The following is a 127,479-nucleotide window of genomic DNA, read 5'->3' as shown; positions in this document are numbered from 1 at the left end:
GAGGAAGATTGGGAGGATCCTGGGGACTCCCAGAATTGATGGCTTCAAATTGAGCAAGAAATGAGTGTATCCTGGGCTAGGGTGGGGAAGCCTGGGCCACAGCCTAAGTCCAGGGACATGTGGCCACCAAGGTGGTGGCTCTGCATTAGATCGAAGCCCCACAAGAGCTCGTCGAGATGACTGAGCTCTGTGGCCTCCCTGCTCCATGGGGTGGGCTGAGGTGGGTCTGGCTCCTAAGTCTTCAGGCTTTTTCAGCTGGAATTACCCCCTGCAAGAATATATAGATGGAAGAGAGGTAATCCCTGCAGAGGAAAATGGGGTAATGATAGAAAGAGGAGATATGGGCCTCAGAGCCTACGGCCACGGACGGTCACACAGACTCCAACGGGAAACCTGGGAGGAGTCCCATCTTTCCTACCTCAACAAGAGAGGAGCCCAGATAACAGCCAGACAGAAAGAAAAACCATCCCAGTGCACACCACAGCGCCGGGCCCCAGCTCCAGCCCCAGGCCTTTCTTTTGGGGAGAGGAAGTGAAGTACCCTAAGGCTCATGCCACCTGGTTACACAGGAGAGGAGCGGACAACCAAAAGGCACGAGGTGGAGGCAGGAAGTGGCGACAGGGACTAAGTGAGATCGGCCTGGCTTTCTCCAAAAAGTGCCCCAACTCATGTGCAGAACTTTGACCAAATTTAGTGAGACATCCACCACTGATTAGTAGCCAAAAAATGTCCAGTGCCATCATCTACCACTGTTGGCCAACTCTACTACCTTCCCATGATAATTCCACCTGCTTTCCCTGCCGCCCACACACACATACTTCTCTGGACCACCAAGTATGGTCATGACTTGGGAAAGCACTTAGAGGAAGTTGGTGCCACCAGGAGACCAGCAGGCCACCCTCTGGCAAGCCATGGCTCACCCATCCTGGCCAGCAAGCTCCCTTGCCAGAAGCACCCACAGGGCTGGCGCTCTCCTAGTCACATCTGCAGCTCCCAAACCTCCTGCTGGCTCAAGGACTGGTTTCTGGACCTGCCTGGGTTTCTGCGGCCAGCCGAGCCTTTCTGTGCCGATGCATCTCCTATTTCATCACTCCTGTGGAAGCAGAGGGGCACAGAGAGAACCAGGCTCACTCCTGCTCTGCCACTTGCTGCCGTGTGGCCTCGGGCAGGTTACTTAACATCTTTGAGCCGTTGGTGCCTGACACATAGTAATCATTCAACAGAGGCTGATTATGATTTCCTCACACCCAGAGAACACCTGGCACTGCTCGGCAAGAGAATAGGATCTGCTGCTGTTCAGCTTCTTGTAGAATTCACACCAAGCTCCTGCAATCTCAGCACTTTACTGTGGATGCCTTTGAGAATATGATGACTGCTGTGGATCCCTTGTAAAAATACATATAGGGCCAGGCGTGGTGGCTCATGCCTGTCATCCCAGCACTTTGGGAGGCCGAGGTGGGCGGATCACCGGAGGTCAGGAGTTCAAGACCAACCTGGCCAACGTGATGAAACCCCATCTCTACTAAAAATACAAAAATTAGCTGGGCATGGTGGCACACACTTGTAATCCCAGCTACTTGGGAGACTGAGGCAAGAAAGTGGAACCTGGGAGGCAGTGGAGGTTGCAGTGAGCTGAGATCGCGCCATTGCACTCCAGTCGGGGCAACAAAAGCAAAACTCCATTTCAAAAAAAAAAAAAACATACAGGGCTGGGCGCAGTGGCTGATACTTGTAATCCCAGCATTTTGGGAGGCTGAGACAGGCGGATCACTTGAGCTCAGGAATTCGAGATCCAGCCTGGGCAACATGGTGAAACCCCATCTCTACAAAAAATTTAAAAAATTAGCTGGGCATGGTGGTGTGCACCTATGGTCCCAGCTACTTGGGAGGCTGGGGTAGGAGGATCACTCTAGCCTAGGAGGTGGAGGTTGCAGTGAGCCGAGATTGTGCCACTGCACTCCAGCCTGGGCAACAGAGTGAGACCCTATCTCAAAAAAAAAAATATATATATATATATATATGTAACATTCTTGAAATGACAAGATGATAAGGACAGAAAAGAGATTAGTGACTGCTAGGGGCAGGGACAGGGAGGTGAGAGAGGAGTGGGTGTAAATATTAATATAAAAGGGTAGCATGAGGGATCTTTGGGGTGATGGAACAGTTCTGTATCTTGATTGTGGTGGGAGTTACACCAATCTATACATGTGATAAAATTGCACAGAACTATACCTACATACATGCACATAAGTGTGTGTAAAACTCTCTAAGTCCAAATAAGGCCTGGATCGTACCAATGTCAATTTCCTCGTTTACCTATTGTGCTTAAGTAATGTAGATGTTACCACTGGGAGTAACTGGTTGAAAGGCACACAGAGCCTTGCTACTATTTTTACAACTTCTTGTGAATCTATAATTATTTCAAGATTAAAAGTTTTTAAAATAAGCTATATAAGTGCGTATTTATATATGCACAGTTCTGCATCTGACCCCAGGGGCTTCAAATCTCCCTGAGGTTTCTCTGGCTTCCTAGGGTGAAAGGAGGCCCGAGGCTGCATTCTCAGGCCCTTCGCCCACCACAGTCTACGGTCCTGCATCACCACCCACGCCCTTTATATTCAGCTGCCTCAGGTCCCCGATAAGACGGAGAACTAGACAGCTCCAAGAGAGAGGGTGGCATACAGGGAAGATAATTCAGCTGCTTTTCTGGAGGGCGGGGTGGACATTTGTGCATGCACATACACACTCTCACCGTGCTCTGGCGGGTGGACATTTGCACGCACGCACACACATACACACACACACATTCACCATGCTCTGACAACAGCCTGGGACTCGTGTGGTGCTGCACGGATGGGAGAGGTGCCCTCTATCTAAGCACTCTTGGAGGTCTCTCCTCAGTCAGAATTCCTCCATGGCACTGGGACCACCAGTCTTGACTTTCCCAAGTCTTTTTTTTTTTTGAGATGGAGTCTTGCTCTGTTGCCCAGGCTGGAGTGCAGTAGCACGATCTCGGCTCACTGCAACCTCTGCCTCCCCAGTTCAAGTGATTCTCTTGCCTCAGCATCCTGAGTAGCTGGGATTACAGACACACACCACCAGGCCCAGCTAATTTTTGTATTTTTAATAGAGACGGGGTTTTGCTATGTTGGCCAGGCTGGTCTCGAACTCTTGACCTCAGGTGATCCATCCGCCTTGGCGTGCCAAAGTGCTGGGATTACAGGCGTGAGCCAATGCGCCTGGCCCCAAGCCATCTTATTCCTAGTCCACACCATAGACTTTCAGACAAATAACTCCAATTTGGAGAAAAAATTAACCACCTTGTCTGTGTTCTAAATTCCTCCTGAGTCCATTGATGCCAACACCCCACGGCCCAGGCTCTGCCTTTGCCGAGAACATACCATGAAGCCTAAGGGTCCAGCGTCATTCCTTCAGCACTCTAATGTACTGCTGCCCTCTGCTGGTCATCTCAGGATAGTACTTAGAAATCAGTATTAGGCCGGGCGCGGTGGTTCAAGCCTGTAATCCCAGCACTTTGGAAGACCGAGGCGGGTGGATCACCTGAGGTCAGGAGCTGGAGACCAGCCTGGCCAAAATGGTGAAACCCTGTCTCTATTAAAAATACAAAAAATTAGCCGGGCGTGTTGGCGGGCACCTGTAATCCCAGCTACTTGGGATGCTGAGGCAGGAGAATTGCTTGAACCCAGGAGGCGGAGGTTGCGGTGAGCCAAGATTGTGCCACTGCACTTCAGCCTGGGTGACAGAGCGAGACTCTGTCTCAGGAAAAAAAAAAAAAAAAAAGAAAGAAAGAAAGAAACTGGGCCACACAACAGGTGAGTGGCAGGTAAATGAGCATTACTGCCTGAGCCCCACCTGCTGTCAGATCAGTGGTGCGTTCGACTCTCATAGGAGTACAAACTGTTGTGAAACTGTGCCTGTGAGGTTGTGTGCTCCTTATGAGAATCTAATGCCTGATGATCTGGTGGAATAGTTTTATCCCAAATCACCACCTCCCACCCTGTCTGTGGAAAAATTGTTTTCCATGAAACCCAGTCCCTGGTGGCAAAAATCTTGGGGACCGCTGCCATAGACAGTTCTTTTGGATAAACATAGAAATGGGCCCTTCTGGTTTTAAAGCTTGAAACTTACATTTGTTTTCTCTGACTTCCTTCCTTAGGAAAGGACTAGTAGACCTCTCAAAAAGCATCAAAGAACTGAAACTCACCAGATCATGGCATCCAGACAATGAGATGCCAGACCCCTGATTTTGTTTCCTTACCCCTTCCTAGGTCCTATTTTCCAATACATTGTTACATTTCTTCTCTGCTAAGTAAACCCCCAAGTTTAGTTAGTCATAGAGATGGGTTTAAGACTGATCTGCTATCTCCTCCGCTGCAGCACCTTCTTCCTTGGCAATACTCGTCCTCTCAGTCACTGGCTTTCTGTGCTGCAAGCAGCAGACCTAGCCTGAACCCCTGGTGTTTCAATAGCAATCTTAGGGAGGCAGTGCTGTAGATCAGTTGAGAGCAGAGACCACTTTCTAGCTGTGTCACCTTGGGCAAGTCATGTCACCTCTAACCTTCAGTTTCCTCATTGTAAAAGAGAGAGAATGATACATGCTTCCAAGAGTTACTGTGAGAACTGAAGGAAGTGATCCATGTAAAGTGTGAAGCATGATGCCCTAAAGAGAAAAGGCATTCAATGTTAGTTGCCAGTGTGAGAGTGTGTGTATAGTTAAAGAAAAAACTTTCTCCACTCACAATACTTCTGACTCAAATGTGTGGGTTTTCTATGCTGTAGCAATTTTCCAATTCTTGGTGGAAATCCCAGCTGGGTGTCTTACAACTTAATTCAATTTTGACACTAACTACCTGGAGTTAACGCACCTCCTACAGGTTAAGGGTTCAGTCCTACAAAATTGACCCAACTTCGGATGTCAATCACAAGTAGTGGGTCCCCAGGTTATCCACACTCCTACATCTGACCTAGCTACAAACTGGGGGCTTCCATAACCCCCTCATTAGGTTTGATAATTTGATATAACAGCTCACCTGTGAGCTCAAAGAAACACTTTACTATTGCCAGTTTACTAGAAAGGAATTTTTTTTTCTTTTAGAGACAGGGTCTTGCTCTGTTGCCCAGGCTGGTGTGAAATGGCATGATCATAGCTCACTGCTGCCTTGAACTCCTTGGGCTCCAGCGATCCTCCCACCTGAGCCTCCCACCCAGCAAGTAGCTGGGACTACAGGTGTGAACCACCACACCTGTAAGATATTATAAAGGATATAAATGAACAGCCAGATGAAGAGGTACACAGGGAGAAGTATGGAGGGGTCCCCAAACAGCAGCTTTTGTCTCCGTGGAGCTGGGGTTTCTAGAGTCTGTACACTGTAGAGTTGCTAGAGCAAGGTTTCTCACCCTGGGCACTATTTCTGCTTTGGAGCACATTATTCTCTGATGTGGTGGCCGGCCTGTACACTGTAGGATGTTTAGCAGCATCCCTGGCCTCTACCCACTAGGTGCCAGTAGCAGACCTCTTCCCACCCACCGCATGGTGATAACCAAGTATGTCTCCAGATCTGATAAAGGACTAGTACCTGGAATATATAAAGAACTCTCAAAACTCAGCAGTAAATAAACAACCCAATTAGAAAATGAACAAAAGACATGAAGAGTCATTTCACCAAAGACGATACAGAGATGACAAATAGGGACATGAAAAGATATTCAACATCATTAGCCACTAGGGAAATGTACATTAAAACCTTAATGCGGTTTTGTGATAGGTACACACCTATCAGACGAGATGTGGTATGTTCAGGGTGGTATGGCTGAAGACTACACACCTATCAAATGGCTAAAATCTAAAACAGCGATAACACCCAATGCTGGCAAGATGTGGAGAAACTGGATCATTCCTACACAGCTGATGGAAATGTAAGATGACAGTCACTCTGGAAAAGTTGGCAGTTCTTACAAAACTAAACATACAACTACCATATGACCCAGCAGTTGCACTCCTGGGCAATTATCTCAGAGAAATGAAGACTGTGTTCACACCAAAACCTACACACGTTTATTGCAGCTTTATTAATAGCCTTAAACTGGAAACCATCCAGATGTCCTTTAACAGGTGAATGGTTAAACACACTGTGGTACATCCATACTGTGGACTACTACTTGGCAATGAAAAGGAGTGAACTACTGATACACACGACCTGGATGAATCTCCAGGGAATTATGCTGAGTGAAAAAAGACAATTCCCAAAGGTGACATGTATAATTCTATTTATATAATAATGTTGAAATGAAAAAGTCACAGAAATGGAGAACTGTTTTGTGGTTGCCAGGATTATGGAGGGGGTGCGGGCAGGAGGGAAGTGGGTGTAGCTATTAAAGAGCAACAAGAGGGAGCCTTGTGGTGACGGGAATGTTCAGTCTTGACTGTGGTGGAAACACAAACCTATGCAGGTGGTAAGACTGCATAGAACTTAACACACATGCACACATACACAAATAAACCAGTATCCTCCTTGTCCTATGCTAGTTTTGCAAAATGTTACCATTGAAAGAAACTGAACAAAGTATACAAGGGATCCCTCTGTGTTATTTCTTACTACTGCATATGAATCTTCAATTATCTCAATAAAAATTACCAATAAAAAAGTCTCCAAATATTGCCAAAGATCCCCATGGCAAAACTGTCCCTGGTTGAAAGCTATTGTTCTAGGCCGGGCATGGTGGCTCACACCTGTAATCCCAGCACTTTGGGAGGCTGAGGCAGGCAGATCACTTGAGCTCAGAAGTTCAAGACCAGCCTGGCCAACAGGGTAGTCTCTGCTAAAAATACAAAAATCAGCTGGGTGTGGTGACGGGTGCCTCTAATCCCAGCTACTCGGGAGGCTGAAGCAGGAGACTTGCTTGAATCCAGGAGGCGGAGGTTGCAGTGAACCAAGATCGTGCCACTACACTCCAGCCTGGGCAACACAGCAAGAGCCCATCTCGAAAAAAAAAAAAAAAAAAAAAGCTAGCTACTGTTCTAGAGAGTAATCAGACTTTAACCCAGGTCAGGGAGGAGGCTGGCCCAGGGTGAGTAGTACTGCACCGAAGATGACAGTGGTCCAGGAGTTCCAAGGGGTGCCCAGTAGGAGGGGAGTGAGCGGGGACCTGGAAGAGCCAGGACACTGCTGAGGAGCTGCATTGCAGAGCTGACCAGCAGTGGATGTGAAACAAGGCTCTGCCCTACCAAACATGCCAGAGGAAGGTAATAACCCTCAAAACGGCAGGCTGACATCTGGGTTACACATGTGGAAACGTTTTTGTGAATCGAGATACTTTTCTCAGGGTTAGGAGAACAGCTGTACAAATTGACACATCCACATGATGGAATTAAAGAGGTAGCACCATTCTTATTGACATCAATTCTAGTTGTCTCACGCAGTGTGATAAACTACTCCAAAACGTGTAGCGTAAAACAGCAGTAGTGTTTATTTTCCTAAACAATCTGCAATCCGGCAGAGGGGTGGCTGGGCAGGGGCCTTCTCTGCTGTGTTTGAATCAGCCTCTATGGCTGGGGCTGGAGTCACCTGCAGGCCCGCTCACTCCCACTTGTCACCTGTACTGTGAAGACTCCTTGGGCGTCTCTCCTCCCCAACCCAACTGGACTTCTTACAAATCAGCTCAGGGATCCCAAGTCATGTGTCCCAAGACAGGCAGACTAGGTGGATGCTGTAGCAACCTTTTCTAATCTAGCCTCAGATGTCACTCACCATCATGCTGCCACATTCCACCCAATACAAGTGTGTCACAGAGACTGGCCCATATTCAAGGGGAGAGGAATCAGGCTCTACCTTTTATGGGAGGAGTATTAAAGAATTTTTAGACATATTTTAAAACTACTACAACCTGGAAAGATGGTCACAATATATTAAAAAGCAAATTACAGGCCAGGTGCGGTGGCTCACATCTGTAATCCCAGCACTCTGGGAGGCCAAGGAGGGTGGATCACCTGAACCCAGGAGGTGGAGGTTGCAGTGAACCGAGATGGCACCACTGCACTCCAGCCTGGGCAACAGAGACTCCGTTTCAAAAAGCAAAAAAAAAAAAAAGCATCAAATTACAGAACACTATGAACAGCCTGGCAGAGCTAGTAGCCCCTTTTGCTGGCCACCCTGCCCAGTCTTGAGCCCTAAACCTGGGCCTTGATCTCTGTCACCCCCAGCCTTCCAGAAGTGCCTGAACCTCAGGTCAGAAAATCCTGTGGGAGGGTGGCTTTGCCTGAGTCACACCCAGATAGAAGTCCCAGCTCCACCATAAAGTAACTCAGAACTTCTTTCCTCAGTAGGAAAATAGGAGTTATAATAGCACCTATCTCAGAGTCATTGTGAGGATCCAGTGAGCTACCCATGCAGTGTTTAACCCAGCACCTAGTACATAGTAAGTGTTCAGGTGCTGGCTACCCCAGCTGGGCAAGCCTAAGTTGGCATATGCCTACCCACTGGAGCCACGACCCTGAAGAACGTTTTTTGGCAATGATTAGTGCAAGCCCCAAAAAGGAGTGTGACCCCAGCATCCAGGGCTCCTGGTGACTTCAGACTCCATCCCTTATCACAGTGGACCAGAGTGTGCCTGCGACAGTTCTTACAGGACATGCCTTACGGATTATGTGCTGAGCATCATGAGAGGCACTGCAGACACAGGGACTGTAGAGCACAGTCCCTCCCCTGAGGGAGCTCACACTGTGGTACAAAGGGGTCAGATGCCTTAACAGAGGAATGTAATGCAGGGTAACAGGTGCAAACAGAAAAAGTTGTGCAGTGCTGAAACACTGCCGAGTGGGAGTGATTACCCCTGGAAATGGGAGGTTGGAAAAGGTTTTCATAGATGAGTATTTGCCAGGTGGAAACCCAGGGAGTGTGGACAGTGTAGTCAAAAGTCAAGGGGTGCAGATGGGTACAGCGTTTTCTGGGAACCACAGCAGTTCAGTGACTAGAGAGAGGGCTCTCTTCTTGCTAGAACCATCAGTCGCGGTTCAGATTTAAAACTCATTTTGAATGGCCAGGAGCATATCAAGATCACTGCTTTTGTGGGAAGGCCTTGGTGTTTCTACTGGAATAACAATGTGGTCACTGGACTTAAATATGCGTATCTTATCACATTAGGGAAGCATCCTCTTTTTCTTAAATTGTCTAATTCGTGACAGGATTATAGGTTGAATTTTACAGAATTGTTTTCATCTACATAAACAAGGTTATTTTAAAAGAATAAACATCTTTGTTGGAGTTTGGTAACAGGTCTCAACTAGTCACATTTTTGTAAATTGAATTTTCCATTCCACTTTTTTTTTTTTTTTTTTTTGAGATAGGGTTTCGCTCAGTCGCCCAGGCTGGAGTGCAGTGGCATGATCTCAGCTCACTGCAACCTCTGCCTCCCAGGTTCAAGCGTTTCTCATGGCTTAGCCTCTCGAATAGCTGGGACTACAGGTGTGTGCTACCACGCCCAACTGATTTTTGTATTTTTAGTAGAGACGGGGTTTCACCATGTTGGCCAGGCTGGTCTCAAACTCCTGACCTCAAGTGATCTGTCCACCTCAGCCTCCCAAAGTGTGGGGATTATAGGCGTGAGCCACCGCACCTAGCCTCCATTCCCTTATTTTTAACCTGGTCAGCTTATGATGAAAGAGAATCATTGGATCCTTTAATAACAAAAACTCACCCAGTAAACATGAGCCCAGTTTTAGAAGTACAACTTCCGTGGTTTTTACATTCATTTCTTGATTATTAGCCAGTTCTAGTATTTTATCTCTTTGAATAACTTATGATCATTCATCCTCCCAGGAAACTATTTTGAATTCCAAAGTGATTGTGGGTAACGTATTCTTAAAATCATAACAGTTCTCTTTACTCATTGTCTTTTCTTAATTCGATTTGACGGGTATTTTTCATTACATCAGAATAATGGTTTTTTTTTTGTTTGTTTGTTTTGAGACGGAGTCTTGCTCCGTTGCCTAGGCTGGAGTGCAATGGCGTGATCCCGGCTCACTACAACCTCCACCTCCCAGGTTCAAGCAATTCTCCTGCCTCAGTCTCCCAAGTAGCTGGGATTCCGGGCACCCACCGCCACACCCGGCTAATTTTTGTATTTTTAGTAGAGACAGGGTTTCACCATGTTGGTCAGGCTGGTCTCCAACTTCTGACCTCAACTGATCCGCCCGCCTCTGCCTCCCAAAGTGCTGGGATTACGGGCGTGAGCCACCGTGCCAGCCTATATCAAATGAATTCTATTAGATTTATAATTTTGATTTTCCAATTAATTTTTCTTCATTTAGCTTTATCATTTCCATCTACTTTTTCATTTTTTTAGAGACAGAATCTCACTGTCGCCCAGGCTGGAGTGCAGTGACACGATCTCAACTCACTGCCACCTCAGCTTCCCAGGTTCAAGTGATTCTCGTGCCTCTCAAGTAGCTAGGATTATAGGTGTACACCACCATGCCCAGCTAATTTTTGTATTTCTGGTAGAGATGGGGTTTTGCCATGTTGACCAGACTGGTCTCGAACTCCTAGCCTCCAGTGATCCGCCTGCCTCGGCCTCACAAAGTTCTGGGATTACAGGCGTGAGCCACCCCACCCGGCCTACTTAAGTTGTATATTTTTTAAACTTCTTTGGCTGCATCCCTAGCATATAATGTGTATGCAAAGAGTGTACTGGGCCAGGCACAGTGGCTCACGCCTGTAATCCCAACACTTTGGGAGGCAGAGGTGGATCACTTGAACCCAGGAGTTTGAGACCAGCCCTGACAAGATAGCGAGACCCCATCCCTGCAAAAAGGAAAAAATTAGCACCAGGTGTGGTGGCTCATGCCTATAATCCCAGCACTTTGGGAGGCTGAGGTGGGCAGATCACCTGAGGTCGGGAGTTCGAGACCACCCTGACCAACATGGAGAAACCCCAACTCTACTAAAAATACAAAATTAGCTGGGAGTGGTGGCACATGCCTGTAATCCCAGCTACTCAGGAGGCTGAGGCAGGATAATTGCTTGAACCCGGGAGGCAGAGGTGACTGTGAGCTGAGATTGCACCAACTGCACTCCAGCCTAGGCAATAAGAGCGAAACTCTGTTTCAAAAGAAAAAAATTTTTTTAAAAAAATAAAAAATTAGATGGGTTTGGTGATGTATGCCTGTATTCTTAGTTTCTTGGGAGGCTGAGGTGGGAGGACTGCTTGAGCCTGTAAGGTCGAGGGGCTGCAGCAAGCTATGATCCCACCACTGCACTCCAGCCTGGGTGACAAAGCGAGATCCTGTCTCAAAAGAGAAATAAAAACAAAAAGTGACTGAATGAATAAATTTTCAAATGCTTGAGGTGGCAGAGATGGAAAAAGGATGAGTTCAAACAATAATAAAATACATACACAGCTTGTTTTATTGTGTATCACTTTATTGCCTTTGCAGATACTGCACTCTACAAATTGAAGGTTTGTGGCAACCCTGAGTCAAGCAAGTCTGTCAGCACCATTTTCCCAATAGCATGTGCTCACTTCATGTCTGTGTCACATTTTGGTAATTCTTGCAATATTTTAAACTTTTTCATTATATCTGTTTTGGTGATCATGATCTTTTATGTTACTATGGTAATTGCTTTGAGATGACTGAACCACCCCACATAAGACTGTAAATTGAATCAATAAATGTATGTTTGTTCTGATTGCTCCACCAACCAGCTGTTCCATCTCTCTCCCTCTCCTTGGGCCTCTCTATTCCCTGGGACACAATATTGAAACTAGGTCACTGAATAACCCTGCAGTGCTTCTACGTGTTCAAGCAAAAGGAAGAGTCGCACAACTCTCACTTCAAATCAAAAACTAGAATGATTATCCGCTTAGTGGGGAAACCATGTTGAAAGCCGAGATAGGCCAAAGCTAGGCCTCTTGCACCAGTTAGCCAAGTTGTGAATACAAAAGTTCTTGAAGTTAATTAAAGTACTACTCCAGTGAACACGTGAGTAAGAAAGCAAAACAGTCTTATTGCTGATATGGAGAACGTTTTAGTGGGTCTGGATAGAAGATTAAACCAGCCACAAAACTCCCTTTAAGCCAAAGCCTAATCTAGGGCAAGGCCTTAACTCTCTTTAATTCTATTGAAGGCTGAGAGAAGTGAGGAAGCTACAGAAGAAAAGTCTGAGACTAGCAGAGGTTTGGTTCACAAGGTTTAAGGAAAGAAGCAATCTCTGCAACATAAACAACAGACTTTCAATGTAGATGAAACTACTAGAAGGCAATGCTACTTAGGGCTTTCATCGCTAGAGAGAAGTCAACGCCTGGCTTCAAAGCTTCAAAAGACAGGCTGATTCTCTTGTTAGAAGCTAATGCAGCTGGTGACTTTGAGGCCAGTGCTCATTCATCATTCTGAAAATCCTAGGGCTCTTAAGAATTACACAAAATCTCCTCTGCCTGTGCTCTGTGAATGAAACGACAAAGCCTGAATGACAGCACATCTGTTTATAGCAGGCTTCACTGAATATTTTAAGACTGCTGTTGAGAACTACTGCTCAGGAAAAGATTCCTTTCAAAATATTACTGCTTACTGACAATGCATCTGGCCATCCAAGAGCTCTGATGGAGAAGTACAAGGAGATTAATGCTTTATTTATTTATTTATTTTTTGAGACAGTCTTGCTCTGTCCCCCCCGGCTGGAATGCAGTGGCATGATCTCAGCTCACTGCAACCTCCACTTCCCCGGTTCAAGTGATTCTTGTGCCTCAGCCTCCCAAGCAGTTGGGACTACAGATGCACACCACCATGCCAGCTAATTTTTTGTTTTAGTAGAGACAGGGTTTCACCTTGTTGCCCAGACTGGTCTAGAACTCCTAAGCTCAGGCAATCCACCCACCTCAGCCTCCCAAAGTGCTAGGATTACAGGCATGAGCCAAACCATGCCTAGCCAGATTGTTCTTATGCCTGCTAATACAACATCCATTCTGCAGCCCATGGGTCAAGGAGTAATTTGGACTTTCAAGTCTTATTATTAAGAAATATACTTCAAAGGCTACAGTAGACATAGTGATACCTCTGATTAATCTGGGCAAAGTAAACTGAAAGCCTTCTGGAAAGGATTCACCATTCTAGATGCCATTAAAAACATTCTTGATTCACAGGAGGAGATAAAAATATCAACATTAACAGGAGTTGAAAGGAAGCTGATTCCAACTCTCATGGATGACTTCGAATGGTTCAAGACTTTAGTGGAAGAAGTAAATGCAGATATGGTGGAAACAGCAAGATAACTGGAAGTGGAACCTGAAGATGTGATTGAATTACTGTAATCTCATGACAAAACTTTAGTGGATGAGGAATGCTTCTTATGGATGAGCAAAGAAAGTGGTTTCTGGCCTGGCACAGTGGCTCGCGTCTGTAATCCTAGCACTTTGGGAGACCGAGATGGGTCAATCACTTGAGGTCAGGAGTTTGAGACCAGCCTGGCCAACAGGGTGAAACCCCATCTCTATTAAAAATACAAAAATTAGCCAGGCATGGTAGTGGGTGCCTGTAATCCAGGCTACTCGGGAGGCTGAGGCAGGAGAATCGCTGGAACCCAGGAGGCAGAGGTTGCAGTGAGGCGAGATGGTGCCATTGCACTCCAGTCTGGGTGACGAGCAAAACTCCATCTCAAAAAAAAAAAAAAGTGGTCTCTTAAGATGGGATCTACTCCTGGTGAAGATGCTGTGAACACTGTTGAAATGACAGCAAAGGATTTAGAATATTATATAAACTTAGTTGATAGAGCAGCGGCACGGTTTGAGAAGACTCCAATTTTGAAATAAGTTCTACTGTGGGTAAAATGCATCAAACAGCGTTACATGCTACAGAGAAATCTTTTGTGAAAGGAAGAGTCAATTAACGTGGCAAATTTCATCATTATCTTATTTTGAGAAATTGCCACAGTCATCCCTACCTTCAGCAACCAGCACCCTGACTGGTCAGCAGCCATCAACATTGAGACAAGACCCTTCACCAGCAAAAAGATTACGACGTGCTGAAGGCTCAATTGTTAGCATTTTTTTGTATTTTTAGTTAAGGTATGTACTTTTTTTAATATATATAATGCTATTGGGTACTTAATAGGCTACAGTATAGACACAGCTTTTATATGCACTGGGAAACCAAAAACTTCGTGTGACTTACTTTACAGCACTATTTGCTTTATTGCAGTGGTCTGGAACCAAATCCACAGTATCTCCAAGGTACGCCTGTAGAACGGTCAAGATGTGGTGAATCAGATATGCGACACAGAGGAGTTAAGGAAGAACCCCCAGTTCTTGCTCAGGCAAATGGCTGTTATGAACTGAACTGTCTCTCCCAAAACTCATTATGTTGAAGTCCTAACCCCCAATGTGACTGTATTTAGTGACAGGGCCTTTAAAGAGGCAATTAAGGTTAAATGAGGTCCTAAGGGTGGGGCCGTAATCCAATAGGACCAACGTCCTTATAAAAGGACGAGACACCAGATGTAAGTGTGCAGAGTGAAGAGGCCTGGCCTGGCGCAGTGGCTCATGCCTATAATCCCAGCACTTTGGGAGGCCAAGGCAGACAGACTGCTTGAGTTCAGGAGTCCGAGACCAGCCTGGGTAACATGGTGAAACCCCGTCTCTACCAAAAATACAAAAAATTAGCCAGGCGTGGTGGCACGCAACTGTAGTCCCAGCTACTTGAGAGGCTGAGGTGGAAGGAATCACTTGAGCCCAGGAGGTTGAGGGGGCAGTGAGCTGTCATTGTGCCACTGCACTCCAGCCTGGGTGACAGAGCAAGACCCCATCTCACACACACACACACACACACACACACGCAAAGAGAAAAGGCCATGTGAGGACACAGCAAGAAGACGGCCATCTGCGAGCCAAGGAGAGAGGCCTCAGGAGAAATCAAACCTCCTGACACTGTGATCTTAGACTTCAAGCCTCCAGAACTGTGAGAAAAGAAAATTCTGTTGCTTAGGCCTAGTCTGTGGCATCCTGTTATGGTAGACTTAGCAAACTAATATACTTGGTGAATGGTGGGCACCGATTACCGACTACAGGAGTGGACCTGGGAGATGGCAAGCAGAAATGTCCAGGTGGCTGCTGACTATTCATGTTGGCAGAACAAGCCAGAGGTAGAGATTTGGGCATTAGAAATGAAAGTGGAACCATGGCAGTGAATCACACAACTTCTGGAGATGTATAAAAGTAAAATGAGGTCACAATGGAACCCTAGAAAACACCTCCAACTCCAAAGGAAGAGGTGCCCCTGAAGAAACGTTAAAATAGGCCAAGGAACACAGGAAAACCTGGAAAGACTGGAGCCATGAAAACTAAGAGAACACTTAAAGAAGTGGGCCCAACAGTGCCAAGTGTAACACAAAGATCAAGCCAGATAAAAACTGAGGAGGATAGCAAGTTGGAGATCAATGGTCCCCTTGACAAGAAAATGATATGATCAGTGGCTGGGTAGCAGTAGACGTCACATGTCAGTGAAGGAGAAGAGAGGGACAGAAAGGGTAGATAACTCTCAAGAAGCATGGTCGTTAAAGATGAAAAAGGCAGTGGCTGGGAAGGGACATCAGGTTCAGGGAGGGTCCCCTTAAATGTAAAATTATTCATCACCTACATTCATTAGAGGAAAGGCTAAAGACACAGAAGTGAAAACTTTGGGAGAAAAGGCAGGGTGGACTGAAAAACAGAAAATGAAATGGCACAGGGGGATGACTGATACTTACATGGAAGGAGAGACGTCCTTTTTTCCCAATGAGGTAACGACAGATGCAGATGAGTCTGTAGGTGGAAGATGAGAAACTGAGGGTTTCTGCTTTCACCAGGAAGAAAGGATAGTCATCCAGTGAACACGAGAGGGTGTGATAAGGTAAACTATTTTAAGAAAATAGTGAAACTTTTTTAATGGTTTTTTTTCCAGCAAGTCAAACCAGAGAAAATGGTGAAACTTTTAAGTGACAGCTGACTTGAGACAGATGGCCCTATAGCTGAGGACCCAGCTAACGTTAGATGATGAATGTGTAGCAGCACCACTCTGCAGCTGTGCGACTTCTCCAGAAGTTGTTCGAGGAGGAAAGAGAAGTCATTAGAGTAGCCCACAGTGGTGTCTGCTGGGGAAACGCCGCAGACCAACGCAAGGATGGGTGTAAACGACCCCAAGAAGAGCTGGGCTGCCTCCTGTCTCTGCATTCCCATCACTTCTCTCCTTGTTGGTTTTATCCTTAACCACGAAGAGCAGTTCTCACCGTTAATGTTGACTCAACATTTCCTTTTGATAATAAATACTTGCTTAGCATCTACCTTTACTGCCCAACGTCAAGTCATAGACAACCTACTTAACAGACCTAAGTTTAAAAGACCCACTTAATGCCCTAAGGGTAATATAAGCTAGATATAAAATGAAATTTACAATAAAATATGCATTTCCATCTGCATATCCCAGGCATAACTGCAAGAAAACATGGAATGAAGCAATGAGATGCTCCTGGCTATGTGCAGAATCCCAGGAAGAAACACGTACAATCACAGATTACCCAAGTCATGCTAGACTTGAAACTCAGATACCATGGGTAATGTGATGGGTCCTTCAGGACCAATAAAAATCAACCAATTGCTGCATTTTTTAAAAAGCAAAGTCTCAGGCTGCCAGAAAAACAACTTTAGTACACAAACTGGAACACTTTGGTATCAGGCAACCCAGTACCTCAGAGGTGGAGAAAACAACAAACATGTACACATATCACCAGCAGCTTATCACTTGAGCTTGTTTGGTCACCACCCCATTTCCTGTGACTGAAGTGGGGAAAGGAGAATCCTACTATCAGTGATGACCATCTTGGATTAGGACCACAGGAATGGGCTGTACTGGGGGCTTTGACCACCTCCCTAATGTTACCCAAATAGGAACCATAATGCCTCTCATCTGAACAGAAAGAGTAAAAAGGGCTTCAGAAGGCAGAAAGCTCAGAGGTAAAGAAGGTGGCTCAAGCCAGCCCACAGGCACTGTCATCGAGGTAATTCTCTTTAATATTGTGGTGTCTCCTTCCCTAGGATGTCTCACTGTTGATGAGGACATCTCTTTGGAATGTTCTATTTATCTATAAAACACTTCTGCACATTTTAGACCTGAGCCCAGCTGCCAGGGTGTCAGACAGGAAACTGCAGAGCTTAAAGGCCAAGCCTCCTACCAGAGTCCCAGTGGAGCAATGAACATCTGGCTGGGCCACTATTCCCACAATTTCTCTATCCCATACTCTCTGCTTCCTTATTAAGTGGCTGGGTGGGTTTCGCAAGCAGAAATGAGGTGTGTGAAAAGTGAGATGGCTGCAGGGACTGGGCCCTGGCACGTCGGGTTCCAAGTTGGGGCTCCATCTGCAGCAAGAGCGCCCCTACTGCAACCCCCTTCACTGCCTTCACCACCTCCAAAGGGGGCCGAGTCTTAGAGGTGGGCTTCGGCATGGCCACAAGAACATGGAAGGTGCAGGAGGTCGCCATCCAGGAACACTGGATCATGGAGTGCAATGACAGCATCTTCCAGCTGCTCCAGGACTGGACCCAGCAGCAGCCACACAAGGTCATCCCCTTGAAAGTCCTGTGGAAGGAGGTGGCGCTCACCCTGCCAGGTGGTCGCTTTGATGGGATCCTGTATGACACGTACCCACTGTAGGAAGAGACCTGGCACACACACCAGCTCAACTTCATCGAGAACCACACTTTTCACCCGCTGAAGCTGAAGGGGGTGTTGCCCTCACCTACTGCTACCTCACCTCCTACAGGCAGCTGATGAAGTCCAAGTACTCAGATGTCACCACCATCTGAGACATAGGTGCCTGTGCTATTGGAGGCAGACTTTCGGGGGAAGAACATCCTCAGGGCAGTGATAGCGTTGGTCTTGCAGATGATCACGTCGTCCCTGGTCACCAAGCTTTCAGCCCACACAGACCTGGCCAAACAATCCTCTGCCACCCCTCCTCAGTGGCTGGGAGCCCAGGCTCTGGCCTGTCACGGCTCCATGACTGATCCTGGCTGTGTCACTGGGCAGCTTTTCTGGCCTCTACAATGGGAACACTGCTGCTTCCCTGCCAGGGTCCTTGAGGGCAAAATCAACACTAACACTGGGCTTGCCCCTCCCTCCCTCAAAATAAGGGCAAGATGAACTCTCAGAGGAACAGCAGCAGGTAGAGGGGTAGCAAGGGTCAAGTGTGGAGAGCAGACTCTAGATGAGAATGTAACAGAGCAGATGACAGGATGTGCAAGGCAGGAGATCAAAGAGTTCTCCTTCTGCCAGTTACCACTGGGACACTTCAAATCTTTGAGATTGTCTTCTCATGTGCAAAGCGAGGATGGCTGAATACCCTTACCAACCTCAGAAGGCTGTTTGGGTGGAAGGGACTGAATGACTTATTGTATGCAAACACACTTTGTAAAGCACTTTAGAGACAAGTTATTATTGTTACCATCATTATTTTTAAGGAAGATGAATCATGGAGAGGACCCTTAGGGCCTTGGGGCAATCAAATAAAGAATGGTCACAGACTTCATACAAGTCAAACCATGTTTCCTAGTCTACTTGCCAGTGGGAAAAACAAAAATGAAAGAAAACTTGCTGAGAGTGACTGTTTGAGGTCTAGAAAGAATAGCTGGGAAAACCTGTAAGGTTGAAAGGTGTTCAGCTTCTCTTAGGGTTTTATTTGTAGCAGAGATGGGATCTCACTATGTTGTGTGGACTGGCCTCAAACTCCCGGGCTCAAATGATCCTCCCACCTCAGTCTCCCAAAGTGTTGGGATTACAGGCATGAGTCACTGCGCCCAGCACTCTTAGGCTTTTTGAGAAATATACTTTCCCCAAAATTTCCCTAAGATTTGTTCCACCTAGATATTACCCAAAAGGATTTGGCGGTAAAATCGGTGTGGGTACAGGCTTCCTCACCAAGGAATGCTTGGACACCTGAGTAATGAATTTCCAATGAGGATATGGGATGCGGGGAGTGCAACATTTATTTTATAACAGAACCCCTTTTCCACAGAGCAGCTGACAGGGGGTTTCATGAAACATACTTTGGAAATTAAAGTGAACTCTCCACTTGGGCATCATGTTATGTGGGCACATGGATTGGCTTAAAAGGGAAACAAGAATACTTCAACATTTGATCAACAGTAGGCAGTTGTTGGACATTTTAGAAAGAGGAGAAATCCATTTTTTGACCATGGCTAAACACGGGGAAACAGCATCACATTTTCCTGAACCACCCTAATCCCAGCCCCTCAAGATCTACCAGGTACGCAACCCCAAACCCCAGTCACATACATTAAATCTACACTTTTTTTGTGTGTGTAAAATGTGCTTTTTCCTCAATAAACTTTAATTAATTAGTCCAGGACCTACACACACAAACACACACACACACACACATACACACCACCCCCCCCACCCTCCAACCAGGTGAAAAATCCCCGGCGATTAGTCTATAACAAATATTGACACGAGGGGGGACAAAAGCATGTTGAAATGTATTAGAATCAGAACCTGTACAAAAAAAAAAAATTAAAATATAACCTGAAACTGTTCAAGTTCAGAAGTCTAGTTAAGTCTTTTTCTCTTGCCAGGAGAATGCCATCATCAGAGGGCTCTGGGTCATCAGCCAAGCAGGGGTGAAAAGACAGAAGCAGCAACAGGTCCTTCAGCAGACAGAGGGGCATCGGTGCCACCATCCCTACCCAGGTGCAGCCAGGAGTTAAAGATCTTGGGAGAGCAAGCATTAGCCGGCAGTTCCAGTAGGCAGCTGGGGCCTACACACCAAAAACAAGGCTGAGTAGTCAGAGGCAGCAGGAAGAGTGGCCAGGAGAGAACGCCAAGCCGGAAGGAACCATTTCTGCCACCCAGCAGATCCACAGCACCCTCTGTCTGTGCTCAGATACCAGAGGTTAGTCAACCCAGTGCTCCCAACTAATCGGAGATCGGAGCTGGGCTTAAGAGGCTGAAAACCCGTGGGTTTAGTAAACACAGCCCAGCATCACGTCCCTCCACGGCCTGAACTGGAGCTGCCAACAAGGGATGAGGCAGGAGAGGGAAAGCAGCGCATCCTGACGCCTGGCTAGAAATCGCTGCACCATCGTGAGGACTGTGGTACGAGGGGCTGGAGAGGAGCGCCCCCTCCTCACAAGGGGAGGGGCCTCCTTCACAATCATCCCTGGAGGCTGGTTAAAGCTGCCTCCGGCTTATAACCAGCCTGACAAAATGACATGGAGCAAAAGAAAAACTGGGAGGGAGACAAGCCCTTACACAGAGACAAGAACCTCCTGGAGGGAAGCTGGGCAGTGTCTGACCCTGTTTTGGGATGGCATTGGTGGAGCCCCTGAGTCTGAAGGGAACAACTGGGGAAGGACGGAGTGGGTGAGGGGGAGTAACAGTTTTTCTGGAACAGTACCAACAGGGTGGGGAGGTGCTGGTGAGGGGACGGGCAGGTCTGGAACTCACTGCAGGTAGAGAGGGGAGGAAATGGGCCCTTGGTGTCCCCTCCCCACCTGACCCAGGCCTGGTGAGTGCCAGCTGCCCCAGCCGGCCCTAGTGGCGGCTGGAGACCAGACCTTTCACTTTGGACATCTTCTTGGTGGGCTGCCTCTGCTCAGCGTGAGGGGGACACTCCCGTTCAGCCAGCTGCTGCTCCATCTCCTGAGCCGAGGAGGATGCGGTGGCTTTGAGTGTCTTCTTGATGTTGGTAACCTGGTGGGGAGATATAGAATTGGAGTGCTCAGCCTGTATGTGCTCACCAAAACTTGCTCTCACTATGTCTTCACTTCAGACAGGAAGCTAAAATCCTCGCAAGAAAACCTGAAATTCTCTTCAGAAATCCAGATGAGCAGAAACAAGCCTGGGCTACTCACAGCAGATTTGTGGAAATGAGTCAAGCAAAAACGTGGGACTAATGCTCTCCTGGTTGAAACAAATGGAAGGGGACCATCTGGCAAAGAGGCACAACACCAACAGTGAAACAAATTGTGATTAAAATGTCCTCAGAAAAAGAAAGAGGGACCCAAGAATTCTACACTCCGCTGTTTATTCATTTATAAAACCACAAATATTTTCATAAAAACTTTGGGAATACAGCTCCATGAACCTTCTTGAATAAACCAGTAGAGGATGAACTTCAGCCAACTAAGTGAGAAATAAAGAAAATGTAATAGAAGTACTGGCAGAATGCTATGACACTACCGTGTGCAGTATACCTTTCTTTCACTTAACAAAGTATAGACTCGAAAATACTTAAGCAGCTCTTGAACGTTTTACCACGTCAGAACAGATATCCTCTGTGACACCTGAATCCTATTCTATTAGGAAGGTTCTCCAGTTTTTTGAATTGGTTCCTAGGTTGGGTTTCAGTGCTACTCTGAACAGCCCTCTATGTTTACCTTTGCATACTTCTGTGAACATCTATGGAAGATACTCCTAGAAGTGAGCTTTCCAGATCAAAGTGGATTTACATTTTACATTTGAATCAGTACTGCTATATTGCCTGCTGAAAAGTGACTGTTCCAAACCTTTGCTCCTCAGTTCATTGAGAGGAAGAAACAGCAGGAAGAGGATGGTGGTGGTAGGGAAGAACTGTGCAGTGAAATAAGTAATAGCTTTTTTAGTCTTTTTTTTTTGGAGACAGAGTCTTACTCTGTTGTACAGGATGGAGTATAGTGGCACAATCACAGCTCACTGCAGCCTCAACTGCCCAGGTTTAAGTGATCCTCCCACCTCAGCCTCCTGAGCAGCTTGGACCACAGGCGCTTGCCACCATGCCTGGCTAATTTTTAAAAACTTAGTTGTAGAGACAAGGTTTCACCACGTTGTCCAGGCTGTTTTCAAACTCCCAGGGTTAACTGACCCTCCTACCTTGGCCTCCCAAAGTGCTGGGATTACAGGCATGAGCCACCACACCCAGCCAGTTTTCTACATAGTGAAAAGTTGTCAGGGTCAAAAGTTCTGAACAGTCAGAATATTATGAGCTTGAGAGTAAGAGACAGTCCAAATGCAAAGACAAAACAATGCTATGAGGGTGAGACAAAAATTGGGTTCCTGGAGGAGAGCCATCATCTGCAGAATCCATCTTAACTAGATCATAAATTGTTTTTTGTTGTCACTATTTTGAGACACGGGGAAAAGCCATGCCCTAAACTTCTGTAACCTCAATCAACACTGTAGCCTTTCTGAAGAGAGCGTGACAGAGGACTGTGGGCTGGAACAGTCATTACAGAGGGCAGGCTGGGCATGGTGGCTCACACCTATACTTCTAGCACTTTGGGAGGCTGAGCAAAGAGGACTGCTCAAGAGCAGGTGTTCAAGACCAGCCTGGGCAACATAGTGGGACCCTGTCTTTCTAAAAAAAAAAAAAAAAAAAAAATTTAGCCAGGTATGGTGGCATGCACCTGTAGTCCCAGCTACTCAAGTGGCTGAGGCAGGAGGATCGCTTAAGCCCAAGAGGTAGAGGCTACAGTGAGCCATGTCTGCACCACTGTACTCCAGCCTAGGTGACATTCAAGTAAGACCTTATCTCAACACAACAACAAAAGGAAATAAGAGAAAAAAAACAATTAGCCTGGTGTGGTGGCACATGCCTATAGTCCTAGCTATTCAGGAGGCGGAGGCAGGAGGATCACTTACGTCCAGGAGTTTGAGGCTGCAGTGAGCTATGATTATACCACTGACTCCAGCCTGGGTGACACAGCAAGACCCAGTGCCTGGAAATATACAAATATATATATATATAAAATAAAAATATATACTCTCTCTCTATATATATATATTTATATATATATAAAAAATAAACAGGGAGGGGAGTCAACTCTGGGTTTATCCAGTGTCCTGCCAGACAACAAAACACAATCTGGGAACCCAGAACCCTGAGGCATCGCGCCCTCCCAGCAGCTCACTGCCACTTTGGTGTATCTCATTCAGTGAGTCACCTGGCAAGGTGGTGAGTGAATGATCTGGAGCAAGTCAATGGCTTATCACTCTTTCTCTGATAAAAGAAATATTATTTGTTTTACTTTAAGACTTTTTTTAAAAAATAGCAATGGGATCTTGCTATGTTGCCTAGGCTGGCCTCAAACTTCTGGCATGAACCAATTTGCCTGCCTCAGCCTCCTAAGTAGCTGGGACTACAGACACATACTATCATGCCCAGCTAAGGCATATTTTGATGACATTGGAGGAAAAATTAAGAAATTTGACTTCTCAGGGAACACTGCTTTATCAAATAACATTCTAAGGCTTCTCCAATTTGATATATTTTCTAAATATCCAGAAGAAAATGAACTAAAATCATAATAAGAGGTAACAGCATGACTTTATTTATTTGCATGTCAGTTACCTCTAACTTCCAAAGAAGATCCTGCAATTTAACATTACCTGAGGAAATGTGTTTTAAGGTTTCCCCAAAAGCTGACAAAATTTTAATCAAGTAAGACATTAGAAAACTAACAAGTTTTTGTTTCAAGGACTGTATTTCCAAAATGGGGTATCTTTCCAAGCAAATAATTACCTTTCCCATTTGGCAAAATAGCTTTCTTAAAAATTAAAAAAACAAAACCAAAAAAAATTCCTAATTTCATCTTGTCTGATAAACACCACTTAGCCTTATTTCCTCAAGTTATTTGTGTAATAATTTTTACTAAACAAGCAGCTTAGGCCGGGCACAGTGGCTCACGCCTGTAATCCCAGCACTTTGGGAGGCCGAGGCAGGCGGATCACAAGGTCAGGAGATCGAGACCATCCTGGCTAACACGGTGAAACCCCGTCTCTACTAAAAATATAAAAAATTAGCCAGGCGAGGTGGCGGGCACCTGTAGTCCCAGCTACTCGGGAGGCTGAGGCAGGAGAATGGCGTGAACCCGGGAGGCAGAGCTTGCAGTGAGCCAAGATCGTGCCACTGCTCTCCAGCCTGGGCTACAGATCCAGACTCCGTCTCAAAAAAAAAAAAAAAAAATCAGCTTATACTACAAATAGTTTTCTACATTATTTAACATGTCTTAGATTTACTGACAGTCTCATAATCCCTGCATGAGTAAGGAAAAGGCATTAATCAATCCCCAAATAATGGTTATATTTTCAATCCGCTTCACCTGTGTTTTTGTAGCATAAAGTCATTATCAGCCTATCAGAAAGTGACAACCGGCATTTATTTCTCTCTTTGGAGTGGCCCAAGGTGATTTGGGCCGGCTTTGGACTCAGAGTATCTATGGCTGGGCTGAGTGATGAGTCCCTGACCTGCCAGCCAAGGAGCAAACTCTGCCTGTGGCACATTCACCAATGGCTACGCTCCGCTGCCAGCCTCTCAGCAACTGACCAGTTCAACTGACTCCCAAGGCTTTGCTGTTTTACTCTTTTTCTTTTCAAAGCTCAACACTTCCAGCGCTTCTCCTTCACAAAGCCACGAACTCATGGTTCTCACTCTGGTCCTGAGGGAGCCCGCGCATCATCCTTCTGCAGTCACAGAAGGGCTTGCCCTCTGCTTCATTTCTGTACTGCCACTCCCTACCATAACGCTGCAGTCACAGAAGGGCTTGCCCTCTGCTTCATTTCTGTACTGCCACTCCCTACCATAACGCAGCCCCACTCTCATGGTGACTCCCTTCTATTTAAAAGCCTTTGAGATTCAAGATCCTGTCAACAGTTTTTGAGCAAATAAGTAGACAGAAGCATGAACACTTTCCCCTGTTATTCAGATGCCTATTTACTTCCTCAAGCAATTTTCTCCTGTAGAAACTGCTCTCATTCAGCTTTTTTAGGGGCTCAGTAACCCTGACATGCAATAAAAAGAAATAAGACATGGCCCAGGGAAAAACTTGGTTTCTTCTCTAGTTCTGAAATACCAAGATCAGGTACCTTCCTTCCCACTCCTCAACACATGCCCTGCACTCAAGCCACCTCAGCCACACTCGTCCCCCACACCACACTTGGAAGCAGTCATTCCCCCTATGCCCTTCTGTTGTTTATGCACCCTGGGGGGGTACCGCTCCTCCCCAGGTTGCCCCTCTGATCCTGCCTGGAGAGTTGAGCACCTGGTCCATACAAACTGCCCTGACTGCTGCAGCCCACACTGATCTGCCACCCTTCAATCTGTACTTGCCTGGCAGTGCCTCTCACTCTTCGATGGCCTCCCACACCACTGCATCTCCTTTCAGATGCACACACCTCACTCCTCCAATAAGACTGCTGACAAATCTAAGTCCTCTACAGTCGTTACCACTTTGAGGCAAAATGTAAACATCCTGCAGAGGAAAAGAGGGCTTCTTGGGCAAGTGTCTCTAAGCCTAGGAAATGAGCCTTTCATCCTCCACAAAGGCCCGGCCTGGGCTGGGGCAGGGCCATGGCCCTAACACTGGGATCCATTACAGGGACACTTTGCTCAAGTCAGCTTTACCACTGCATTTACAACACACAACTCACAAACGAGACTTCTGAAGCACTGACAGACTCTCCTAGTGGAAGGCGATCTTAAAAGTCAACTAGCTTCTTCCAGTAGCTGGGCAGTTGTAAGCATAGACAGCTCCTTCTAGGACTCCAAATTGGCCACCCAGGTAGGTCAACCGATTAAACTCATTCTGGTCTTGTAGACTTTCTTAAGAATTCCAATTCCTCTTCCACAGAGCCACCCTTCAACTGACAACAAATATCATCACCACAGACTTGTCTTTTTTTACCTAAATTTGGTAGAGTCCCTTATGAGTTTCTTCCTCCAGTGGCCTGGCTTACAGGCTCCTCAAAACATGAACCTCAGAAATTTTCAAGTAAGATTGCACTGCTAGCAAAAATGCAGCCTAGCTCCATCAGAGACCTTAAATATTTAGGCAAAAGGAGAAAGAGCTTTCTGGGGCAAGAAACCTTCCTTCAGTTGAGGGGCAAAGCAAAGGCAGACGAGAGGAAACGCAGTGCACAACTGGAAAAGTGCTACAAAGAAAAAGAGAACTGGGTGATGGAGACAGTCCCTCTCCAAGAGGTACCAGGAAGCATACTTTTGGTGCATTGTATAAACCTCACGATTGTCACTAACTCCTAGGGGATTTTCTACATAATGGAAAACAGAGCTTACTTTGTCCAGTTACACTTTACGACCTCCATGACTGGAACATAGCCTACTTTGTAAATGTAGCAATAGTTATAAATTAACATTCCACCTAACATCAGACATAGGCACATGCAAATATAAAGAAAAATGAGGCCGGGTGCGGTGGCTCAGGACTGTAATCTCAGCACTTTGGGAGGCCGAGGCAGGCGGATCACTTGAGGTCAGAAGGTCAAGAACAACCTGGCCAACATTGCGAAACCCTGTCTCTACTGAAAATACAAAAATTAGCTGGGCGTGGTGGCAGGCGCCTGTAATCCCAGCTACTCAGGAGGCTAAAGCACGAGAATTGCTTGAACCCAGGAGGCGGAGGTTGCAGTAGTGAGCCACTGCACTCCAGCCTAGACAACAGAGTGAAATTCCAACTCAAAAAGAAAAAAAGAAAAGCTCACGCCTGTAATCCCAACAAAGAGGGAGCCAGAGGTGGGAGGATAGCTTGAGGTTAGGCGCTCAAGACTAGCCTGAATAATACAGCAAAACCCAGTTCTCCCTAAAAAAAAAAAAAAAAAAAGAAAGAAAGAAAAAAAAATCAGCCAGGTGTGGTAGCATACACCTGTAGTCCTAGCAACTTGGGAGGCTGAGGTGGAAAAGACTGCTTGAGCCCAGGAGGTTGAGGATGCAGCAAGCTGTGTTTGCACCACTGCACTCCATGCACTCCAGCCTGAGTGACAGAGTGAGACTCTGTCTCAAAAAGAAAATACTTTCCAAAATCAAATTTAAATGTGAAAGTGCTTTGTAATGCTCTAAGTATTACCTCCCCACCACAGTGCTTCCTCAGAAATAATGAAACAGCTCATAATGGTCTCCCAGGTATGCTGGAATTAGGAACTAATATGGGTTATTTCCACAAAAGCCTAAATGGAGAGAATATTCTTTGGCAATCTGTGATAGGGCTGACTTCATTAAGAAGGAGGGCTCTTAAAGCTACAACTCACCAGAAGAAAGCTGTTGTTATAAGATTCAGGAGGGGGACATCATGTTTTTCCCTCTGAAAACAAGCAATCTAATTTAAGGACAAATAAAGAAAAGATCACCAATCAGTTGACAAAATTGGCTTTTAAAAGTTAGGCCAAGGGTAACAGAGGCATAAATACAAACAGAATACGACAGAATCACCCTGATTCTTTGTAGATTTCTTTTCCTTTCAAGTCAGTAGCTATTTGGTGAGTATCTTCTGTGTCCCTCAAGTAGGTGGCAAGCAGCCTTCAACACTTAGCAGCCAGATCATGCATTTGCTAAATGGAAAAAATGACAAGGCCCTAAGCTTTGGCCATGCTCAGGGAACAGACTATATTGGTCTGGTTCAGATTTTCTAAAAGATTATTACGTCGATAGATTGTTTTAATTGGTGGTGGAGGTGACCTTGGCCTTTTCCTCAGATTTCTTTTTCTCAAACTTAAATCCTTACCGCCACCTGCTGGCAGCACCAGGCTCTGCTAGTGCACACACCCACCCTCTGTTTAAATAACGAAAATTTAGAGTCTACACTGTTGTGTAACTACACGGTGTGCCTCAAACTTTAGCCAAGAGTCTACAATAGCTCTGTGCACACCCGCCTTTCTTTTGTCTGATGCTATTTATCATGAAAATAAACTTGAACAGTTCAAAATTCTAAAACAAGTATCATTCATCTTTGTTAATGACCTTGATACCAAAGATCAGGTAGAGTGGTTAGCCTCCCAACCTCATTTTGTACAGAGTTTGATTTATAGAGAAGAATAAACAGAAAGGAGAAAGTGGTTAGCCCTTCCTACTTTGTTCAGACCTCAATCCCAAGTCAGAGAAAAGGCTACCATCATCAAGAGGGTGGTTGCACAGCTTATTAGAAAAGCAGCAGGCTTATTTTCCTAATTGTCTTTGCTTTGGACTAATGTTAAATATAGTTCATACTTCCTTACCCAGGGTGGTCTCGAACTCCTGGACTCAAGCAATACTTCCTCCTTGGTCTCTCAAAGTGTTGGGATTACAGGTGTGAACCACTGCACCCAGCTTCATACTTCCTTGGCTAGTAGAATTAAACATGGTCTATGAATTGAACATCCACAGAGTATATGTATATAGGGTGGTATGTGTGTGTATTCAAAAAAATTAGCTCAAGTTCATGAAAAGCAGAGTTCAGCAGTCCACTGACACACTTTTATGGTGTGCCAGAAATATTCAGTTCAATATTTGAGTACCTACTATGGGTTAGGCATGAGACAAGAAGCTCATCTTATAAATAGGATACAGGTTTTATTTTCAAAGAGTGCATATAACAGTATAGAGAATCACTCCAAATTTCACAAATCCCCCTTTGAAAGGCACCATCTACTCATCTCTTATGCTTCTTAGCTGGAATTATGGGTCCCACTCTGCCACACTCTTAGACACCTGATTTTCAAAATTCATTAAGCATCATTAATACTTCAAACCCCATCCACACTAGAAAAGAACTTCCAATGCTAAAGAAAATCAGTGCTTCTGATCTTCAGGGCTCCAAATAAATTCTGAAGTGAGGTCACTTCATGTGTCAGGTTACGGGTACACAAATGCTCATAACGCAAAGGCTGGGGCCTACATCTGTCCAAGAAGCTACAAGTTTCTTCAACAACCAGGTGTCACTAAAACCACACTTACATCCTCTTAACTTCACTTGCAGCTCATCTGCCAAATTTTATCCCTTTCTTCTTTCCGTATGAAACGTCATGCATTTTACACATATATAATATATATGTACAGTTCACAGAAAAACAATAAAATGAAACTATGTGCCCACCACAACTTAAGAAGCAGAACATTCCCAGGGCCTTAAAGCCCCACATGCCCCTGCCCAGCTGTACCCCTCCCTCCACTCCACCTGGTAACTTACCACCATCCTTCTATCCATTTTTAAGATCCATCCCCAAACTCATTTTCTTTTGCTCTACAGCTGCCAAGTACATGTATGCTGAAACTACAACATTCTCTGTTCTCCAAGCCTGATCAATCACCCTATGCTGACCAGGAATCAGAAAAAAGAGAGAGAACACCCTGACACGAGCAGGAGCCGTGTCACACTCATCCCTGTACCCCAGCACCTAGCCCAGGCCCACTTGTTGGTGACTGCTTGTTTCATCTACACCAAGATTCGCAAAACAAAAACACAAACGCTGCAAATGAATAAACAGGTATGCCCTGGAGAGAGAAACAAACGTTCCTTTCCTTCCTTACCTCTGCTTCTACCTGCTGTTGAGTTCGGTTGTGGTTCTCTTTGTACTGGTTGGCTCTCAGAACTTGCTGCTCGATGCCCAGCAGAACTGCTTCACAGCCATCACACCTACAATGGAGAAAACCAGCCCTGAGCTGCAGAATGGCCTGGGAAGTCTCTTCCAGGCTCCGAAATATTCTTCCCCAATAGCTCTCCCCAGTATCTTACAGGGACCTCCTTTAAAACTTCCTCTGCCACATCTCTTGCCCGTTCATTCCTTCCCAAAGACAAACACTTCTAAATACATAATGCAGGACATTAGGGGACAAATATGGTAGTCTGGGGCTAGTTTCTTAGAATACAGCTTTGATTTTCAACTTTGTATCTCATGGAAGATGGTTTTGTAGCACATACGATTAAGGAAGGTAGGACAGGCTGGGTGCAGTGGCTCCCATCTGTAATCCCAGCTCTTTGGGAGGCCGAGGTGGGTGAATCACCAGGTCAGGAGTTCGAGACCAGCCTGGCCAACACAGTGAAACCCCATCTCTACTAAAAATACAAAAATTAGCCGGGTGTGGCGGCAGGTGCCTGTAATCCCAGCTACTTGGGAGGCTGAGGCGGGAGAATCGCTTGAACCCGGGAGGCGGAGGTTGCAGTGAGCTGAGACCAGGCAATTGCACTCCAGCCTGGGTGACAGAGTAAAACTCCGCCTCAAAAAAAAAAAAAAAAAAGAAGGTAGAATAGATTTTGTAGATGTCACTGAGTAATCTTTTTCTCAACAGAAAAAAAAGATGTTCTAGGCCAGGCACAGTGGCTCATGCCTGTAATCCCAGCAATTTGGGAGGCCGAGGAAGGTGGATCACTTGAGACCAGAAGTTCAAGACCAGCCTGACCAACATGGAGAAACCCCATCTCTACTAAAAATACAAAATTAGCCGGGCATGGTGGCACATGCCTGTAATCCCAGTTACTAGGGAGGCTGAGGCAGGAGAATCGCTTGAACCTGGGAGGTGGAGGTTGTGGTGAGCTGAGATCGCGCTATTGCACTCCAGCCTGGGCAACAAGAGCAAAACTCTGTCTCAAAAAAAAAAAAAAAAAAAAGATTTTCTAAAAGCATCCTATTTTGAAGATTCTTCCTTTTCTCAGAAGTTTAAGTTACTTCCTAATTGCCATACCCCTCCTCCTATTTTATTTTCCCCACTATTAATTTTTTAAAAAACAAAAAAGTTGAAAGACTACAATGAATATCCCCATACCCTTAAGATCCAACAGTGTGAGCATTTTGCTATATATGTGGTATCCCTCAGCCTATCAATTTTGTTTCAATCTACCTCCAACGCCTAAACATGAGTTGTAAGAGTCTCTACTAGTAAACATCCCGTGGTAACCAGTTAAGTCTGGCATCTCTGTGTCAAACATATTGGGGGCTTAAAAACAGGAAACCAGACTATGGACATAAAAAGCTGTGTCAGCCATCTCAAAAACAGAGTAGGACAGCCAACTTTGGCAGGTTCAGAAACTAGATTTTGTGTGCCAGACCATTTTTGTGTTGGGGTATTTCTAAGCTTATTTCTTATTTATTCTAAGTTTTGTAACCTATTGAAAACTTCCGCTTGTGTCAGATGTTGTATAGAAAAGGTATTTGGGGCTACACTTGGGACAGAACTTGGGGTAAGGTGTGAGCAACACATGTCCTGGGGTGTAAGAGTAGCTGAAGTGAGGGAAACTCAGGGGACATCAGGCCCCAAGGAGTCAAAGTGGCACTGCTCCTCTCTGGATATGCTTCTCTCGGGGATGAGCAGAGATTCTCTCTCTCTCCCGAACCTGTGCACAAAGCTCACCGGCTCTGCTTCATGGCTTCCAACATGCCACGTGCCTGCCTGGGAACACACTCTCCTCACCTCCAGGTATACTCTAACCCTGGCCTTCCTTCAAAACTGAGCTAAAACTTCTCCAATCAGTCCATCTGGTTTTATAAGCCCCAAATAATTTAAATCACTCCACAGTGAATCCCCGTAGAATGTGTGACAGCTCTTGCAAATATCAAATTCCATTAAAACAGAGAAAACACAAATATCCCAATGCTTTTTATATACCAGAATATAGTTATCAAATATTCCTCGTATGAGTCTGTATTCCAAGTTAAAATGACCCACTCCTTGTCTTCCATGTCCCTCATGGTGTTTTACAAACATTAGCCCAATATGTTACTGATTTTGAACATAAGTTCTTTTATCCAAAGAATCTTATAAACATGTTAACTTCAACAGGGATAGAAAAAATAATAAAAACAAACAAAGAATCTTACAAACACTAGCCTTCCTGAGTTTGGTCAAACTTTGAGTGTGAGTTTGGAAAGGGCAGGACTAGCCTCACACAGCTAGGACACATAGGCTCCACCTGCTAACCCTGGGCATTTTATAGCCCACTTTTAAATAGCTCCCAGTTGCATTTAAGGCAAGAACTATTTTACAACCAAGGCACCAGGAGGCCTGAAATGACTCCTGTTATCACACAGCTGTGATCACAAATGTAGCCCCACTCTCTGGCTCACTAAGCCCCAGCTCCCAGGTAGCTACAGGCCCACCCCAAACCCTCAGCTGACACCAGGAAATCACATTTTTGCAAGGAGAGGCACAAAAGACATGCTAGATATCCCCCTCCTCCCTTTAGCCTCACCATTCATGCAGGGTCTTGACAATATTATTGATATCCTTCTTTCGGATGTCACGGCCAATGCAGAAATCCACTTCCAGCAGCTGGTTTCGCTGGTCCAGCTTGCCCTGGATGATGTCAGTGTAGACAGCCTCAATGATGAGGTCTTCTAGTTCCCGGAGATTCCGCATCTCCAGATCTTTCAGCAACACGGAGTAGGGGATACACTGTGGGTAAGGCCATGTGATCATTATAAAAACCATCTGGCAAGCATTAGCGAAAATGCAGGTATTACTCCCATAGCCAACAGCTGCCTCTAGGCTCGGGAAACGCAGGCTAGTGGTAATTATTAATAGCTAGGGCAACAAGAGGTGGATAAATGAACCATGAGACCTAGAAGACCCAGCAACATCTAAGAAAGCAACCTCCTGGTTCTCTGCCTCCTTGGCTTCACCCAGCCTTCAGATTTCACATGCTGCAGCACACTTGTTCAGATTTCACATGCTGCAGCACACTTGTTCAGATTTCACATGCTGCAGCACACTTGTTCAGATTTCACATGCTGCAGCACACTTGTTCAGATTTCACATGCTGCAGCACACTTGTAGAGATCCTAAAAACTTGGACCAGTGGAGACAAAGGGAACTACTGAGTATATGCCACTCTTCCACCTTCTGGAAGCTTTCAGACTTTGCTAGATCACCATACATCTCCAACAGATCCCAGGCACTGGAAAGAACTGGCTACTTGCCCAGCAGAGTGCAAAAACAAACAAAAAAAAACTTGCAGGCCAGCACATCTACCTATACATGGCCAATGGGTACTGCCAGCTCAGATGTCATCCTGAAGTTTGTATCTGTTTTCTCAGACACTTACAACCAATATGAATTCCCCAACAATAGTTCTTTATTGGGCTGTACCAACATTCTGCATGACTCCAAAACTCCAGTTTTCTGCAAATCCTCTGCCACATCACTACTAGTTTGGAAATTAACACAGTGATCAAATCTGTAGAAACAGACACAAGGAAGATATACACAGAGAAAAGAGCAAATATACCTAGAAGGGTTTTCTATGGCTAAAGCATGATATCCATGGGCGGTGGGTGGACTTACAATGACAGGTTGCAGAAATGAGGAAAAGGGTCACTGCTACTTCTTTACTACACTTGAGAAGTCCAGAATCAGGACAAGAAAAAAGGTCAGGTCCTCATTTCCCAAAAAAATAGGCCTCCCACCTGAAATGCTAGGCTGAGAATCAGAAATGTGCCATTAGATCAGATAAAATGATTTCGGCAACTGAAATTGCAATCCAAGAACAAAACAGACCAAGTGCAGTGGCTCACACCTGTAATCCCAACACTTTGGGAGGCTGAGATGGGAGGATCACTTGAAGTCAGGGGTTTGAGACCAGCCTAGGCAACATGGTGAGACCCTTGTCTCAATTTTAAAAAATTTTTTTAAGTTAAAAAGGCCAGGCACGGTGGCTCATGCCTGTAATCCCAGTACTTTGGGAGGCCGAGGCAGGTGTATCACCTGAGGTCAGGAGTTTGAGACCAGCCTGGCCAATATGGAGAAACCCTGTCTCTACTAAAAATACAAAATTAGCCAGGCATGGTGGCAGGCACCTGTAATCCCAGCTACTCGGGAGACTGAGGCAGGAGAATTGCCTGAACCCAGGACGCAGGGGTTGCAGTGAGCCAAGATCACACCACTGCACTCCAGCCTGGGCAATAAGAGCAAAAATCTGGAAGAAAGAAAAGAAAAAGAAAAGAAGGAAGGAAAGAAAGGAAAGAAAGAAAGAAAGAAAAGTAATATTTTTCTCTGAAGCTCAATCAGGGAGGGGAAATGCTAAAACCAAATTTTTTTAAAGGCATAATCCGACAAAAACTTAGGCTGGGATCAGGCAGAGAGCCAAAACCAACTATAAATTAACTAAATCTGGACCTTCATTACTAATGGCTGTGAGCAGCTGGCTGCAAAGCTTCTTCTAAATCAACTGTGGGAGAGGACTTAGAGGTATAGTGGAGTGGTTGGTATCTTATACAAAGTTAGGGTCTAAAGTTAGCATATGAGGCAAAAATTCCAATTAGTGTAATAAACCTTGAAAATCCCAGAGAAAGGCAGTATATTTAAAATCTAGGCTGGGCGCGGTGGCTCACGCTTGTAATCCCAGCACTTTGAGAAGCTGAGGTGGGTGGATCACCTGAGGTCAGGAGTTCAAGACCAGCCTGGCCAACATGGTGAAACCCTGACTCTACTAAAAAATATAAAAATTATGGGCATGGTGGCAGGTGCCTGTAATTCCAGCTACTCGGGAGGCTGAGGCATGAGAATCACTTGAACCTGGGAGGTGGAGGCTGCAGTAAGCCCAGGTTGCGCCACTGCACTCCAGCGCAGGCAACAGAGCAACACTCTGTCTCAAAAAAAAAAAAAAAATTAGCCAAGCGGGATAGTCCATGCCTGTAATCTCAGCTACTCGGGGCTGAGTACGGGAATCGCTCGAATCTGGGAGGCAGAGGTTGCAGTGAGCTGAGATCACACCACTGCATTCCAGCCTGGGCGACAGAGTGAGACTCCGTCTCAAAAAAAAAAAATCTAGCAAGTCCAACATAGCAAGTTTTTCCTCCAGCATGCGCATAGTTCACTGTGTACTGAGCGACAGATGAAGTTGTTAACTTGCCTTGAGATGCCTTGCTATTTGAAAAATGTATATCTTTAACAGCAGTCTCCCCTTAATATGGCAAAATGATCATGCCACATGCGGCACCACAGCATGCCAGGACTGAGACCTGCTGAGTCAGTCACTTCTGGGCATACTTTTCCTGTATGGAATGGGGAGTACTTTTCTACACCATTTTATCTTTTCCTCTGTCAAGCAAATTTTACGCATTGATGATGTGACTCTCCTATGTGCAGCTGGGACTTCCTTCATTGATGTCAATGAGACAGCTGACTTGGGGTGAGGAGGAAGACAAGAGAAGGCTCAGTACCATACCTTCATTCTTGATGCCAAGCTCACGATGGTAAGATGCTTCAGCTTGTTCTGCTGAGCTGTGCTCAGTTCTGGCAGGCTCTCCTTGTTGGCTGCTCAGTCCCACCCACCACAAAAATCAAGACACAAAATAAAATTAGGATTTCTTTTATGGAATAAGCTCACCAACTCCCCAAACCAAATCTACTACTGAATCACTATCATGACGTCGCACTTATTCATTTGGCAAATATTCCTGTCTTCTTTGGAAGACTATGTACTTCCAAAGAAGACTCAGTTTCTACAAACACAGAGTTTAGTCTCCTAAAAAGCAAACAAGCAAAATGATGTGGCAATTATCTTAATGGAGTACTATTTGTGACCCTTGTGATATCCAATTAAATTAAACATATCTTCATCGAACATCTGCTGTGTGCAATGCTCTGTCCTGAGAAGAATCAAGGATGAATAAGATGGGCTTTGCCAGGGCTGCTGCATGGCACAACTCCAGGGCCACCAACCACCTGGAGGTGTGCAACTTCATGGCCCTGGACTTATCCTCAGTCTTACAATCAGATGTTTCAATAGCTACAAATCCAAGGCAGAACTACCAGACGAAAGGTACAAGCTACCAGAAGAGAGGAGGAGAGGGATGGGGAGGAGGTAGGGGTAAGAGAAAGAGATGAAAGGGGAGGGGGAGAGGGAAAGAGAGCAGTTTCATTTGGGAAGTACAGGAGATAAAAAGAAAGAATTCATGGAAGAGATGGAGTTTGAGTTGAGCCTTGAGAAAGAGGCAAAATTTCAATAATAACCATAAATGATAATAACAGCAAGGGCAGCAGCTGCAGCAGCTAACATAAATAGCAAGCTTTACGTCTTGTGGATTGCATAGATCCACACGTACATATACACATCCAGTTCATCTTCACAACAACCCCACAAGATTCCAAGTGTCCTCAATTCCTTAACCATAATTCTGGATTCCAAAAAACTAAATCCAAAATGATTTTTTTTTCTTAAGCATGGTGCTGAAATTCACCTGGTGGGAATTTCTGACCTGAACAGAGACAGGCTTTTTATCTCACTTGTTTCCACATTCCTCTAGGAATGTTACATAAAAAGGTATGCGCATCATATTACCTTTTCCAAGTCCCAAAAATTTTAAACTCTGAAACATCTAACTTCGAGGAGTACAGGGAAGGAATAATGGGCTTGTATTTTACTCCCACTTTACAGACGAGGAAACTGAGCTGCATAAGGTTACTTCATTTGTCAACAAACACACAACTAGTAGAAGTGGAGCCAGACTGGCTACAGGCATTCTGGTAACAGAGTCTGTGCAATGCTGCCTCTTTAGTAAGCGAGGACAGAAAAACAGAACACATTCCCTGGAACAAAGGGAAGGTCAGAAAAAAATGTGGTATACCAGGAAGTGGCAAACTGTCCAGTCTGACAGCAGCACAAAGTAGAAGTGACCAGGGAGAAAGAAGAAGTCAGGGATATCGCAGAGAAGGCCCTGAGTATCAGGCTACTGTCATACCATTAAAAAAGGTAGGAAAGCCAGAAAAAAATGGTTTGGGTAGAAGGTAAGTTAGTGTTTGGACATACAAATACCTCAATCTAATATTTAAGATTATAATTTAAAATGACCCAAATGCCCTACAACAGCAAATGAGCTAAGTAAATTATGAAATATTAAAAATATTACAAAGACTTAAAATATGGATAAATGTAAGCAGGAAGAAACAAGCAAGACATAAAATTGTATACATAGTTCTACCTATGTAATACAAAACACAAACATATGGGGCACAAAAAAGTCCAGCATCCAAATGTCTGAGCAACGTATGAGTGACATTTATTTATTTATTTGTTTGACAGAGTCTCGCTCTGTTGCCCAGGCTGGAGTACAGTGGTGCGATCTCAGCTTACTACAATCTCTTATCTCTCAGGTTCAAGCAATTCTGCTGCCTCAGCCTCCAGAGTGGTTGGGATTACAGGTGCCCACCACCACGCCCAGCTAATTTTTGTATTTTTAGTAGAGACAGGGTTTCACCATGTTGGCCAGGCTGGTGTAAAACTCCTCACCTCAAGTGATCTGCCTGCCTCAGCCTCCCAAAGTGCTGGGATTACAGGCATGAGCCACCGCGCCCAGCCTATGAGTGACTTTTAAAAAATCTGTTTTCCAAATTTTCTTCAATATACTGGTATTATTTTGATAATATTTAAAATGTTGAAATATTCTACAGGTGGGTATTCTGCACTTCACAGCACTCCAAGAGCCCTACAAACACCAGTCCTCAAGAATCTCATCTGGAAAACAAACAAGGGCTACATTTGTGGATGAGCACACACAGGCCCCATTTGACCCACAGAACATAAAAGGTGAGAAGGAACATTCCCTTTGTGAGGTCACCCACCAGGCACAGCAAAATGGGAGGCAGCCAGGTCAAGAAGTCTCCCCACTACCCCATGCTTTATATCTCAAACCTTGATGGTCTTCCAAACTGAGCAACACAATTAACACAAGTCTTTTGAAGGATCTTCACCAACTCACCTATGTAATCTGGGTATGTCCCATAGGCAAACAGGTTCAACAACTGCAAATAAGCAGCATTAGCTCCTTCCGCAAGCTGAGGAGGAAAAAAAAGTTCACCACAGACCAAACTGTCTACCAATCACTGTAGTGTTCAAACAGAGGATGGGTGAGCATGTGTCAAAGATGCCATGGCTATTTATTCTGTACTATTTGATTACTTGGCCCCTGGGGTCTCTACCAACTCTGATTCTTCGGGAAAAAATAAACAAGATTATTAAAGCCCCAAATTTAATTTCTCTCCCTCAGGAATGTTTTACTTTCTACACAGCATGCCCAACGAACTGCTTTTCTCTCACACACACATACAAAGCATTAAGCATTGGAAGGAGTTCAAATCTTCTCAAGATTCTGTTTGCATTAAAACAAAGATTGGAGCAGCCCTATCTACATACCAGCTTGGTAGGTATGGCATGAGCCACCACCAACCCAAAGTGAACAAAGCTCAGGGTTGGTTCCAAGTTTCAGGACTACACGTGGACTATGAACCCTGGGAGAGACCAGCACATCATAAGGTATGACAGAAAGCCAGGCTGGAACAGAAAACCAGGGTATCAGTCTGCCCCAAATCAAAATGTTCATTAAAATTACTTACTCTTCACTGATGCTGATGGCAAAAAGCCACGTGTAGAAGAAAAACGGAAGAGCCACTGTTCTGCCTGGAACTTCTCTGCTGTCAATTACGTAAACTGGTTGTTGTTGTTGTTGTTGTTGTTGTTGTTTTAATCACAAACATGCTCCTGTAACCCTTCCAACTTACCAAGCCCAGTAAACTAAACAGGAATAGCAAGTGGTAGTCTACAGACAGCAATAGCGATACTACTCAATTTTAGCCATTAAAAAAATAAAGCTTCCAAGAAATGCATCTATAATTTCAGATCACTGAAAGGCAACCAGCTTATTCTCAGCTCACACACGGAAAAACATAATGTATGGGGAGATAAAGGTGGTCTGCTAAGCACCCTATGGAGAACTCCAGCACCCTAATACCTCAGGCTACTTTCTCAGGTTCCCACAAACCTCCTGAAGTCCCTGAAATCAGAAGGGGAAGTAACCTGGTAAAGACCATCCAATCTAGCCCCCACTTTTCAGAAACATAATTAACAAAACTAGACAGAAAAGAATATTTTCTCCAGAGCAGATACTCCAACACTTCTCCCACTGGCCTAAATCAATAAGGTCTTTCCGGCTTTACTTTCCCTCCATCTCCTCTTAGCCAATCTTCCACAGTTACAAAACAACTACTTGGCATATTCGTGCAGGCTGTTCATGAACCTGAAGGAACATATTACCCCTTGGTCATCTCTTGTGTTGAAAAACGAACTCAGTTTTCTGAAATTTTCTTCATAAAACTCATTTTCCACTTCTAGCAAATTAAATTTTTATTGAAAGCCTACTGTGTGTCAGCCTATGTATTCAGCTCTAAAGAAACAATGGTGAGCACTACAGACCTCCTCACAGAGTTTATAGTTTGGCAAGCAAGGCTGACATTAAATAAAAATTTACAATGAAAAAGTCAAAGTGGCTCTTCTCATCTCTGAACATCACAGGTAGAGGAGCCATAATTGGGAACCTGAAATGGCTGGGCTGTAGGGAACTGCTCCAGTTTCCCCATCAAGAGGAATAGGCGGACACACAGCACTGAATCCAATAAACTGAAGGCCGGCAACTCCTTTGGTTACAACTAACTGAATCACTGAAACTCCTGTTAAATTGACTGTGTGGAGCCAACAGCAAAGGTGTTGTGGTGGTCATGAAGGTGATAAACTGCCCAACAAAAGCAAACCACCTCCTATATGCAAATCGCCACCACCAAGAACTCTCAACAGCATCCAGCACATGCTCCACAAGAAGTACCACCACCCATATCTATGCATGGCAGCCTTCCACAGGGCCAGCACCAGCCTGCACAGCCAGAAGCCTGTGAGGATGAAGAGGAAGGGGACCTGCCCCACCAATCCGCCAAAAGCTCCTGAGTACCACCCACCACCCCACAAAATAAAGATGCTCACAGACTTTTCTCCATAAGTGAATAAATATAAATAAATAAAAATGTTCAAATTGGGAAGTAGAAGTTGAGAAGTATAGATTGCTTTACATCTCTTTGTTCCTTCTGTTCAATGGATCTTATCATTTTTGAGGCATAATGACCAAAACTGGATATCCAAGGTTTTAATAACAAGCACGCAAACAAGTAAAATGAACTATGTCCTGGCTTTTCATGTCATATCTAACACATCTAACACATTCAGCACAACACTGCCCTTTTCCTCAAGAACAATACACTCCTATTCATGTCCATCTTATGTTCAATAGCAGTATGTTTCTGCTGTGTGTCCCTGACCAATCTTCCTTATCAATATTGCACTGGAGGTTTCTGGTCCCTAAGAATGCATGAATCTACTCCTATTAAACATCAGCCCATGCTTACAGCACTACTTTTCTAATTTATCAGGATCAATTTGACTTTTTTACTATCTTTTAGATTACTATTAGCAACAATCTAATTTTACCCAAGGTAAGATAAAAATACTGGATAAAAGGAGCCAAGGACATTCTCTCAGTCTCTTCCTCTGCCCCACCAATTCCCATCCGTCTCACAATAGGGTACCTCACAGGTTCACAACACTTCAGCACTGAAATTCTTTGGAAACCTGGAGAATTACAGAGAGTCTTAGAACAAAGAGAAATTGTTTGCAAACCGTTCTTACCTCCTGCACGTTGGCCAGCTCCAGAAGTTCTCCAAAGACATACACTCCAGGAGCCTCTAAGACCTGGCTTATGAGAGCAGTGAGGGCTGAGCCACTGGTACCTTTGGCTAGTAAAATAAACTGCTCCAGGAGATTACTTGAGGGTTTCTGTTCCCCTGCCATTCTCTGGCCTTGAAATCTGTCCAAAAGAAAATTGTGTCAGTCATTCTTCCTTCTCCTTTGCAAAGTCTGTGCCTATTTAGTGCTGAATCAAACACCAGAATACTTTAATTTTATAGTGTTGATAAAGAAAAAACAGGACAAGCGCAGTGACTCATGCCTGTAATCCCAGCACTTTGGGAGGCTAAGGCAGGTGGATCACCTGAGGTGAGGAGTTCGAGACCAGCATGGGCAACATGGCGAAACCCCATCTCTACTAAAAATACAAAAATTAGCCAGGCTGGTGGCAGATACCTGCAGTCCCAGTTACTTGGGAGGCTGTAGCACGAGAATTGCTTGAACCCAGGAGGTGGAGGTTGCAGTGAGCCAAGATCGTGCCACTGCACTCCAGCCTGGGCAACAGAGCAAGACTGCCTTAAAAAAAAAAAAAAAAAAAAGTTCCTGAGTCCAGATGGATGCAATGACCACCTTATGAGATGGGTGGAGTTCAACCTGGAGTTAAAAGGATCTTGTCCTAAATTCTGGTGTTTGAAACACACTTTGTAAAAGTCATTTCACTTCCACCTGTCCCTCCTCCAAAGGCAACATCTTCTAAGTCCTTAAACCTGACCAGGACCTAAAGAAAAACACGTGAGTTTCTCAGCAGCTGTTTTATATCCACCTCGTTTATACATTCTGGTTAAGAAATGGAGGATACTGCCTATACACAGAGGCACCAGATGTAAGCAAAAGCAATCAGTTACAGCTCCCACTGTGTCATCAGAATCCAATCTACAGCCAGACAGATAGAAAACAAAAAACCAGACAAGAAAGATGTCTCATTTAATCAAGTCAGGTAAGCACAGGTAAAGGGAGACATCATTTTGAAAGAAAAGCAGCGATATATTCAAACTAAGAACATGCATGCTGTGTAAGACCATGGGGGAAAATCCCTGTATTCGGCCTCCTCCTGATACGACATTTTAACCAAATGGGACTTCAGAATGTGTTAAAAAAAAAAAAAAAACTCAAGAAAACGATAAAAAGATTTGGGAAAACAGTGAAAATATTGTATCAGCGCTCCGAAGACATTAAGTACAAGAGGGTCCCTCAATTGTGTAATCTAATTACACGCTGAGTGTACAGGAGTTCCAGGTAAGATTTCTCCTCCAAGAATGATACATATTAGAGCAGCATGACAAAATGAACGCAAGACGGTATAGTAGAGTGCAGCAAAGAACAATTTGAAGAACAGTTTGGTGCAAAAGGAACTAAGTTTTGTGTTGGCAGGCACACACAATAGTTGCCCTTTCACAGTATTAGAGAAACAAGTATGTCGCCTCACTTAGGGTTACCTAAGAAGGTCCGGCCAGACACAGGAAAAACAGTGAAGTGCTGGGGAACAACGGGTTTGAGGACGGAAGGGAAAGGGAAAAGAGAAGGGGAGAGGATACGAGGAAGAAGGGAAGGAGTAGGGAAGAAATGAGGGTCGGTGACGGTCAAGAGGGGATGAGCGAAAAGGCCCTTCCAAGAGGACTCCTGTGAAGAGACAGATGGGGATCTCTGCAAAGAGTCTGAATGTTAGGAGGTGGGGGTGGAGAGGGGGTAGGGAAATGGAGAGAAACTTCTGTCCCTTCAAAAGATCTCGGCTTAAGGAGCAAAGCCTGTGGGCGCAGAGAATGTAAAGAGACGGAGACAGTCGCTTTCTTCTGGAGTAGGAGGGCCAGAGGCTAGGCACAGAGCAGAGATAAATTCCCGTCAGGGGAGGGCGCTATTTGGATGGACTGGAGTGGGGCAAACGAGCAGCCTTTGGGGATGGGAGAGCGAAGGCAGCCACAGCCCTGAAGCTGAGGGTCGCAAGCTGCAGCAGACCTCACGGCGGGCGGTATGCTCCAAGCAGGGCCGCAGGCGTGGAGTGAGGAGCCGCGGGACGCGCTCCCCAAGGCGGGGGCGGGGCGGGCACGGCCGCGGGCTTCCTTGGCAGCGGGCTCTAAGCCGGATCATCTGGCCAAGCCTGGAGCGCCGGCCCCGCTCGGCCCACCCTCTTGCTAGCTCCTACCTGTCCACGCCACCTCTCGGTCCTCTTAGTCGCTGGCTCGGCCTCCCGGCGCCTGCCCGCAGGTTGTCAAGCGTCCATGATCACCCCGGCGTCCGGCGCTTTTCTGTCTCCGCCGACCCGTCGCCCGTGCAGCTCCCCCGGAAGCCTCCCACCGCTGCACTAGCGTTCCGCCCACACAAGGTTCCACCCGCCGCGTTTACAGCCTTCGACCTCCGGTGGGGAAGTGGGGGCGAGGGGGCGGGGAAGAGTCTGCAGCCCGGGAACCAGGCGGGGAGGGGGTGGCTAGGGGCCCAAGGAGAGGAATGCGGCCTAGACGGTACTGCAGCCCAGCCGTCGCCATCGCCATCCCGGGCCCCAAATCCTCTCCTTAGGCTGTGCTTTCTCTCTCAGGAGCTCCCCATGGCTACTGCGCTACCCCTGGGCACGGAGATACATTAAGCCTACTAAGTACCACTTATTGAGCGTTTTACCATGTGCCAGGTGCTGTACATGCATTATCTCGTTGAATTCTCATAGCTGTGGCTTGTATTATTGTTCCCATTTTTCAGGTGAGTTAACTAAGTCCAAAAGTCAGAAAGTGACAAAGCTTGCTATCTTTGTCAAACCCAGGCTATCTGAGGCCGAAGACGATGTTCTTGACCTCTATTCAGAAAATGTTTTAAAACAAGCAAGAGATGGGTTAAGCCAACAATGGTTCTATGACCAAAATGTCATTGATAGCGTTGCATCTGGTCCTTACCAACTCCCCTGGGAAGATGGCTAAGAAATGCCACATAATTGAACACTTAAGCTGATTCCTGTATGCACCACAGTCTTTCAGGTCTTGAAAATGAGAGAGAAAAACAGCCCTATTTCCCTATCGTGCGTTAGAATGCAGAAATGAGACAGGACAAATGCGAAGGAGCCTAGCATCAACCAATTCATTCATTTATTCAAAAACATTTCTTTAGCACCTATTATGTCCTGAAAAGTTATATGAAGATAAAACAAAGCTCTTACCCTCAAAAGCTCCAATGTGTTAAATGCTATGGGGAAGATATGACAACACTCTGGAAGCACAGAAGAGGCTGGGGAAGAAAAAAACAGGCAAAAAGGGGAAAAAAAAAGGGGGGTAGTGCCCGTTGTTACAGAGGCTCGCACTGTGCAGCATATACTGATGTCAAAAATAAACCCAGAGTGGTTTGACCCCAGGGTTTTCAAAAGTGAGAAATGAGGGGTACAGAGCTGGAGTCAGGTCATCAAGGGTCTTGGAATCCACATGCCAGGTACTGGCGAATTACTTAGGCTTTTTAAGCTAAGGAGAGGTATGAATAATTGCCTTGTTAGAGTGATCATGCTAGGTGCTATAGGAATGGATTGGATGTGGAGACAATTGGAGGCAGGAAAAACCTCCAGTGAGGTGACTGATTTATTCTAGATAAGAGATTGTGTTGCCAGGCGCGGTGGCTCACGCCTGTAATCCCAGCACTTTGGAAGGCCAAGGTGGGCAGATCACCTGAGGTCAGGAGTTCGAGACCAGCATGGGCCACATGGCGAAACTCTGTCTCTACTAAAAATACAAAAACTAGCTGGGCATGGTGATGCACTACTAATCTCAGCTACTCTGGAGGCTGAGGCATGAGAATCGCTTGAACCCAGGAGGCGGAGGTTGCAGCGAGCCAAAATTGCGCCACTGCACTCCAGCCTGGGCGACAGACTGAGACTGCATCTCAAAAATACAAACAAAAACAAATGTAGTGGCAACTGGGGATGAAAAAGAAGGGACACTTAGACTATAGACATTGGAGACATTTAGACTATAGAATCTATAAGACTTGGTGATGAGTTGAATACAAGGAAAGGGAGGGAGCAGAACACCCAGGATTCTGTGCTGGGAGGCCAGAGCTGTCTGGAGCTGGTGTTAAGTGAACAGGGCTATGGAAGAGGAGGGACAAATATGAGAGTGAAAGGAAGACAAGTGAGTTTAGTTTGACTTCGTAGAAAGTCCAGCAATGCCTCTACTTCCTCTAGAACAATGTCCAGACTCCATGGCTGCAATTTGGATTTAGTATTTTGGTTTTTTTCCCATAAGAGACGGAGTCTTACTCTGTCACCCCGGCTGGAGTGCAGTGGCACTATCATAGCTCACCTCAGCCTTGAACTTCTGGGCTCAAGGGATCCTACCACCTCTACCTCCCAAGTAGCTAGGACTACAGGTGCGTGCCACCACATCCGGCAAATTTATTCCTTTTTTTTTTTTTAAAGATGGGGTCCTGCTATGTTGCTCAAACTGGTCTTCCCTGATCTCAAGTGATCCTCCCACTTTGGCTCCCAGAGTGCTGAGATTACAGGCGTAAGCCACCACGCCCAGGCAATGGCTGCACTGAAAGCCCTTCAAAGTGTGCCTCCCTCCTAACTCCAGCTTTGTCGCACCCCACCCCCTTCACAGTCCAATCTCCCATGCCCGGCACAACTTATACATTCCCTCTCAGACACCAAGCCTATGCTCGCTTGCTCTTTTTTGGAATGCTCTTATATCAGCCTGTAAAAAACCTGCCAACTCTAAAAGCAAAGATTTCTGAAATCCAATGCAAAAAACACTAACCATAATAGAAAACACGGAACTATTGCACTATGTTAAAATTAAGAATTTCTGCTTGTCAGATGCAGTGGAGTACACCTATAGTCTTACTATAGCTATTTGCGAGGCGGAGGCAGGAGGATCACTTGATCCCAGGAGTTCAAGGTTGTAGTGGGCAATACTGGTGCCTGTGAATAGCCACTGCATTCCAGCCTGGGCAACACAGCAGAGACCCCATCCCTCAAAAATATAATTGTTTCAAAAGACATCAGTAAGAGAGTGAAAATACAAGCCACACCTTGGAAAAGGTATCTGCAAAGCATATATCAAAGAACTCCATATCCAGACTGTAAAGAACTACAAATCAATAAGAAGACAGCCCAATTTTTAAAAGTTGGGAAAAGAACAGGCACTTCACGAAAGAGGACATTCAACTAGCCAACAAGCATATTGAAAGGTGCTCAACATCAGGAAAAATGTAAATAAATACCTTAATGGGATACCACATTCAGCCAGAACGGCTACAATTAAGAAGACTGACAACAAAACTCCTGTGTTGACAAGGATAAGAGGCACCTAGAACTCTCTCATATTGCTGGCAAAGGCGTAAATTGGTACAATCATTTTGAAAAACTGGCAATGTATACTATCACTGATCATGTGCATACCCTCCCTACACACTAGCAATTCCTATCCTAGAAATGTGTGCAAGTGTCTACAAAAAGAAACATGTAAGGATGTTCACTACAGCTTTGCTAATAATAGTCCAAAAAATAACAACCCAAATGCCCGCCAACAGTGGAAAAGATAAATTGTGGTATATACATACAACAGAATACTATTCAGCAATTAAAAGGCTACACACGACATGGATGAATTTCACAAAAATACTGATAAAGTAAAAAAGCCAGACACATGCTGTACATACTGTATTATTACATTTAACTGGAATTCAAGAACAGACAAAACTGATCTATGGTGATACAGTCAGAAGAGATTATCTCAATATGTAAGGATGTAATACTGATTGGGAAGGAGCACTAGGTGTGCTAGAAATGTTCTATATCTTGATTTGGGTAGTGGCAACAAGGGTGTATACCTATGTGAAAATTGTTCCCATACTGTATGTTACACCTCATTAACAAAAAAAAAAAAAATTTTTAACATGGAAAAAAAATTCAAGTTCAAATGCCACCTTCTCCATTAAAGTTTTGCCAGCTGCAATGAACCTTTTTCATCAGGGCCTCCTTAGCATTCTGATGTCATTTCTTTATGCCATTTTATCACACTCCATCTTGAATCTCAGTGGAGTCTCCTTATTTCCCTAAATATATGTTTATCTTCCTGGTGGCAGTGACCACGTCCTTCACCTTTTACCCACTCAGTGCCTGACAAATAACAGGCTGAAAAGATATTTGTTGAATTACATGGAAGAAAAAATTGGGTGAGTTCCCAGATGGGTGAAAGTGGGGACAGGCAGAGGAAGGAAGGCCAAGAGAAGGACAGAGGAGGTTTCCAAGGAAACCGTGGCTCACACTGTAATTTTACCTACTTCCTGAAATCACATTAAATGTCACCTTGAGTGGCAAAAAACAAAACACCAAATCCTACCTAGGCTGAAAATAAATAAATACCACACTCCCTCACTTGCAAGAAATCCACCAAATAAATGCTACCTAATTCTGGGTGTTTCAACACTGGATAGGAAAACTGTTCAAGGAGAATAATTCACATTGCCATGCTGCTAAAAATATCACCTCCTTAGTGTGGTGCAAAGAGTCCAGACTGCAAGTCAGCCGACTTAGGGCTGAACTCTAACTCTGCCCGAACTTGCTGTGATCTGTGGCCAATCCCTTCGCCTCTCTGGGCCTCAATTTCCTCATACGTAACAACAGGGGGTAGATTAGCAAAGTCCCTTTATGTTTTGATATTCTGAGTATACAATCCATAGCTCTCCCGGTCCAAAGCAGGAATACAGCAAAAACCCCTGAAATACATGTACAAGGCGCCTCAGACCAACAAACAAGCACGATTTGAAGAAGTCATTTTGTTCTCTTTCACGGTTTAATCAGTGTTTTTGTTTGTTGTTTGCAGCCTTACCATGATTTGCAGATGTCTGAGTTCCATGTAAACAGAAGTTAACTCTCTGCGGGCTGTCATCTTTTGAGGGTGAGAAGGGTCTTCCCGCTGGGTTTCAAGTCTCGGGATTCCGAAACGACCAACTCAGCGGGCGGGTTTGCGAATTTGCGCACACTGCGCGGCACACTGGAGTCTAAGTTACAGAGGAACCGAGTGCAGGGGATGCTGGGATTTGTAGTCCCCGGGCCTCTTTGTGGTGCGCTGGGGTCTGTGGTCCCCCGTGTGCGCCGCTGGAATGCTGGGAAATGTAGTCTCTGTCGCGTCGCACAGTGCAACTCAGCTGCCATCTCAGACGGCTAGTGTGCTCAGTGGCTGGAGCAGGTCCCTAAAGCCTCTGCAGATCCGAAGCCAACCCTCCGCTGGGACAAACTCTAGGCAACAACACCAGATGAATATTGTATCCTATGGGACTTCCCGGGGAGGGCCCTTCCCATTGACGTTAACAGTCCCCCTGCGAAGCCGCTGCGCGCTCCTACTGGCTGGTTGGGATGCCAATCCCCAAGGCTGGCTTTCCATTGGTTTCAGGAGGGCACGGCGAGGCTAGGGGGAAGGAGAAGGGATCAGGAGCGGGAGCTGAGGGGAGAGAGAGGCCGGTCCTGGTCTGGCCCTTGCGGCTGCTAGCCCGAGGTCTCCAAGCCGGGCTACGGCTTCATCCTCGGCTCCTGGGCACCGTCTGCGAGGCTCCGCCGACCAGAGTGAGAAAGCCGCGGGCGGCGACCGCCGCATCATGTCAGCCAAGGACGAGCGGGCCAGGGAGATCCTGAGGGGCTTCAAACTGTATCCGCCCGGGAGCGGGGCGGGGCCGGGAGGACTTGGGAGGCGGCCGCTCACTGAGGAGACTGGCCGGGGGCAGGGGCCGCGCCAGGTGGGCCCCACAGAAGAAGGGCCGCGGGAAGGGAGAGGAAAGGAACAGCGTGCCGAGCACCCGGCGGGACCCGGCGCGAGAGGCGCCCCCAGGGGCGTCCTGAGGGAGGAAGGGGACGTTGACGGGAGCACCGGGGGGTGGCGGGTGGAGACGGAGGAGCCTGGGGGACGGGGCTGCGAGAGGTGCCGGGCGTCGGAAACGCTGTCGGAGAGGCCGGCCGGGTTCCGATCCCCGGTCGGGACCCAGAGGCTGGGAGGGGGCTGCGGCCCGCAGGGAAGGGCTGAGGGGGCGTGGTGGGCTGATCTCGAAGCCTAGAAGCCTCTTTGGCTATAAGCCTACCCGGGGAGCGGGGAACAGTGACTTGGAGCGGGCGACCTTGTGTGGGACAAATACCAGTGCTTTTAAAACTCTCTCAGGTCCCCCACCGCACCGCACCGCACCCCACCCCCGTCTGGTTTCCACAACTTCTCTTCCAAACTTGTGGCTTCTTCCAGGGCTGGAGTAGTTGGGGGAGATGGGGAAAGAGAAGTCCAAGATCGACCTCGTCTTAACACTCTTTGGCCTTCTGAGGCATTGGTCACTGCTTCCCCCTCAGCGCCTCAGTTTTCTTTCCAGCAAGATGAGGACCATAGGCTTAGGTGTGGGGTGCCTCGCGCTGGGACTCCTAGCCGAGGTGTCTTTGCTCGCCCCTGTCGGTGCGGTTATGCCTAGCTGTGGTGGAGCTGTCCAGCAATGGTGTGATGTCGCTGGGGCCACGGTAGGATAGAGTGGGGTAGAGAAATCATTGCCTCGGGCCTGTTGTGGTGCCACTTTTGCATCCTCTCCGTAAGGAAGCTTTGTGTTTTCGTGGAGTGTGTTAGTCCGTCACCATATGATGCAGATGAAAAAACGCAAACTTGGATATTCAAATTTTCCATTCTCCTGCCGACTTTAATCTTCATGCATCCTGTCTGTAATCTATAGTACGGAACGTTCTTAAATTGCTCCCTCAGTGAAAAGGTAGTCACCACTTTAGGGCTCCTCCCTTGGAGGTTTAGTAAAGCACTGTTTTCTTGGTATTCTGTTGCGTTTTCACAATGTCTATGTCACGCTTGCAAATTTAATTGCTTTGCTATCATCAGAAACCAAGTTGGTAATACATTTTAGACCACAGTGCAAAAAGGAAGTTTTGGATGTACAAGTGAGATTTTTCGAATGGAAACTGACCTACGCTTTTTAGAAAAACTAAAGGCTGTATCACCTTTGCATATTACCATCCGTGATAAACTTTCAGTACTTTTATGTTTTGGTTTAGTAGCAGCCTCTTTTATAGCTCCATGTGCCTTTCTGTGTTTCTCTCCATAATGGATTAAATAGGTATATAGGGATGACTGAAGTGCTGGAAAAGCTATGACATGGATTTTATTTTTCCCTCAAATAATTTATATTATTAACATCTAACAATGTAATAGTATTGTTACTTAACATGCTGTGTAGACAGTAAACCGGAAACTGTGGAGAATTGAGAGATTTCAGAAGCAACGTTTTCATCTGATTGGAAATACCGTATTGCTGAAAATAAGAAAGGCCTTTTTAATGGCTTTTGAACAAAGCAGAAAAGTTTGAGCTTCTCACCTTCAGTCTTAGCTCTTGAACCTGTTGAGAAAGAGGATAAGAGACAAATACGGAAAAGAGTTTCAGAAAGCAGAATCTGTGTCAGCCCACTGGAAGGAAAAGCGAATCAACCGATTCAGTGATGTTAGTGCGTCCAGAAACAGGCTTTTGGGAAAAGCTTGACCTGAGCTGATTAAATCCCGAAGCACAAGGGAAGTAGCCATATCAAAAAGTTAGCATGAGAGCAGTGGCGTGTTCATCTTCTGGTAGCCTTTATTGGGCATTTGTGGAGTAAGAGAGAAAAGAAAAGCAGGAATGTTAAGATATGCTACTACCTTCAGGAAAAAGTAAAATTAATGTTTTAGTAAGAAACTGACTATTGTCCACCTTTTATTGGGTAAATAGATTTTCTGAACTTTCTTTCAGAGTATCTGTTTCTGTAAGAATAGTTTATCACTGCAAAAAGAGCACCATTATGTTCTCCCACCAACAGTGTTGATAGTACTCAGTTTTCCACGTTGACTAGGTCAGTCTTTTTTATTTGCCAGTTTGGATAACAAATGATACATTGTTTTAATTGGTATTCTTCTGGATCCCTAGATCCATGAAAAGGTAATGTAGCATAGTGGTTAAGAGCTATACTGGACTATGTCGCTATACTGCCTGCATTGGAATTCCCGCCCTGCGCTCCTAGTTGTGTGTCCCTGAGCAACTGCTTTAACCTCACCTCAATTTTCTTATCTGTAAAATGAGGAAAATAATAGTACCTATCTCATGGGGCTGTAAGAGTAAATGAGTTGATATCTAAAGCATTTAGAAAAGTACCTGATCCACAGTGAGCATTATGCTTTAGCTAGTGTTATTCTTGTTATTATTAGAGAAGTTGCACATCTCCTCTATTTGGCCATTTCTTTTTCTTCTGTAAATTGTTTGTTAATTTTGTTTTTGCCCATTTTACTACTGTTTATTTTTCTTATTTGTAGATGTTCTTTACATATTGTAATATCAATCCTTTGCCTATTATGTATTTTGCAAATATTTTCTTTCAATGTATTGTCTCCTTTTTTGTTGAACAGAATTTTTAAATTGTCATTTCAAATTTATTTTATTTTATTTGTTTGAGACGGAGTCTTGGTCTATTGCCCAAGTTGGAATGCAGTGGCGCAATCTTGGCTCACTGCAACCTCCGCCTCCCAGGTTCAAGCAATTCTCCTGCCTCAGCCTCCTGAGTAGCTGGGATTACAGGTGCATGCCACCATGCCCGGCTAATTTTTGTATTTTAATAGAGATGGGGTTTCACCACGTTGGCCAAGCTGTTCCCAAACACCTGACCTCATGATCCGCCTGCCTCTGCCTCCCAAAGTGCTGGGATTACAGGCATGAGCCACCGTGCCTGGCCTCAAATTTATTAATATTTGCCATCTGGCTTTTGCATTTTGTATCTTGTTTAAAAAGATCTTCCTTATCCCAAGATTAACTAAATATCCTATCTTTTCTTCTCTTTTCAATGTTTAGCTCTTTAATCCACCTGGAACGTATTTACACATTTGGTATGTGGTAGACATCTAAGTACTTCTGCTGTTTGGATAGCCAGTAGTTCCAGTACTATTTATTAAGTAGTTAGTCCATCTTTTCCTCACTGTTTTGAAATGCCATCCTTGTCATATACTAAATTTTCATAAGACGTAGGTTTATTTTTGGATTATTTCTGTTTCATTGATCTATTTGTCTCTTCTTGTGCCTATACACATTTGATTGAATTATTATAGCTTTATAATATGATTTAGTATAGTTTACAATAGAATGGTCTGTGACTAACATAATTTGTGTGTTTAAGGTCCCTATAAATATTTGTGCCACTTTTGTTCACATGGAAGCTTGCCCATATGCCCATAGTAGATAGAAACATGAGGACTTGGCTGGGCATGGTGACTCTTAATCCCAGCACTTTGGGAGGCCTAGGTGGGAGGATTGCTCAAGGCCAGGAGTTCAAGACCAACCTGGCCAACATAGCAAGACCCCCAACTCTAAAAAAAAAAAAAATTTAAAGATACTGCATCAAAGTGAATACTGTATGCATAAATTAGGCATGGTCTGAGTGAATTCAGTAGAAGCCTTTGTATTTGCCATCAGTTGTTTCAAAAACAAAATCTTAATAAGATTTTATTCTCGTATCACCTTCACCCCATCTCACCCTACCTCTTTCAGAGTATCTGTTTTTGTGAGAAGAGTTTATCACTACAAAAAGAGCACCATTATGATCTCCCACCAACAATGTTGATAGTACTCAGTTTTCCACCTTGACTAGGTCAATCTTTTTTATTTTTGCCAGTTTGGACAACACATGATACCTTGTTTCAATTTGTATTTTCCTGGATCCCTAGATCCATAAAAGGTAATATGGCATAGTGGTTAAGAGCTATACTGGACTGTGGCGCTATACTACCTCTCAAGAAGTGCAAGGCTCTCATACACATGAACAACCTTGCATTTCTTTCTTGTTTGTTAAAAGCATAACATTTCCTTATTGTAAATTAATGTTATGAATGAAATGTTACTTGGGGAACAATATGATTCTCCTGCAAATATTTTGGATTTGACTATTTTAAGCAGCTGACATAGAGATTGATGTTTGTAAATCCCACGTTTCCCATTTCGTTCCTTCAACAAAGGTCTGTTGGGTGACTATTATGTATAGGGCACTCTACACTTGAAGGATACAAAAATGAATAACTTACAGTCCCTTCTTTCCAGAAGCTTAACCAGCTTTATGTCTGTTTAGAAGGAATATCTTCAAAAGCAATGCATTTTTTAAAATTCTATTTAATTTTCCTATTACAAACTCCAGCCACCTAGAGAGACCTTTGTAAATATTATTTAATATAGGCTTCTAATGTAGCTAATGTTTAATGTGTTTTTTATAAAAATGGAATTGTAAATATCACTTTGTAACTTACTTTGTTCACTTAATAATAGATTTACCATGTTTATGATTTCCAAAGATAGTTACTTTCAGTTGCTTTCACTGACAGATTTGTCACAGTACTCTTTTTTTTTTTTTTTTTTGAGACGGAGTCTTGCTCTTGTCACCCCAGCTGTAGTGCAGTGACGTGATCTCAACTCACTGCAACCTCTACCTCCAGAGTTCAAGTGATTCTCCTGCCTCAGCCTCCCGAGTAGCTAGGATTACAGGCACCCGCCACCACACCTGGCTAATTTTTGTATTTTTAGTAGAGACGGGGTTTCGCCATGTTGGCCAGGCTGGTCTCGAACTCCTGACCTCAGGCCTCCCAAAGTGCTGGGATTACAGGCGTGAGCCACCGCACCCAGCATTTGTCACAGTACTCTTATACTAGCTTTCTAGTATAGTCTGTATCCACTGTTTTGCCTATTTGAATAGCTTTTTCACCAACATAAAAATATAACTTTATTAAATTAACAAGAAACTGACAGACTTCCATAAGAAAGAAGTATGCTTTTATGATTTTGTTATCTTTAATCCATCTGGAATTTTCTTTGGTATAAGATACAGAGTAGTAATGTAGCTTTTTTTAATATTGGCTTATTGTCTCTATTTATTTATTTAATTCATTTATACTTCAGATATTATAATATCCAGAATATAAACGGCTGCCTACAAATCAATAGGATAAGCATTTAACTCAAAGTGGACAAAGGATATGAACAAGCAGTTCCTAGAAGAAAAAGCAGATGACCAATGAATAAATGAGGACATGCTCAACCTTGTTAAAATAATAGACTATCTTCCAGGTGCAGGGGCTCACGCCTGTAATCCCAGCACTTTGGGAGGCCAAGGTGGGTGGATTGCTTGAGCCTAGAAGTTTGAGACCAGCCTGGGCAACATGGCAAGACCCCGCCTCTACAAAAAAAAAAAAAAACACACACACAAAAATTAGCCAGGTGTGGTGATGCATGCTTGTGGTCCCAGCTACTGGGAGGCTGAGGTGAGGGGATCACCTGAGCCTGGGAGTTGGAGGTCGCAGTGAGCCAAGACTGTGCCCCACTGCATTCCAACCAGGGTAACAGAGTGAGACCCTGTCAATAATAATAATAATGATGGACTATCTCTTCCCAATTAATTGACACAGATTTAAAAGATTGATTTTATATATATATATATATATATATATATATATATATATATCTCCTGAAAGTGGCACTGTACGAAAATAAAATTAAAAATTAGGCCAGGCACAGTGGTTCACGCCTGTAATCCCAACACTTTGGGAGGCCAAGGTGGGCAGATCACTTGAGGCCAAGAGTTTGAGACCAGCCTGGCCAACGTAGCAAAACTCCCTGTCTATTAAAAATACAAAAAATTAGCCAAACATGGTGGCACACGCCTGTAATCCCAGCTACTCAAGAGGCAGAGGCAGGACAATCGCTTGAACCCAGGAGGCGGAGGTTGCAGTGAGCTGAGATCACACCACTGCACTCCAGCCTGGGCTACAGAGTGAGACTCTATCTCAAAAAAAAATAAATAAATAAAAATTTATTTTAAAAAAAGATGCCAGACACAGTGGCTCATGCCTATAATCCCAGCACTTTGGGAGGCCAAGGTGGGCAGATTACTTGAGGTCAGGGATTCGAGGCCAGCCTGGCCAACATGGTGAAGCCCTGTCTCTACTAAAAATACAAAAATTAGCTGGGCATGGTGTGGACAGCTGTAATCCCAGCTATTATTAGGGTGTCTGAGGCAGAAGAATCACTTGAACCTGGGAGGCCAAGGTTGCAATGAGCCGAGATTGCACCACTGCACTCCAGCCTGGGTGACAGAGAGAGACTCAGTCTCAAAAAAAAAAAAAAAGATAATATTCAGTGTTCACAACGTTGAGGGAAAGGGGCACTCTCACTTGGTTTATGTGTGTGTGTGTAGTGTCTATAGAAAGTAATTGGTATCTATCAAATGTTTACACATAACTGCAGTAGAGTATATAGCACAATGGTTGAGAGTATGGGCTCACTTCCAAGGTTTAGACTTACTGCTTCTGCTATTGTGACTCTCAACAGAACACTCAGACTCTGAGCCTCAGCATCTGTATCTCATATCATCAGAGGGTTGTTTTGAGAATTAAATGAAACTGCATAAAAGATGTTTGGTTCAGTGCCTGGCATATAGTAATATCTGCTGCCATTCATTTTATTAATAATTACTAATAATAATGACAGGCCAGGTATAGTGGCTCATGCCTGTAATCCCAGCTCTTTGGGAGGCCGAGGTGGGTGGATCACCTGAGTTTGGGCGTTCAAGACCAGCCTGGCCAACATGGTGAAATCCCGTCTCTACTAAAAATACAAAATTAGTCAGGCGTAGTGGTGTGCACCTGTAATCCCAGCTACTCGGGAGGCTGAGGCAGGAGAATCGCTTGAACCCAGGAGGTGGAGGTTGCAGTGAGCCGAGATCACGCCAGTGCACTCCAGCCTGGGCAACAGAGTGAGACTCCATCTCAATAATAATAATAATAATAATAATAATGACAATAGTGTTAATATGATTGTAAAGCCACTTATTTCTCTGAGATATAACTAATGACTTCATTCTAGTTATATTTTCTTACTGAAAAACTATGGTATTTCCATTTTGCCTCTGAATAAATGATTCAATAAGCATTGATACATACCTCATGTTTATCTTGTCTAGAAAATGAATCTCATTCTAATTTATGGCAGGTTAGCAAAAAGAGTTTGGGCTCAGAAGGTTTCTGAAAGCATCTTTGACTTGTGTTCTTACATTTCTTCTCCCACAGTTTGGTCCTGGAATCCCTGTATCTTCTCATAGTACCTTAATCCTTGACTTTGCTTCCAATCAAAAAACAGTTGGCTTTACATCTTCTATTTACTCACTTAGAATAAAGAATAAGAATAGTATACATATTAAGAAAAGTCGACTGTAGAACTTCTCTTGAAAGTCAGTATTCCCTGGTACATTTGCCTTGGCCAAATGTTAAAAATGAATTTGAGGTTTATTATTTCCCATAATATAGCTTTTGTCTGTCAACCCAAAGTCTTGGAAAGCAACCAGACATACCACTCATAAAGCCCAATTTCATGTAGATTGTGATTGGTAGCTTGTTTCCTCACGCATGGACTCTTGAGAGTTTGTATTGTTATCCTGAATGGATTAAATGAATGTAATGTCCTATTGATTATCTTAGGATTCTTTTTTTTTTTTCTGCGACAGGGTCTCACTGTCATCCAGGCTGGTGCTATCATAGCTCACTGCAGCCTTCACCTCCCAGGCTCAGGTGATCCTCTGCCTCACCCTCCTGAGTGTCTGGGTGCACAGGTGTGCACCACTATACCCAGCTAATTTTCGTATTTTTTCTTTGTAGAGAAAGAGTTTCACTATGTTGCCCAGGCTGGTCTTGAACTTCTGGGCTCAAGTGATTTGCCCACCTTGGCTTCCCAAAGTGCTAGCATTACAGACGTGAGCCACCACACCCGGCCTTACTTAGGATTCTTAAACAGGCATTCCTGCTTTTGCTTTTTGGAAGGAATTTAGAGTATAATTAGATATTTATAGTCTTCTACTGACCTTCTAAGTTTCTTCCCAGGGTTGTGTATATGGTTTATAATGAAACATTACAGTAACTTCTGGAGAAATGGAACAGAACACGGTAAAACTCTCATGGAGAATTCCAGTTGTATCACCACTACATTTGATAAAGGACTAGCAATGGTTCTGAGGCTTGGAAGCTCTAGGTTCTTACTAGGGTTGACCTCAGTTTTGCCTCCCAGGCCTCACTTGTCAGCATTCTGCATCCACAAATCCTCGTGTTATGAGAGGATTTGACTTATAGACCTATCCCTCCCTATTCCTGAGCTAAAGCCTAGCATCATAGGAAGGAATTTTAAAGGCCATCTTCTCCAGCAGCCTGACTATTCTAATAATTGCTTGAATGCGTAAAACTCAAATTGTCAAAGTTCTGAGAGCAGCATTCTTTTTTGCTTTTGACCTGCTTATAATTTTGGAGCTGGGAAGAAAAGCAAATATATTTCTTACAGTCCAATATCCACAAAGATTTCAATGGATTGAACTAAAGCACACTGTTTATGGCAAAGAAGGTGATGGTCTCACCGTAGGACACGTGAAAGCTTGTTTAGTCTACAGCAAAGGGAGGCAGGGAAAAGTGGAGCTGGTGTAAAGGTGGGCCACTTGAAACATGGCATACATTCAATAATGGGGGAACTGAAGGGAGTTTAACCTAAAGATGAAAAGAGTTGGACAAGAGATATAAGTGTTCTCTTCTAAAGTTAAAAAAAAAAAAAAAACTGTTCTAAAGAGGAAGAATTAAATGTTGCTGTGTAGCTCTCAGAGGAACTACAAGATTTGCGGGGTAGAAATTACAGGTGACAGAGTTTAGGCCAGTTTCTAACAATTAGTAGAATTGCCTGAAAAAAGACATTTTCCAGAAAGTGTTTTAAGCAGCAGATAGATGCCTGTCTGTCAAGAGTGTTGCAGAGGAAAATTTTGTATGTATCAAATGTGTATTACAGTAGATGATCTACAGAAATACTCAAATCCTTTTCCAGCACTACAATTCTTTGATTTGGTGACAGCCTTTCTTATTTAACAAGTACTTTTTTCGGCAAATGTTTATTTTGAGATATGTTCTACACCTAAAATAGGCAAAAAGTTTTTTTGTGACCTGATTGTTTCCTTTTTGTTTTTGACACAACTCTGAGACACTCAGTGTTGAAGTGTTTGGTTTAGTGCATTGTAGATACAACTGATTCAGAGTCAAGGAGAGCAATTATTGCCTCTGAATTTAGATAACATTTAGAGAATGAAACATAAATAGCTGTAATATAAATTAACACTGTAAATCAAGAAGAAAGAGCATGGTCTAGTAATATCTCATAATTCTATACTGCTTTTTGGTTTTTAAAGAACTTTGATATATTACTGCATTATCACAACAACCCTATTCATTGTTAGCCTCATTTTATAGATTAAGGAATTGAGGATCGACGAGGCGGTCACTTAGGTGAAGGCAGAACCTTAATTTAAGCCTTGTTTTGTCTTTTTAAAAGTCCATGTTTTCTACGGTATACCATGATGCCTCTCTGGAGAATTTATTCTTTTGTTGTTGTATTATTAATTTTGAGTTTTAAATTTTTCTCAGCTTGGCTGAGCAAGGTGGCTCACGCCTGTAATCCCAACACTTTGGGAGGCCTAGGTGGGCAGATCACTTGAGGTCAGGAGTTCGAGACCAGCCTGGCCAACATGGCAAACCCCACAGAAGCTATTTGGGAGGCTGAGGCACAAGAATCGCTTGAACCCAGGAGGCAGAGGTTGCTCAAAAAAAAAAAAAAAAAAATTTCTCAGCTCACTGCAGCCTTAACCTCCCAGGCTCAAGTGATCCTCCCACCTTAGCCTCTCAGGTAACTGGGACTACAGGTGCACACCATCATGCTTGGCTAATTTTTGTGGGTTTTTTTTTTTTTTTGAAATGAAGTCTCACTCTTGTCACCCAAGCTGGAGTGCAATGGCACGATCTCAACTCACTGCAACCTCTGCCTCCCAAGTTCAAGCAATTCTCCTGCCTCAGCCTCCTGAACAGCTGGGATTACAGGCGCCTGCCACCACACCCAGCTAATTTTTGTATTTTTAGTAGAGGCGGGGTTTCACCACGTTGGCCAGACTGGTCTCAAACTCCTGACATCAGGTGATCCATTCACCTCAGCTTTCCAAAGTGCTGGAATTACAGGTGTGAGCCACCACACCCGGCCAATTTTTGTTATTTTTTTAGAGACCAGATTTTGCCATGTTGCCCAGGCTGGTCTTGAACTCTTGGGCTCAAGTGATCTGACAGCCTTGGCCTCCCAAAGTGCTGGAATTAACAGACATGAGCCACCATGCCCAACCCTTTTCTCAATGTTTAAGTCACAGCCAGATTTATTTTTCACTTGAAAATTATCCTGTTCTAATGTGGTCATATCTCCTATATTTTTTTCCCCTCAATTCACCAGATACAGGGGCCAGGGTTTAGCCCAGGATAATGAATTTTTTAACAATTAGAGTTACCAGAGGAAAAAAAAGACATTTTCCAGAAAATACTTAAGCAGCAGGTGGATATATTCTTGTTTTCATATTTTTTTCATCTTAAGCACAGTCCTCTTAAACATTGTCCTCTGTAGTCAGGAGATGGCTACTCATAGGGGTCTGATTAGCAACTTCAGTGATGATCAAACATAGGAGGTTGTTACTCAAGTCTGATGAGCACAAGATTGTGTCCATATAGTTTTGTCCAATAAAGTAACACAAAATTTATCCCACAATGAAGTTGTTTTCAGATGAGCAATTCAGATAATCTCGTTAATAGGAAAAAAAAAGTGAAAAAGTCTTGGATACTAGCATGGATAAACAAACATGTCCTGGCTTTGTTCAGAATACACAAGGCTACCTTGTGACCAGCTTATTTCAGTTTCATTTTGAAACCTTTTCCTTAAACATCTATGAAAAATCTCAGGTGAAAGTATATTGTGGGTAGCTTATAGAACCAACTTGAGGGTTCCTGTTACAGAGTGTTATTATGCATTTAGAGTTTGTTTCAAAGGCCCCTTAAGTATTTATGGATTGAGATAAGAATCTAACAGACTGTTTCCTTTTCTATGATTCTCTGTTAAAAAATGTGGTCCCATCTGTGGTCCCAGCTATTCAGGAGGCTGAGGCAGGAGGATCACTTGAGCTCAGGAATTCGAGGCTACAGTGAGCTATGATCGTGCCTCTTCATTCCAGCCTGGGCAACCGAGCAAGACCCCATCTCTAGAAACTGTGTGTGTGTGTGTGTCTATATGTATATCTGTGTGTGTATGTATGTGTATATATATATACACCACACATATCTGTGTGTGTGTGTGAGAGAGAGAGAGAGAGCAAATTGTAGGATAGTCATAATTATGCCATGTGTGACACTGCTACCTAGGTGACTACTCTGTGTGAAAAGTATGGTTTTCACCAGGTCACTGCTAAAGATTAAGAAAAAGGGACTAAATCTGAGATTCAGCATTTTCATGAAATAGGAAGTGAGAAATGTAACTGTAAGCCTTAATTGCTTTTGAGCCATCTTCTGCCTAAGGAGCAAAGACAAAGGAACCAGAAAAGCTGCGTTCTGGTCATAGTGCTGCCACTTACTGGCCGTTCATTCAGACATTTGTTAACAGAATCTGTATGTGGCATATCATCTGCTAAACCAAAGAGAAAGAAAATGATAAAGCAGGCCAGGCACGGTGGCTCACGCCTGTAATCCCAACATTTTGGGACGCCAAGGCAGGCAGATCACATGAGGTCAGGAGTTCGAGACCAGCCTGACCAGTGTCATGAAACCCCGTCACCACTAAAAATACAAAAATGAGCCGGGCGTGGTAGCGTGTGCCTGTAATCCCAGCTACTCGGGAGGCTGAGACAGGAGAATCGCTTAAACCCAGGAGGTGGAGGTTGCAGTGAGCTGAGATCATGACATTGCACTCCAGCCTGGGCAACAAGAGCGAAACTCCCACTCAAAAAAAAGAAAATGATAAACCAGTTTCCATGACCAAATAACTTGTATTATATAAGGGAGAGAGAAAGAGACCATAACAATCAGAATGCAATGTGTTACGTGCCTAGTAGTATCAAGTACTGTGGAAACTCAGAGAAAGGATGACTACTACTAGGGGTGTTGTGGAAGACTTCAAGAATTATCACTTGAGGTCGGGCATGGTAGCTCACGCCCGTAATCCCAGAACTTTGGGAGGCCGAGGCGGGTGGATCACTTGAAGTCAGGAGTTGGAGACCAGCCTGGCCCATGGTTTCAACATGGTGAAACCCTGTCTCTACTAAAAATACAAAAATTAGCTGGGCGTGGTGGTGCATGCTTGTAATCCCAGCTACTCGAGAGGCTGAGGCAGGAGAATTGCTTGAACCTGGGTGGAGGTTGCAGTGAGCCGAGATCACGCCACCACACTCCAGCATGTACGACAGAGGGAGACTCCATCTCAGCAACAACAACAACAACAACAACAACAATAAAAGGATTATCACTTGAATAGGATCTTAAAAGATGAGGTGTTACCTAGTTTAATCTTTATGATAGTAGGGAGTAACAGACGAAGGAAAGTGTTTCAAGAGTGAGTTGGAGTCAGGAATGAGGAAGGATGAGGACCAAACAAATTCTTGGAATTCTTTGAAATTTTATTCATTAATGATATTTAAGAATCAGCTGAGAGCCCCACGATATCTTATAGGTCATTGTGATCTTTTTAAGAATAATAGATAGTGGCAGATACAGTGGCTCACACATGTAATCCCAACACTTTGGGAGGCTAAGATGTATGGATCCCTTGAGCTCAGGAGTTTGAGACCAGCCTGGGAACATGGTGAAACCCTATCTCTATCAAAAATACAAAAATTAGCCAGGCATGGTAGCGTGTGCCTGTAGTCCCAGCTACTCAGGAGGCTGAGGTAGGAGTATCACTTGAGCCCAGGAGGCAGAGGTTGCAGTGAGCCAAGATTGTGCCACTGGCTATACTGCACTCCACCCTGGGCCACAGAGCAAGACCTTGTCTGGAGGAAAAAAAAAAAAAAATAGTTAAAGAAACAAAGTATAATCTTTCAAGATTAGAAAATGAATACATGAGGAAATAAAGTCAGACATAATAGATTACTCTTTCAAGAAATCTGGTGACCTAAGAAAGCAGGTATTAGGGCAGCAGCTTGGGTGGGTAGATAGAATTCATTAAATAATGGAAATCACTTATTTAAGCTGGCTTTGTACAAGTCACTTAATATCTGTAAAACAAGGATAAAGTGGTTGGGTGCGGTGGCTCACACTGTAATCCCAGCACTTTGGGAGGCCGAGGCAGGTGGATCACGAGATCAGGAGATTGAGACTATCCTGGCTAACTCGATGAAACCCTGTCTCTACTAAAAACACAAAAAATTAGCCGGGCATGGTGGCGGGCACCTGTAGTCCCAGCTACTCAGGAAGCTGAGGCAAGAGAAGGGCGTGAACCTGGGAGGCAGAGCTTGCAGTGAGCCAAGATCGCACCACTGCACTCCAGCCTGAGCAACAGAGTGAGACTCCGTCTCAAAAAAAAAAAACAAGGATGATGCATGCTGTTTGATGGAGATGTTATGAAATTTGAACGAAATAATACATGCCAACTCAATTTAAAAACCATAGCTCTTCAAATGCACTATGCTTGCTATTACATTATTACAATCATTGTTTACCTTTGCTTTAAAGTAGGATATCAGAAAAGTCAGAGCCTTAGTGATTGTTTTTTACTTCAGCTTAGATACCTGTGAGCCTTTTTTCACAATTCTGGGAATTAATCGTGGCTCTTGGAGTGACAACAGAAGAAACCCCCAGATGACACTGAAAAACCAGAATCATCTTTGACTTTGCTTTTTTTTTTTTTTTTTTGAGACGGAGTCTTGCTCTGTCCCCCAGGCTGGAGTGCAGTGGCGTGATCTCAGCTCCCTGCAACCTCTGCCTCCCGGATTCCAGCAATCTCCTGCCTCAGCCTCCCAGGTAGCTGGGATTACAGGCATGCGCTACCACACCCAGCTGATTTTTGTATTTTTAGTAGAGACAGGGTTTCAGTTGGCCAGACTGGTCTCAAACTCCCCCTGACCTCAGATGATCCGCCCTTCTCGGCCTTCCAAAGTGCTGGGATAATAGGCATGAGCCACCATGCCCTGCCAGCTTTTATTTTTTTAAGGGTTATAATTTGAAGAAGTTGAGTTTCTTCCCAATACTATAGCGTTTTTTAAAAACTGGGTGAAATTCAGGAATCTCTGAATGTAGATTTTGACAGGTTTCAAGGCAATATCCCTGTGCCTCCAAATAACCTGAAAGAAACAGTGGCCCTTTTGGGAACATGCCCTTGGGAAAAGGCCTTGTATTATCTCTTCTTCAATCAGGAGGTGCTGGGAAGCAAATAAAAGTGCAAAGGGAGCCTGTAAGAATCTCTTTGGGTATGTCTCTTCTAGCTTGTTTCTGACCAGTTCCAGGCACATAACTGTACATATCAGTAGGATAATGGGCTGACTAGAAAAAAGAAAGGTTTGCGTTATTGTTTGACTTTGCTAGGGAGAAGACTGTGTTATGTTTCAAATACTGATCTTTTTCTCATTACTGAATTACTTGCCTCCACTGTTTCCCAGGCCAGTTTGAATTTTGATTGTATACTTTCCAAGCATAGTAACTTTGCCAGTGCAAGAGTATTATTTCACAGGGATATCACCACTGATTACAATGCTGCATATTATGTTTCAAGGATACTGAAACCTGGGTTCTCAGAGATCTATTTATATTTTCTCATCCCCCATAAATGGGAAAATCACTGGGAAATTATTGCGTGGAGAAATGCATTTAAATGACCGTGAATTAGAATTGGTCCTTAAGAAGGTACTAAAGGCAGAATGCTCTGTATAACCAACACTAAGGCAGAAGCATAAGAGGGCTCTGACATAAGTGGTATTTAAGAATTAATGAAGAAAGTGGGAGTAAGAGAAGGAAATGAGTTCAGAAAGGAAACAAGGAGGAGAGAGTTTGAGAGGGGAGAGATCATACAGGCAGAGTGTGAAAAGATAGAGAACAGGAAGAAAAAAGCCACAACCAAAAACTATGAAAACAGAGTAAAGACAGACAGCCCTGTAATGAAAATGCTCAGGATACCACCAAATAGAAACTCCCTTTATTTACTGCTAGTCATTGCAGCTGCTTCCACCCCAAAGTAATGAGAAGGGAGAGGTTTTTCTTTATGCCTGTGACCTTGGTTTTGAAGCTTTGCTTCATAGTGCTCTGGTCTGCCATAGTAGACATTAGCATATATCATTATATGCTTAGTCAGCCATTTTGTCTGAAAAATATACTTACCTTGAAATTACTCAGAGCCACATGACCATATATAATTTATGAGTACTCTGTCAAGTCATGAATTCAAACTTAATGCAGAATGGGCTTTTAAATTCTAATATATTGTTACCTGCAATTCAGCTGACTGACTTAGGTGTTGTCCTTAGGGAGAGTGGAGGTTTTTTGGTTGGTTGGTGGGTTGGTTTTTGCTTTTTTTTTCTTTCTGAGTTCCAGGTTTAAGTTGCCCCCTTCCACTTTTTTTTTTTTTTTTTTTTTTTGAGATAGGATCTTGCTTTGCCACCCAGGCTGAAGTGCAGTGGTAAGATCCTGGCTCATTGCAGCCTTGAAATCCTGGGCTCAAGCAGTCATCCTGCCTCAGCTTTCTGAGTAGCTGGGACTACAGGCACGCACCACTGTATGGCTAATTTGTCTTTTTTTTTTTTCCTTCGGTAGAGATGGAATCTCACTATGTTGCCCAGGCTGGTCTTGGATTCCTGGGCTCAAGCAGTCTTCCTGCTTTGGCCTCCCAAAGTGTTGGTATTACAGGCATGTGCCACTGCACCCAGCCTAAATTGCCCTTTCTACAGTCTACTGGACCCTAAAAGCATCTCTTGTGGTTGCTCAGCCTGAAGAGAATTCTAATGAACTCGCCCTCTATTGCTTAGTGTGATTCAACACATATTTGAGTGTCAGTTACATGCTGAGCACTGAGAAGAGAAAGATAAATAATATAGTGTCAGTAGAATTTGACTTGCAAACTAATATATTCATGGTACTCTCTGATAAGTACTATGACACAGGTATAAACAAGTGGCCAGGATAGGAGGTGATGCTGTAATAAACAGCACGCTGGAGAATGGATGTATGGCAGAGACTGGAGTCAGTGTCTTCCTCCAGTAAGCCTTGATTTGCCATCTTGACTTCTTCACCTGAGGCATATAGCAATTTGTTATACATGCTGGCCTCCTGGTTGCCTGTTGATTTCCTGTTCTTTATCAAACTGCCCTTTCTGTTGACAGCCTTTCTTATCTCACCCTTCTCTGTTGTCCTTTTAACCTATTAATAGCTCATTAGAAAAAAATTAATATTCCCCAGACCTATTTACAAAGCCTAAACTTTCTGTGTTCCTCAGAAATGTGTATGAGGATGGAAGGAGTTTTTGTTGTTTTTGGAGACAGGGTCCACTCTGTTGCCCAGGCTGTAGTGCAGTGGCACAATCTTGCCCTCAGCCTCCCAAGTAGCTGGGATTAAAGGCACACACCACCACATGTAGCTAATTTTTTGTTGTTGTTGTTGAGACACAGTCTCAGTATATTGCCCGATCTGGTATCAAACTCCTGGGTTCAGGTGATCCTCCTACCTTGGCCTCCCAAAGTGCTGGGATTACAAGCTTGAGCCACTACATCTGGCAAGATTTTTTATTGAACACTCACACAAGACTAGACTAAGACCTTGTCAAGAGCAAAAGTCTTATCTTATTCTTCCTGTTTCCTAGAACAATGCTGCTTAAACTATGGCTGGCAAAAGAATCGGGGTTTTACTTCTAATACTTCATAGACCAATATTTTTGTAAAATACAGTGAGATTAATTATTAGAAAAATAACATAAAGCCAGGCCTGGTGGCTCAAGCTTGTAATCCCAGCACTTTGGGAGGCCAAAGTGGGAGGATCACTTGAGCCCAGGAATTCAAGACCAGCCTGAGCAACATAGACTCTGTCTCAACACCAAAAAAAAATTTAAAAATTATCCAGGCATGGTGGCACATGCCTGTAGTCCCAGCTACTCAGGAGGCTGAAGCAGGAAGATCACTTGAACCCAGAAGTTTGGGGTTACAGTGAGCTGTAATCATACCACTACACCCCAGCCTGGGCAACAGAGTGAGACCCTGTCTCAAAAAAAAAAAAAAAAAAAATTTAAAGAAAAATGACATAAAAGTTTTTTAAAATTATTATTGAAATCAACAAATTATTCTGCTGTATTGTTATTAAAAATTTTAAACACATGTCACAGGCTGGTAGCAAATGGATTCACAGACCAGGACCAGTCTGTGGGCCACATTCTGAGTGGTACAGCTGTGGAATCCCCAATATTTGCACCTGATACACAGTACCCCAATACATGTTTGTGCAGTAAATACGTGAATGAGACGATTGGAATGATTATAGGAGTAGGCAAGGAAAAAAGGAGAATAGAGGCTCTCTTTGGAGAATTGGAGGGAAATGATTAAGTGAGAACCTCAAGATTACTGCAATAATGCTACCCTCCATGTAAAACAAACTTTTTGTCTTCATTCACTCTGAATACTGTTCCTTTGGCTCTCTAGCAAGACAGATAAATACTAATAAATACTCTGTCTGAATTTCTGCAAAATATAGTTTTGATCTTGCTGAATATGTAGAACTTGCTCTAAATGACTGCACAAAGATGTCAACCTATTTATTTAAACTTGCTGTCATGAGCAGATCTATAGTCAGCTAGGATTAATTTCAAATATTAACAACTGCTCTTAGAACCAGTGCATTTTTCCATGTTGCAATATGGAGCATACCACCAAATGCTTTCTCTGCCTGTGATTTTCTTTTTTTTTTTTTTTTTTTAGTAGAGATGGGGTCTCACTATGTTGCCCAGTCTGGTCTTGAACTCCTGGGCTCAGGTGATCCTCCCAGCTTGGCCTCCCAAAGTGCTGGGATTACAGGTGTGAGCCACTGCGCCTAAGATCTCTGTCTGAGATTTTCTTGTTTCCTCTGTGTCCTCTCGAAAGATTAGCTGAATAGGGTAAGAAATATTTTTATGAAAAACTTTGAAACAAACAAGCCTTCTATGTCCATTAAGATAATTTTGGGTTGCTTACAACACTACAAGTCTTCAGTTCTTAAAACCAAATTGTTAGGCCAGGCGCGGTGGCTCACACCTGTAATCCCAGCACTTTGAGAGGCCGAGGCAGGTGGATCACTTGAGGTCAGGAGTTTGAGACCAGCCTGGCCAACAGGGTGAAACCTTGTCCTTACTAAAAATACAAAAATTAGCTGGGCATGGTGGTGCCCACCTGTAATCCCAGCTACTCCGGAGGCTGAGGCAGGAGAATCACTTGAACCCAGGAGGCAGAGGTTACAGTGAGCTGAGATCGCACTACTGCACTCCAGCCTGGTCGACACAGCAAGACTGTGTCTTAAAAAAAAAAAAAAAAAAAAAAAAGCGTTAGTCCTTGAATCCACTTCAGATTTTTAAAAAAAAATGGTTTCATTCAAAGGATAGAAAAGAGGAGGTCTACTTTTTAATAGCCACACACATAGCTATACTCAATGGAGATCATTACTTTGAAATATTTAAGCTCACAATATTTAAGTGCAACTTACAACAGGGAAGTTTTGTTATCATAAATGGAATTTTGTTTTCAATGTGGATCAGTACAAATTCAATAACTCAATACATCATCTTCCTTCTCTACTAAGCATATCCCCAAGAGAACATTGTTAGGAAGGGCAAAAGGGCCATTTCCATGGTATATTTGAGGGAGTCTGCTTGCCTTTCTCACCCTCTCATCAGTTCCCTCAGCTCTTCTAGCCCTGGAGGAATGTCGTCACACAGACACCCAGGACCCTGCAGTTCCCTGGAGCCTTTCTGTTCCCAAGGGTATGTAGTGTGAACAGACCTCTGTCTGAATGTTAGCTCTGTTATTTACCAGCTGTGAGTTCCTGAGAAAGATATTTGACTGCTGGGAGCACCACTATTTTATGTGGGTATGAGTATTAAATAAGATTGAAAAATAAAAAAGAGGGGCTGTTAGCACAGCATGTGACATATATGTTGAAAGTAGGTACTCAAATATTAGCTCTTTTACCCTGCCTTTTCTTTCTTTGAGGACTACCTTTAAACTATGAAAATAGCTGGATGCCAGATAAGGCTAGAAATATTGTTCACCTTTTCCCTGGCCTCATGCTGTCTGCAATTAAGTTAAACAAGACTATTAGAAAGCTAGCCCTGAGAAATGCAAAATAGTTAAGACTTTTATCTGTCTGCATTGATAATGAACCACAGTTAAGAATTATTGATTTATAGGCCAGTCCTGGTGGCTCACGCCTGTAATCCCAGCACTTTGGGAGGCTGAGGCGGGCGGATCACGAGGTCAGGAGATCGAGACCATCCTGGCTAACATAGTGAAACCCCATCTCTACTAAAAATACAAAAAATTAGCCGGGCGTGGTGGCAGGTGCCTTGTAGTCCCAGCTACTCGGGAGGCTGAGGCAGGAGAATGGCGTGAACCTGGGAGGCGGAGCTTGCAGTGAGCCGAGATCACGCCACTGCAGTCCAACCTGGGTGACAGAGCAAGACTCCATCTCAAAAAAAAAAAAAAAGAATTATTGATTTATAGCCATTGTTGGGCCAATACAATCAATGGGATTTCCGTTTAGCCTTTGGAGATTTTATAGAAATGGTCTCAGAAGAGAGACCACAACCTTAGTCTTAGACTCATTTCTGTTGTCTCCATTCTAATGTATTCATGGACCAAGTTATCAGGCAACACTCTAGCACTTGAATATGGAAGAGATCATCCACTCAACTGGTATTAGATCTGTTACCTGGACATTGTTACGGCTTTATCACCTTTATATAGACTGATGTGGTTCAGTAATTTCTGGAAAACTTGCCTGAGCTAGAAAATAGTGTCACTAGCCTTGCAGCATGTCCTTTTTGTAAATATGCCTTTTACCCACTAAGGTTGTATAAAAAAGCTTAAAAATCAAGGACTCCAAAAGTATATGGGTTTTGACCTGTGGAATACACTAGCAGCATAATCTGATCTGGCATCTTGTATCCTGTAGCATTTGGAAATGCCTTTCTAATCTCATGTGCTAGAGGAACTACTTGTCTTGTACCATGAGTTTAGGGATCATGACTTTTTCATCTTATATCCCTCAGTCTCTCCCCGGTACAAACTGGGTATGCAGGATAGTTGGGGGTGTCATATAAAGTTAAAAATCACGGATGTTAGAATCAGGCAGTCAAAAACCAACTTGACCACTTACTGGCTTTGTGACCTTTTAGCAATGAAATGAAGCAAAAACTTACCATCCTCAAACCTGTACAGATTCCTCATCCATGTAAGAGCTATAATAATAATGCCTATTTCATAGGGTTATGTGGATTAATTTATACATGAATAATATCTAAATTATTAGCATACTATCTAGTACTCAGTACATCTTAGCCATCATCATTATACAGTAAATAGATACTGAATGTGAAGACTGTATACATTTCTGCCAAAGTTTCATATACTTAAGCAATGTGTAACACAAATCATGTGACAACAGAATTCTTTCCATATCTTGGTAAAGTCTTCCCCTTACTTTCTTCTATTGATTTAAACAGAAATTTACTTGGATGTGACCCATTTGATAAGGACCAGCTGATAAAGTATAGCAGCTGATTCAAATAATTGCTCCAGCTAATTTACATGAAGGTTTTCCTATTTTATTGTTTTTAGAAATTATTTTGGAGGTATAAAAGTCTGGTAGTGACTTATGAATATCTTTACATTAAATGTTTACCTTATTGTTCTAAAAAATACTAAACATTTCTCATTTCTATGAGAAGGCCCTCAGGAGAAAAACACTTTTTTCCCTGTTTTGGGGGCTGTATCTCTAGCCTGCCTGGAAGTTTAGAAATTCCCAGAAGGATATTGCCAAGAAGCCGCAAAGGGATGCCGTGTTTGAGTTTCTTGCCATTCTTACTGCTTACAAAGAGAAGCATTTGGGCAGTAAGTTCACTGTTTGTTGTTAGTTCCTAAAGCACTGCCACAGGAGACTTATACTCCTGGGGTCTCTTCATGTCCCCAGGAGGGAGTTGATGGAAGATGGTTATTAATCTATACCAACTTCAGTTTATTAGCTTTTCTGCTTCCCAAACATGTTTTTGGCAGAGAAATAGATTCCACAGATCCCTTTATAGTGCTTCTCTATCCCTTTCCAGCACTGTAGCCAAGGGTTTATTTTTTCCATAACAATTTTTTAGACATTTGATCTTTTTCTCTCACTGCCTACTCCTCTTCTCCCCCAAGCTTGCTTGCTTTCCTTTGTACACACGAATAATAAGCTCCAATGGCTGTTTTTCCCCCTGAAAAATGTGTTATTCCAAACCTTTCCAATCTCTAAAATCTTATTTCCTAGAAATACCTTTTTCCCTTTTTTTCTCTTTAAAATTGCTTTATTTATTTATTTTTAGACAGGATCTCACTCTGTCGCCTAGGCTGGAGTAAAATGGCATGAACACAGCTCACTGCAGCCTTGACATCTGGGCTAAAGCAATCCTCCCACCTTGGTTTCCCAAGTAGCTGGGACTACAGGCATGCGCCATCACGCCCGGCTAATTTTTTTTTTTTTAATAGAGATGAGGTCTCCTATGTTACCCAGGCTGGTGTCAAACTCCTGGCCTCAAGCAGTCTTCCTGCCTCAGCCTCCCAAAGTGCTGGGACTACAAGCGTGAGCCACCATGCCTGGCCTAGAAATGTCTTTTAATTCCCAGCCTCAACCCTTTGTTCATCCACTGTGGACCACCCCTTCCTGTCTGGTGGTATAGAGTATGGGCTTTAGTGGCTATAATTTTTTTCTTTTCACTCTTTATGAGAGTTTTCTTTCCTGGTACCCTAAAGCTATTCAAAGTATGGTCCCTGGGGCAGTAGCATTGGCATCATCTGGGAGCTAGTTAGAAATGCAAAATCTCAGATCCCACCCCAACCTACTGAACCAGAATCTGTATTTTAACAAGATCTCCAGATGACTGGTATGCATATGAAAATTTAAGAAATCCCTGTTGTAAATCACCTTTTGCTCAAGGGTCAGGGATTAGGAGACACTTTGTCAAGTCGTGGTTCTCCCCCCTGGCTTCAGTGGAATCACTTGGGGAACTGTGAAAAATACTGATGCCTGGGTTCCACCTCCAGAGATTCTAATTGGTCTGAAAGGTAAGGTCCAGGAATCAGGAGTTTTAGAAGTTCCCCAAGTGATTCTAATAGGCAGCCAAGGCTGAGAAGCACTGTTGTACATGATTCTTATAATTTGCCCTAGCTTCTTAGAACACAGGGTATATATAAGTTGATGTGGCCAGATGCAGTGGCTTATGCCTGTAATCCCAGCACTTTGGGAGGCCAAGGTAGGGGCATCACTCGAGCCCAGGAGTTTGAGACCAGCCTGGGCAACATAGTGAGACCTTGTCTCTACAAAAAAAAAAAAAAAATTAGCTGGGGGTGCCTGTAATCCTAGCTACTCAGAAGTCCAAGCCAGGAGAATCCCTTGAGCCCAACAGTTTGAAGCTGCAGTAAGCCATGTGCACCACTGCACTATCTATCTACCTATCTGTCTGTCTATCTAAGATGCCGTTTTAGACAGACAGACAGACAGGTAGGCAGATACATAGGCAAGGCTAATGACTAAAAAAAACTTTTACAATTACATTTATTGGGGAGAAGTATATGTACATTAAAAATTAGAAATATATATATCAAAATATTAAACCCAGTAATCTCTGGATTACAAGATTACAGTTATTTCTTTTTTGTCCTTTGTTTTTTTTTTTTTTAAGGGGCCATGCTCATCTTCTCTGTATCATTCCAATTTTAGTATATGTGCTGCTGAAGCAAGCACTGTCCTCTATTTTCCAAACTTTCTGTAACAGCCATTCCTTTGGTAAAGGAAATATATGTGTAAATATAATTCTTAATAACTGTGATCACATTATACATGTTTTGTAAACTGCTTTTTAATTAAAAAATATTCTTCCTGTTCACATATCAATACATTATGAACATTTTCTCATATCATTAAACATTATTAGATAGGCTTTTATATTGTTTAAAGTGAATCCTGACCCAGAATAACTGAATTTTTACCTTAATTTTATTTACATACTGATATGGGGTTTTTAAGAAATTGACTGTTTAGCCGGGTGCAATGGCTCACGCCTGTAACCCCAATACTTTGGGAGGCTGAGGCGGGCAGATCACCTGAGGTCAGGAGTTCAAGACTAGCCTGGCCAACATGGTGAAACCCTGTCTCTACTAAAAATACAACAATTAGCTTGGCGTGGTCGCAGGCTCCTATAATCCCACCTACTGGGGAGGCTGAGGCAGGAGAATTGCTTGAACCTGGGAGGCGGAGGTTGCAGTGAGCTGAGATCATGCCTTTGCACTCCAGCCTGGGCAACAAGAGCAAAACTCATCTAAAGAAAAAAAAATTGTTTAATTCTTGAAACTTTTAGTGTTTGGAAATTGTCGTGGTTCACAGGAGGGCACATGTTTAAAAGGAGATGTCTGTTAGGAGGCTGAGGCGGGCAAGTTGCTTGAGCCCAGGAGTTCGAAACCAGCCTGGGCAACATGGCAAAACCCTGTCTCTACTAAATATATAAAAAATTAGCCAGGTGTGGTGGCACACACCTGTAGCCCCACGTACTCAGGAGGCTGAGGTGCGAGGATCACCTGAGCCCAGGAAGTTGAGGCTGCAGTGAGCTGTGATCATACCACTGCACTCCAGCCTGAGCAATGGGAGTGAGACCCTGTCTCAAAAAAAGAAAAGATATCTGGAAGTGAGGTTAGATTAGCCCTTTTCTAAGGCTTTTACAACAATAGTCAATTGAATACTATCTTTTTTTTTTTTTTTTTTTAGCACTTAAACCTAACACATAGAGCTTGACTTCACTTTCTCAAAAGATGCTTCACCACAGGGAATTCTTCATGATGTTTGGATTGCAACCTGTGGCTGGAGTTATATTTCTAAACTTTCTCTTTGAATCTTTGGTTTAGGGCCAGGTGTGGTGGCTCATGCCTATAATCTCAACACTTTGGGAGGCCAAGGTAGGTGGATCACTTGAGGCCAGGAGATAGAGATCAGCCTAGAACAACGGAGAGAGACCCTGTCTCTCAAAAAAAAAAAAAAAAGCCGGGTTTAGTAGTTTGCACCCATAGTCCTAGCTACTCAAGAAGCTGAGGTGGGAAGAATCGCTGGCACCCAGGAGTTCAAGGCTGCAGTGAGCTTCAGTTGTGCCATTGCACTCCAGCCTAGGCGACAGAGTGAGACCCTGTCTTTAATAAATAAATAAACAAACCATTGATTTGTTTGGAATTGTGCTTCAAGACAACCAATATCTCTTACAGTTTGAGTTTCCTCTGCATTAATATGTACATTATGATATGGAAAGCCGGAAAATCCTTAGAGCAACATCTTGAAAACTTCAATGGTATATGATGGCCAAGCTATGTTGTAATCAAAGTCAAGTATGTCTTCTTGCCCAAACCTTTGGGAATAAATACCACTCCAACAACTTCAACAAAAGAAATGGTCTGCCCCCAAAACTGTTCTGTTCTTGCCCCAGTCTGCTTGCATTATAGGGAAAGAGAGTAATTTTGCTAATGGTCTCTTTACAATGAAAAGAAAAGAGACATGTTCTTTAATTAGGGAACTTTTATAAAGATGCACAGTGGCTTATTCTGCAGGAGAAAAGCTCTGTCATCACATTTTTACCTCTTTTAACCATTTCTCTACCAGAATCTGTATATAAAAGTTTCAGAAGTGCACAGTTTTTATTTTCAGAGAAATAGGCTTTATATATATAATTTTTTTTTTTTTTTGAGATGGAGTTTTGCTCTTGTTGCCCAGGCTGGAGTGCAATGGCACGATCTCAAATCACTACAACCTCCGCCTCCCAGGTTCAAGTGGTTCTCCTGCCTCAGCCTCCTGAGTAGCTGGGATTACGGGCATGCGCCACCACACCCAGCTAATTTTGTATTTTTAGTAGAGACGGGGTTTCTCCATGTTGGTCAGGCTGGTCTGGAACTCCTGACCTCAGTTGATCCGCCCGCCTCAGCCTCCCAAAGTGCTGGGATTACAGGCGTGAGCCACCGTGCCCAGCCAACCTTTTTTTTAAAGAGAGATCTTGTGTGGTAGGAAAATAAATACTGGGCATCATGCCTGGCTAATTTTTGTATTTTCATAGAGACAGGGTTTCACCATGTTGACCAGGCTGATATTGAACTCCTGACCTCAAGTGATCCCACCCACCTCAGCCTCCCAAAGTGCTGGGATTACAGGCTTGGCGTGAATCACTTTCATAAGCAATCAGCTTCCCCAGAATTGGGAGCCTATGACTGAAATCAGAATTGTCATTGGTTTGAGTACTTTGGTGTTTATAGAAGTGCTTAAGACTTAGTTTTTCTGGGTCTTTTTACAAGTAAGTTGTTCTTTATTTCATTACGAAAAAAAGCACTGTAATTTTAAAAATTTATAGTAGAGATATCTTTGTCATTTCGGGCTGCTGTAACTAAGTGCCAAAGACTGGGTGGCTTATATACAACAGAAACGTTTCTCACAGCTCTGGAGGTTGGAAGTCTGAGATCAGGGTACCAGCATGTTCAGGTTTTGCTGAGAGCCTTCTTCCAGGTTGCAGACTACTGTTTTCTCATATCCTCATGTGGTTCAAAGAGAGGAGAAAGCTCTCTAGGGTCCCTTTTGTAGGACACTGATCCCATTCATGAAGATTCCACCCTCATGGCCTCATCACCTCCCAAAGCCCACCTCCTAATACCATCACATTGGGGGTTAGGATTTCAATGTATGAATTTGGAGGGGACATAAACATTTAGTTCATTGTGAGAAATAAGGGTAAAATTTAGTCTTTGGAAGAGAGGATAAGAAAGGTGATAGCAGAGCAAGAAGAAGATTATCCTTTTATCCTTACTCTCTAACCCTGGCCAGGGCACTTAGCCAGTCTACTTTATTACCTTTCTCTTAGTCTCATCACACAATGAGAAACTGCCATTCTTTGGAATAAGTTTTGCTGCATGGCATTAATGGCATTCTCATACAAAAAAAAGACAAAAGCAGGCTGGGCGTGGTGGCTCACACCTGTAATGCCAGCACTTTGGGAGGCTGAGGCAGGTGGATCATTTGAGGTCAGGAGTTCAAGACCAGCCTGGCCAACGTTGTGAAACCCTGTCTCTACTAAAAATACCAAAAAAAAAAAAAAAAAAATTAGCCAGGCATGGTGGCGGACGCCTGTAACCCCAGTTACTCAGGAGGCTGAGGCAGGAGAATCACTTGAACTTGGGAGGTGGAGGTTGCAGTGAGCTGAGATCGCACCACTGCACTCCAGCCTGGGTGACAGAGGGAGACTCCGTCTCAAAAAAAAAAAAAAAGACAAAAGCCATTTTCTTCTCACAGCATTGGAAGTGAAGACTATTGAGATGATTTATTTTAGAGAGATTCTCTTGGGGTGATATGGCTGGCTTTACTCTGCAGTTGGTACATGGTACATCTGGGGCAATTGTAGCCAGCCTCTGATAACAATAATTGCTGTCTTTGTTACTCCCATTTTCCTCTGTCATGGTTACCTCCACAGGGATCCTCTAAGTTAGGGAAAGGTTTATTCCTCCCTCCTTTATCATCTTTGTCTGATGTGGTCCTATGGTCATCATAACACTTGATTGGGTCCCTGAAAGGCCACTCAACTCTTCTGATGTTGCTGATGTTTGAAGCCTTATGAGAAGCTTCAGACAAGAGTGTGCAAGCTGACCAGAGTGCATAGAGGTGCATATGTGCATAGTATATTCACTGTGCCTGGATGAGAATGGGTGTAGGAAGGAGTGTAAAACAGAAAGGGAAGCGAGAGAGATCTTTGAGCCACAATGTAAACTTTCAATACTAAGCTAAGAAGTTAGCACTTTTCTCTGAACAGTGAAAACCTATTGAAGGTTTTTGAAGAGGAGGTAATGATATGATCCAGTTTGTATTTTAGGACTGGCACTCTGGTCACAGTGTATTAGATTGTAAAAGCCAGACTAGAGGGGTTTTTTAAATTTTTTATTTGTTATTTAATTTATTTCCATGCAAAAGCTCATCTATGTGAAAGCTAGTGGCTTTTTGTATTTTTATTTTTTATTATTTATTTATTTTTATTTATTTGTTTATTTATTTTTATTTATTTATTTATTTTTGAGACAGAGTCTTGCTCTGTCGCCCAGGCTGGAGTGCAGTGGCACGATCTCGGCTCACTGCAAGCTCCGCCTCCCAGGTTCACGCCATTCTCCCGCCTCAGCCTCCCGAGTAGCTGGGACTACAGGCGCGTGCCGCCACGCCCAGCTAATTTTTTTTTTTTTTTTTTTTTTTTTTTGTATTTTTTAGTACAGACGGGGTTTCACTGTGTTAGCCAGGATGGTCTCGATCTCCTGACCTCGTGATCCGCCCACTTCGACCTCCCAAAGTGCCGGGATTACAGGCGTGAGCCACCGCTCCCGGCCGAAACAGCATTTTTAACAAGGTCATGGAACCACCCTTTGAGAAACAATGGACCAGAGACTGGAGGAGAAAAATGAGTTGGGAGGCTGTTGGACCAGTAATATAAAAGAGAAGGCCGGGTGCAGTGGCTCACTCCTGTAATCCCAGCACTTTGGGAGGCCGAGGCGGGCGGATCACGAGGTCAGGATATTGAGACCATCCTGGCTAACACGGTGAAACCCTGTCTCTACTAAAAATACAAAAAAATTACCCGGGCGTGGTAGCGGGCACCTGTAGTCCCAGCTACTCGAGATGCTGAGGCAGGAGAATGGGTGAACCGGGAGGTGAAGCTTGTAGTGAGCTGAGATTGCGTCACTGCATTTCAGCCTGGGCGACAGAGTGAGACTCCGTCTCAAAAAAAAATAAACTCAAATCTCTCAAATATAATTTCTGCTCTGTATATATCTATCTAATATTTAATATATATTTAATACAAGTATAAAAGTAGAATTAGGCCTTATCTCTAAAACAGAAGTGGATGAGCAAAGAGATGAAGATTAATATATGAGCAGCACAAAAGATTGCAGCAGGTTTTCCAGGAATTACAAGGTTTTGAGTGAATAAAACTCAAGTCAAACATTAATTAATACAAATAAGCTTTCAGTTGTGTTTTCCTTTTTGAAGATTTTAGAGAAAGAATAAGATAATAATAAATGCTTTTATTAGAGAATTTGAAGTTGTTCATAAAAAGTCACTTCCGCAATTTGCCTCTTTTAATCCTAAAGAATTATGGTATAATAGTGTCCTACACTTGCTTATATCATGTTTTATAATCTCTAAACCATTTTTGTAGGCATTTCATATAATCCTGGAACAACTGTAAGGCCTTCATATTATCTGTTGTTTACAAATTAAATCTCAGGCAGGTTAAATGACTGATCTAAGATCACAGCTGCTACATGATAGAACTTGGACTCCACAGCAGGTGTTCTGCTCTAAACCAACTATATTTTCCCCTCTCTCAGCTTTTCCTTCTGACTATAAACTAACATACCCTGTGGTTTCTGTCTTCCCCCATAACTCAAATGAATTCCTGAGACTTACATGTAAGCATCTCAAATAAATATTTCTAAGCAGATTTCTTAGTGTTGAAATACTTTCATCTTGGGATAAAAATTTAGGTATCAGAGCACAGTCATTTGATTTAAAAAAGCTGGACTGATATAAATAAATGACTGAATAAAACAAATGGGGAGAAGAGATAAATCTCCAGTGTATAATTCCAAGTAATTCATACAGTTATTTATCCCTCAAGGAAGTAGAGCATAATTCACCACCCCTTAAGTTGTGCCGGATTTAGTAACTCCCTTCCAAAGGGGACAGTGTGGAAAGGAAAGGAAAAGAGTAATTTCACAATGGAAGAAACTGACAAAGACTACCCTCAACCAGGTGATGATGGTTAACATCAGCATCGATCAGTCATGTTGATAGCATGTATCCTTGATATTGATGTGATAAAAATGATACTATCTCTGTGGTCTTCCTCCCAAAAAACCCATAACTCCAGTCTAATCATAAGAAAAACATCAAATACCAGTTTATGGATATCCTACAAAATACCTGACCAGTTCTCCTCAAAACTGTCAAGGTCATCAAAAATAAGGACAGTCTGAGAATCTCTCACATCCAAGAGGAGCAATAACATCAATATTGGTTCATTAGTTGTGACAAATGTAAGATGTTAATAATAGAGTAAACTGGGTGTGCAATAAATGAGAACTCTACTATTTTGCAACTTTTCTATAAATCTGAAACTGTTCTTGGCTGGGCGCAGTGCTCACGCCTGTAATCCCAGGACTTTGGGAAGCCAAGGTGGGAGGATCACTTGAGACCAGCCTGGACAACATAGTGAGGCCCCATCTCTACAAAAAATGTTTTTAAAAAATTAGCCACACGAGATGGTAAGTGCCTATAGTCCAGCTACTCAGGAGGCTGAAGTGGGAGGATCAATTGAGCCTGGAAGCTCAAGGCTGCAATGAGCAGTGATTGCAACACTGCAATCCAGCCTGGGCAATGAAGCAGGACCCTGTCTCAAAAAAAAGAAAAAACTATTCTAAAATAAAGGTTTATTTAAAAAAAAAAAAAAAGACTAGAATAGAATAACACCTGATAAAACAATTAATTTCTTGGTGAATTGTTATGAATTGAAATGTTTTAGATTTTCCATCCCTAGACTGGTAATGAGGATTTGGGGTAATATCATTAGAGGATTATCTCAGTATCATTAAGAAGTGTCCAACTTGCATATGAACTATTTTGAAGGAGATGAGTAAATAAGTTATTTGGTTCTAACTAGAAGGAACCCATAAAATTATGAGAATAATGTCCATATATAAGGTAACCCTGAATATAATGCAGTCTGTCATCTTTCCAGTGAAAAAATATTTTTAAAAAGTGATGTGAGGCCAGGCATGGTGGCTCACTCCTGTAATTCCAGCACTTTGGAAGACCAAGGTGGGCAGATCACTTCAGCTCAGGAGTTGGAGACCAGCCTGGCCAACACAGTGAAACCCAGTCTATACTAAAAAAAAAAAAAAAAATCAGATGAGCGTGGTGGCACACACCTGTAATCCCAGCTACTTGGGAGGCTGAAGCAGTAGAATCTCTCAAACCCGGGAGGAGGTTGCAGTGAACTGAGATCACACTCCAGCCTGGGCGACAAAGCGAGTGAGTGAGACAGAGTGAGTGAGACTCTGTCTAAAAAAAAAAAAAAAAAGTGATGTAGATGAAATAGACATATATTTTCACATATATAACTAAGACCATAAATTTTATCAAATAATATATGAATTTAAAGATATTGTACCCTTCTATACCACCTGTCATTTTAAATGAAACATATTGCCCAAATTTTTTAGATGCAACTTTGACATTAATACCTGGTACATAGTAGGTTGTATTAGTTTGTTTTAACACTGCTGATAAAGACACACCTGAAACTGGGGGGAAAAAAGGTTTAATTGGACTTACAGTTCCACATGGCTGGGGTGACCTCAGAATCATGGCGGGAGGCGAAAGGCTCTTACATGACAGCAGCAAGAGAAAATGAGGAAGAAGCAAAAGCGGAAACCCCTGATAATCCCATCAAATCTCGTGAGAGACTTATTCACTATCACAAGAATAGCACAAGAATGACCAGCCCCCATGATTCAATTACCTCCCCACTAAATCCCTCCCACAACACTTGCGAATTCTGGGAGATACAATTCAAGTTGAGATTTTGGTGGGGACATAGCCAAACCATATCATTCTGCCCCTGGCCTCTCCAAATCTCGTGTCCTCACACTTCAAAACCAATCATGCCTTTCCAACAATCCCCCAAAGTCTTAACTCATTTCAACATTAACCCAAAAGTCCACAGTCCAAAGTCTCATCTGAGGCCTGGCACAGTAGCTCACGCCTGTAATCCCAGCACTTTGAGAGGCCAAGGCAGCTGGATCACCTGAGGTCAGGAGTTCAAGACCAGCCTGCCCAATATGGCAAAACCCCATCTCTACTAAAAAATACGAAAAACTAGCCGGGCATGGTGGCAGGTGCCTGTAATCCCAGCTACTTGAGAGGCTGAGGCAGAAGAATCACTTGAACCTGGGAGGCAGAGATTGCAGTGAGCTGAGATCACACCACTGCACTCCAGCCTGAACAGAGTGAGACTCCATCTCAAAAAAAAATAAAACAGAGTGAGACTCCATCTCAAAAAAAAAAAAAGTCTCATCTGAGACTTTGCCTTGGCAAGTCCCATCCGCCTATGAGCCTGTAAAATCAAAAGCAAACTAGTTACTTCCTAGATACAGTGGGGGTACAGGTATTGAGTAAATACAGCCATTTCAAATGGGAGAAATTGGCCAAAACAAAGGGGTTACAGGGCCCATGCAAGTCTGAAATCCAGCGGGGCAGTCAAATTTTAAGGCTCCAAAATGAGCTCCTTTGACTCCAGGTCTCACAAACAGGTCACGGTGATGCAAGAGGCGGGTTCTCATGGTCTTGGGCAACTCCGCCCCTGTGGCTTTGCAGGGTACAGCCTCCCTCCTGCCTGCTTTCACCAGCTGGCGTTGAGTGTCTGTGGCTTTTCCAGGTGCACGGTGCAGGTTGGTGGATCTACCATTCTGGGGTCTGGAGGAGAGTGGACCTCTTTTTGCAGCTCCACTAGGCAGTGCCCCAGTAGGGACTCTGTGTGGGGGCTCCAACCCCACATTTCCCTTACTCACTGCCCTAGCTGAGGCGCTTTATGAGGGCCCTGCCTCTGTAGCAAACTTTTGTCTGGGCATCCAGGCATTTCCGTACATCTAAACTCCAGGCGGAGGTTCCCAAACCTCAATTCTTGACTTCTGTACACCCGCACGCTCAACACCACACGGAAGCTGCTAAGGCTTGGGGCCTCCACCCTCTGAAGCCGCAGCCTGAGCTGTACATTGGCCCCTTTTAGCCATGGCTGGAGCAGCTGGGACATGGCACCAAGTGGCTGCACACAGCATGGGGAATCTAGGCCCAGCCCATGAAACCACTTTTTCCTCCTGGGCCTCTGGGTCCTTGATGGGAGGGGCTGCAGGGAAATTCTCTGATGTGGCCTTGAGACAAATTCCCCGTGGTCTTGGGGATTAACATTAGGCTCCTTGCTACTTATGCAAATTTCTGCAGCTGGCTTGAATTTCTCCCCAGAAAATTGGTTTTTCTTTTCTATCACATAGGCTGCAAATTTTCCAAACTTTTATGCTCTGCTTTCCTTATAAAACTGAATGCCTTTAACAGCACCCCAGTTATCTCTTAAATGCTTTGCTGCTTAGAAATTTTTTCCACCAGATACCCTAAACCTCTCTCAAGTTCAAAGTTCTAGAAATCTCTAGGGCACGGGCAAAATGCCACCAGTATCTTTGCTAAAACATAACAAGAGTCACCTTTGCTCCAGTGCCCAACAAGTTCCTCATCTCCTTCTGAATTTTATTGTCTATATTGCTATCAGCATTTTGGGCAAAGCCATTTAACAAGTCTCTAGGTAGTTCCAAACTTTCCCACATTTTCCTGTCTTCTTCTGAGCCCTTCAAACTGTTCCAACCTCTGCCTGTTACCCAGTTTCAAAGTTGCTTCCACATTTTCAGGTATCTTTTCAGCAACACCCCAATCTACTGGTACCAATCTACTATATTAGTTTGTTTTCATGCTGCTAATAAAGACATACCCGAAACTGGGAACAAAAAAAAAAGCTTTAATTGGACTTACAGTTCCACATGGCTGGGGAGGCCTCAGAATCATGGCAGGAGGTGAAAGCCTATTCTTACATGGCGGCAGCAAGAGAAAATGAGGAAGAAGCAATTGTGCATTCAGAACCCATTGTGGACTCAGTGTTCCCAGTAACCTCTCAGGGGAGGTGCCACTGACACCAGGACCTGAGGCTGTGAAGAATAAGGTCAAGAGTACTCAGGCTGCTTGGCGCAGGTGAGAAGAGGTATTAGTGTATTGGAGAAAGAGGTGAGAGGCTTTTGTGCCTAGGGCATAGTGATTGAGGGGCCTTGTAGACCATGGAAAGAACTCGATTTTTTTAAGTGCAGAGGAAAGCCGGGGATTGACATCTAATTTACAGTTTTAAAAGACCCTTTCCTTCTATGAAGAGAATGGAGAAGGAGGCAAGAATAGAAGCAAGGAAAACCAGTCAGAATGCTAGATGGGCAACAATAAAGAATTAATTGTCATTGATAATAATAATAGCTAACACATGGCTTACCAATGCCAAGGACTGTTCTAGCACATTTTATGAACCAGCTCATTTAAATGTGCTCTCCAGTTAGCACACTCTTTCTTCTTAAAAGTATCATAGGTCGGGTGTGGAGGCTCATGCCTGTAATCCCAGCACTCTGGGAGGATGAGGCAGGTGGATCACCTGAGGTCAGGAGTTCAAGACCACCCTGGCCAACATGGTGAAACCCTGTCTCTACTAAAAATACAAAAATTAGCCAGGTGTGCTGGCGCATGCCTGTAATCCCAGCTACTCAGGAGTCTAAGACAGGAGAATCGCTTGAACCCGGGAGGCGGAGGTTGCAGTGAGCCGAGATCGCACCACTGCATTCCGGCCTGGGCAACAAAGAGCGAAACTCCATCTCAAAAGAAAAAAAGTATCATCGTTTGGATGATAAATTACACGAAACTGTGAACCAGCCAATTAACATTTTCAGAGGAGTTTAACACTTGAAATACTTAGTCTTCCTCCTGTGCTCATCAATTTCAAACTGTCTTATGAAACTCACTAACCCAGACAGCTATACAATATTAAAGTAGGGAGAAAACTGTATGGGATCTTATCTCCAAATTTTCAGAAACTCTTCCTTTTTGTTGCCTTCTGTCCTGGCTCTGTCTCTTGGTTCTGAGTTGTATATGGGCCTTTCTGTGTTTTTTCTCAGTCTTGTTTTCCCCTTCACTCTGTCCCTGTGTCTCTCCTGTGTGTGTCCCCCATGTTTCTTTTCTCTTCTGCTTTTTGTCTTCCCCATTCCCTCTCACTCTCTATTCTCTTACCCTGATTTCTCTTTCTTCCTCCTTCAACTGGCCAGTGAGGTATGGGCATGTAGTGTGGATCCGTTTATTATATAAAAAATGATGTTGACTATTTCCATTTAAAACTAATCAAGTCTCTCAGAACCAGCGTACTCATTCCAAAATACTCCTAGATGATTGTTACAAACTAGTTTAACAGGGGTGTCCAATCTTTTGGCTTTCCTGGGCCACACTGGAAGAATTCTCTTGGAGCACATGTAAAATACACTAACGGGCCAGGCACCGTGGCTCACGCCTGTAATCCCAGCACTTTGGGAAACCGAGGCAGGTGGATTGCTTGAGGTCAGGAGTTTGAGACCAGCCTGGACAGCATAGTGAAACCCCGTCTGTACTAAAAATACAAAAAATTAGCCGGGCATGGGGGCAGGCACCTGTAATCCCAGCTACTCAGGATGCTGAGGCAGGAGAATCGCTTGAACCTGGGACGTGGAGGTTGCAGTGAGCCGAGATTGCACCACTGCACTCCAGCCTGGGCAACAGATAGAGACTCCGTCTCAAAAATAAAATAAAGTAAAGTAAAAATTAAAAAATAAAATACACTGACGATAGCTGATGAACTAAAAAATAAATAAGTTTTAAGAAAGTTTACAAATTTGTGTTGGGCCACATGGAGCCCAGAGGCCATGGGTTGGACAAGCTTGGTTAAATCATTTTATTATCCTGTTTCCTACTTTCACATCTCTCAAGGAAATTTACCTAGTACCCCATTCATCTAACTGATCTCTTCTGATCCCCAATCCTTCCCTTCCCATTCTACCACCCACCTCCTTCACTGCCTTCTATACCTCAAGTCTGCCCCCAGCTCCTGCACCAGACTGCATCTGAATCACACCAGGTCACAACTATTCTGTAAGACACAAGAGGATTTGTGTAACCTGTGTTGAGCCAAGTGTCACCCATTCTTCCATAATATTTATGGAATATTTACTTCCTTTTTTACCTTTCTAACGCTTAATACTTTGCAAACTATTGGTTTTGTTCTGAAGCTTATTTTTAAGATATTCTTATTTTACATATGAAAGTGCTTCTTTATGTTTGCCTGGTTCCAAATTAGAGGGTACCAGGGCCCAATCTCCTCTAAGCAGGAGGCTTCCCATAGGAAAGGAATGTTCCTTTGTGCTCATCCTTCGTATAAATCACCAGGGAGCTTTTAAATGAACAAAGACCTGGCTGACCCAGAGGGTAGAACTTATAAATAGTACTCCAGCCCCTCCTTTAAAGCCTGTCCACCTAATCCTCCTCTCAAGATTGGAAGTGACTTGACCTTTGAATCTTAAAACTCGAGCTCTTTTTCTCTAAAAGATCTGGTTAGCAATAAGCTGTTAAAACAAATATGTTTTTAGCCAGATGATGACCAATCATCAAAGCTTGCCTTTCATTTCTAGCATTTTTAGCCAAATGTTTCCTCTTTTTTTTTTTTTTTCTGGCTCCTCAGAAGTCAACTTGAAGTTTCCTCTTTTGAGGACCAGCTTTTCTCATTGTTATTATTTTAAGACATCTACCTTAATAACTTTTTTTTCTCCTTACTAATAGACTATTATGGATTTCCATTTTATAAAGTTGTTCCCAAATTGCTGCATTTCTACCATAAACTAAGGGCTTCCTTTTCACCCCTAAAATTACAGAACTTAGAGGCGCCTTCAATGGCCTCAATCCCAACATCCTTGGATGGAGCTCTCTTTGTATTTCTCTAATGCTGTATTGAGGATAAAATCTTACAAAACTTGTTAAGGATTAAAATGTGCAAGGATTATAAAATGAAGCACATGATATAGATACTGGTAGATAATTTTCCAGATTAGGGCACATGCAGGAAGTACATAGTTATTGAACTGGCCAAACATATAAATATATTTTATAGAATATATTTTTATGTGATTCCCAAAAAGATAAGCAATTAGGGCCGGGCATGGTGTCTCAACGCCTGTAATCCCAGCATTTTGGGAGGCCGAGGCAAGCAGATCACCTGAGGTTGGGAGTTCGAGACCAGCCTGACCAACATGGAGAAACCCCATCGCTACTAAAAATACAAAATTAGCCGGGCATGGTGGTGCATGCCTGTAATCCCAACTACTCAGGAGGCTGAGGCAGGAGAATCACTTGAACCCGGGAGGCGGAGTTTGTGGTGAGCCGAGATCGCACCATTCACTCCCATCTGGGCAACAAGAGCGAAACTCAGTCTCCAAAAAAAAAAAAAAGAAAGAAAGCAATTAAGTCCTTAACCTGATTATTTACAGAGAAAAGACATTCGTGTTGTGGAAGTCAGCCATGTATTTTTAGCTACTTCTGTCCCTTGAAATAAGGGGAGCTTAAATTTACTATTCACTAAATACCAGATAGAAGACTAATTTAAAACATCTTTCTTTTTTATCATTTAATATATAGATTGAGGAGTAAGTCCTGGCCCCAGGCTTTGCTTTTCTGACCTCTGCCAGTCACAGTAGTGCTTTTTCTGGAAGTTCAGTCTGCTCCAGCTGCAGCTTTGTGCAGGGACCCTCCGGGACTTTTCTAGTTTTGCTAGAATGCCTCACCTGCCTGTGAGCCTGGAACTGCAGAAGTCATTTTAGTTTTGTTTAGTCTTATTGTTTAATTTAAGAAAGTCTGATGTCCATGTTGCCGTAGTGGGTACATAGGACACTATCTGCTGTGAAAGAATGAAAAGCTTGTTCAGAGCAGGTCGAATGAGGACTATGTCTTCAGAAAACCTTGGGCTTAGCTGCCTGGGACAGTTTAGATCTGAGCTCAGAGGGGATTGATAGAGCAGTAGTATCTGTTGTTTTCCTTCTGCAGTTGGGAAGCTTTCGCTTAACATATAGAGACCCTGGGATGTGTGAGCATATTTATAGTAATTATAATTGTGAGACATGACCTAAGCAAGTATGTGAACTTGCTTTTGAATTTAGTTGTTTAAAAAAAAAAAAAGTGGAGCTTGAAAATATGAACCAGAGGAAGGCAGATCACACGGGTGGAGAGGAACGGCACTGTCTGGAGATGTATTGAGCATAGAAGGAGAGTTTGTTAGGAATTGCACACCCTGAAGGGAGAATGATACAACCAATGTGACCTGAAAGCGACGGTACATACATGCAGGGATGCCCACAAGCAGGTTGAGTGCACAGAAAGATAGACTCCTCATCACATTGCAGGCACTCTGCTGAATAACCCTTTGTTATATTTTGAGACTTTTCTTGTATAGCAGCAAAACCTAGACAGAATCTCTCCAGAGGGTAAAATGTAGTGTTATTACACACATGATGATTCCAGTCAGCTGTGTTGTTTAGGGTTCTCCACTGCAAGCTATTCAAACAATGGGAAAGGGTATCTGAGGTTTTTGGAACTGCCTGGGAGTTGAAGGACAGGGTCTGTAGCAAAGACCACACAGTAGGAAAGGGCAGGTTGGCATGCCCCTGCTGCCCCCACCCTGAAGAACTTCCAACTCCCTCGCAAGTCCTATAGCTTCAGGACCCCAGAACTGGGCAGCAAGTGTCCAAGGCTAGGCCTTCTTGTGCTCACCCCTAATTACACCAGGGCTGGGAGAAAAGGATCTGGCCTTTCTAGCTGCTGTAGTGCAGAGCGGTCACTGCCTTCCACAAGGTAGAGACTCTCTTCTTTGGGAAGAGAGTCTGATCACAAGATAGCAAAAAAAGAAAACCAAAAAAAGACACGTGTAAACTATATATTATACATATATTTATCTGCAGCTCAGTCTCTTTGCAAATATTAATGATCTTTTGCAGACTTAGCCTCTGTCCTTGCATAATATTAATTTTCTTTCCTTTAATGGTTTGTCAATTGTTTTTTAAAACAAAACAAAAAAAAACTTAGCACTCTCTTCTTAAATTTTGTCTTTATTTTTATTAAGTTGTATGTGTTCATCATTTAAACAATCACAGTCAGCCAGGCAAGGTGGCTCACACCTGTAATCCCAGCACTTTGGAAGGCCAAGGCGAGCGGATCACCTGAGGTCAGGAGTTTGAGACCAGCCTGAACAACATGGAGAAACCCCGTCTCTAGTTAAAAATACAAAAATTAGCCGGGCGTGGTGGTGCATGCCTGTAATCCCAGCTACTCAGGAGGCTGAGGCAGGAGAATTGCTTGAACCTGGGAGGTGGAGATTGCGGTGAGCCAAGATCATGCCATTGCACTCCAGCCTAGGCAACAAGAGCGAAACTCCATCTCAAAAAAAAAAACCAAAAAACACAGTCTATCAAGTTTCTGATGAAGAGCACCACTCCCTGTCCCCCTATTTTCTACTCCCCAGAGAAAACTATTTTCAATCCTTTTTAGTTTATTTATTTGGTATTCATCTTGGTATTTCTAAAAAGCAAATTGTGGCTATGTTGTAATGTTTCCATTTTAGCATTATTTATCCACTTTCCACTATGGAAAATGACAGTTTTGTTGTTTCTCAACATTTCGTGCCTGACTATCCGGATATACATACTCTTGTTCCCCCATCCTCCCAGGTAAATTATACTGGGTGTTAGCATGTGCTTTCGTTGTTATGACCATATCAGCACTACTTGCAATGAAGCCATGAGTTATACTATGACTACTTTTTTCTTCCAGTATTACCTTTAATTTTTCTTGATGTCAATACTTGGATTTTTGTCATTTGCTTAGATTTTCTGTGCTTCTCATGAATTTGACCCCAAAATCTCCCTCTAATTGTATAAATCTCCTTTCCATATAAACACACTAGGTATTCTATGAATTTCATCTTTTTAAAAGAAAATCTCTTCCTGAGCTTTGTGACCTGCTCTAGCCTGGACCCTGGACTAGTCACTCTCCAGACCTGTTAAAGAGCTGTTGTCTTGGGATCTTCCTTCACTGTCACTCAGGGGACTCCCTTCAGCTGTTTCTTGCTTGCTATATCCCATGTCATCCCCTTCCTTGGTTTTCTCTGTCATTTTGATGAAGCCATATTTTCCTTAGTTTCCTAAGAAAGCAAATATTTTTTAGTTTGTTTCAGGAATTGTTTCCCTGAAAGTTTTAAAGGCCCTGCTAAATTGTCTCCTATCCTCCAGGGTTCCTTTTGAATTTGACTTATTCTGATTTTTTTTTTCCTATTCTGATTTGACCCTTTGTATAATGACTTGTTTAACCTCTGGAAGCTTTTCACTTTTCTTTATCTTTGATATTCTGTAAATTCACTAATTATGTGACTTGGGCATTTGCTACACCCTTTTTTTTGAGACAGAGTTTCGCTCTTGTTGAGGCTGGAGTGCAATGGCGCAATCTCCCAGGTTCAAGTGATTCTCCTGCCTCAGCCTCCTGAGTAGCTGGGATTACAGGCAGGTACCACCATGTCTGGCTAATTTTGTATTTTCAGTAGAGATGAGGTTTCTCCATGTTGGTCAGGCTGGTCTTGAACTCCCAACTTCAGGTGATCCACCTGCCTCAGCCTCCCAAAGTGCTGGGATTACAGGTGAGCCACCGCTCCTGGCCTAGACACTTTCAATCTACGAAATTTTCTTGAATTAATTTATTGATGCCATCCTCCCCTCAGTTCTCTCTGTTCTACCTTTCTAGAACTTCTATTAGTTAGACACTAGAACTCTTGGACTATTCTTGGACTATAAGTTTTTGTACCTTTACTCTCTTTTTTTTTTTTTTTGAGACAGGGTCTCCCTCTGTCGCCCAGGCTGGAGTGCAGTCGCATGATCTCGGCTCACTGCAGCATTGATTTTGTGGGCTCAGGCAATCCTTTCACCTCAGCCTCCAGAGTAGCTGGGACCACAGGCATGCACCACCATGACGGGTTAATTTTGTATTTTTGTAGAGATGAGGTTTCACCATGTTTCCCAGGCTAATCTCAAACTCCTGAGCTCAAGGAATCCACCCGCCTCAGCCTCCCAAAGTGCTGGAATTACAGACGTGAGCCACCACACTCAGCCTGCTCTCCTGTTTTCTATCCTTGCCTTTTTCATTCTGAAAGCTTTCTTCAATTTTGTCTTTGCGTTGAGTTGTTTGGTTCTGCTATCAAAATATATGTGTTTCTAGAGTTCTTTTTTGTTCTCTGAATATTCTTTTTTAAATTGGTATTATTGACTCATTTAATGTATCAAACAATACAGAAACTAGAAAATATAAATACTTACGTTAGAAGGCATTTTCTGACAGAGAACATCAGTTAACCAGCTTCATAAGTTGTAACCTCAAACCAGAGAAATTCACCTAAAATATACAGAATTTTATTGTATTAATTTTTAGTGTCTGTAGAGGTTATGTCATATCTCTCTTTTTTTAATGCTCCTTTTTAAAACTTATGTCTTTATCTGTAAGCCTCTTTATTCCTCTGTTACTTTTTTCTTTTAGTTTGTTTTGGTCTGTCTTTCATAATAAATGCTTTCTTAAATTTCTGTTGATACTTGGCTATCTTCTCATATTTAAAAACAGGGCACTCAGAGGCTGAGGCAGACAGATCACTTGAGGTCAGGAGTTCGAGACCAGCCTGGCCAACATGGTGAAACCCCATCTCTATTAAAAATACAAAAATAAGCTGGGCTTGGTGACGTGCTCCTGTAATTCCAGCTATTCAGGAGGCTGAGGCACAAGAATTGCTTGAACCGAGGAGGTGAAGGTTGTAGTGAGCTGAGATTGTGCCACTGCATTCCAGCCTGTGTGACAGAGTGAGACTCTGTTTCAAAAAAAAACAGAGGGGGGCACTACAAAGCAATTTGAGAGTTCTGTGCTTGTGGGTGAAGTTTATGGACTGTGGCCTTCACTGTAGAGTGATCTTCATGAGTTGTTTCCTTGGGGTACATCTGATATTTGTTTCTTTAGGTATTTTATCTTGGTTGGTCAGATCCTGTTGGTAAATTTTAAATTTTGCACTATTTATTTTCTGTCCCTTTCTTGCAATCTCTAGGTGTGTGCAGTCTTAGGATTCTCATAGATAAAAGTAACTTCTCTAGGTTTCTGCTTCTTCCTTTAGATGTCTTTTTGACTCTCCTCACATTCTTATCTGCTTCCATGGCAATGAGCCATTTGACAGACTTTTTAAAAAGTAAACAAGAGTTGGTGGGAGTAAACATGAGACACCTAGAGTACAAAGTGGGAGTCACTTTCAGTGCCTTATTTTTCCTTAGTCATATTTGATCAGAAATTGGATGAACCTTCGGGATGCTGAGACAGGGAAGATACTCTGGCAAGGAACAGAAGACCTGTCTGTCCCTGGTGTGGAGCATGAAGGTACTTTCCAACCCTTTATCTACACAGGGCTGCGACCAATGCCAGACTAGCGCCTGAGCATAAGAGAGCTAAGTTAACACACACCTAATAGGCGGGGAGCCCCTGAAGACACAGCATGTCAATCCATGTGTTGTTGACAGTTTCAGTTACTTTTTTTTTTTTTTTGAGACACAGTCTTTCTCTATCACCCAGGCTGGATGGAGTGCAGTGGTGTGATCTTGGCTCACTGCAACCTCCGCTTCCCAGGTTCCAGTGATTCTCATGTCTCAGCCTCCCAAGTAGCTGGGATTACAGGCGTGTGCCACCACACCTGGCTAATTTTTGTATTTTGAGTAGAGACGGGGTTTCACCATGTTGGCCTTCCTGGTCTCAAACTCCGGACCTCAAGTGATCTGCCCGCCTCAGCCTCCCAAAGTGCTGGGATTACAGGTGTGAGCCACCGTGCCCAGCCAGTTACTTTCTTAACATTTCTTTCTCTCACTTCCCAAAACCCATTTTGTGCTGATATTTTACCATTAGAACATACCCAAAGATAGAAACTAAGATCTCAACTTTTTTCTCCAAAAGAAAATTTGCATTTTTATCTTCCTGAAGTAAAGAAGAAGTAAGGGGTTAAAATCACCAGAACAGAGTAGAGAGAAGGTACCCATGCAGCCCCCTTCCTGATGAGAGTAGCTAGATGAGGCCCTTAGATGCACAAAACCTGATGTTCCTTGAAGATCTAATATCTTTCAGATACGGGTGACCAATTGGAGACCTCTGCTTTCAGCCACACAAAGTGTAGTGCACTTACCAAGGCATTATCCAAAATGTAATAAAGTGTTCTCTAAATCAGCTGTAAGAAGCTCCTGGAAATTTGAAGCATCATAGTTATGTGGTTTTCATTTAGAATGGCTTCAACATTTGTTTTTCTCTTACCAGCCCGTGTTCCCAAGAAAATCCTCAAGTGCAAGGCAGTGTCTCGAGAACTTAATTTTTCTTCGACAGAACAAATGGAAAAATTCCGCCTGGAACAAAAAGTTTACTTCAAAGGGCAATGCCTAGAAGGTATTCTGCTGCCTACATGCCTGAAATCAGGGCTTAGGGCGACCAGGACAAAAGGCAACAATACCCAGTGAACTAAAGCAGTGCTTTGATAACATTCCTTTTACAACTCAGTTTGTGGTAGGGTTCCTACACTCTGCAAGACTGTGAATCCCCAGTGAAAACAAACCAAAACAAAGCTAGCCACTACAAGGGGCTTTGAGGTCTCTGACACTGGGAGCGTGGATGGTGGTGCCTGGTTTAGGCACTGACGTTGTATTGTGATATGATCATGGAGGAAGCTGCTATGAGCAGGGCCTAGTACAGTGCTCTACATACAGTATCATACAGATTTGACTGGCAAGGCCACTCTGCATTGAATTCTCACCATGCAGTGTAAAGGACGCATAAGCCCCTTCAAGCTAATTCCAAGTGAATTTAGCTATGTATCTATGTATAGTTCACATCTAGCCTACCTCTAAGAAAATGCTGCTTATATTGTGTCCTGCTCGCTGGTCCTAGTCCTTTAGACCTCAAAGCATGAGAAGCAAGCCTTTGGTGTGGTTCAGAGGACAACCTGAGCAGGCTTCCCTGTCTTTTTTATGCCTCTGGTCTGAGAGGTTGCTGATAGCTTCCTTTGGTGGTTCTCAGGGTAGGAAGAGGCTCACTCTAGAGAGGGAGACAAAGAGCCCTTAAACTTTATACTGGGGCACCTGCTCACCCCGGCTTTTCCTTCTTCCTTCAGAATGGTTCTTCGAGTTTGGCTTTGTGATCCCTAACTCCACAAATACCTGGCAGTCCTTGATAGAGGCAGCACCCGAGTCCCAGATGATGCCAGCAAGCGTCTTAACGTGAGTGAGCAGGTCTCAGGAAATCATGAAGTGTGTCTAGAAACAGGCATTCCAGGCAGGTGGGACTCCTGGTGCCATTCAGTGGGCAGAGAGCTTGGTTGAGAAATAGAGTAAAAGAGTATCCAAGGGTATCTAGGTTTCCAGGTTCCTGACCTTTTTCATATGAAAAAGACAGTATGATAGAGTAGAAAGAACAAAAAATAAAAATAAAAATAAAACTTTAGATTAAACCAGATTTAAATTCCTGATTCACCCTGACTACCTGTGTCATCTTGGGCACTAATATACTTTATCTCTCTGAGCCTTAGTCTTTCATCTCTGAACACAGAAATTAATTCTCTCTTACAGAGGTGTAGTGAAGATAAAATGTGATGACATGGACGGAGACTGGCATTTAATATATATACCGAATCTATGTTAATTTGCTCCCATTCCTGACTACTATACTTCCAGTATCTCTGTATTTTGTTTAGATCACCTTTAACAGAATCTGGCAAAGTCCCATTAATAACTCTGTTTTCGAGGATACTACTTGGTTACCGTTTTTTGGAGAATGGCTTACCATATTAATAGCTTTGGTTCCTGTTCAAAGAACAATTTGTTTGTGCTTTTTCCAAAAACACTGTCAATAACGTCCTACCTCCCATTGTCTGTGGGAAAGATGTTAGTCTCTCAAATGTTATAGTAATAGTACCTTCTAAAGAGTTAGTCCCAAATTAGCTGGGTATGATGGCACACACCTGTAGTCCCAGCTACTCAAGAAGCTGAGATAGGAGAATTGCTTGAACCTGGGAGGTGGAGGTTACAGTGAGCCAAGATCATGTCACTGCATTCCAGCCTGGGTAGCAGACCAAGACTCTATTTCAAAAAAAAAAGAGTTAGTCTCACAGATAATTGTGTAATATTGGATCATCTCTTTCAACAGTTCCTTTAGGAAAACCATATTGAATTTGTTAAAAATTGAGGTTATTTACTTTTAGGTTTTTTGTTTGTTTTGATTTTGGGTTTTGTTTATTTTATTTTTTTAAAAAACAGGGTCTTGCCATGTTGCCCAGGCTGGACTCCAACTCCTGGGCTCAAGTGATCTTCATGCCTCAGCCTCCTAAGTAGGTGAGACTACAAGCATGTGCCACCATGCCTGTCTCTACTTTTTAAGTTTTTTTTTTTTTTTGAGACAGAGTCTCGCCCTGTCACCCAGGCTGGAGTGCAGTGGCGCGATCTCAGTTCACTGCAAGCTCCACCTCCCAGGGTCAAGCAATTCTCCTGTCTCAGCCTCCCAAGTAGCTGGGATTACAGGCGTACACCACCACACCGGTTAATTTTTTTTTTGTATTTTTAGTAGAGACAGGGTTTCACCATATTGGTCAGGCTGGTCTCGATCTCCTAACCTCAGGTGATCCACCCGCCTCGACCTCCCAAAGTGCTGGGATTACAGGCGTGAGCCACCATGCCCAGCCCCTTTTTTAAAGTTTTTAATAGTTTTTTTTAACAGCCAGGTGTGGTGACACTTTCCTATAATCCTAGCTACTTGGGAAGCTGAGGTGGGAGGATTGCTTGAGTCCAAGAGTTTGAGACTAGCTTGGGCAACATAGCAAGACCCCATCTAAATTTTGTAAGAGACTGAGCGCGGTGGCTCACACCTGTAATCCCAGCACTTTGGGAAGCCAAGTCGGGTGGATCACGAGGTCAGGAAATCGAGACCATCCTGTCTAACACAGTGAAACCCCATCTCTACTAAAAATACAAAAAATTAGCTGGGCATGGTGGCACGCACTTGTAGTCCCAGCTACACGGGAGGCTGAGGTAGGAGAATCACTTGAATCCAGGTGCTGGAGGTTGCAGTGAGCCGAGATCGTGCCCCTGCACTCCAGCCTGGGCAACAGGGCGAGACTCCACCTCAAAAAACAAACAAACAAACAAACAAATTGTAATAGAATTTTTTAAAGTTTTAATAGTTTTAAAAGTAGATTTTTTTTTTTTTTTTTTTGAGATGGAGTCTCGCTCTGTCGCCCAGGCTGGAGTGCAGTGGCAAGATCTCAGCTCACTGCAAGCTCCACCTCCCAGGTTCCCATCTTTCTCCTGCCTCAGCCTCCCGAGTAGCTGGGACTACAGGCGCCCGCCACCACGCCCAGCTAATTTTTTGTATTTTTAGTAGAGATGGGGTTTCACCCTGTTAGCCAGGATGGCCTCAATCTCCTGACCTCAAGTGATCCGCCCGCCTCAGCCTCCCAAAGTGCTGGGATTACAGGCGTGAGCCACCGTGCCTGGCCTAAAAGTAGATTTTTAATTACAGTGGTAGCTATTTTTATATCCTATCAGCCAGTCAGATTCCAAGTACCTTATTTACCTGTTTTTTTGGGTTTTTGGTTTTTTTTTTGAGACAGAGTCTCACTCTGTCGCCCAGGCTGGAGTGCGATAGCATGATCCCAGCTCACTGCAACCTCCGCCTCCCAGGTTCACGCCATTCTCCTGCTTCAGCCTCCTGAGTAGCTGAAACTACAGGTGCCCGCCACCATGCCTGGCTATTTTTTTTTTTATATTTTTAGTAGAGACGGGGTTTCACCATGTTAGCCAGGATGGTCTCGATCTCCTTACCTCGTGATCTGCCCGCCTCAGCCTCCCAAAGTGCTGGGATTACAGGCGTGAGCCACCACACCCGGCCTATTTACCTGTTTTATAATTAATTACCAGCAGAAATGTATCTGCTGGTTATTAATTACCCTGGGAAAGTACAGAGTAGTTTAGGAAAGCAGGGGTTTTTTTTTTTAGATTTTATTAAACTTCATTTGACTTCTTCTTCACGAGGCCTGATATTTTGTTGCTGTTTTTTTTGAGACGGTCTCACTCTGTCTCAAACCTATCATAAGATGAAAATATCATAAGTCAAAAATGAATTTAATGTCCCCATAAATCCACTATAAAGTTGAAAGATCATAAGTTGATTCATCATAAGTAGGGAACCAACTATACTTAACTTTTTATTTTTTATTATTATTATTTTTTTTTTGAGACAGAGTCTTGCTCTGTTGCCCAGGCTGGAGTGCAGTGGCGTGATCTCGGCTCACTGCAAGCTCCGCCTCCCGGGTTCCCACCATTCTCCTGCCTCAGCCTCCCGAGTAGCGGGGACTACAGGCGCCCGCCACCACGCCTGGCTAACTTTTTTGTATTTTTAGTAGAGACGGGGTTTCACCCTGTTTAGCCAGGATGGTCTCGATCTCCTGACCTTGTGATCCACCCACCTCGGCCTCCCAAAGTGCTGGGATTACAGGCGTGAGCCACTGCGCCCGGCTACTTAACTTTTTAGAACCCCCAAAAACAGTTGCCCTAAACTCAGCTCAAGTGTGATTTGGGAAGGCCATGGTCTCTCCCATTTTACAAATGGGAGCACTGAGATACCCAAGAAAAATGAAATTCTTCCTTCACACCTCACAATACAGATGCATCATTTAGTGTTCTGTAGTTTTAAGTCATAGAAACAGGCTCTGGCTAATACAAGAGTTGAAAGACTAAGGGGGAGAGCTGGGGCGGCTTGGAAGATGCAGATGGGCAGGAATCCCTGGATGGCTTCGTCAAGGAGAAGCTACAGGAAGGATCTTGCTCAAGGGAAAGAGTCTGATTGGCCTAAGTTACATCCTCTGTTCACCCTTTTGCCAGGTGAGTGAGGGGCCACTCACTTGGCACATGGACTGGAGGAAGGGTGGTTCCCAAATGAAGAGCAAGGTGCTGTTACCGAAAGGCAGGAAAATAGATGTGGGCCAGGCCAAAGCCCACCTTTCGACTATAGTGAGTACTGTAGGGAAGGATACTGCCCCCGAGGTCTGCAGGCTTCTATGTGTAAACCAGCCAGAGGTGTCCATGAATACGGTATCAGAAAGTCAGTCGGATCTATAAGCACCCTGTGTGCAGAGCACTCTACTAAGGGCTTTAGAGTGTACCAAGGAGTGGAGACATGCTCTCACTTCTGATTTGTGAGCTTGACAGGGATGAATGTACCCACATAAGTTAAATGTCATGTTAGACTTGTAGCCCCATATAGACAAGGATTTTAATGTCCCCAAGCTAAGACTCTGGGTGGGTACATGTCCATTGGCCCAGGAATCCAGATGGAAACCACTTTGTGGAAATGAAATCTTGTGCCTAACATGCTCACTCTCTTTTGCCCTCTGTTTCTCTTCTTACTTACAGTGGGAACGTTATCATAGAAACAAAGTTTTTTGACGACGATCTTCTTGTAAGCACATCCAGAGTGAGACTTTTCTATGTTTGAAAGAAGAATGTGTGTGCATTTCAAGAATTTGGGTTTTTTGGAGGGAGGAGGAAGCTCTTTACTTTTTTCCTCCACACGTTTGATTTCTGACACATACACCCCTAATTCCCTCAACAGCAGAACCTACCTGCAGCCACCAGGGGACCAGCTCTGTGTAGGTAACCAGATGGCTTTTTCCCAATCTGCCATCTTCCAGCTGACCAGACTGAACTCCCAACCCCAGACCCGGGCAGGGGACAGGTCTCAAGTCCTTCCCAGCATACACACAGAGAACAAACACATACCACAAACCAGTAACTGTACCTGTCACCCTCCTTGTCTCCTCCTTGGGCCGTACAGGCTACACATCTATCTTTGGCCCCTGGTTTTGGAAAAATTCCGTGTTCCTGACCCATGTTTAGTTTTTTCCTACCATTTCTATTTCATACATTCTCATACATTTAACTTGTAAAATAGACTGTGATATTATTACATAATGTAATTAAAAATATGAATTAAAATATTCCTACAGTCTTTAGCATGGCACTGCTTTTATCTCTCCTTTTTCTGGAAAGTGAACCTGGCTGCATAAGGGAAAGAAACCAAATATAAGATCGCAACTGTATTTCACTCCAGGAATGGAACTGATAGATCTTGTTCCCTAGTGCCACAGTTAACTGCTTTCCAAAATTGTCCAACATACTTGAACCAAACCCATGACCTTAACATTTGTCTTTTAGACACAATCTTTAGTGGTTCTTTTCCACAACATACATGCACCCTTTGTTTGTTTATTATTGTTAATTTTTTCTGTTTGTTTATAGTATTCATTTGTTCAATAAGTTTCAAGAAAGGGCAGTTCTAAGTTGGTAGAGTAGGGACTCTTGTATTCCTAAGTGAGACTAGAAGCTACAAAATGAAAAGATCTGCATGAACCTAACTGGAGAATGATGGGAAGGCATCTGGGCTGGGAGGAGGCTGGGAGGCCTTTAAGACTGCCATCATTGGAAGCCAGCCTGGGAGAGAAGGGATTACAACTGGCAGTGCTTTCAGGTCCGACATAAGAGAGAACACCAAAAAGTGTTCTTACCTCTGAGCTACTAGTAGCCTTCAGTGTCTTTTTTTGTTGTTGTTTTGTTTTGAGACAGTCTCACTCTTGTTGCCCAGGCTGGAGTCCAATGGCGGGATCTCAGCTCACTGCAACCTCTGCCTCCTGGGTTCAAGCAATTATTCTGCCTCAGCCTCCCAAGTAGCCCGTCACCACGCCTGGCTAATTTTTTTGTAATTTTAGTAGAGACAGAGTTTCACCATGTTGGCCAGGCTGGTCTCGAACTCCTGACCTCAAGTGATCCGCCTGGCTCGGCCTCCCAAAGTGCTGGGATTACACGCATGAGCCACCGCTCCCAGCATGCCTTCACTGTCTTTTATAAAATACCAACAATTACATGTTTTCAAGTTACCAAAGCAGTAAGGTCTGAGGCCAGAGGACAGAACACACCAAAGGTATGGCTGTCTTTGGTGTGGCTCTTGCTCTCAGATTCCTCTTTTCCTTTTCTATTACCTGAGTCTGTTTGCATCTGCAGGTGGGGAGGAGAAACAGTATATTTTTAGTGTACTACCATCTTTCAATGACGATTCAATTCCTCATGTTAGATCTGTTGTCTTCAAAAGCTGTTTTTTATTTATTTTATTTTATTTTTTATTTTTTTTTGAGACAGAATCTTGCTCTGTCGCCCAGGCTGGAGTGCAGTGGCATGGTCTCGGCTCACTGCAACCTCCATCTCCTGGGTTCAAGCAATTTTCCTGTCTCAGCCTCCCAAGTAGCTGGGATTACAGGCGCGCACCACCATGCGGGTTAATTTTTTTTTGTATTTTTAGCAGAGACAGGGTTTCACCATATTGGTCAGGCTGGTCTCAAACTCCTGACCCTCAGGTGATCCACCCACCTTGGCCTTCCAAAGTGCTGGGATTACAGGCGTGAGCCACCATGCCCGGCCCAAAAGCTATTTTTTAAATACCAAAGTTTGGATGGAAAAACAAGTTGGGGTAACCCCAGCACTTTAGGAGACCAAGGCGGAAGGATCGCTTGAGCCCAGGGGTTCGAGACGAGCCTGGGCAACAATGGTAAAACCCAGTCTCTACAAAAAAAAATAATAATACATAAATTATCCAGGCATGGAGGTGTGTGCCTATAGTCCTAACTACTCGGGAGGATGAGGCAGGAGGATTGCTTGAGCCCAGGAGGCAGAGGTTGCAGTGGGTTGAGATCATGCCACTGCACTCTGGTGTGGGTGACAAAGCAAGACCCTGTCTCAAAAAAAAAAAAAAAAGAAAGAAAGAAAAGAAATGAAAAGAAAAGAAAAAAAAGCATAGCTGGGCATGGTGGCGGGCGCCTGTAGTCCCATCTACTCAGGAGGCTGAGGCGGAGGTTGCAGTGAGCCAAGATCATGCCACTGCACTCCAGCCTGGGCAACAGAGCAAGACTCCGTCTCAAAAAAAAAGAAAGAAAAAAACAAGGTGAAAATGAATTACTTTATTGTTTATTTATCTATTTATTTATTCTTTTTAGAGACAGAATCTCTCTCTGTCACCCAGGCCGGAGTGCAGTGGCATGATACTAGCTCACAAGAGCCTCAAACTCCTGGACTCAAGAGATCCTCTAACCTTAGCCTCCCGAGTAGCTGGGACTACACATGTGTGCTACCATGCCCAGCTAATTTAAAAAAATTTTTTTTTTTTTTCTGAGACAGAGTTTCGCTCTGTCGCCCAGGCTGGAGTGCAGTGATGCGATCTCAGCTCACTGCAACCTCTGCCTCCCAGGTTCAAGCAATTCTCCTGCCTCAGCCTCCTGAGTAGCTAGGATTACGGGCACGCACCACCACATCCAGCTAATTTTTGTATTTTTAGTAGAGACGGGGTTTTACCATGTTGGTCAGGCTGGTCTTGAACTCCTGACCTCGTGATCCACCCGCCTCAGCCTCCCAAAGTGTTGGGATTACAGGCGTGAGCCACCGCACCCAGCCTGAATTACCTTCTTAAAATGCCATCTCTTTTTCTCAGAGTGAACCCATCTCCTTCTCTTTGCTAAACCATATCTGCTCCCCATAATTCCATCAAGGAATGTTCTCATGGGACTGAACACACTGTAGTGGAGAAAGGACTTCCCAGAGAATGCTTCTCCACTCATTCATCTGTCCAAAACAGTCAGACACGCTTCTTGCTAGCTGCTCTGAGAAAAATAGAAAGTGTGTGCTTCAGTGACAATACTGACTAGGGGCTCCAAGTAGTGTGGGTGGGATTTGAACTGGTGGGGAGGAAGGCTGAATGCTAGGAGGAGAAGGAGGGAATTGGTGCAGGCCTAAGTAAACACAAGCAAAAGGAGAGGACAGGAGAACTGTAGGGACTAGGACCTTTGTGAAGTCAAAGTCAGCTCTTGTATGGTGGGCCTTGATGCAGGCCCAGATGCCTGGAGATGCAGCTTTTTCTGGATACACTGAAGGCTGCAGAATGTTCCTGGAAAGAGACGCATATAGACCAGGCCTGGCACAGTCTATGGCCACTGATTTTCAAACCAGTGATGGGCATCTCCCCGCCCCACCCGGCTCCCAGAGAGTCTGATCAGTAGGTGTGAGGCCCAGAAATCTGCACTTAAAGCCGCCAAGTGATTCCGATGCAGGTGGTCTATGAACCATGCTTTGAGAAATACTGGTAGAGGCATTTAATATGTGTTAGAGACATAGATGTGTACATGAGGATGGCTGCAGGACAGACTGAGGTCTCCAAGCAGCTTGCTTAAGGAACAGAGTCCCATCTCTGACCTGTACAAGCTGAGAGGGAGAGTTCAGCTGCTCAGGGCAATCGAGAGGGGCTTAAGAGTCTGTGTTGGGAAGGAGAAGGGGGAAGAATCCCAGGCCACACAGCCTTGGAGAAGGAGACTTGCGAGAAAGAATATAGATTTCTATTTAGAGAATTTCGGTTAAACTTTGCTGTGTAATATGCAATACACCCTTGCATCAGTACCCCCATTATGTTTCTCACCAGTGTTTTAGAGTATTGGGCTTTTGTGATGGGGAATGTGATGAAGTACTGAGTCTGGCCCTCGTTAGGCAGAAAAGTCTTCCAAAGGGGATATAGCCACATTCAGGCCACACTTACAGGCCTATTATACCCACTAATAAGATTCTGTGCTAGGCACAAGCCTACCTTTACTGAGTTTGTCTGTAGTAGGAGGATACAACAAATAATTATCAGAAATGCCATAAGAGGCCTGGGGCGGTAGCTTATGCCTGCAATCCCAGCACTTTGGGAGGCTGAGGCGGGTGGATCACGTGAGGTCAGGAGTTTCAGACCAGCCTGGCCAATATGGTGAAACCCCGTCTCTACTGAAAAAAAAAAAAAAAAATCTGCGCGTGGTGGCAGGCACCTATAATCCCAGCTGTTCAGGAGGCTGAGGCAGGAGAATCGCTTGAACCCCGGAGGTGGAGGTTGCGGTGAGCCAAGATCATACCACTGCACTCTAGCCTGGGTGACAAGAGCAAAACTCTATCTCAAAAAAAAAAAAAAAAAAAAAAAAAAACAGCAGGATGCAGTGACTCATGCCTGTAATCCCAGCACTTTGGGAGGCCGAGGCGGGTGGATCACGAGGTCAGGAGTTCGAGACTAGCCTGGCCAACACAATGAAACCCCGTCTCTACTAAAAATACAGAAAATTAGCTGGGCATGGTGGCAGGTGCCTATAATCCCAGCTACTCGGGAGGCTGAGACAGGAGAATAGCTTGAACCCGGGAGGCGGAGGTTACAGTGAGCTGAGATTGTGCCACTATACTCCAGCCTGGGCGACAGAACTAGACTCCTTCTCAAAAAAAAAAAAAAAAATGCCATAAGTAGAAATTTAAAGGAAGAGGAGATTATGCTCAAGACAAAATCAGAAAAGCCTTTTCTCTTCTCCACATCCTTCAACCCTCAGCCCACAAAACATGTTCAAATCACCTTAAAAAATAAATTTCTAAAAATAAGACTTCTCTTCAATCCTGCATGGCCTTCAGCTCCTGCCCTCGTCCTTCTCTTTCTCTGCAGATCCAAACTTGGAATTGTCTTCACTCACGCTTCCCACTCCTCTCATCCACTCCTCAAACACTGCCATCTGGCTCTGGCCCCCACCCCTTTGTCAGGCCCCTTCGAATCCTTGCTTTCTCTGCTGCATCTGATTCTTCTGATGTCTGCTGGGTTTCTCTTCTCCTTAGATTCTGGGAGCCCCTCTTCTGGGTGTTGTGCTCCTTCCTCATCTGCAGGCTCTTCATTTTTCTTCCAGCTGCCTCATCCCAAAAATGTTTTAGATTTTCTTTTTTAGTTGTAGTGTACTGAGAAGATGCTATGTGCCAATTCGTTAAGCATTATGCATTTACTCCACACACATTTACTGAGCACTTTTTATACTCCAGACACTGTTCTAAGCCGTGGAGATAACTTACGAGACAAGATGAGATGAATGAGGGCCCTATTTTACCATTAGATTTTTTTGTTTGTTTTAGATGGAGTTTCGCTCTTGTTTTCCAGGCTGGAGTGCAGTGGCATGGTCTCAGCTTACTGCAAACTCGTCCTCCCCGGTTCAAGCAATTCTTCTGCCTCAGCCTCCCAAGTAGCTGGGATTACAGGCGCCTGCCACCACGCCTGCCTAATTTTTGTATTTTTAGTAGGGACGGGGTTTTACCATGTTGGCCAGGCTGGTCTTGAACTCCTGACCTGCTGATCCACCCACCTCAGCCTCCCAAAGTGCTGGGATTACAGGCGTGAGCCACCATGCCCAGCCAATCTCCCATTAGATTTTAATGGGAGGAGACAGAAGGCAAATAAATAATTTCAGATAGTGATCAGTGTTCTGAAGAAAACAAGACAGTGCAATGACAGCATCAGTCTGGAGTGAGGGGGTATAGAAACTGAAAGAAGTCAAGGCCAGGCATGGGTGGCTCACAACTATAATCCCAACACTTTGGGAGGCCAAGGGGGAGGATCACTTGAGGCCAGGAGTTCGAAACCAGCCTGGGCAACATAGCAAGACCCTGTCTGTATTTTTTTTTAAATAACAAATGAAAGAAGTCAACATTCAGCAATTGACTTCCAAAACAGGATTTTTGAGTCTCCAGCACAAAACAGGATTTTTGAGTTTCCAGATTTTCTTCTGGAAAGCCAGGCTTTACTCAGAAAGAAAAGAGTTTTTAAATCTCTTAAACTGACATCAACATGGCAAGAACCAGGTGTACCATACTTGATTACCTGTTGAATACCGAGAACTCAGGCTACAACGTGAGGGAAATCCCTGCGTTATAGGAGGAGGTGAAAACCCTCCCCCTGCAGCCTAGTGTAGGAGGAAGAAGAGAAATGAGGAAGAAGTCGGGCAAAGAGGTCAAGTCTCCTTGCTTTCCTTCACTCCCAGTCACGGGCGAGAGGGGTGGCTGGACACATCCACCCAGGTGGGCATGGGCTGTCTCCATTCTCCCTGCCCTACTGCCCCACAGCCCAGTAGACCCTAGCCCGTTGACCTCACTTCATAAACATCTTGTTCGTGTCCTCGCCATCCCCACGGCCCCCACCTCAGGTCCTGTAACCATCTCAGGACTGCAGCACGGGCCTCCCTTCCTGACTTATCCTCCACATCACAGCCAGAAAGAACATGCTAAGGTGCAATCTGATCACCAGCCCCGCTAGTTACAATACTGTCCTGTACCTGTGGGACAGTACTTTAAGCCTATATTGTCAAGTTTATTTTTAGAACTTCTTGCTAGTGACCTGGTAGTTGTTTCACAGCTTTCAAAACACACTGTTAAAATGGTCCTCAAAGTGAAGACATAATCAGGCTTAGCAATTCTCTTTGGTGATTTTATCTGATCTGTAACGAAGCAGCTTCAGCTGTATCTTTAAATAAGCTGAGGGGTGGAGCTGGGTGAGAATCGCGGATTTGGTGAAGATGTTTGGTTCCCAGGGCACTTCCGCAAACTCACAGGGAAGCCACAGGATTTTTTTAATTTTCAAAGAAAATACAGTGGCACTGAACATCTGTCCTATTAACTCTTAACTATTAGCTAAGATTGTTAAGTTTCAAATTAGGCCGTGCTGCATTCTCTTTGATGAAATATCTGGGAAGCTGAGCTTGCGGAGGTTTGGGTGATAAGAAGCAAGAACCCAGAGAAAATCAACGCGGACAGGAGATGAGGGTGGTGGCGTCCATTCGGATTCCAAAGTACAAAAAGCTGTGCAGTGCCTAACAGGCACACACACCCTATTAGTAAGTCATTCATTGTAATCAAAAATGGAATTAGGCCGGACACAGTGGCTCATGCCTGTAATCCCCACACTTTGGGAGGCGGGTGGATCATTTGAGGCCAGGAGTTCAAGACCAGCCTGGCACAGTGAAACCCCATCTCTACCAAAAAATACAAAAATTAGCTGGGTGTGGTGAGGCATGTGCCTCTAGTCCCAACTACTTGGGAGGCTGAGGCAGGAGAATCGATTGAACCAGGAGGTGGAGGTTACAGTGAGCTGAGATCACACCACTGCACTTTAGCCTGAGCAACAGAGTGAGCCCGTCTCAAAAAAAAAAAAAAAAATTTCTCAATTTATGTGGCTTCTTTTCTCCAAAATAATATGACAATCTACTAAGTTAGGGCAGAAATGCTTCATAAGTTGTTTGAACCTAACTAACTAAAGAGGAGTTAGATATTTATTTTGGCCTAGGTGCACTAATAAAAGTTACTGAAACACTAAGATTGCTGTGAACAGAGAAAGTTTGGGGACCTCTGTTAAGCTCTTAGTTTAAAGACATATTTGTCTTGAAGGACCAGGCACCAGGGCTTACACCTGCAATCCCAGCACTTTGAGAGGCCGAGGCAGGAGGATTGCTTGAGCCCAAGAATACAACACCAGCCTGGGGAACAAAGCAAGATCCCGTCTCTGCAAAAAAAAATTTGTTTTAAATTAGCCGGGCGTGGTGACACACACCTGTGGTCCCAGCTACTTGCGAAGCTGAGGCAGGAGGATCACTTGAACTCAGGAAGTTGAAGCTGCAGTGAGCCATGTTCATGCCACTGCACACCAGCCTAGGCAACAGTGAGATTCCTGTCTCAAAAAAATAAATGTCTTTCAGAGGGTTAAAAACTTACACTCAGCTAGGCACAGTGGCTCCCTGCTGTAAATCCCAGCACTTTGGGAGACGGAGACAGGGGATTGCTTGAGATCAGGAGTTCGAGATGAGCCTGGGCAACATGGTGAAACCCCCTCTCTACAAAAAATACAAAAATTAGCTGGGCGTGGTGGTGCACACCTGTAGTCCCAGCTACTCAGGAGTCTGAGGTGAGAGGATCGCTTGAGCCTGGGAGGCAGGGGTTGCGGTGAGCCGAGATCACGCCACTGCACCCCAGCCTGGGTGACAAAGTGAGACCCTGTCTCAGGAAAGAAACATACACTCATCACCATCACTGGCAGCTGTAGCAACAAATGGGTATTGACCACCCACTTCTGAGCTCTGAAGCAGCTCTTGGTTCAATGGAATGCTTTTGAATTCTTGCACTTATTAAAGGAAATGCATTCAATGGAAAAGACATCTAGTCAGATATCTTAGAATGGCTTCTTGAGTGAACTGACGTACTCAAATCATCCCCTAAATAACTCTTCTCTGTTATAAGAGGATAAGCAAAGTTATTGTCACTTGAATGCTTTATATATATTAATTATTTCATTTTGAGCTCAATTATGTGCATTTGAGATATAATATGCTATCTGAATGTTTTATGGGTCACAAGGTGCCCTGGCATAATCCAGTGGAGATGATTGGTCTACTTGTTTACAGAACTTAAAGTTACATTTTATTGTTTTATGTTATTAAAGAGGTCAATCATGATCATTTCTTTTCTTTATGATACACTGTTGGCCATGTATATTGTTTACTTGAGGTCTAGCCCTCAGTCAGGATTAGAATCTAAATAATCTCCACTGGCAGGTATATACCAACTTTTAATTGGTTTATATTCAGCAACAAGCTGAATATAATTTAACAGATATTGAAAAATTTGAATAATATTCATTTGGTAAAATTAGGCTAAGATTATAACGTTTTTTTTTGGAGGAGTCCAAGAAAGTAAAAGCAGACTTACTTAAAAGTAGACATTTTCAGCCAGGCGCAGTGGCTCATGCCTGTAATCCCAGCACTTTGGGAGGCCGAGGCAGGCGGATCATGAGGTCAGGAGTTCAAGACCAGCCTCACCAACATAGTCAAACCCCGTCTCTACTAAAAATACAAAAACTAGCCGGTCATGGTTGCGCACGCTTGTAATCCTAGCTACTACTCAGGAGGCTGAGGCAGGAGAATCGCTTGAACCCGGGAAGGGGAGGCTGCAGTGAGCCAAGATTGCACCATTGCACTCCAGCCTGGGCGACAGAGCGAGACTCCATCTCAAAAAAAAAAAGTAGACATTTTATGATATTAAAATAATTTGACAACCAGAGTGATCCTCAAACATTTGTAGGCTACAAATGATGTTATAGCACCAAATTCTAGAACCTCAGTTGTGGATTTAATGGTATTTCTGGAGGAGATACACAGTGATATTCTAAGGAAAACCATGCCTCTGCACACAGGCACCTCCTTGGCCTCTTACCTGAGAAAGCAAAAAGCCACTGCAACGGCCACATCAAAAACATGTCATTGCACAAGAGGCTCCCAGTAAAAGTTAAGTTACTGTTTTTTATTTCTCTTTAATTTTTAAAATGTTTTTAAGATTCAGGGGTCGCGCTATGTTGCCCAGACTTGTCTCAAACTCCTGGGCTCAAGCAGTGCCCCCACCTTGGCCTCCAAAGTGCTGGGATTACAGGCATGAGCCCACCGCGCCCAACCAGTTTGTTATTTTGGTAGGCCCTGGGCAGTCCTACCTCAGTCTCTCCTCCCAGTCCCCCCTCCAGTCCCCTCAGTCCCTTCTCTATATCCCCCTGCTATAGTCTGAATGTTGGTGTCCCCCCCAAAATTCCTATGTCTCCCCAAGGAGACAGCGTTAGGAGGTGGGGCCTTTGGGAGGTGATTAGGCCATGGAGGTGGAGCCTTCATGAATGGGATTAGTGCCCTTATAAAAAGAGACACCAGAGAGCACCCTCCCACTTTCCACCATGTGAGGACGCAGCAAAGAGGCATCGTCCATGGGCCAGTAAGCAGCCTTCACCCAACACCAAGTATGCCAGCACCCTTTTGTTTTGTTTTTGTTTTTGTAGACAGCCAGCACCTTTGATCATGGATTTCCCAGCCTCCAAAACTGTGAGAAATAAATAGTTGTTGGGTTGTTGTTGTTGTTGTTGTTGTTGTTTTTAAGATGGAGTTTCGCTCATTGCCCAGGCTGGAGTCCAATGGTGCAATCTCGGCTCGCTGCAACCTCAGCCTCCTGGGTTCAAGTGATTCTCCTGCCTCAGCCTTCCGAGTAGCTGGGATTCCAGGCATCCGCCACCATGCCCAACTGATTTTTGTATTTTTAGTAGAGACAGGGTTTCACCATGTTGGCCAGGCTGATCTCGAACTCCTGACCTCAGGTGATCTGCCTGCCTCGGCCTCCCAAAGTGCTGGGATTACAGGCATGAGCCACCGTGCCCAGCCAATATTTACTGTTTATAAGCCACCCAGTTGAAGGTATTTTGTTACAGCAGCCTGAGCTGACTGAGTCACCCCTTAGTCTCACCCCGCAGTCCCCCTCACATTCCCCCCCTCCGACCTCCTGAGTCCCCCCACAGACCCCTCAGCTCTTCCAGTGGCTGAGCCCTCTGCTGTATGAGCCTCCTATGCCATAAACAGCTGGAGCTGCACCGGTCCCTGTCACACTGTGTCACCTGAGAGCCCTGACCCATCCTGCCTGTGGGAGGGTTGCCAAAATCCCTGTAACCTGCAGTCACTAATCATAATGAACAGTGACACTCGGGGGGGTGGGAGCTGTGTTTGTCCTCACCTGGAGAGGAGCAGAGCTGGTGAGCTCCATTTCAGTCATGAGATGCCCAAAGCCTCATAGGGGAAGTTTCTTGCCTAAAGCCTCCCTCAAGTAGGGTCAGAGCCGGGCCTGTCCTGCTCCCAGCATCTTCAAGACAGGGCTGGGCATGAGAGCTGTGGAGGATGCGCCATCCTCTGGTGCTGCCTGTTCCCTTAGAAGTCCTTGGCTGGGATGTCATCTGATCCCTTCTATGCACCACTTTGACCTGGAGAGCAGATGGCCATTTTTTGGCTGGAGTGACCTTGAGAGCACCAGAAAGGAGGAGTGGTGGGTAAGCCTGGTGGCCACCTATGTGACAAGGTCTCAAACAGCCACACCCCTCGGACAGCAGCATCTTTCCTCTGCTTGGAAAGGACCCAGAGAGCAGGGATGAGAGTATAGTTCCTCAGATGCTGGTGGCTTGGCACCCCAAGACACAGGCATTCTATGTTGGCATCCACTGAAGGACCTGCGTGGTCTTTGGGGCATTGTGTGGCACTAGCTGCTAGCCCATGAGGTCACTCATGTCTAAATTGTCTCTCTCTCTCCTGATCCAAGCCCCACTCCAGTCAGCCTTGAAGGGCTTGACCCCTCCCTGTGTAGTCAGCAGGGCCCTTTCTCACTGTTCTCTCCCACTGTGGTCATGTCTCTGAACTTTGGTCCATGATACGTAAAAACACATTAGCCCTTTTCTACTCTTGAGAGCTTGATTTCTCATCTTGCTATGAGTAAAGAGAGTCACTTTGAAACTCAAGCTGAGCAGTGTCTTCTTGGCCCAGGCTGCATCCTTCCCTCGGAGAATGAGACTCAAGCTCCCTGCCTAGCCCTGGTGGTGGAAGAGCTATGAGGGGAAGTGAAAGAAGTACTCAGGAGCAATAACAAGGGGAATATTGACATGTGGTTCCACCACCACTGGGTGCAGTCATACTCCAGGTCCACCTGCCCAAGAGCAGGCCCAGGTCACCCTGATTCCATTTTGAATTGTATTGAAATTCCTCAAGTACCCACTGACTGGATGTGGCAGACATCAGTTGCTTTCTCCTGCCCAGCCTCCCTCCTATTCATAACATAACTTTTCATAATGGAAGATCTCCCCCATTCTCACCCTCTGTCCAAGTGCCCCTGTGGGACTGACTTGGGGATGGGGCCACATGACCAGATCTGACCAGTGACAGCCTTCTGCAGGACTTAGGCTGGAACCACGGGGAGAAAGACTGGTTCCCCCTTGGAGATGGTGGGTCCCAGCAGGCCCCATGAGGAGGACCTGCAGAGCACAGCCCAATCCCAACTGAACTAGGAATGGGTAATGAGGGGCTGCTGGCTTCCTACAGGGCTCATGATGTCTGTCACACTGCTTTCTCAAGAGTTTCATTAGAAAACCAACTGTCCTGTTAACATACTACCTTTTCAGCCCTCCCACCCCCACCACCAAGCTAGGTGAAGAAGCTGTGAACAGTAGTCACCCTATTCAATAGTATTATAGCTGTGAAACGGCCAGAAAATAAAACCAATGCCAAAGAAAAACAGAGCTGACGGGGGCGGGAGGGAGACGGGTTCCTGATGACTTGGTTTGAGGACCTGAATCCTGCTGTACCTGAAGCCATGCTATCTCAGGACATCCTAGTGACAACAAACTTCCTTTTTTCATAAACCAGTTTCTGTTAGGTTTCTATCACTTGCAACTGAAAGAGACCTAACAGATGTGCAGATTGCTGTTTTGCCTTTTTTTTCTTTGTTTTCTTTCTTTCTTTTTATTGATTGTTAATTTATTTCCCTGCTGAAGTCTATGTGTGGAAAATTTACAAAAGAACCTTCAAGAAAAAATAATTCCACCACCGAGAAGTGACATTTTGGTGAACTTCATTCTTGACTTTTTTTTTCTTGATCATTAGATTATACCGTAGACACAATTCTGTATCAACTTTTTTTCTCTTGACATTTTAAAACAGGCTCTTCTCTACATTATTCAAAACTACTTGTAGTTCTGGAGGGAAGGGCACATGCTTCACATTAACAGTTAACAGAGGGCTACTGGACCAGACAAGGGGTTGACGGGGGGTCTCACTGTATTCCTCACGTAGTACTTTTGTCTAGTGTGAAGGTCATGCAGTGGGCCTGGAATGCTTTTATAAATTTAAAAACAATTTTGAAAATTTCTTGTAAACATTGTGATATCTACCAAGTGGTTATACTGTAAGTGACTTGCCTGCTTCCTGATGATCAAGCATTTGGCTTGTCTCTAATTTTTTACTCTTATCAATCAGTAATGTTAGGCCAGGCACAGTGGCTCACACCTATAATCCCAGCTACTCTGGAGGCTGAGTGGGGAGGATGGCTTGAGCCCAAGAAGTCAAGGCTACAGTGGGCCCAGATCATGCCGCTGCACTCCAGCCTGCCAACAGAGCCAGACCCTATCTCAATAAAATAATAATAATAATAATGATAATGCTGTTATGGACACCTTCAGGTCTACTGCCTCCCTCAGCAGTTCTTTTTTTTTCTTTTTTTTTTTTTTTGAGACGGAGTCTACTCTGTCACCCAGGCTGAAGTGCAATGGACCAATCTCGGTTCACTGCAACCTCCGCCTCCCAGATTCAAGCGATTCTCCTGCCTCAGCCTCCAGAGTAGCTGAGATTACAGGTGCGTGCCATGCCCAGCTAATGTTTGTATTTTTAGTAGAGATGGGGTTTCACCATGTTGGCCAGGCTGGTCTTAAACTCCTGACCTCAAGTGATCTGCCCGCTTCAGCCTCCCAAAGTGCTGGGATAACAGGCGTGAGCCACCTCGCCCGGCCTTTCCTCAGCAGGTTTCCTGGCAGTGGAACTTCTAGGTCAAAAGTATGTGCGCATATTTTTTGGATCTTGATATACAGGATCAAAATGTTTTCAGAAAGGTTTATGCCAGTTTCCACATTTTACTGTCCCCCCACCTAGAAATGCCAGTTACCTCCTCAGCCAAGGGCATACCTGTCTCCCGTGCTGGGCTGACACTGACACAGAGCGCTGTCAGCACAGGGCCCAGGATGCCTGCAGCCATAGGAGAATGAGGCCCATGTGGGGTTCCAAGAGCCAGACTGTGGAACAAATTCTCAAAGGAATCCTTCTCCATCATCTGCTTAGTTCAGCAAACATTTCCCGAGCCCTGGTGAGGGTCCTTGTGCAAGATCAGCTTTTATTGGACACTAATGTCCTTCAATATGTTAATAGCTCTCTGTGAAAAAATCCAGGTCAAATAAATTGAGAGCGAACTGCATGCTAAACTTTCCTCTCGGAAACTCAGTACCCTTTGTATATTAGAATTCCCTGGGCACTGCCCAGTGCCCAGTGAATTCTACAGAAAGAGAACCTTTCTCTTTTGTTTGTTTTGTTTTAAGACAGAGTTTTGCTTTATCACCCAGGCCCAAATGCAGTGGTGCAGTGGTTCACTGCAGCCTCGACCTGCCAAGCTCAAGCTGTCCTCCCCTCTCAGCCTTCCGTGTAGCTGGGACTATAGGTGCGTGCACCAACACTCCTGACTAATTTTTAAATTTTTTGTAGAGACAGGGTTTCACTGTGTTTTCCAGGCTGGGGCTGGTCTCAAACTCTATATCTCAAGTGATCCTCTCACCTCAGCCTCCCAAAGTGCTGGGATTACAGGCACGAGCCACCATGTCCTGCCAGAAAACCCTTTTAGCATTGCTTAACCTAGCGTTTCTCCAGATGGGATGGAGTCACCTCCCCTTTCTCAGGTACACCTTGGGGCAGAGAGACAACTGAAAGGTTCCAGGCTGCATGAAGACGGGATCTCACACCTTATCCAGGAGCCTCCCAGGGCCATCGAGTCACTTCAATGAGTGTGTCTGGCTGTGAGGCCCGATGGGAGCACCGGGAGGTCAGCGGGCCAGAGATCACTGTGGGCTGGAGAAGAGGGGATTAGAGGCTTCACACAGAGGACGCCAGGTGGGCAGCTCAGATGACTCCAGCCATCCCCCCACCTGGCTGGAATGGTTCAGGCAAGACTCAGATCCTGCTGAGAGACTGACCATGAGATCACAGCCTCTTCTGAGGCTGACTCACCTCTCTGTATTCCTCCCAATCTGGAAACCATACCAGAAAAGGCATCCCCAACCTCTGTCCCCCACCAAAAAGCTATCTTTGTTCATGGAGGCCTAGTTGGCCCTGAAGACTGGAGACTGAAGCCCTGCATTCTCCCTGTTTATTAGTTGGGAGTCTTTCAGGTGCAGATGACAGAAAACCCAACCTAAGCTAGCCCAAACCGGGAGGAAATTTACTGGCTTGTGTAACTGAATACTCCGCATGGCTGGACTGAAGCACTCAAGCAATGTCATCAGAATTGAGGTTCCTCTGCCTCTTGGCTCAGTTCTGCTTCTCACTGAGTAGTCTGCAGCCTCGTCTTCTCAGCCTCTTAAGTTCAAATCCCTGAGGGACAAAACCGAATGTTTCTTCCCTTTCCAGCAACCCCCCCACCCCCGAAAAAAAAAAACGAAAATCCCAGAACTCCTTCTGATTGGATGACTTGGGTCATGTGCCAACTGTGAACCAACCAATGCAGTGAGGGCACCTTAGGCCACTGATTGGCCAGGACCAAGCCACATGTTCTGCCCTGGGGCTTGTCTGAGTGTGGGAGGGGGGAAGTTCAGAAGGAAAGCTATGACCTGGTGGGGCACGCCTGTAATCCCGGCTACTTGAGAGGCTGAAGCAGGCGAATCGCTTGAACCCGGGAGGCGGAGGTTGCAGTGAGCCGAGATCACACCACTGCCCTCCAGCCTGGGCGACAGAGCTAGACTCCGTCTAAAAGAAAAAAAAAGCTGGACATTGCTTCAGGGCATTACTGCCAAGAAAAGGGTGAAGGAATGACTGCTGGTGGCAAAAACAATAGATGTCCCCTGGGACCTTATGGACTCCACCAGCAGCTCCTTTCAGTAGGGGATCTGCTCACTGCCCGGAGCCTCACAGTGGGGTCCCCACATGGGTGCATGTAAAATGAGCTTGCTTCAGGTGACCACCTGGTACTTCTTGTTGCTGTGGGTGACAGCCTTGACAGAGAGCCCATGGAGGCACACCGTCGATCCTTGGCTGTGCTCAGGACTTCATGGAATCCACACCAGTCACTGGCTGCTAGGCCTTCTCTGCAAACAATGCATGTGTCATTCACCCAGTATATAAATAGAGTCAGTGTGCCGGACGGCCTTAAAATGTTTCAGCCATGTTTCCTACTCTTGTGCTTCGTCCATCCCTCTGAGCTCAGGCCAGACCCATGAGCATAGGCTGAGGTATCCCGAGAGGAAGAGCTCAGAGCACAGCTCTGCCCCACTCCTTGGCTGGCTCTGCCCATGCCTCCACGGGCTTGGGGTACAGGGAGGACAAGCAGCGACACAGCAAAACTGACCACACTTGCATCAAGGAGATGGGCTGCTGGGCAGACAGGTTGGGCATAGCAGGGGGCCAGGCCTGTGAGGCCCAGCCAGACTGAAGCAGGCCCCAAATAACACGGGGCCCAGGGATTCCGTCCTCATGAAGCAGCTCCCACCAGGAGGGGACCACGCAGCAGCCAGGGCCCTGAGGCAGGCAGGGCTGGCCTGTATCTACGACACAGGCATCCAACCCGCAGAGGTGGCTTGGTAGAGGCAGGCTAGGCAGCAGGGCCCTGGAGGGACTGAGATCTGGGAGGAGTTATGAAGGGCCAGAGGCTGAGGATCCTGACCCCAGGGCTTGTGATAGCCGTAGAGGAGAAGCAGTCCTGGATCCTGGGACTGTGTAGCCGACAGCCAAGAGAGAGCCAGCAAGTAGAGCTGGGAGCCCCTGACTCCCTGCCCCCCATTCTAGTGACTGAGTCATTCTAGTGAACGCCCCCCATTCAAACTCTCCTAGTTTGCACTCAGGGCAGCAGTCCCAGTGAGGATGTGTTGGGTCCAGTGAGGGTGTGTGGAAACCAGTGAGGGTGCGTGCAGTCCAGTGAGGGAGTGTGGAGTCCAGTGAGGGTGCGTGCAGTCCAGTGAGGGAGCGTGGAGTCCAGTGAGAGAGTGTGGAGTCCAGTGAGTGAGGGAGTGTGGAGTCCAGTGAGTGAGGGAGTGTGGAGTCCAGTGAGGGAGGGTGGAGTCCAGTGAGGGAGGGTGGAGTCCAGTGAGGGAGCGTGGAGTCCAGTGAGGGAGTGTGGAGTCCAGTGAGGGAGTGTGGAGTCCAGTGAGTGAGGGAGTGTGGAGTCCAGTGAGGGAGCGTGCAGTCCAGTAAGGGAGGGTGGAGTCCAGTGAGGGAGGGTGGAGTCCAGTGAGTGAGGGAGCGTGGAGTCCAGTGAGTGAGGGAGCGTGGAGTCCAGTGAGGGAGTGTGGAGTCCAGTGAGGATGCGTGCAGTCCAGTAAGGGAGGGTGGAGTCCAGTGAGGGAGTGTGGAGTCCAGTGAGGGAGCGTGGAGTCCAGTGAGTGAGGGAGCGTGGAGTCCAGTGAGTGAGGGAGCGTGGAGTCCAGTGAGGGAGGGTGGAGTCCAGTGAGGGAGGGTGGAGTCCAGTGAGGGAGCGTGGAGTCCAGTGAGGGAGTGTGGAGTCCAGTGAGGGAGTGTGGAGTCCAGTGAGGGAGGGAGCGTGGAGTCCAGTGAGGGAGCGTGCAGTCCAGTAAGGGAGGGTGGAGTCCAATGAGGGAGCGTGCAGTCCAGTAAGGGAGGGTGGAGTCCAGTGAGGGAGCGTGGAGTCCAGTGAGTGAGGGAGCGTGGAGTCCAGTGAGGGAGCGTGGAGTCCAGTGAGGGTGCGTGCAGTCCAGTGAGGGAGTGTGGAGTCCAGTGAGGGAGTGTGGAGTCCAGTGAGTGAGGGAGCGTGGAGTCCAGTGAGTGAGGGAGCGTGGAGTCCAGTGAGGGAGCGTGGAGTCCAGTGAGGGAGTGTGGAGTCCAGTGAGTGAGGGAGCGTGGAGTCCAGTGAGTGAGGGAGCGTGGAGTCCAGTGAGTGAGGGAGCGTGGAGTCCAGTGAGGGAGCGTGGAGTCCAGTGAGGGTGCGTGCAGTCCAGTGAGGGAGTGTGGAGTCCAGTGAGGGAGTGTGGAGTCCAGTGAGTGAGGGAGCGTGGAGTCCAGTGAGTGAGGGAGCGTGGAGTCCAGTGAGGGAGGGTGGAGTCCAGTGAGTGAGGGAGCGTGGAGTCCAGTGAGTGAGGGAGCGTGGAGTCCAGTGAGTGAGGGAGCGTGGAGTCCAGTGAGTGAGGGAGCGTGGAGTCCAGTGAGGGAGTGTGGAGTCCAGTGAGGGTGCGTGCAGTCCAGTAAGGGAGGGTGGAGTCCAGTGAGGGAGCGTGGAGTCCAGTGAGGGAGCGTGGAGTCCAGTGAGGGAGCGTGGAGTCCAGTGAGGGAGCGTGGAGTCCAGTGAGTGAGCGTGGAGTCCAGTGAGTGAGGGAGCGTGGAGTCCAGTGAGGGAGGGAGCGTGCAGTCCAGTGAGGGAGCGTGGAGTCCAGTGAGGGAGCGTGGAGTCCAGTGAGGGAGCGTGGAGTCCAGTGAGGGAGCGTGCAGTCCAGTGAGGGTGCGTGGAGTCCAGTGAGGGAGCGTGGAGTCCAGTGAGTGAGGGAGTGTGCAGTCCAGTGAGGGAGCGTGCAGTCCAGTGAGGGAGCGTGGAGTCCAGTGAGGGAGTGTGGAGTCCAGTGAGGGAGTGTGGAGTCCAGTGAGTGAGGGAGGGTGGAGTCCAGTGAGGGAGCGTGGAGTCCAGTGAGGGAGCGTGGAGTCCAGTGAGGGAGCGTGCAGTCCAGTGAGGGTGCGTGGAGTCCAGTGAGGGTGCGTGCAGTCCAGTGAGGGAGCGTGCAGTCCAGTGAGGGTGCGTGGAGTCCAGTGAGGGAGCGTGGAGTCCAGTGAGTGAGGGAGCGTGCAGTCCAGTGAGGGAGCGTGCAGTCCAGTGAGGGAGCGTGGAGTCCAGTGAGGGAGTGTGGAGTCCAGTGAGGGAGTGTGGAGTCCAGTGAGTGAGGGAGGGTGGAGTCCAGTGAGGGAGCGTGGAGTCCAGTGAGGGAGGGTGGAGTCCAGTGAGGGGTCCAGTGAGGCTGTGTACAGTCCTGCACAAGGGCCCGCATTTCTGTGTGATGTACTAGGCCCTGGAGATAACTCAGGAAGAGGCCCACCCCGAGAGGGCACTGTACACACCAAGCATGTGAACAGAGCATGGCAGGACCACCTGTGGCCACAGGGAAGCCCAAGACCATGGAAGAGTGGACCCCTGCTTCCAGCTTTGGTTCCACATAAAGGACACAGTCCTTGGGAGGGGGCATCAGTTGCCCAGAAGGAAGGTCTGGGAAATGACCACTGACTGTCACATCTGACTGGGGTTCCAGCAACAGAGAGGGAGAAAGGTCTTGTTGGGGGGATCAGGGTGGTGGAGGGTGACTGACGTTGCCTACCTTGGGACCAGGGCTCACTGAAGGGTCTTTCCTGGACTGAACAGAATCCAGGGGCACGCTTTACGGTTCCTCTGTGTCCACCAGGGGGCACCCATTCCTTGCTAATCTTTTAACCTGGGCTCCAGTGGGAGGCCATTCGGGGACTTTGGGAGTGGTATCAAGGTGACTCCGGGCCCTGAGGCATATCCTCAGGCAGTGGTTAATTGTGTGCTAGGCTCAGGACTAGGGGTAAGTGTGTTCTGCTAGAAGCAGCAAATGCTGTTCCAGGCCAAACCTTTGGTGGGATGAGGCAGCTCAGACAGCTGAGGCAGTAAGCTCTGCTGATGTGGGTGTCTCAGGGGGACCCTAGCAAGGCAGCCCTGGGCCCTGGCTCATGCCTCATCCTATTGTTCCCATTTTGCAGAGGAGGGGATTGAGGCCCACAAGGTTCAGTTACTTGCCTCATGCTAACATGGCTGCCGTGTCTGTGTGCGGACCAGGGCACAGCTTCTCCCCTTTCAGGGGGCCTTGCAGTAGTGGTTCTGAGCAGGACTGCAGCCTGAGGGAGCTGGGTTAGACCTGCTCTCAGCTCCAAGCGTTACCTGCCCCGTGTGGCCTTCCTTCACGGCCTTCTCCTGCACTCCTGCCTTAGAGACACCCTCCTGGGCGCCGAGCTTGGGAACACTGCAGTACTGAGTCGCCTTGGGCGGCAGAACGGAGAGGAGCCAGCATTTTAGCTCCAGACCCTCCCTTTCTTCCCTGGATGAGCCAGGATGCAGATACCCAGGCTGTGCAAGGGGTGTGGGGTAGATACAGGTCAGAGGGTCCCTCCTACTCAAGGCCTCAACCTGCCCCTGATCCTGGTGGCAGCTGCCTGGGGACATGCTGGACAAGCGGCCTGAGCAGCCCCGTGAGGGTGACTAAGCCCCAGCCAGAGAAGGGAAAGGTTCCCCCAGAACTCTGGCGCCTGGTGTGAAACACAAAGGTCGGGGAGGGGCGTAGAATGGAGTGGACATGGTGTCGAGGGGCAGGTAGAGGGAACTGGTCTCTCTTGTTCTCTTAAATGCACACATTTCCCTCCTTCCCAGCATCTCCCCTTAACCCAGGCCAGGCCTCTGCAGACACTTCAGTCTGCTCCTAGGAGTTTTCCTGCAGAAATCCCCGGATGGCTTCCTCAGGTCCCACCTGGGCAACAGGCCCACTGGCAGTGCCTATACCGGCGCCTGCCCCTGCAGCTCTCATTGGAGGATCCCAGAAGGTTCTTGGTGAGCTCTAATCCTCACCTCCACCTGAGGGCACAAGCTGGTGGCGCTTCCTCCAGTTGGCTAACCTGACCCACTGCTCACAGCCCGTGTATGAAAATCCAAACGGCACAGTAACTTCTCCAACTGTGTCCAAGGGGCAGGGTGAGCCTGCCCAACTAACCTAAGGGACCTGGAGACCAAATGTTGGATGGACGGCCAGGCTGCACCAGTGCCAAACCAAAACCCCGGCATCCTAAGAGGCCAGGGGGCACCACGTGCCACCAGCAGGGGGAGCCACATCATGGAGCTAAACCGGTGAGGCCTGCAGAGGCAGCCACCACTTGGACGCTCATCTCGGCTTGCTAAGTTCCCTCTCGGCCTACACCACCACCACCACCCTGAGCTCCACATAATGGCGTCCCGTGTGGCCTGTTTCCAGTGTCTAGGGCTGCATACCCCCGTCCCCAGGGCAGCAGCATCCCCATGTGGCACCCAGTGATGAAGTCCTCCTCCCCCGTTAAGGCTTCTTGGGGCAACCACTGACTGCCCCAGTGAGCAGCTCCCCCAACCAACTGCAGCTCAGTCCCTGCCCACCCACCAGACTCTGCTGCCCATCACAGGTCACATCCAACTGCCTCCCAAAATGTCTTCAACCCACTGTCCCCAGGATCCTCCCCCTCCTATCCTTGTGCCCTGGAAGGTCTGAAGAAACTGAAACAGAAAAACCAGGCTTGAGACAGCTTTGTTAGAACAACTCAGCAAAATAAAATTCCTGTTTATTGTTGGACAACATTGTTTCACACATACATCAAACAGGCCAAAAAAAATAAACAGCAACTTCATAGACAAAAAAGGAAAAAAAAGAAACCTTTTATCTTTGGCCTTTTTAACCATCTCATACAAACCAACTACTTATAGTACAGCTAAGTACATACACAAAAAAGTTACTGGAATGCTCGGAATAAGATTGTTTTTCTGTTGTCATTTTTGCTTTTTTTACAAGGTTTTTTTTCTCCTTTGAGATTATAATGAACATGGTCACACCACAAGTAAAGTCAGAAGTAGGACAGAGAACGCTCCGAAGGCTGGTTTGGTCATCCGAGATCATTAAAAATGGCTGACCCTAACAATATGTACAAAAATATAAAATGTAAATAAAAAATACAAACAAATTTCCTTTTTAAAGTACTTTTAAGAAAAAAAGCAGGGCCTTGGAAGTTTTGGTTCTTTTTTCCTCCCCTGTTGCAAATTCTCATGGTTTGGGTTGGGTGGTGGAGAGCGCGTGTCATCTGCGGGTGGCACTGCCCACGGTGGGCGGGCGGGCCTCTCTACTCGAAGGTGACCACGTTTAGATTCTGAGACGGGAAGTGGAGGGTGAATAGGTCACGGCGGCCTTTTTTTTTTAGTTTAACTTTTCCTTTTTTGCTGTCTAGTCATCCTCGTCGGTCTTCTGCTTCTTGGTATCGACATCGTCATCCTAGGCAGAGAAAGACTGTCAAAGGCACCTCCAACCCCAGGGGCTCTATCCAGCTCACTGCCTCAGCTCCTGCTGGGACCCCCAGCTCCACAGCCCAAGGCCTCTGGGAAGTTGAGCCCAGCCCCGTTCCTTCCCGTTCTTAAGATTCAGGACCACACAGTGGCCACCTACAAAGTCAAAAACAGTCCCTCCGCGGCTTGAGCACCTCAGCTAGAGGCAGGTGGGGAGACCCAGATGCCAAACCCCCCTTCTTCTCAAGTCAGAACCCACCTCATCATCTTCAGCTGCCCGTTTGCCCGTAGCTGACTCAGCTTCCTCATCTTCATCTCCATCCTCTTCCTCGCCTGGAGAGAATCAAAGGCCAGGTAAACCGCACTTGCCTCCTACTGTGGCTCCTGGGGAAATCCCGAGGAACATGTAGTGGGCTGCAAGGTCCCTGCCGTGCCTCTGCTGCCTGCAACTGGGCCCAATCAGAGCACCCATGCCCACTACACAGGTGGGAATCTCCAGAGGAGAGAGGCCCAAGCAGCTGCACACCAAGAGGCCACCCCAACAGATCAGTGGCTTTCAGAGCTGCAAAAAAGAGACTTTCAGGTGTGCGAGTGAGTGTGAGTGGGAATGGGCACAGCTCCATGTCAGGGAGACCCTCCCTGACTCTACAGCTGGGTGCCCAGGGCCATGTGGTCCACTGGCCCCAAGTACCATGGTCCCACTCCCAGGAGCCCCAATTCCTTCCTTCCCCTTCTGCCAGACAAGGCCAGGAAAAAGTACCTGAAAAGGGGAAGACAGACAAGGCTACTCACCATCACCTTCTTCTTCCTCCTCCTCTTCCTCCCCACCTTCTTCCTCTTCTTCATCTACCTCATTGTCAGCCTCCTGCTCCCCATTTTCCTCATTCTCCTCGACAGAAAACAGGCCATGTCACTACCAGCTGGCCCAAGGCTGGACAAAGCGTTGCTCCTGACGCCCGGCCTCCCACCAGAGGCTGCCAGCTCCATCTACAGCCCAGCCAAGCCCACCCCAAAGGCCCTTCTCCAGTCAACACCCTCCAGGCTCCAACGTGAAACCTGCACATTAACTGCCCCAGGGCAAGGGCTTTTACCCACCCTGGGCCAAGCCCAAACTCAGACTACCGATGTCTCCTCTGAACCTATTCTTGTTCAGGCGCTGCTCGAAAAGTTTTTATAAATATTTAACTAGCAATAATCGCGCCTCGGGTAAAGCTCATTGGCTAACGATACTGCCACTGTGCAAAGCTATATATGTTTAAAGTAGAACAGGAAAAACTGTGGGGCGGTAGCTGCCAGGGCTCAGGAGCAAGGCGGACACTCACAGCATTCCCGTTAGCAGGGACGTCTCTTCCATTTTCCGCCTCTTCCACAACTTCCTTCTTCTCCTTTAAGTCCTTCAAAAGGGAAGAAGGAACCCAGTAACCAGTAAGTCTTCTGAGCAACCCAGGGTAAGCAAAGGCGCTGAGAACTACTGGTCTGTACGACTGTTCTGTCCGTCCCAAATTAAGAGTCGCACACGACATGTTGAGAAGGGCCTGATGCTCCTGCGATCCCTCTCCCACTGGTCCGGTGGAAGGAAGGCCGGGGGGGGCATCTGTGATCGGGTTTCCCATCCCTTAAGGCCCGCTACAGCGGCCCCGGTGGCGGTTCCCACTGCCCCCCGGCGCTTCCTAGGAAAAAGAAGCCATGTGGCGCCACAGCCCCAGCCTGTCCGGCCGGGTGGACGAGCCCCGGACACTCACGCCCATCAGCCTGCTTCCAAGTGCAAAGAGCCCGCCCCTCGAGCCGTCTAGAAAGGCGGCAGGTTATGTTCCAGATATAAAAATAAGCCAACGAGGGAGGGGCCTGCGCTCGGGGAGAGCCCCACGGGCGCGCCAGCCTGGAAGGCCCGCGAGGCCGCACCGCCCCGGCCACGACAGGTTTCTAAAGAAGCCAAAGCACACCGACCCCCCAATCTGACCACTGTTCCTAAAGGCCGCAAACCGCTGCTTGGCGGTGCCCCAGGCCGGGGCCTGCCGCCTGAGCCACCAAGTCCCGGCCTCCCCGCGGCGGCCAGGGATCCCGACAGCACCTCGGGGGTGGGACTCCGCCCGAGATCCAAAAGGCAGCGCGGCCCCGGACGCCCGGTAACTTTTTCCACACCACACGGCCGCCAATACCAACAGGGGTCCGGCGTCCGAGCCTGCGGGAGCCCCTCGGCCGCTGTCCGGCGAGCGGCTCCGGGCCACCTGTCGGCCCTCTCCGTCCAGACCGCCCCGCTCCGCTCCGCGGACCCCGGCTCCGCCCGCTCTCGCCCCCTGGCGGCCGAAGCCCCGGGGAGCAGTGGGGGCAGGGAGGTCGCGGCGCGCAGGCGCGCATCCCCCGCCCGGCGGGCTTTGCGCGCGGGCCTCGGCACGCACCGCGCGCAAGGAGCACGTGGCCCGGGGCCGCCGAGTGCGTCCCTTGCCTTGGAGACTCCCGGCGGGCAGGCAGTCCTCGCAGTGGCACGCGCGCAGGTCGCGCGTCGGTCGGCCGACCTCTCGACTCGACGACCCACTGCCGCCACCCTGGCAGGCCCAAATGTCTGCATTTGGCGGGCCAAGTCCCGCGAGAGATCGCCCCAAAGTCCACCGGGCTGCTTTAGGTCCGAGACTGTCGGGGATGAGCCTCTCGGGCTACTCATCGCCCTCGCGGGAAGTCACCTTTTGGTGCTTCGGAGAAAATCGAACAGCCAGACCCCGCATTGGGGACGGTGTTCTCCCCCCACAAACTGATTCCCGGACTGAGTCCAGAAAGGGTCACTGAGAGCCCCTGTGGAGATCCGGACCCCGAGCTCCGCTCTACCAAGAAGTCGCCCCTGGGAGAGCCAGAGGTGACGCCAGGGGCACAAGGGTTAAGGAAACGCCAAGGTGACTTGCGCCAATCCCCGCAGGAGCACGACGGGCGCGGACGAGGGCCGATATATTAAGAAAAAACCAGTCAGAGACGCCGCGCTCCCACCGAGGGCGGAGACGCTACCCAGGGCGGGCAATGGGACCGAGGCGGCGCCGACAACAGGAGCGGAGCCGCGCCAGCCGCGCAGGACCTCATAGCCGAGGGCAGTGAACCCGCCACGGGGCCCGGGCGCCCCCCCAGTTCGACCCTACCATCGGCCTGTCGCGGCCGCCGTGTTGGCCCGCATCGCCCCGAGCTGCGGCGCACACGGTGCTCCCGGGCAGCCGCGGGGGGCGCCCATCGTCGCCCCAGCGCCGCGCTTCACTTTCTCTTTCCTCCCTGCGGCGCGTGGGCTCTCGCCTCCTCAGCCAAGCCCGGCACCGCGGGTGTATGACTGAAGCTGGGCGGCCGCTCCCGGCGCACTCACCTCGAAGGGCGCCCACCCCCGCCTCCCAGAGCGCCCAAAGCGGATAAGCCCGTCACACCTCCGCCGGGACGGCCGACGTCGCGGCCAGCCAGCCCGTCGCCCCATCCGCCTTATCGGGGCTTAGTCCAGATAAACCACCTCAGGTCCGCTGCAGAGCGCGAAACCGGCGGCCTGGCGCCGAACAAAGAGCAGCGCGGCCGGCAGGCGCTCGCCGCGACTTCCCGCGGCCGGCCCGCGCCCCAACATGCGCCCCCCAGCACTTCCGATTCCCAACGCGCTTGAGTTTCAAAGTTATTTCCGTGCGTCCGGCGGGCCGACGACCCCTAGCCAGGCCCTTCTCCTCCCGCCGCCACTCATACCGGTCACAGACGAGTTTCGAGGGCCGTGAGCCGGCCTCCGCGCCTAGCCCTCGGCCCCCGACCCACTCACCGACGGGCATCACGTCTGTCCGCGGCGGTTCCCACCCCCTCCCCCGCACCACACAAAGAGTGGGCTGCCTGAGGGCACCGCGCTGGGGGCGGGCCGTTTCCCCGCGAGAGGGAGCAACAGCGGGCTTGAAGCAGTCCAGCTGCTGCGCGCCAAACACCGCCCAAGCGGCGGCGCGCGGACCCCGAGGGGGCGGGCGGCGTCCAGCCTCACCTTGGTGGTGATTTCGGAGCTGGTGTCTACGGCTGCGTCTGACATGGTGGGGCACGCCGGTGATCCGATGCAGGGGATTAAAAAGAAAGCGAGAGTTCAGGGACTCTGGCGATAAAGCTGCCGGAGACCGCGGCGGCGGAGGAGGCGCGCGGCGGAGGCGGCTGCGGCGAGCAAGGAGGCGGACGAGGAACAATGCAAAGATGGCTTTTCAGAGCAGCCAGTGGGGGACTCACGCGGCGCCAGAAGCTTTAATATAGATTAGTGGGCGGCGCTCGACTTCCCATGCCCGGCCGCTATTGGCTGAGCGCAGGGAGCGGGCGCTCGCTCATTGGCTCGATTCCGAACAATGGACAAGCGTGCTTAAAGCGGCAGTGCCCCGGCGCGTCCCGCGCTGCGCAGTCGCCGATCGCTCTGTCATTCAAGGCCCGAGTTTGCCGGGTCTCAGCGGCGCCGAGGGCGCGGGGGAGGGGTGCGCGAGCGCGTTCCGTACGCGCGCTCCCGCAGCTGTTTTGCTGGGGCTGCTGACGCAGAAAGCCAAAGCGCGGCAAAGCTGCCCGCCCAGCCCCCTTCCCTCCCCCTCCCGCCCTCCCCGCGGCTGCTCGGAAGAAGGGGGAGGGAAGAGGGGGCGGCGGGCGCACGACGGCTGCCAGCGCGGGGGAGGGGAAGGCGGGGTGCTGGGCCGCGCTCGCCCCGGGCGGTGCCCAGCGCAGTGCCCGCGGAGGTGCCCGCCCCCCGCGCCTGGGCGCCTTCGACCGAGGATTGTCCCAGTGCAAGTGGACGGCAGCCCCACGACGAGCAACGAGGTCACGAGGCGGAGACCCGGGCACCTGGGCCGCCCCGTCCCTCTGCCATGCCGTCGCGCCCTCCCAGGGCAGGGCACCCCTAGTCCTGTGGGCAGGCGACCCCGATTGCCCACCATCAGGTCCGGCGTCCGTCGGCCAAGCCAGTCGACAGGCGGGCACCGTGCCAAGCACACACAGATTCATGTATCAAGCGGACTCGATGCGCGATGCCGGCTCCAGCCCTCGAGTGGGACAGCCTGCGGGCCCCGCACGGCATAGCGGTCCCCTCATTCTAGGGCTCTAGTTAGGGTCTGTCCCGAGCGGTCACTGCCGTCGCGACAGCCTCAGGGCAGCCTCCTCCAGGGGCCTGCCGGGCCATCGAGTCTACCCTTCTCCCACCCCACTGCTGGACTGCGATGGGCACATGAACATTACAGAGTTTCTCGGGGAAAATAATCGTCTCTGGAGCCAGTTGGGCTAATCTTTGGGGACTACCTGAAATTTGGGGGGCCATTTAGAGAACCATGCTGCGGAGCCCCGAGAAGGGAGCATCAAGACGCCACACTCAAGATGGCGCCGGGTTCGGCAAGCGTGGCGTGACGTAGCGATCTAGCTCACGTGGGCGATCCGAGAACAGCAGGCTACGCTCGCCTTATCGCCACCGCACTTAGCTGTCGAACTAAGAAATCGGTTGTGTGGAAAAAAGGACCAGAATAGGTGGAAAGATAGTCCAGAAATTTACCTGTGCCACACACAAGATGGCGAGAGGTAGGGTTCGTGCCTGTGCTGCCAAAAGGGGGCGCCCGACACGGAAGGCGGGACTCCGGAGACACGCGCGCACATTGGCCGAGAGTGGCGGGCGAACACAAAGTTGACGCTTTGCGTCCTTCCATTGGTAGTTTCTTCCGTCTGTCTCTCGGGTGCAGCCGAGCTGGGAATGGGGAAAACCCGGAGTGTGGGATCGTGGAGGGCGGACGATGCCAAGTCCAGCAGAGCTTGCGCTCGGGGCTAGAAGAGAGACTGAGTCTCCCTTCTCAGTTTCATTAGGTAATGGGCGACATGGCTCCGTCTCCACAGCGGGGCTTTGCTGAGCTTAGCACGCAGTCTCCCGGCGGGAAGGAGACGCGCAGTGCCGGGCGCCACTCCGTCTCCAGTACGCGTTAGGCCCGCGTTCTCAGGTGCCCGTCTGGCCGCTGGATTGTTGGCCTTTCCGGAGCGAGTTTTACTTTAGGAAGAAGCCCGGGTTCCCGGTACTTTGGCCTGAAGAAACGTGGGGCAGATGCTGGGCAGGGCGGGGATACCTAGCCAACACCCGCTGCCCAGCGGTCACCCTCCTATGCAGCGGCGAAGGGACGCCCGCTGGGTCTCCGCCCTGCCCCCGGGCGCCCCAGTGGCTGGAGGTGGCATTCTCCACTGGACGGGCGCGCCTCAATCCGGGGGACTCCCACAGTGCTGTTCCCGAGGACCACGCGTCTCAACTCTTTGTCCGGTCCCCTCCCTCCCACTGCCAGTCTGTCTTCACCGCCGCGCAGACCTGGGGCCGCCCTTCACAGAGAGGAAGGGCTCCTTGGCCTCAGCCACCGTGACCCCCTCCTTTGTGTCACATTCTTAGAGAGTTGGTGGGATTATGCGTCATCGTAAACAGGGAGACAGAGCGCCTTCCACCTGCGGCGCATCCATTAAGTTCCAGTTACCCTCGAGAGGATTGTTTTTTCCACAAAACCCAGATGCAATGAGAGCCTGGCTTGTACCACCTCTAAGCATCGAGGCTTCCCCCTCGTCTGGATGGTGGCCTTCGGGCAGTGGCTCCGGAAAGGCCATCAAGGCTTTCCCCTCGTCTGGATGGTGGCCTTCGGGCAGTGGACTGTGTCCACAGCTGAAAACCAGACTTGACAGTTCCGGATTCAGGCTGTTGTGGGAGCGGGAAGGTCAACACCCAGAAGGAACTGATGAATGTGAATTTCCCTCTAAGAACTGCTTTGCCTGGCCAGGCGCGGTGGCTCACGCTTGTAATTCCAGCACTTTGGTAGGCTGAGGTGGGTGGATGCCGAGGTGAGTGGATCACGAGGTCAGGAGTTCGAGACCAGCCTGACCAACATGGTGAAACCCCCGTCTCTACTAAAAATACAAAAATTAGCCGGGCCTGGTGGCGTGCGCCTGTAATCCCAGCTACTCGGGAGGCTGAGACAGGAGAATCCCTTGAATCCGGAAGGCAGAGGTTGCAGGAGCTGAGATCACACCATTGCACTCCAGCCTGGGCAACAGAGTGCGACTCCATCTCAAAAAAAAAAAAGAACTGTTTTTCTGACGTTATTCCCATGCAGGTGGCTTTGCTAGAAGTGGGTGAGGAAGGCTCCTGCCCATCTGGTTCCAGAACCACCACTTAAATTTCCCAAACACTCACTGAGTGCCCACTGTGTACATGGCAGTGAGCCTTTGACTCATGCTTCATTTTCATGTACAGGGTGGGTAGGACAGTTATGGAGTTGAACCATATGAAACTGCTGTCTGTGTAGGTGAAAACCAACTGAAAATCAACACATTTACAGGTTCAACCTCTGATATAACCCTCCTTTTAACAAATCAAAAAAGCAAACCTAGGGATTATAGCAAGGGACTTGGAGTTACCCACTGGATCAATGATGGAGCCGAGGCTAAGTCCTATAACAGAGGAATCTGCATTTTTAGATGAGCCCTGGGGCAGAAGTTGCCCCCATGGACCTCCCTCTCATCCCAGGAGTGTGGTATCTGACAGCTCATAGTGGGGGAGTTACTTAGGCTATGAAGAACCGTGTTCCTTCAGCAACAGGTAGCTCCCTACCTCTTTTGCTGTTTCTTTTTTTTTTGAGACAGAGTCTCACTCTGTTCAGTCCAGGCTGGAGTGCAGTGGCGTGATCTCAGCTCATCACAACCTCTGCCTCCCGGGTTCAAGGGATTCTTCTGCCTCAGCCTGGCGAGTAGTTGGGACTACAGGTGCGCACCACCATGCCTGGCCAATTTTTGTATTTTTCGTATTTTTGTATTTTTAGTACAGATGGGGTTTAGTATTTTTGTATTTTTAGTACAGATGGGGTTTCACCATATTGGCCAGGCTGGTCTCAAACTCCAGAACTCATGATCCGCCCACCTCAGCCTCCCAAAGTGCTGGGATGACAGGCGTGAGCCACCGTGCCAGGCTTTTTTTTTTTTTTTTGAGACGAAGTTTCACTCTGTTGCCCAGGCTGGGGTGCATTGGCATGATCTTGGCTCACTGCAACCTCCGCCTCATGGGTTCAAGTGATTCTCCTGCTTCCCTCAGCCTCCTGAGAAGCCAGGATTATAGGTACCTGCTACCACGCCCAGCTAATTTTTGTATTTTTAGTAGAGACGGGGTTTCACCATGTTGGCCAGGCTGGTCTCAAACTCCTGACCTCAAGTGATCTGCCCGCCTCAGCCTCCCAAAGTGCTGGGATTACAGGCATGAGCCACCACACCGGCCCTCTTTTGCTGTTTCTGAACAGACTGTTCTTCCTGTCCTCTGTCACTTCCACTCATTGATACATCTCCTTTGTTATTACAGAGGAGGTCAGGCACTTCAGTGGCCTTGCCTTTCAAACCCCCCAAGACAAGCTGGTGTGCCCTGGTAAGCCTGCTTTCCTGACCCCAGCCTGAGTTACAGTGGGCTTGGGCTAGAGCTGCTGTGAGCAAGGGACCCAATATGTCCTCCAGGCATGTTTTGTTTTGTTTTGAGATGGGGTCTTGCTATGTTGCCCAGGCTGGACTCCAACTCCTGAGCTCAAGCTATCCTTGCACCTCAGCCTCCTGAGTAGCTGGGACAACATATGCTTGCTACTGTGCCTGGCTTGTTTTGGGGGAATTTTCACAGGGACACCTCTGGGTGGTCTGCACACTGTCCACATGGCCCGCAGGCCTCTCCATGCCCAGCCTGAGTAACACATTGATTTCATCTGCCTGGCCCTGTGGGCACTTCAGTTTACAACTAAGCCTGCCCCTAAAGCCATTGACAACATATTTCTAATTGGTTATCTCACAAATCTGCTTGATCCCCAAAAGATCAGACAGAATGTATTTTTAAGCTGCCTGGGTTCAGATGGCAGCCCTGACATACACTAGCTTTGTGAATTGGGCAAGTTACTTTCTCTTCTCTAAGAAACAGAGAGGACGGCCAGGTGTGGTATCTCACACCTCTATCCCCAGCACTTTGGGAGGCCTAAGCAGGAGGATTGCTTGAGCTCAGGAGTTGGAGAGCAGTCTCGGCAACACGACGAAACGTCGACTCTAAAAATTTTTTAAAAATTAGCTGGGCATGGTGGCATGTACCTGTAGTCCCAACTACTCAGGAGGCTGAGGTGAGTGGATTGTTTGAGTCCAGGAGGTTGAGGCTGCAGTGAGCCATGATGGTGTCACTGTACTCCAGCCTGGGCAACACAGCAAGACTCTGTCTTAAAAAATAAAAAATAGGCCGGGCGCTGTGGCTCACGCCTGTAATCCCAGCACTTTGGGAGGCTGAGGTGGGTGGATCACGAGATCAGGAGTTCGAGACCAGCCTGGCCAACATAGTAAAACCCCATCTCTACTAAAAATACAAAAAATTAGCTGGGCATGGTGGTGCACACCTATAATCCCAGCTATTCTGGAAGCTGAGGCAGGAGAATCACTTGAACCCAGGAGGCGGAGGTTGCAGAGCCAAAATTGCGGCATTGCACTCCAGCCTGGGCAACAGAGCAAGACTCCGTCTCGAGAAAAAAAATAAAAATAAAAAATAATAATAAATTAAAAAATAAGCTGGGTGTGGTGGCTCACACCTGTAATCCCAGCACTTTGGGAGGCCAAGGCGGGCAATCACCTGAGGTCAGGAGTTCGAGACCACCCTGGCCAATGTGAAACCCCGTCTGTACTAAAAATACAAAATTAGCTGGGCGTGGTGGTGGGCGCCTGTAATCCCAGCTACTCGGGAGGCTGAGGCAGGAGAATCACTTGAACTTGGGAGGCGGAGGTTGCAGTGAGCCAAGATGGCACCACTG

General features: G+C 46.0%; 3 protein-coding genes, 1 non-coding gene and 1 pseudogene across 18 annotated transcripts; 2 read left to right on the top strand and 3 right to left on the bottom strand.

Annotated features, from left to right (window-relative positions):
• Nucleotides 1-5,806: 5,806 nt before the first annotated feature.
• LOC129057830 (guanidinoacetate N-methyltransferase-like) lies at nucleotides 5,807-18,181 on the top strand (annotated as a pseudogene).
• A 1,336-nt stretch (nucleotides 18,182-19,517) lies between these two features.
• COPS7B (COP9 signalosome subunit 7B) lies at nucleotides 19,518-47,313 on the bottom strand. 12 transcript variants are annotated; one of them, XR_008523110.2, is made up of 10 exons: nucleotides 42,437-42,597; nucleotides 40,240-40,417; nucleotides 37,490-37,565; nucleotides 34,957-35,045; nucleotides 31,984-32,186; nucleotides 29,328-29,433; nucleotides 28,037-28,143; nucleotides 27,255-27,373; nucleotides 27,074-27,141; nucleotides 20,613-20,749 (listed from the first exon to the last, which is right to left on the bottom strand). XR_008523110.2 is itself a non-coding variant. In XM_024243201.3 (7 exons), the coding sequence occupies exons 2-7, from the start codon at nucleotides 40,399-40,401 to the stop codon at nucleotides 20,591-20,593; spliced, it is 795 nt and encodes a 264-aa protein (XP_024098969.1). In that variant the 5' UTR covers nucleotides 40,402-40,417; nucleotides 47,097-47,308; the 3' UTR covers nucleotides 19,518-20,590. The 12 variants fall into 12 exon arrangements, 6 of the variants coding, with proteins under 6 accessions (XP_024098969.1, XP_002813027.1, XP_024098971.1 ...); XR_008523109.2 differs by having other exon boundaries at nucleotides 27,255-28,143; XR_008523108.2 differs by having other exon boundaries at nucleotides 27,074-27,373.
• Nucleotides 47,314-47,657: 344 nt separating this feature from the next.
• Nucleotides 47,658-96,173, top strand: PDE6D (phosphodiesterase 6D). The gene is made up of 5 exons (XM_002812984.5): nucleotides 47,658-47,912; nucleotides 89,431-89,519; nucleotides 90,441-90,566; nucleotides 91,288-91,393; nucleotides 95,579-96,173. Exons 1-5 carry the CDS (start codon nucleotides 47,863-47,865, stop codon nucleotides 95,658-95,660), a joined length of 453 nt encoding a protein of 150 aa, XP_002813030.1. The 5' UTR covers nucleotides 47,658-47,862; the 3' UTR covers nucleotides 95,661-96,173.
• On the bottom strand, nucleotides 70,997-71,105 carry LOC112132437 (U6 spliceosomal RNA). Its single transcript, XR_002914209.2, has one exon. It is a non-coding gene; the product is annotated as a U6 spliceosomal RNA (small nuclear RNA).
• A 20,774-nt stretch (nucleotides 96,174-116,947) lies between the features above and the next one.
• On the bottom strand, nucleotides 116,948-122,024 carry PTMA (prothymosin alpha). Of its 4 annotated transcripts, none has more exon segments than NM_001132923.1 (5): nucleotides 116,948-117,683; nucleotides 117,954-118,027; nucleotides 118,487-118,580; nucleotides 119,017-119,088; nucleotides 121,674-121,895. In NM_001132923.1, coding segments are annotated over 5 exon segments (333 nt in total). In that variant the 5' UTR covers nucleotides 121,719-121,895; the 3' UTR covers nucleotides 116,948-117,635.
• Nucleotides 122,025-127,479: the final 5,455 nt, after the last annotated feature.

The sequence above is a fragment of the Pongo abelii genome, chromosome 11, assembly GCF_028885655.2.
Source record: "Pongo abelii isolate AG06213 chromosome 11, NHGRI_mPonAbe1-v2.0_pri, whole genome shotgun sequence".
Classification (NCBI taxonomy): Eukaryota; Metazoa; Chordata; class Mammalia; order Primates; family Hominidae; genus Pongo; species Pongo abelii.
This window is presented reverse-complemented; position numbering and strand designations above follow the sequence as displayed.

Bases quoted from the DNA above. Each gene is read 5' to 3' on its own strand.
- COPS7B (XM_024243201.3), bottom strand. From the start codon at position 40,401: ATGGCAGGGGAACAGAAACCCTCAAGTAATCTCCTGGAGCAGTTTATT. The intron at 35,046-37,489 runs GTGAGTTGGTGA...GGGACTGAGCAG, and splicing joins GACATACCCAGATTACATAG to CCAACAAGGAGAGCCTGCCA. The intron at 32,187-34,956 runs GTATGGTACTGA...CCTTACCCACAG, and splicing joins GCTTGGCATCAAGAATGAAG to TGTATCCCCTACTCCGTGTT.
- PDE6D (XM_002812984.5), top strand. From the start codon at position 47,863: ATGTCAGCCAAGGACGAGCGGGCCAGGGAGATCCTGAGGGGCTTCAAA. The intron at 47,913-89,430 runs GTATCCGCCCGG...ATATTTGATCAG, and splicing joins ATCCTGAGGGGCTTCAAACT to AAATTGGATGAACCTTCGGG. The intron at 89,520-90,440 runs GTACTTTCCAAC...TTCTCTTACCAG, and splicing joins CCCTGGTGTGGAGCATGAAG to CCCGTGTTCCCAAGAAAATC.
- PTMA (XM_063712502.1), bottom strand. From the start codon at position 120,356: ATGAGTAGCCCGAGAGGCTCATCCCCGACAGTCTCGGACCTAAAGCAG. The intron at 118,584-119,016 runs GTGAGTGTCCGC...TTTTCTGTCGAG, and splicing joins TCCCTGCTAACGGGAATGCT to GAGAATGAGGAAAATGGGGA. The intron at 118,028-118,486 runs GTGAGTAGCCTT...GATTCTCTCCAG, and splicing joins GGAGGAAGAAGAAGGTGATG to GCGAGGAAGAGGATGGAGAT.